Below are 144,179 nucleotides of genomic sequence, written 5' to 3'. Positions count from 1 at the left end.
GGGCAGTTATATGTCGCTCTATCCAGGGTTAGCAGTTCTAGAAATCTTTATGTTCACGTGCCGGACGGGTCAACTTTCAACGTAGTTTACCCGGAAGCTTTGCGCTGAAGTATTTTCATTCTATATGTAGGTACTTAAGCCTCATGTGAAAGTGATCTAAACAATATTACCAATACATTAACATAATAACATATAAGGAGTTACACTCTGATGGTCTCGGGGCACAGCTATTAATAATAATATTCTGCGGTTCCTTATTGCGATATTTTTAACAGTATTGTGGATTGACATATAATATTTCCCTATTCAAATACGAAGGTTAATCTGTCTGTCACATCAAAAACACTGAACCCTGAGGAGGGACATATGCTACTTTTTTACGAAAAAAAACCGACAAAAACGTGGACGAAGTCGCAGGCAAAATATAATTACTACTATTTAATATAATTACTACCATTAATAAATAATATTGTCAATTCAAAGGAGGCTAACATTAAACATTTGAAATAACTTGACTACTTGTCTACCAGATAGGCACTTAGTATTCCTAACAAGTTTCCAACAAAGTACTTACACTTACAATAAAATTATGAGATTTATTCTTGCAGAAGAAATAGGTACCTAACATATTTTTCTTAGCAAACATTTATTATAGATAATGAGGAAATATACCAATCTCAAAAAAGTATGGCCATAAAATCTAACGTTAGTACCTAAGTGCCGCAATATTTGATTTATTTTGTTACTTTGTTCCTATAATATCAAAAAAGATTTTTTTTTGATGTAGATATAGCTGTCTTAGTATTAGAATGTAGCATTACATATTATGTCGAAACTTATATAAGGTAAACGCTCCTATTACCGCCAGGTTAAGCTATGCTCTGATTACCTCTCAGAAATTAAGTACTTCTGTATTTGCTAGTGCAGCTTATTTATTTTATTTGTATTGTTATGACTGTCTTCTGCCAAGAATTTTTAATTTTGAGTGAATATTTTGGATAAAAAATAATTTTATGTCCGAAAACTCACTTGCCTCTATTACCGCCACATGAATTGCGGTTTTTTCTATTACCGCCTTTGCTGCATCGAATACCGCCAACGAGATATCTAACCAACATGTGTCTACACTCAGCGGGATCCCCTGTCTGGGAGACATAAGAGTGATGCAGAGAATTAGATCTGGATTTGTTCTACTGAATTATGCTGAAAACAGAATTTGTTCCGTTAAAAAAACGGAAATACAAAGTTTTCTAACCGACCTCCAGCCAGCGGGATATTTACCAAAGTTAAGTCTGATGAAGTATAAATTGGTATTAACTTTTAGATCTGTATTTATTCTGTTCAACAAAACAAAAAAAATACTTCTGACATCCTTACTTCAGCTACAATCAAGCTGCAATGAAACCTCCAGTCAGCGGATTTTTTCTCTCCCAAGGATCTCCACAACGATCGGTCCTGCGCTGCCCGCATCCAGCGGCTTCCCGCCACCTTCACCAGATCGTCGGTCTACCTTGTAGCAGGCCTACCCACTGAGCGTCGTCCGACACGTGGTCGCCACTCCAGAACCTTTCCGCCCCAGCGGCCATCGGTTCTCCTCGCTATGTGTCCTGCCCACTGCCACTTCAGTTTTGCAATTCTCCGAGCTATGTCGGTGACTTTAGTTCTCCTGCGGATCCCCTCATTTCTGATTCGATCAAGCAGGGAAATACCGAGCATAGCTCTCTCCATTGCCCGCTGAGCGACACCGAGCCTCCTCACGAGACCCATAGTAAGCGGCCACGTCTCACTGCCGTAGGTCATCACTGGCAACACGCGCTGGTCAAAGACTTTCGTCTTGAGACACTGGTATTTTGGACGAGAAGATATTCCGCAGCTTCCCGAACGCTGCCCATCCGAGTTGGATCCGACGAGATATCTCTTTCTCGAAGTTGGACTTACCTAACTGGATTATTTGTCCTAGGTAAATGTACTGGTCTACAACTTCGATTGTAACGTTCCTAACCTGAACTGGAGTGGGTGCGACATGGTCGTTGGACATAATTTTTGTCTTTGCCATGTTCATGCTAAGACCCACTCGTTGGGATGCGTTACTGAGATGCTCGAGCATGGTGTTCAGGTCTTCGAGAGTCTCAGCCATTAGGACTATATCATCGGCAAATCGAAGATGCGTCAGGTACTCACCGTTGATGTTGATGCCAAATCCTTTCCAGTCCAGAAGCTTAAAAATATCCTCCAATGCAGCAGTGAACAGTTTCGGAGAGATGACATCTCCCTGTCTCACTCCTCGCTGCAGTTGGATCGGATTAGAGCTCTGGTTCTGTACTCGAACTGACATAGTGGCATTTTGGTAGAGGTCCCTTAGCTTTTCGATGTACCTATGGTCCACTTGGCACCTCTGAAGAGACTGCAATACCGCTCAGGTCTCCCTTTCTCATAGTCCACAAACGCCAAGCAAAGTGGCAGATTATACTCTTCGGTCTTCTGTATAACCTGCCGCAGCGTATGGATGTGGTCTATGGTGCTAAAGCCTTTTCGGAAACCGGCTTGTTCGGGAGGCTGGAAGTCGTCAAACCTGCAAGCGAGACGATTCGTAATGACCCTCGAAAACAACTTGTAGACATGGCTCAGAAGCGAGATAGGTCTGTAGTTCTTCAGTAGGGCTTTATCACCTTTCTTGAAGAACAGGATCACCTCGCTTCCGCTCTATGCCCTCGGCGTTTTGCCCTGAAATATGACGGAATTGAAGAGCCTCTGGAGGGCTTTGAGTATTGGCGTTCCGTCCGCTCTCAGGAGTTCTGCTGTGATTCCGTCATCTCCTGCCGCTTTGCTGTTTTTGAGCTGTTTGAGGGCCATCCTAATCTCGTACAGGCTGACGTCCGGGATATCTTCAGTGTAGTGTCGGGTAAGCTTGGCTCGAGGGTCTCGAGCCATGCTTTCGCCTGATGTTTTCGTGGAATATAGCTGTCTATAGAAACTCTCAATCTCCCTCAGGATTTCGGGAGTTGACGAAATTATTCTGTATGAGGAGTTTTCAATAAACTTTATTATTATTGTTATTTTTTTATTAAATGAATTATGACATAAACTACAGAAAAATCTTTTAGTTTCATAAATTTATATACATAATTGACGTCTGTCTCTGTCCATCCGTCTGTCTCTGTCCGTCCGTCTGTCCATCCGTCTGTCTCTGTCTATCCGTCTGTCTCTGCCGGTCCGTCTGTCCATCCGTCTGTCTCTGTCCGTCCATCTGTCTCTGTCCATCCGTCTGTCTCTGTCTGTCCTTCTGTCTCTGTCTATCCGTCTGTCTCTGTCCGTCCGTCTGTCTCTGCCTGTCCTTCTGTCTCTGTATGTTCTTCTGTCTCTGTCCGTCCATCTGTCCCTGTCCGTCCGTCTGTCTCTATCTGTCCGTCCGTTTCGGTCTGTCCGTCCGTCTGTCTCTATCTGTCCGTCCGTTTCGGTCTGTCCGTCCGTCTCTGTCAGTCCGAAGAATAATGCATCACCCTGTCTATAAATCATAAGAGGGAATCCTATGGTGGCGGTAATAGAAACATGTATGTAATTTCTGTGTTTCAATTTCCGCCACATAAAAATTAGCCTTAAGAAAACAAATAAATATTCAAAATGAGAGCTACGTATGTAATAACCATTTTCAAAGCATATTTTAATAAATATATAAATTATTTAAATTAGAAATTCATAATTACTTCAACTACTTGTTCATACATTTCTTAAAAAAATACGTTAACTTATATGCAGCACAGGATACTTGAATTCCACCAAATGTGTGGCGTTAATAGATTTTAATATAGTTCATGAACCATACTATAAAATAAGATGATAACATTATGAATGATTGGGCATGTTACCTTAAATAACTAAAAAATACAAATATCATACAAATATCGATCGCCGCCATAGGTGGCGGTAATAGTAACCAAATTGCAAATGTATGCTTCTATCACCGCCACATTTTAAAACTCAAATTAATCAGTTAAAACTAACACAAATGTCAAATATAGCATGCTTTCTCCGTTCTTAAACGTATTAACAAGTAGTTATAATTACTAAAGTGAAGAAAAATATGTTTCATCGGACACAAAACCTTAAGAAAAAAATGTTGTATGCTTATGCATTTCAGTAGTGGCTTGTATGGAGCGCGTTGCTTGCGCGGACACTGCACACTTACAGACCAATTATAAATTAGACTGTTGTTGCCCACGCTCAGGGGTATGTTCGTTTCATGGTCAATTAATACATGTATCTTTTGGCATTTGAATCAATTTTGTATCTCAGATACAATTCAAAATATCCGCAATTTAAAAAAGGTGGCGGTAAACGATGTCGATTTTTGGGTGGCGTTAATAGGAGCGTTTACCTTACTTAGTGCCGTTGTGGTATTTCCGTGACATTCAATAGTAGGTAATCTATCGAAAAATCAAGCAATGGAACACATAAACTGAATATGTTGTAAGGTATTTTTTATATATTTAAATGAAACGTTATGCTATTATAAAATAAACTTATAATAAAGAGAAATAACTCCTAAAGTAGTCTGATGATGTTTATACCTTTGCCTTTGCTTAGTTTGTATTAAATTTTAATATTGTCATTTTTTTAGTGTAATTTGCCCAAACCTGAGGCCTAAACTGTGGTTGGTCCCTAAGAGTACCTACTCAGGCCCAATAAGATAGATACAAATTATCATTTTGATAATTACTCATTTCTTTATTTAAGTTTGTATAGTGTATGCTTCTATTATTGCTGAAATAAATACTATCCGACTGATTTGAGAGCTAAAAATAGATAAATTAAGCTAATTAAGACGAATAAGAAGAATTTCTTTTAGAATTAGCGTAACTGTTTTTTCCTTACATACCGAATTTTATGATACCTAATTACGAGTACATTTCTATACAAGTTGATAATTATGTTTTTATTTTACTTGTACTTAATAAATATTATTATTTTAATTTAAGTAAGAGCCGTGGTAGCTCAGTTGGTAGAGTTTACCTCTCACTTTGAGGTCGCAGGTTAGAATCCAGCACAGGCCTAAACCAATAATTGTCGAATTTCATAAATGATTATCACGTGCTCAGCGGTGAAAGAAAACATCGGGAGGAAACCCACATTCCCGAGAAATGCATTTTCGGAGATAATATGTGACCTAACCTGTATTTGGCTGGTTTTCCCTTCGCGGTTTGGCAGGTCAGACAGGCAGTCGCATCTGTAAAAAAGGTTAGGTAAACGGACCCTGTGAAAAAGGGAGATGATAATATTTTAATGTACTTAAGTAAGTAAATAATATTCATGTTATTTGGAGCTGTAAGTATGAACATCACAATCTTTATATTGGCGAATTATATATATATGGGAGGATCCGGGGGAATCCCCTCCGACGAGAGTCCATCACTCGTCTCCTCAAACCGGCCACCGTCCATAATCAGAAGAAATAACGATACGAGCTGCTTGATCAAATCCCACTTTACTTTAATAAGTCACCGAGAAGTTACAATGCAAGTTGATTGTTTAGATATTAACGGACGGAAACGTGGCGATCCCAGAGATAACGTGACGCAATCCTCTTTTTTGTCAAAGTGACAGTGACACCACCTCGTTGACGTCCCGTCAACCAACTTTGACATCGCCAGTGTTGCCATTTTGTACAAACAAATTTACCTTAAAATTACTAGTTGACAGTCACGCCATCTCTGATTTCACCCAGGTACAAACCTGACGTTTCCTCACATAAAAAAAAGAATAAACAAAATAACTGCTCCTTGTTGTGTCCTTCAGTAAGCTGCGACATATATTATATTATATAAAAACATTTCAAATAGTACTTATAAAAATATTATTTTCATGGTACAAAAGATTAAGATTCTACCTAAGAACTCAATATAATAAATATCTTACGTAGAAAAGATATTGTCAAAACATAATGGGAAAATATTACTTCCCAATTTGTATTCATTATATATGTACCACGTTGTTACGATTATTCGTTGTTATTTGAAAGGCTTCAAACCTTATGTATTGCGTTACTATAAAAGACGGCATATGACATTGTATTTAGGAGTGTATCTATATGTGTGTGGTGACATTCAGAAATAATCTCATGACAATATCGTATGAGTACCATCGTATCGTAACAGATATTCCCCTAATGATGCAAAATTTCCACGTACTTATTGTGAACGAATGCCATGTACAGTCATGAGCAATATAATGTACCCACTTTAGGACTCTGTCGCACTAACATATTTGACATTTAGTGAGACTAACAGTTCAATTTTTCCGAAAAGTTAATGTGACATGGTACCAAAGTGTATACATATTAATGCTCGTGACCGTACATGTTTATTACACTGGCGCTCAGTTTCGAATCTCTTTTGACAAACTAGATTAAAGCGTAGAAGATTTGAAAAGAGACGACATTACAAACGTACCTTTACACCTTCACGGACTTTTCGGCTATAGCCGTGGTAAATATCCGAGGTGCTTCACTGTGACGTCGACGTTACAACATGCATATTATGTAATAAGGCATTTCCCAGGCTAAGTTTCCCATAAAAAATATAGTTGGCGTTGTACAGATTTCGGCGTCCGAAAGACGTAATATACGATCCCGACGACCCTATTACTCTAGCCATAGAGCCAATCAGCTCGCGACACCAAACACTTCAGGACCCCGATACCGACCCCGTCGGCGTGGTCGACGATTTCGCTCATTCAGCGCTTATCGCTATCGACCCACTAGGGTCGATTAATTCTTTCATATATTTTTCCTCTCAGACGACGCCCTGAGCCGAGGTTCGCGCCCAACTGGGCACCCTCAGACCTGTTGTTTTAAACGTTGTATCGGGTGAGAGCCTTCAGCGCTCCCCATTTGTCCGGCTAAGTAGTTAATGCCATCTGCGGCAAATCTACAATAAGTCACGTCAAAAAAAAAGTTGTACAGATTTAACATGATAATTACCTATTTTATCATTGCTCAGGCGCTATCTCTTTAGGTAAGTAAATTAAATGTTTTCAAAGGAAGTATAGACCTACAACATTTAACATTCCATTATATAGATTTATACTTATTGTCACTATATGGTTTATCATATTAAATTTTATCTTAGGATCTCGCAAAGTGTCTGCAAGTTATGATCTAATTAAGTACATGAGGCATTGCCCATCTTATTAGGGGTTGCGTGTGTGATTTTATGTTTGTAGTGAGTATGCACTATTCTTAGAGCATTAAAAAATAATAAGAAAAAAATAATTCGAATTTAAGCCGTTATTACATATGTGTTTTTATAGTATCAACGAATTCTTTAGCTATAGGAATAAGTCTATTAATATTAATAAACATTTGCAAACCTGCTTGCAAGTTGAATACATGCACTGTATTACTTACAATAAGATCTTTAATTTTGTGTTCTTGGAAATAAATGATTGATAGGATGTCAACCTAAGACGATTACACCGTCCCAACCCTCTCAAACCCCAAAATCATTATAATAAAATGTTCATGAATTACGTCACAATATCCTTTAATCGGGACGCATAGACCGCTAGGCGAGGCGACAGTGAGACGGGAGATCATAGTTTTCTTTCTAGGCTTATACTCTAAATATGTGACGAAGATGGTATATGCTCATGTACTGCTGCAAGTAATATATAATCGTCTTCGGTTGATATCCTCGCATAATAATAATTGCAATCAAACATCACTTAACAGGTTAGTTTGTTTGAGTCCTAATTATGATTATGACTACATTATACAATTACATATGAGACGAAGCGAAATGAGGGGGGTGGACTTCACATTTTTCACACTTGATTATCATAATAATGGTGTTTTTAAGTCACATACTGTCACTCAGTTTATATTAACCGAAACCAACATAACACCATTAAGTAGCTTGACAAGTAAACGCCATCAATGTTAATGTTCTCTCATTGAGAAGCCGAAAATTATAAATTTCTTAATTGCGACACAAAGGCTTCGTAATGTCATATTTAATTTTCATATTCATAGAGTTAATAGAAACTCATGAAAGTATACTTCTCGGTAACAAATTAAGTAATTTGTAAGTAACCTAATACAAAATTTTTGATGTCATTTACTTTTAATGAATAATTAATTTTATTTATCTTTCCATACCGTCCTTTAATTAGGTTAAATTTGGTTATACACGAGTCGAGAACCCATGTTCGTTTAGGAATATAAACAGTTCCCGAGTATTATTTGATTTAATATGTCTATATGTTGTAATATTAAATTAACATCGAAGAGCAGCCCCTTTATTTTTTATTTTATAGTTTGTGCTGTTTGTTTCTTAATATTGTGTGATAAGAAACTTTACTTTTAATGTCAAAAGTACCTATAAGAAAGACATAGAAATGTATACAAGCGAATGATGATAATACTTTATTCCAAACTTAATAGAAATACGAAATAATCAAACATCAACATGCATGATAAAATAGGTCTTCCGTAGTAGAAACCTAAATTAACCTTCAACAAGTTTATCCATGATAATTAGGTTGAATAAATGTTTCTGACCCCTGTGGATTCGATGTGGTTATCTGTAAGTAAGTACATACATATGTAAAATGTTATCAGCTCTTTTTCTTCCTTGTTCGATACGTTCTAAGCTGGTTTATTCAATTTAAAATACCTCATTTATTCGAGATTGGCTATCAATGTTATCTGTATCTTTTGAAATGGAAAGAGTTTTATGGGCGAGAGAGTAAATCCAGAAAGCGATTTCTTTGAATATTATCAACTTAAGTATATGCAAAGCAGCTCAAAAATGACCCAGGTAAAATAGGTTGATAATAACGCTCACCCATTGACATTAAGTTTGATACACACAGAGGACAGGGCGTTCCGGGCAGGGGATATATTGTAATATTTGAATATGTATTCTGTTGAACATCCTAACGTTCATTGTCCTAAAGTCGATTCTCCTAACATTATTTTCCTCGCTGTTCGTCCGCGACTTCATCCGCGATATTTCATGATTCTAGCTTTAAAACTCGACAAGCAACATTTCAACCCCTTTGTTAACTAAAATTATTTCGTAAAATCCCGTTTCAGTGAGCACCTACGTCTTAAAAGAAACCTGTAGTTTTTGAGATCTCGTGAATATTCAGTGAGTATTTCGCTTTTATAACACAGACTAGATTTTGCCAACAATTTTATATACTTTAGCGATAGATGGAAAATTCCACTTGATATTAACTCAGAATAATGAGCTGAATCATCCCCTCAGTATTCGTTACGATGTCACTCACACCCCGTACAAGTATGTACAGGTACGTATAATGGGTGCTAGTGACACCGTAACGAATACTGAAGGGGTCATTCCCTTCTGAATCATTTCAGACCATGATTCTGTGTTATATCAAGTGGAATTTCCTGTCCGAAAATTCATGAAAATTTTAGTGTCGTTTTAATTATTTTCAGTTCCATAATTTAGTGACGGAAAATTTCACTTGGTATCAAAAATCAGTCATGGCCCGAATCATCTCTCAGTTTCCATTACTATGACGTCATTAATATTCTGTATAGTAACGCTATTGTATTTTTTATTTTTAATGGATATTTTAGAAATTCACAGATTTATTTTTATTTTTGTCCCTTTTCCATATAACCAAGGAAACAATATCTTCCTTTTCAGTTTCAGTAAGTATTTTAAAGGGATTTAATTTGATTATTGCTAAATGTAACCGGATAATTTTCCTGTTGCGTTTTAATTTATTTCGAAATACTTTCGTAATTAAACTTTTCGTAAATATTTTCGTAATACAATTATATAATGTAAGTGGTTTCAAATTGACGCCATTTTATTTGACTGAAATTGCCGTTGTTTGACTACTTTCCTTTACTCGCGGCCTATACCTATTTTTGGAGTTTTTAGCGAATTTAAATTTAAATTTAAATTCAAGAATATCTTTATTAAGTAGGTAACATAATTACACTTTCAATCGTCATTTTGGAATAACGAACCTCTCACCCGCCTAAAACTACTGCAGCCTCTTACAATCTGTATAAAATAAAACCATATCTCAGTGCAATTTATGCGTAAGATTTTAATATCATAGAGTACTTTTTATTCATTCATACACGCAAAAAGATCCGTAGCGGTATAATAATAAAAAAAATATAGCTGTGGTATGATTACGCACGAATCGTGCCATATGGACAACGCCTTTGATCTCCGCATATGGAATGAAAAAGGGATTGTATTAGAATATTGAAAATATTTATTTTCCCAGTGGACTAAACCGCAAATATTCAGCAGATAATTATCAGCCGCGTTTAATACGAACACGATGGACATCATGAACCACGTGATTGGCAGATAACCTAGCCCATGGCCAAGTGCAATTTTAGAGATAATAATATGTGTATGTATTACGTGTGTTGTAGATTTTACCTAAATAAACTTTTATTATTATTTTATTATTATTAGATATTCAAAATGAGATTTTCTTTACAGACAAAGTAGCTGACAAACGTAATTTTCTTACCTACATGATACTTGGCCTGTCTATACTTACCTTTTTTTTTTGACGTGACTTTTGATTTGATCTTTTACTCTTCGGGCTCTTGCGCCTTTTTACTGCTGGGAACGTTCCCAACGCGGGAACATTCTCGGGAACGGGACACAACTGGTCACAAGTTCGACATCTCAACCCCGACTCCATAGTTGCTGTTATGAAGGCTGTTGCTATATAGGTCACTGTTCGCCCGCTCGCTAAGTGGTGGAATCCTATTTTATATTCTTTCTATTTTAATTTCAAATTCACTTTCCACTTTTCACTTTCCGTGGGGCCCTGAGGCGAAGTTATTTTTGAATGACATTTCGGCGCGTCTCATTGAGGCTACTGGCGATACGAGAGCTGGCAGTTATTTTGCGCAGAGAATAGGCCTGGCAGTTCAAAGGGGAAATGCTGCCAGCGTTTTGGGCGCTCTGCCTCAGTGTGGCGCGCTGGAGGAGGTTTTCTATTTATAATTTAATTGAGGAGCTCGGTGGCGCAGCGGTTAACGCGCTCGGTCTGCGATTGTTGAAGTAAAGCAACTTTCGCAAAGGCCGGTCATAGGATGGGTGACCACAAAAAAAAAAGTTTTCATCTCGAGCTCCTCCGTGCTTCGGAAGGCACGTTAAGCCGTTGGTCCCGGCTGCATTAGCAGTCGTTAATAACCATCAATCCGCACTGGGCCCGCGTGATGGTTTAAGGCCCGATCTCTCTATCCATCCATAGGGAAGGCCCGTGCCCCAGCAGTGGGGACGTTAATGGGCTGATGATGATGATGATGAATTTAATTAGCTCGTGTTGTTGTTTTTGTAATTTAATGTGAATAAATTTAAAAAAACAAAAAAAAATCACTTTCTCGCTGTCTTATTTGAAAGCAGTTTAAAATCTATACACGTTTAGACGGTGTTTCTGGTGGCTATGTTCTAAACATACCCCCAAGAAGTTTGGAACATTCCTACGTGACTTTCATAAAATGTTCTTTGTGCTTCTTTACTTCCTTAGGATGTAAGGGAAACATTCTGTGGTAGGGCTAATGAATGCCGTGATCATCTCAACAGTGATAAATGCAGTACTTTTTGAATAAATTCTAACTCGTGCCATGGATAAGAAAGAAAAAAGTTGGATAAGGGTTGTAGAAGAAATAGTAGTAAGTACATTGAAGATTAATATTTTTACTTTTAAGTTGGTTGTAAACATGGCTGGCGAGGAGTGTGTGTATTTATTATACAAACCTACATCATTGCACTCTTCCTCGAGGATACCTACAGGATATCTTTACACCCTTGTCCTTAATATTACTTGTGACAAATTAGAAGAAAATATTTTTTTTACCTGATTTTTAATTCAGTTTTGGTGTGAATAGTTGTCATGAATTTTACAAACGGACCCTATCCGTAATGAATTTTCGAAAGACCAGTATCATATTTTTGCGACTGTTGTAAAAGACTATGAAAGATTTTGATCAATGTCGGTGTCTCACTAATATCGCTGTATTTTATTCAGTTGAGTTTGTTATCTACAGTTCATTCCTTCTTCTGTTGCTGCTAGTGCTTAAGACTCGAATAACACATCAGTGACATTTACCACGATCTTTTGAAATCTTGTTTATTTACACGTTAAGCTTAGAGTTGACAGTTGGCTCGACCATATCGGCGATACGGCTCACTACCTATCACGTTAGTCATAGTCGTATATAACAGAAAGCTTGGTGAGGTGTGGGTACTTAGTTCTTTCGGTGGATGTACCTCTGACTATCCCAATTGGGATACAGTCATGAGTTTATGTTATGTTATAATAAGCTTGGAGTTTTTGGATGAGGCGTTTTCCGTCGTGGAAGTAGGTGATCTCCAGGTTTTTCTAATAAGGACATGTCTAATCCAATGCCACTTCTGTACACGGGTTTCAGCTTCCCTTATTGTAATAGGTAACTTACTGTAGGTATCAATCCGCCACAGAATAACAAATAAGTATTTTTGTTACCGCGGAAAACGTACAGAATACAAATTATAATTATCATGTTTTTTTTATGTGCGTGTAATTGTCAGTCGTTTAGCTCGCTTGGACTAATACGGAGGCTACACCTGGAATAAATTTAAGAAAAATGAGCACGGAATATTGTCTTCGAATTTTGCCGCAGGGATTCGTCGAAATCGGATTTAGTTTTGGGGAGGGTGGGATGGATAACAGCCTCCGTGATCTAGATTCAAGATAAAAAATTAAAAATAATTTCAGAGTTATAACACACCGCGGCCACTTCATACAAACAACCTCGTTTTACACAGACACCACACATTGACGTTACCGTACACACGCATCTGTGTGTGTGACGTGTGGCGCCATACGATTGGGGGGGGGGGGGGGGGTGAGGTAAACCTAGCTCAAACGCTGGTGGGGAGCGGAGAGTTGGCGTTATATACGTAGTATTATTCCTTATTCTCTGGTAATAGTAACCTGTCAAGACATACCCAGAATGACGTAGGTAAATACTTAAGTAGGTACTCAAATCTTATTATCCCGGATCACTTAAGTACTTAACTATAACGTCAGTGTTATATTTCGTACGTAGAGATATAAAAGTGAAATTGGATAGTTTATCTCTCTCGTAACCAAATGGGTCATATCATGTTACGATGATAATACACTCATGTGTAAAGCTTATTACTATGAGCAATTCGAGAGTGATTGCCGACCACATCCGATATACAAACACACTAAAACGACTCTCACACTGCCCCGAATGATGCAGCGTAGCGCGTGGATGCGTGTCAGCGTGTTCTTCCGTTGCTTGTAAGTAGGTATCTCCGTTTGTATAGAAAACACGCACAGTCTAACACACAGAAAATGCATCTACGCGCGTTCACGCGGATCACAAGCGGAGAAACATGCACCCCCGCGCGAAGGTGCGGGGCGAGACGCAAGGTATGGCATACCGAATCCCACAGAGCCGCGCGTGATTTTGGAACGGCTTTGAATGATATGAGAGCCGCCGTGTTACTAACACAAAGAAATGTCAATGAGAACGACGATTAATATTCAACATCTGAAAGTGAAATTATTTGAGTCAAAAATATCTCTAAATTATAGATAATAAATATTTATGAGAAAATATTGATAATTAATTCAATCATTACAAGTAATAACGAATTTGTATTATGAATTTTTCAATTTACATCGCTACAAATTCCTCTCTAATTAAAAAAAAAGATTAAATAGGTACATAAATTAATTCATCATCGCTCAAGCGTTATCCTTTTTCACGGGGTCCGCTTACCTGAACATTTCACAGGCCCAGTTTTTTACAGAGGCAACTTTCAACCTGAAAAGGAAAACCAACCAGATTTGTAAATCTATCTCTGTCTCTTTCTTGAACTTGTCGTTGGAAAAGGACAGCATATTATTTTTTGGCGGGTGCACACATTAGTTTACACAAGTTCAATGTATTATGAATATGAAAAATATTTTGTCTGGTTTGTTTGTGTCCGCCAGTACTTACTAAAAAAGTCTTTATTGCTCCCTGGACATAAGTTAGTGGAACATTGTGGAAATTATGCGACAGTAGGTATGACATTTAGATGAATTTTAGAACAGCTTAAGTAATGTTTTACGCTAAATGTATAAAAAGTTACTTAAACTTTAAAATAAATAATTTTATAAAAAAATATCGACTTTCTAAAAGGGAAACTTACTTGTGACACAGACTGTTAGGTAAATAATTAAACAATATAAAAGAGTTTCTCCTAAGTACATAACGTCTTACAGACTTCGCGTATAATGAATTATCTTATCCATTTTAGGAATTCACTAGCTTCGTGGAATTAATCTTCTTAAGATTTCTGTTCTATCTTACCTAACTTATATCGTGTGAGCGGAGTTTGTAAAAACAGAAACTGTTCACATTTAAACTAAAGTGCAGAGCGGTATTCACATACCGACATAAGGTAGGAGTAATTGGTGATGAGAAATCGAATTTAGACAGTAAGTATAAGGATAAAAATCATCCCAAAATGTTTTCATGTAAAATTATGCCAAGGCGAGATCATATCGGTCGCAATGTCAAAAAGTTATCAGATCATAATGTAGAGCCAAGCTTCTACCACCCCTACGTTCTCAAACTCTACATTTTGGGCAAAATATGGAGCTTGCCCGTTTTGTTACTACAAGAATGTCATAATTAAAGCACATAATAACGGGTTCTTACCGCGTTTAAATGGGGATATGAGACTCCCGATATTTCGACACTGTTGCAAGTGCCATGATCACGGGATGACTGATGAGATTGGAGTGGAGTAGGTAGATCCATAATTTTCTACGGGCAGACATATCTGTCTAACCTCTTTCTTTGCCGCTTTCTTTGCGGTAAGAACCCGTTATTATGTGCTTTAATCATGATAATAACCGCGTAAACTTAAAACAAGAATGTCAAATAAAAGTCATTAAAGTTACTTACTTATATGGTGACAGTTGGTGAAATAGTTTTTTCACCTTACGGTCTATGGTAGCAGGTATTTTCTTGTTGATTGTGTACTAATGCTAGCTTAAATCCCAAATATCAGCGTTTTAGGACAGCTGGAAGTACCTTATAATAAATTATGATGAGTCAGAGTGTCAGTGAGTGTCAAAATTTGGGTTTATTTACATATTAATAAAATCTAAAATATTAAAGCTGGGCACTTGAAAATTTGTGTGTTTAATAAGTCTACTGCTGAAAATATATCCTGAGAATTTGGTTTATCTGGTTTAATCCTAACCTGAGTAAAGTTATGAGGGTTCAAAAAATTTACGAAATGTTTCGAAAAAATGTAGGTAGTGTCAGGACACTACCCCAAAACGAGCATAACCGACAAGACGAGCATACCGAAGCTCGTCTTGTCGGGGACACTTCCGTGCCCCTGGACTCCGTTGAGTATGTTAGTTCTCTCCAGTAGTTGCCACGGAAACGCAGGAAAGTCACTCACACGACAAGAGTCAAATGAGATTCTGTTTACGAAACGTCAAAATACCATTTCTATGGAATTTGTATAACGTTATCAATGAATGTGGTCAAACATATATATATATATGTCAAACATCGCAGTACCCTTTGTTATGTAATTTCATAACAAAGGGTACTGCGACTGATTTATGCGTTATAATTATGAATATATATATTCATAATATATATAACGCATAAAGCAGTCAAAACAAAACGGCCCTGTATTTGAAAACAGCTAGCCGTAATGTAATACAGCGGATTTTACAATCCGACTGCGATATATATGTATATCGCAGTCTATATATATATATATATATATATATATATATATATATATATATATATATATATATATATATATATATATATATATATTGCGACTGCGACTGTATTACATTACGGCTAGCTGTTTTCAAATACAGGGCCGTTTTGTTTTGACTGCTTTATGCGTTATATATATTATGAATATATATATTCATAATTATAACGCATAAATCAGTCAAAAATAAAAGTTAGATTTATTTTAATCATCTTTGGCTCGCTTCTATTTCTAGATTATCATTTTATAATATTTTAGCATCTATCTTTGACCCAGTCATCGAGCCAATCTTGTAATGTGAGGAATGACTTGGGGTTTTAGTTACTTTCGTTAGGTTGACGGCCGTCCTTACCGACCCTTGCGTCAGGGTCATAATTGAACCGCCAAAGACCCTGGCACGGCTCATTGCGTTATAATTTCTCTATATCATGCGTGGGAGTGAGGAGAACTTTACAATTATATTACGTTGTAGAGCAAGTAAATGTCATGAAAAGGGTAACACATAACTTAGATTACTGTTATATACTACGGTTTCTTTGAATTACAACAGTTTGTTAAGTCTATGTCTACTAGTACCTATTACTCATGTTGTAAGTTAAAATATACTAGGCTCAAAATATAAAGTGTTAGCAGGACAGATAACAAACAAAATAGGTTTTATCATTAACGGCCCCCGTTGTCCAGTGGTTCCAATCCCTACGATCCGGAGGTCTCGAGTTCGATCCCCGGTAGGGACATATGACATAAATCACTTTGTGATCCCTAATTTGGTAAGGACATTGCAGACTGATCACCCGATTGTCCGAAAGTAAGATCGAACGAACTTCGGAAGGCGCGTTAAGCTGGTGGTTTCGGCTGCTATTTACTTAAGTATGTAGTTGCTACATTAGCCATGTCAATAGTAAACTTGATACTAGGGTTGATGACGTCGATCATTGGTCTTTCATCACAAACGAGAGAAGATTTAATCAAAAGACGACAACTGACACTGTAAATGCAAATTAAAGGGAAAAAGGTAAATTATATTTCAACGTTATCTATTTACTATTGCTCTCCTAAATCTTCTTTTCCGGAATGTGTGTGTATGTGTATTTTTTACTTATTATAAAGTTTGCCTTAGATCGCATTAACTCCCATTAGAAGCCAACACGAAATATAAGAAAGAGGTTGGTAGGGCCAATAGAGCGCACCATGCGCGCTATACTTAAGTATGAGTTCACACAAAGCATGGAGCTCCGCTAAAATACCTCTATATTAAATAAGTAGGTCCTCTTATGCATTCCTGCCGGAAAATATCGACTTAAATATCGATTATCATGTAAGGAGATCCATCCCTATCACAGAAAGCTGAACACCTTAGTATGATCCCCTATTCATCAAAAATATACTTTTATCTTACGAAAAGTAATAATAAAACTGCAGCCCATCCTATTAAATATTCATTGCCGGTGTTAAATTTGAGAAGCAATAAAGCTATGGTAGGTATCTGTTTGCAGGAGTAGTAGTAAAAGAGAGCGGGGTAGAACCGGCGACAGAAGTTTTCATACAAAATGCGCGTTAGTCTTTTCAACCTCTTTCTTCTATTCCGTGGAAGCCAATCAAAATGTGATAAATAATAAGATAATCACGTCAACAAGTACGACTAGTTGCTGTTACCATAGCTATTGCATTGATAAGTCTTGAAACTATGCTTTTTAGGGTTCCGTAGCCTAATGGCACCCTTATAGATTCATCATGTCTGTCCGTCCGTCCGTCCGTCCGTCCGTATGTCACAGCCACTTTTCTCCGAAACTACGTGTAATAGCTATACTGTTGAAACTTGATAAATATGTGTATTCTGTGAACCGCATTAAGATTTTTCGCAATGATAGAAAAAAAAAAACAATAATTTTTCGGGGTCCCCATACATAGAACTGACTCAATTTTTTTTTTTAATCAAATCCATACGTGTGGGCTATCTATGGATAGGTCTTCCAAAATGGTATTGAGGTTTCTAATATTTTTTTTCTAAACTGAATAGTTTGCGCGACAGACACTTCCAAAGTGGTAAAATGTGTGTAACTTCTAAAATAAGAGGAGGATAAAACTGAAAAAAATATATGATGTAGATTAGCATGCAAACTACCAACGAAAATTGGTTTGAACCAGATCTAATAAGTATTTTTTTTTAATACATCATAAATCGTAAACCGTAATTTACTTTTTATTCAATCAACTCAAGTATAGGAAGGAAAAAAAACTTTTATATTATGTTACTTGCTGTTACGGAACCCTTCATGGGCGAGTCCGACTCGCACTTGGCCGCTTTTTTCTAATGTATTATTATAAACGACACAATCTATCTCACTCGTGATAGCCATCAGTTTCATTTCCCTAACAATTTTGTCGTTTGGTAGCTGTGTCATTCATTACACGTGTGAGGTTTCCGAGACCGAAAAACTATTAAGTCGAACCCTGAGATCGAACCCTTTACAAATTCAAACAACGTCCTCGAGGGAATAAGCGCTACTATAAAGTTCACGAAGCCAGAACAGACTTTCAATTTTAAGCATATAAGTAATACATTATGCATGTAAGTAATAATGTAACCATAATAAGTGTCATAACTAAGTGCCTACTTCGAACTTGTATCAAGATTTATCTTTTGTTTGCTTGTGTCTCTGGCCACCCTATTAGGGATTATAGACATAAGTTCAGCTTGTACTCCGTGAAATATTGTCTCAGATTACCCGTCCGGGGTGTGGCGATATAAGAGGTGTCTATACAACGTGAGTCTCTGAGGCTGGTAATTTTTCGCACATTTCATTTTATAATAATTTCATTTTTTTATTTTATTTAATAGAAATAATTATGAATTATGAAACGACCTCCGTGGTCCAGCGGTTGAGTGTTGGGCTCACGATCCGGAGGTCCCGGGTTCGAATCCCGGCGTGAACATACCACAAAAAAAAACTTTGTGATCCTTAGTTTGGTTAGGACATTGCAGGCTGGTAACCTGATTGTCCGAAAGTAAGATGATCCGTGCTTCGTATGTAGTCGTTAAAATGAGCCATGTCACGGGGCCTTTGGCGGCTCAATAATAACATTGACACCAGGGTTGATGAGGTTTGTAATCCACCTCCCACACCCACACGATAGAAGAAGAATTATGAAATGGGATGATTTAATTAACTTCTTATATAAAAACGAATAACTAGGAACTAAAAATAATTTTAATGTGTTTTATGAAGTCAAAAAAATCCGCTTAAACATTTTGTTAACCATTGTAGGAAAATAAATTGAGGCAACGATCCGGAATAAAAATTATGGTTTTTGTATTCGACCCATTTTTATCACAGTAAAGCAATTTATGTCGCGTCAATTTATTGACGATTTACTTTCTGAATTAGTCAAAATTTAAAGAAACAATAAAAGTGTATTATTAAGCTTTCAGAGGTACCTGACGTGGCTCATATAATTTATAACGAGTAAATACGTTAGTGTAGCCCGGACCAAGGGCACGAAACCTAGTGTAACGTAACATAATCATTACGCATGTATCACGAAGAGATAGGCAGAGATGAATAGTGTATACAGCCATTCCCGTTAGCTACTTTTAAGTGCCATGTAATAAGAGGCGAGCCTATTCCCGGGCAAAAATCCTGGAAACCCCGTGATATCAATCATCTACTTATGATCCAAACATGAAGTCGAATCCAGTGGTCTGTAGCCCGAAATAATGTATATTTTATTTAACACGCTCAGGCACGTTTGAAACTCTAATTTATCTTTAAGAAAAGCAATTTGTCAGTTCAATACTTCCAAGCTGTTTTCTGTGTTGTCGCGGAATCGTTTAAAACAAAAACCCTTAGTATGATCCTGTCTAAGCGTTTGTCTTTAAGTGCTTTTTTTAAATGTCGCTAGAAAGCAAATTCCTAGAAGGCGTAAATTACATTTAAAAGTATGCAAATCCTATAAGTAAACTCATCTTAGTCACCACTAATAAACGTGGTTTTATATTTAGATTTTTAGATATTTTTATATTTACACTTAAGCTTTTTTCACGACTTATTCTACTTAATATTTTTATTTACTTACGTAATTACAGGCCCAGTCTAGTTTCTTTGGATCTTTACCTTGGGGTACCTTTGAAAATTGACGCTAAGCTAATTTAGGTAACACAATGCATAATAAGTGTATCTCCAGTTTTAATTTATCGATTAGTTTATTACGTGTGGGGTACTTACTAATTATTATTATTATGTAAATACCAAGAAGAAAACTGAATAAAGCAAATGAGTAGTAGTACAACTGAATAGGCTACATTTCCAACTAGTCAAATCAGTTACTTTTTTCTAAAAGTCAAAACACGAAATTCTATGGAATAGAATTTGTATGAAAAAGCACACTGTGACGTCATAGAGAAACGTGATACTAATTATTACGTTTTATTGATTAAAATTTGTAAATAAGTTTAATAGAAAAAAGGAAATGTCTTTCGTTACTTTTAGATATGTCTTTGTTTAGTATTAATCAGAATTTCATAATTTATATTAAACCTAGTACACGACCCTATTGGATGTGGTGGCTACAAGACAGAGCATCACACGTTTTATGACATCCAAAACTTATGGTAAAATTATACTTAAGGACATTATATACCGTTGTTAACTTCCAATTTACCGCTTCAATATCCCGCCTCACATAATTATTGTGCCATGTTGTGTTCCATGGAAATCATTCTGAGAAATCAAGCCATAATTTGTTGTGGCACACCATTTTTATCCGTTACAAGATAACAATAAAAATACAACCGAAAAAGCATTAAAATCTAAACGAGCAATATTTCTCGAAAAATTTAAAAATATTTCCATGAGGTGTTGGAAAAAATGTTTCTATTTCGTCAAGCAAGAATTTTTAAATTTTTGCGCTTAGACGAAGACAATATCCCTTATGAGGAAGTGTACGAGCCAAGTTGAGCCAACTTTTATGAGACTGACATGACGGGCGTTAGAAAGGAAATTGCTGAATAATGCTAATGGGAGTAGATTGGACTGTCACGCCGGCAGTCCTTGTCGAAAAGTAGAAAATTCTTATTGAATACTTTCTTCGATAGTAACGGTTTTCTCTTGGTGACGGAAGACAATCATAATAAATTAAAAACGAATATGACGATGTTTATAGTGTTGTTTGTGTATTATCATATCAGCTTAGGCTGACTATATTCTTTGCCTATGACACACGACAAATTTATTAAAAAACATCATAGAAGAAAACCTACAGGGAAAAAGAGGAAGGGGAAGACCAAGAATAGCTTACATGGAACAGATTAAAGATAAGGCGAACGTAGTGTCTTATAAGTAAGTGAAGGAATTGGCCTTTGATAGACAAGAATTGAGAATGCTATACCGACAAGAGCGTGGCTCTTAAATTAGTGATGTGATGTTCTTTGCGTATAAGTTGGTATCTAGGTACTTATAAGTAAGTTGGTGAGTTTCTTTTATTTCCCTCCTGTAAGCCGAAAGGGTTGATTGATGTTGATGAATGAGGTGTCATTGTGGGTGTATGTCTGATGTCCCACGACTAGATTAGATTTAGAAAATGTCGTTGTGGATAGTACAAATTCTCTACCAGGGATTAAACCGTAGACTTGGATTTTTTTCGCGCAAACAATAAGAAGGTAGGTATAAAATGTAAAGATGCATATGGGCATATTCTAAAAGTTGATTAACGGATCCTTTCCTGTCCAAAATGTTTCAGTTCATCTTGCGATAGTTGTACCTCTGACTAGTCCCATTGAAAATATAGTCGTGAGCTTATGTTGTGTGTTGTGTCTTCTCCAAGTGTTCGACTATTTATATATTACGGTAATTATCATTACTGAAAAAAAAGTGAAATAATTGAGAATTAAATTGAATTAATGAAATCCGCAGGAGAACTAAAGTCACCAACATAGCTCGGAGAATTGCCAAGCTGAAGTGGCAGTGGGTAGGACACATAGCGAGGAGAACCGATGGCCGCTGGGGCGGAAAGGTTCTCGAATGACGACCCCATTTTGGACGACGCTCAGTGGGTAGGCCCGCTACAAGGTGGACCTACGTTCTGTTGAAGGTCGCGGGATGCCATTGGATGCGGGCAGCCCAGGATCGATCGTCGTGGAGATCCTTGGGGGAGGCCTATACCCAGCAGTGGGCGTCGGACGGCTCCATTATGGTCCTAAAAGTCCTAAGACTGGAGTTCTAAAACTCCAGTAGGCCTCGTGGACTATTTTGGACTTTTACATTAATGATTTCCCCTATCAGGCAATTTTTGGTCTTCGTTGGGTGGGCTAAGTTTCTCGATCCCTGTGAGGAATATCACAAACTATTATTATACGACCTAATAGTCTTATTCAGATGAATTCTTCAAGGTTATTAGGTAGGTTAATACTTACAAAATCATTCGATAAATAAACTAAATACTAATAGTTACTACTACTATACTAAATACTAATATACTAAGGGTAGTAATTAAACAAGCTTCTATTTAATAGCATTATTCGCATCTGAAAATCGAATTTGCCTTCTAAATTACTAAGACAGCCACAATCAACGCGCGTCTAAATAATATTATCTTAGCCAATAGTTATCTCCTAAGTAAGCCACTCTAAATATAACTCAACATGGTGGTTATTTTTTAGCATCTAAATTTGTGGCATGCATTCGAGTAGCTAACTTCTAAAATATTAATATACTGCATCAAAATAGTAATTCTATTAGCTTCAAATTTTATAACTCAATATGTTTAAAATGTAATACATCCTACATTAATTGATCCTCAAGTTTACCTAAAATTTTCATCAAATTCTATATTAAAGCCACTAATTTCAAGTACCTAGACGCTATTGGGGGAAAACAAAATTAAATACTTTTTTATTTAAAAATCTGTGTACTTATTATTAAAATACCATAATGAAAATGTACAGTTATGTAATCAAAAGTAGAAAAAAAAACATTATTGAATAATTAACGCTGCTCGCGCTTTAGTTGGCCTTCCACGCTTTCTTTTCATTCCAAGCGGTTGTGCCTTAGCCTCTAATGGTGGCGTTACGAATTTCAGTCTGATTGCAAGGCCTACCACATGCTTACAGATGTATTTGCGATAAAAGTCCGGACATTCACAGCAACCAGTGATCCAGTCAGTCGGATTTTTTGGTAGTGTTACTTTCCAAAATGAAAAAAACACTTTTTTATATTCATCAAAATGCTTAAATTGGGTAGGTAGGTAGGCACTCGTCTGCACATGAATCGAATGGCGCTCTCTGATTGGTGCAAATGGCCAGTCGCTGTCATCTCTCGCACTCCCGCCAAATCGTGCAGTGGCAATTTTCACGACAAACGAATATGAATTATTATTTTACGTGCTAAGTAATGATATATGATGTTGTCTATTGAAGCTTGAATTATTAAAAATAGAGGAGCTTGTATTGAAGCTGTAAAACGTAAAATGGTGATGAGTTGTAAAATCCGTGGCTGAGTTAGTAAATTTCGTGGCAAGGTATAAATCAGAAGGACAAATAAAAATAACAGTTGATCCATTTTTGATGCATTCTATACAATATTTAGTTGGCATTATAAAAAAGACGAATTAGTTTATTCGAGGCTATCTCATTTTCCCGTTGCTTTTTTATTAAATGAGAAGTTTGAACACGTGGCCAAATAATAATTCTGCGGCTGGACTTATAATTTCTCATATACTAATAGTTGTCTATACCAGAGTTTGCTCAAAAATAATCTTAAAAAGTAAATCTTGAGAAAGAAACACGTTCCCAAAGGATATCCCAAAACTCATCTGAGCCGAAACTTTCTTATTATGCTTTTGTTGGTTTTTTGTTCGGCAATCCCTGTAACTTTTAGGGTGAGCGATGAAAATATTATGACAACTTTTGTAAATTTTCATTCGCCTCTCTGAAATGTTTAAGGATTATAAGAATATAAATATATAATTTATTATTAATAGGTAATTCGTAAATGCCTATATACAAAGAACTTGTAGTTCAATACAATTAGTGATTATATTTCGATATAAGTAGATGGAGATTTACAATAGCTTTGATACGCGATACGAGTTAGGTCTGTCAAAGTACCGAAGCCAGTGTTGTCATCTTCATTAGCATAGTGATGTTCCTATCAGTCGAGTTTAGGCTAATTTATTCTGTTTTATGCAACACTTTATTTCACAAGAGTTTATCTTACAGCTGTTTCTATATTTTTAAGGTGAAAAGCAAGTAGTTGAATTATTATAAGCAGTAAATATATAAGTAGTCTTTTTTTTTGACGTGACTTATTGTAGATATGCCGCAGGTAGCATTAACTACTTGACCTGACAAATGGGGAGCGCTGAAGGCTCTCACCCGGTACAACGTTTAAGACAACAGGCCTGACGGTACCCAGTTGGGCGCGAACCTCGGCTCAGGGCGTCGTCTGAGAGGAAAAATATTTGAAAGAATTAATCGACCCTAGCCGGTCTATAGCGATAAGCGCTGATTGAGAGAACATTTAAGTGTTCCAATATTTACATATCGCTACGGTATTTCGACAATTTGATGCCGTTCATTGGGTAGTAGCTCGTGTTCACATCACTTTACTGTTTCATGTAAATACAAATTTGATTAAACGTGTTTCCTTTATTTAATTTTGTGACTTTATATATTGAGTTTGCAGCATTTTCTTAAACTTATAATTAATTTGCATAAGAACCCGTTAATGAGGGACTTTCCAGAGTACGTTTCTCAAAATCAATATAGATGGCGCTGTATAGTGTTTTCTTCATTAAACCTTCTAATTTCATGGATAACAGACATAATGCATCTTTTTATTACGCCCAGGCACAATTACATCTTCCACCCATTATTATTCTGATCAAAATAAAGAGAAACAATATAGGTAGCAACATAATTCTACACATAATGTGATGTAAATATCAAACCACAATTATTTTCATATATATGTTTCTGCCATTAGGTACATTGTATTTTGGAATAGTTATGTACCCGAGTAATGAATGAATAATTATCACGTTTAAACTGAACAACCATCTATATTGATTTTGGTGAACTTAGCCTGGAAAATCCCTCGTTGTGTAAGCAATGCATAAACAAATAAATAAATCCTGCTTTGTCCATTTGACATTTGTCACGTCACGCATAATTTATAATTAAGTATGTGCTTAAAACGTGGTCTGTAACATTAACATGATAATGTTGGCAATTTCAAAAAAGGAACGTCACGTCACTTTTTAAGAGAAAAACGTTTTGGCGGGTGTTCCGTCTGCGACTACGAGGAAAGAAAAACAAGTGAAGACGATTATTGTCGAGAGAAGCGAAAACTGAAAGACTATTTGTTGTATTCTTTAGTATAATATTTCTTATTATAATTTGTAGTAAGTAATAATATTTGGTTTCCGTAATAAGAGTGATATTTTGTGGTTCTTAACATTTTACTGATTAAAACTGTTTTACGTTTTATTGTAGAGTTAGCTAACAATAAAACGCGGTTTGTAACATTAACTACATAAGTTAGCGATTACATCCCAATAGGGGTAGTCAGAGGAACATCCATCGTAAGATGAACTAAGTACCCACACTTCCCCGAGCTTTATGTTAGACCAACGTGATAAGTAGTGAGCCGCCGTACCGCCGTAACTATTATTGACACATCCTAATTTTAGTTTAAGTTATAGGTCTAATGTAATCTAGCCTACAAGATCCCACTGCTGGGCAAAGGCCTCCCCCTCCTCCTTCCATTTTTCGCGAAATTTTTCTGGCTGAGCGGTGGGCACGGATCGTCATGCATTGGGTGCCTCATGACGGGTCCAGGCGTCGTGGCAGACCTCGAAAGGGATGGTGTGACGACTTGGACGCTTGCCGGAGGAACTGGCCGGAATACGCATAGGACCGCGAAAATGGAAGTTATAGGTATCTGACATTTTCTTATCCGCAGAAAAGGAAAGGGACAGATGATTGACAACTGGTAATTTTGATATGAATGAATGACCCGGGTGTATAAAATAGGCATCACGCTCATATGCAACCCGTTTGACGTGTACTGTCAACTTAATTCTGTCAGGTTATTGGCCAGTTTAAATTTTGAAATAGTTTTTAAATTTCTGCCTAAAATTGACGTGTGTTCCATAAAATTGATGCCTATTGATGACCCGTCCCTTTCTTTTTCAGTGGATAAGAAAATGGCAGGTATAAATTAAAATAAAATAAGATGGTGTATACAGGAATCAGCACCAATGTGTGTATAAAATTTAATTTACAGCCAAAACTTAACAGCAATTTGGCGTGGTGTCTTTGAGATCGCAACCTGTGTTCTACATAAATACGTAGGTGGTTAATTTAGGTTTTTATTTTTAGCTACGAATAGCAAATACGGTAGCACTTTATCTTTTGACGACATGGAAATAAAAGTTGTAAAGGATAGAAACACGAATGAAAGAGTGTTGTAAGTTCTGAAAAAAAATATCTGCCAACTTTATGAGCTCATATGGAACGAAGCTAAATACTAATCGGTATATATTCAAATATGATTATTAGGTATTATTAGGTATGTATACATACGTACCTAAAGATCACAGGAAGAAACCACGGAACTTCACATACCTACTACGCACACCCACCACCCACTTTCGCTTTTTCCACTCTTGCTCTGGCGTTTCTAATCACCTTGAATTTGATCGCAATAAAGTTCACCTTTCAGCTCTACCACATCCATTTGATTTATGAATCAAATGAATAAATTATATCTACCTACGTTAATGCGATATCTATCAGGCAACCGGTAACACGTTGGTCTAACTGAAAGCTCGGTGAAGCGTTGGTACTCAGTTCATCATGCGATGGATGTACGATCACGAGTACTAATATGAATACACTTTGAAACCATGTCACATTAACATTTTTGTTAAATATGATAGTGCGACAAGGTATCTAAAGTGGGTACACGTTGTTGCTCATGACTGTACATACCTCTGACTAGCCGAATTGTAAATATATTCTTGAACTTATGTTGTGTTTTTATCAGTAACAGGATATTGCTATAATTATACTATAGCCTATTGCATGTACTGGAAGTAGAATCGCAGTACAATGAAAAGGCCGGCTATAAAAAGGGTTGTATTTATAAACGTCATGAATTAATTAATGTACCCAACTGGCCTGCGATGACGTCAATTGTGTAACTGGCTGGACGAGACAGGTCACAATCAACCTTTATTTTTAGAATTGGGTGGGTTAAATATAAATAAAAAAAATGCTAATCTAGAAATAGGAGCCTGTGTGTGTGTGTGTGTGTGTGTGTGTGTGTGGTGATCAAGAATCAATCCCATTCTACTTTTAGACTTATTTACGAAATGTATTTATGAATTTAGTAACAATGTGTACGACGTTTGACAGCTTTTATTGATATTGTCAAATTTCCATACAAACTCAAAAACACTTTCGTTTAGATGTTCCCTAAAAATAATTTCATTTGACTATGTTTTCAAATAGCCTCTGTTAAGTGTTTAAGTAGTTTTTCCGTGTGTTTAAACTCATAATTAATGAGATTACGTATATTTAGTCCATTTTGTTTATTATTCAGATTGAATTAATTACCTTATTATAAATCTATTAGGTAATAAGTAAATATTTTATTGCGTAAGATAACTTTTACTTAACTTCACAGAGATTTCTCATGGCATTAGCGAGACATGCTGTATTTTTTTTCAGGTAATTACGAAGTTAGTAGCAGGATATATCACTACAACGAGTGCTATTTCACTCGCAATAGGTACGTTCTTCTTCTATCGTGTGGATTGTGAGGTGGATGACCAGCATCTACCCTAGTGTCAGGGTTACTATTGAGCCGCCAAAGGCCCCTGACGTGACTCAAGTAACGACTACGTACGTACATCAGTAAGTAGTAAGGGACCAACGGCTTAACGTGCCTCCCGAAGCACGGATCATCTTCTGGACAATCAGGTGATCAGCCTGCAATGTCCTAACCAAACTAGCGACCACAAAGTGATTTGTCCCCACCGGGATTCGAACCCGGGACCTCCGGATCGTGAGCAGAACGCTCAACCACTGGACCACGGAGGCCACGGAGGACAGATACGTTTATAACGTTCTTGTTTAACTAAAAGTCCATAATAGGTACCTATTGCCTATTTTTATACCAAGTCGAAGCGTTATTACCTTAGTAGATATTTATCTTACACAAGGGACGTCTCTGGACCTTACCTAACGGCTGGAAAACATTACGCAGGGTTCGACACAGTGCAATATTGCTGAGCGGGATTCCGCGACATTGCTCGATAAAATAACAGTAACTATGCCTTTTTAAAGCTTCACGCACTTTATAAATAGTAAACTATTTCCTTGCAACGCGGCCGAAACAACGGGAACAAATGAATAAAGTAATTATTTTTACTTGATTGTGGAATTTACCCCCTCCGGCTGATTGAAGGGAGGCCTGTGGGACGTATATGGGCTGTTTATGATAAATACTTAATCACGTATCGACCCGTCAAAAATAGTTTACTAAATAAGTAAGTAGGTAGAATAGTTGGCAAGTATCGAAAATTACGTATGCGTTCCAAAACAGACAAAAATAAAACGCCAAAGTGTAAAAACGGAATCGAAAGTCGCTGAAAAATTTTATAGGTACAGCATAGCCATTCGAAATCAGGTAAATTTAGAACAAAATCAATAATAGGTACCCTATTGGCAAATCTGTTGCATCGTGTGTGAGTTTTGGCAATGTGACGTCATGTCGCACTGTACCGCGATTTATACCTATGTTTTTTTCAGCCACAAGTCAGATTTTTCAACGATGGAAGAATGGCGACGGTACTTCTATTTCGGTATCCTCGGTGTGTGCAATTTATCGGTACCCATACATTTCCACTTATCTACACCCTACACCTAGACATTTTTCTTATGACTCCTACGAAATCAGTACTGCTAGTACAAAATTGATCTACTCGCCAGTTTAGCCTTCTCCTCAATCACTAGATGACATTGACTACTTGACCGGGCAAATGGGGAGCGTTGAGAGCTCTCACCCGGTACAAAAATTAAGAAAACAGGCCCGAGTCGGCTGATGACGTCACCTGAACGTGAGCCGATTGCGATAAACGCCGAATGATGGAAATCGTCCACCACGTCGGTTGATCTCTGATTCCTGATTCACTGTGGGTTGATGGAGTATGGTCCACATTGTTATTTATGATAGTCAAGCGGTTCGCAGAAGTCCGTATTGCTCTATGTAGTCAAGCATATTCGTCATCATCATGTCCCTTGCATTATCCCGTTTTTCACAGGGTCTACTTACCTAATCTGAAAATTTGACAGGTCCGGTTTTCTACAGAAGCGCCTGCATGTCTTCCAACCCGCGAAGGGTAAACCAGCCCAATACAGGTAAGGTCACATATATCCGAAAATGCATTTCTCGGAATGTGGGTTTCCTCACGATGTCTTCTTTCACCACTGAATACGTGTTAATCGTTTATGATCCAAACATGAATTCGAAAACAAATTCGACTATCATTGGTTTACGCCTGTGCTGGATTCGAAACTGCGACCTCAAACTGAGAGATAAGCGTTCTAATAATTATTACAGGTAAATGGTGTGTGGAAATGGATTACCGACTGATTGATTCTGAATTAAGCGATCGTATTTATTAACTTACATTTCCCTAAAATGTCATGCTTAATCTGAAACGTAATATACTTACCTAAATGTACTTAATTTTATGAATGGATTACGTAATAGCAATTTGTCATTAAGTATTACAAGTAAAGGTAGACATGACAAGCTTACCCCAGTGTGTGATCACCTGATATAAATTTGTAAACTTACCCTGGAAACAAAGTTAACTAATCTATACCATTATAACCTACTTGTAATTTCGAACACAGGGAAATAATTGGATTAATATGAAGTTTCTCGTATTATTATCAATGATGATAATACCTTAATACCTACTTCTAAACTCTTTGACCGTACTTACTTACTGAGTTCCAAAGCCGAAGTTATGCACCAGGTTTACAAAGACGATAAGACATAGGCGTCTATTTCTAAGCCACCGTTTCAGAAGTTGGTCCTAACAAAACGAAATTAGCTGCTAGAGTAAACATTAGCGTCAAAATGGCAAGACCAATTGCTTAATGTTGAAATTGCATATTGTTAGAAACCTAAACTAAAAAACCTAGTACCATACTCATTCAAAAGATATACACGTTGAACACTGGTTCCCGCCATTTTGACATCAAGATGGCGAGACCAGAGAAAACGGCGATCGGGAGCTAGGTAATTACAATTATATCTAACAAAATGCAATTTCAACTCTAAGCAATTGGTCCCGCTAATTTGACGCTAATGAGTAAACGGCTTGTAGAGTTTTCATCTTGCGACAATAATCACCAAATTTTTACATCACCAGGAAGATTGACGAATTCCTACCTGCAACGCATTTTACATCGTTACCTTGAGCTAACCTATCCATCCTAAATATAGTAAGGAACCTCCACGTTTACGTTCAGACAACTAGTAAATCTGCAATAGCTGATGACAAAAAGTGTCTATTGCCATTGTGATATTTTTCCATTACTGCACAGTTTTTGCAATTTGTCAAATCTACAATATCGGCAAGTTAGAAATATTACCGTAAGCAAATCGTAGTTTCTTGCTCGTTACGTTCAGTTACTAATGATTCAAACAACCTGCTGTATGCAAAATGAACGGTAATGAATCCGCACGGAATATGGATCCTATCTATAGGTACATCATTCATTTAAGGTCATCCTTCGTTAGTAGCAAATTGGTTAAACCAAGAATCAATAACTGTCTAATGACATACCTGTAACGTGTGTCTACACTCAGCGGGATCCCCTGTCTGGGAGACATAAGAGTGATGCAGAGAATTAGATCTGAATTTGTTCTACTGAATTATCCTGAAAACAGAATTTGTTCCGTTAAAAAAACGGAAATACAAAGTTTTCTAACCGACCTCCAGCCAGCGGGATATTTCCCAAAGTTAAGTCTGATGAAGTATAAATTGGTATTAACTTTTAGATCTGTATTTATTCTGTTCAACAAAACCAAAAAACTACTTCTGACGTCCTTACTTCAGCTACAATCAAGCTGCAATGAAACCTCCAGTCAGCGGACTTTTTCTCTCAATGACATTCTTTTGTAACTTTTACACTAAGATAATAAAAATTAACCTATTTACGACTATAATTTCACTTAAATTACCTATTCGTACATCTAGTGCTTAAATTAAGAAGTATAGAATTTGAGAGATATTATGTGGGTAGAATATAAAAAAAAAACTATGTATCAGGTACAAATTGAAGCTGTGAGAGAAAAAGTCCGCTGACTGGAGGTTTCATTTCAGCTTGATTGTAGCCGAAGTAAGGACGTCAGAAGTATTTTTTTTTGTTTTGTTGAACAGAATAAATACAGATCTAAAAGTTAATATCAATTTTTAGTTCATCAGACTTAACTTTGGAAAATATCCCGCTGACTGGAGGTTTCATTGCAGCTTGATTGTAGCTGAAGCAAGGACGTCAGAAGTAGTTTTTTTGTTTTGTTGAACAGAATAAATACAGATCTAAAAGTTAATACCAATTTATACTTCATCAGACTTAAATTTGGGAAATATCCCGCTAGCTGGAGGTCGGTTAGAAAACTTTGTATTTCCGTTTTTTTAACGGAACAAATTCTGTTTTCAGGATAATTCAGTAGAACAAATTCAGATCTAATTCTCTGCATCACTCTTATGTCTCCCAGACAGGGGATCCCGCTGAGTGTAGACACATACCTGTAACTCGTTTAATTTACTTCCTATTTGACTAGAGTAATTGGAAAGTGGTAAGAAATTCTGCAAAATATAGATTAAAAACTAGATATTTAAGAATGTACTGTATAAATTATATAAAGAGTGTTTTAGTTATGTCAAGTCATGATTAATAGGACACAATTTTGCCTTTATTATGTTTGCTGTATGGTAAAAAACCAATCGAAGATCTCTTGCTGATTTGATTTTAGGTTCAGCCGAGTTCAGCCATTTGATTGAAAATTCACTTTAATCTTACTGATTGAGAGAGATGCTTACGGCAGACCGTGCACCACCTCGGTATATCTACTAGGTATCTACGTTTATAATCTCTTATATTAGAGTTATTAAATGTTGGTACTTACCAGCACAATTTTGTCAGCTCGCTACCTTTTAACACCCGCTCTGCAGCTATTCGCGGCAAACAGTTTTACAAAGATTTTTACAGAGGTTTAATGTTTTTAATTTAGTTTCGCTAAAATTAAGCGCGATATTAAAATGTTTGGTTCATTTAGAAACACGATGGAAATAATAAACTAGATTTGTTGACGTTAGGCGTCATAAAGCATGTTTATGGGAGATTCTGTTGAGAAAAGTCGCTATATTATATTATAAATATCTCTGTTCACAACATTAAAATGATGAATGTTACACGATAGGTTTACTCGTTTCCAAATTTTATTTTGATTTTGTTTTTAATGTAATAACTGAAAGATATATGGCAGAAATATTCAACTTTTTACACTCATAAAAATGTAAACACGTGATTCATTGTTTGATAATAAAAAAGCTTCATAATTATCTTTAATAGACACGAAATCGTATTTATAGTACTACAATATTACAGTAGTAGTGTGTGTATGCTATCACGCCTGACCATCTTTCCTCACCTCTTGTAAAGATGGCGGTGCGGTCTTGCGTGGAATGTTGTTCGAATCTCTGGGATGGATCCGCCAAATACCTTCTCGATGCCCTCGATAGATCGCAGCGACGGGCTATTCGCATAATAGGCGATGAAGCAACAAACACCTGAACTGGTCCAACTCCGCAGAGACTTGCATCTCTGAGCGTCTTCTATCGCCTTTATTACGGGGAATGGTATGAAGAACTGTTTGCCCTTATCCCACCCTCCCTCTTCACAGGACCACACGTGCTGGCCAATGACGTCACCGCTTTACCATGGAAAAAATCTATCGCGCATAAAAAAATTCAATAAGTGTCATCTCTGCCGTTCATTAAAAAGTGGAGCAGGCTGCCGGCTCAGGTGTTCCCTCCATCTTACAACATAGGGTCTTTGAAGCGAAATTTGAAGAAGCACTTATAGTAGGCCAATATAGTACATTATAGTAGTCGCAACTGATTTGAAATTGAATAATTGCGTTGCTTATCTGTTGCTAAGGCTTCTCTATGCTTATCATGAGGCCTAGTTGAGCCCCACATACTTGAACATTACTTATAAAAAAAAAAATAAAGACGAAACCGTCGAAAGACGAAATTTGTTTTTAAATTATGTTTTTGTCTATTTTTATTTTAACAACGGTCCTGTTTAGAGCGACAGCGCAGCGGCGCAAATGGAGCAATTCGGACATATTTATGACAGTTATTAGTCATTGCCTCCTTAGAGAATACTCGGAGCAAACTGTAGTCAAATTATTCACAGTTAAAAGTCCTAGTTAAATCACAAGCGCTTTTGTTTTTGGCACGTAAGTGTAAAGCTGATATAAGCAGGGTTCTTACGAATCGTTAAATTTTCACATCGAAAATTCTGACAGCGTGTACGATGTAGAAGTTAGTATGCAGTGCGCTATAACCTAAAGTTCTAAAATTTCATACAGGGTGTTAGTGACATCCTAAAATACTGCGGGGGATGATTCAGACCATGATTCTGAGTTAATATTAAGTGATATTTTCCATTGCAAAATTCATGTTTTTTTTTTAATTATTTTCATTTCTATACATTTGCGATGGAAAATTTCACTTGATAGTAACTCTGAATAATGAGCTGAATCATCCCTCTTAGTATTCGTTACGACGTCACTTACACCCTGTACAAGAACATACAGGTAGCCATACAAGTAGGTAAGGGTAATATCAACTCAGAAACATGGTCTGTATCACCCCTCAAAGTTTTCGTTACGATGTCACTAACAGCCTTTATACTTACCTACTGCGACATTTTTTGGAAAAAACCTTTACTACCTGATAGTAAAGACGTGTATATCAGCATAAATGACCACTCACAAATATAATGATATTTGCTTTCAATTTCATCGCAAAGTGAACCTTCTCCAAACTATTAATAAGATTGGATTTGAAAGCTTACGACGCAGGAAAAGTGAATATTTCATTTCGTTAGCAATTTATCTCTGAGTGCAAGTAAGTAGAATGATTTTTGCACAGATTAGTTAAGAAAAAGAAACTTGGGGAGTAGTTTGCGTGCGTAGACTTAAGGAGGTAGGGATCGATCGACACACGCCGGTTGAAGGCTTTGGCTAGTTAAGTAGTTACCCTCCAGGGCAAAACCCCAAGCGATATATATCGTGTAACGGCGTGATAGATAGATAGAATCTTTATTTAGGTTTAAGACGTTACATAAATTTCTTGCCAATAAATAATAAAAAAAAAATATTTTTGATGCCTTGAAAATCAACAGCTAATCTATGAGGGACTTTCCAGACCGCGTTCCCCTAAAAAAAAAATAGATGGTGCTTGACCTTTGACGTGATAATTGCCAATTTTCTCATAGCTCCCGTACATAATATAAAAATAATTGTTGCTTCATATTTGTATCAGATATGTATAGAATGATGTTGTTATCTATATTACTGCTCTTTTTAAACAGATTAATAATGGGTGGAAGGGTCATCATTTATACCCAAAAACAAAGATAAAAGATGCATAGATATGTCTGTTATCCATGAAACTGGAAGGTTGAAGGCAACATTCTACAGCGACATCTTTTTTTAACCCCCGACGCAAAAACGACGGGGTGTTCAAAGTTTGACGAGTCTGTGTAAATGTGTATGTGTCTGTCTGTGGCATCGTAGTTCCCAAACGGATGATCCGATTTTAATGCGGTTTTTTTTTTGTTTGAAAGGTATATCAGTCGAGAGTGTTCTTAGCTATGTTTAGTGGAAATCGGTTCAGGTCTTCAAGGTCATCAGGTCGTTTGTTAAGTGTGATAGGAATGTTACACGTTCAGTTTGCTTGCAAGCATATGTGGGATAAGTTATTTTTTGCTTTTTATAGGGTTTATCATTTTTAACCTTTTTTCATAATAGTTGAGTACTTTTTTTGGTCGGGGGTTCTTTTTTTTTTTTGTTAAGCGTCTATCATTCTTATTACTGGCTGATCACCAGATTGTTCGAAAGTAAGATGATCCGTGCTTCGGAAGGCACGTTAAGCCGTTGGTCCCGGTTACTATTTACTGATGTCAGGGGCCTTTGGCGGCTCAATAGTAACCCTGACACCAGGGTTGATAAGGTTGGCACGCCACCTCACAACCCACACGATAGAAAAAGAAGCGTTTCTATGATGACATACATCCATGATGCTGGTTGCAGACCACGAACTTAGCTAAGTTAGTTTAGCTTATCTGGCATAGCTAAGGACTCATGTAAGTACAGTCATAAGCAATATCATGTACCCACTTTAGAACCCTGTCGCACTATCATATTTGACATTTAATGAAACTTACGGTATAGTTTGTCAAAAAAGTTAATGTGACATGGTACCAAAGTGTATACATGTTAATGCTCGACCGTACACGGGCTACCACCGCTTGATTTAAGCATTCAGCTATACGATTGTTAGTAATGTATTACAGGGAATGTTTGTTAATAATTTATAACTGTCGTCTGTTGATCAACAATGGAACCACAAGGGCACGACGGTAGGTGAGGTTAAGTAATAGATTTATACGAGCCTCCGCAAATGATTGTGAGCTGGAAATAAATTAGTTACTCCCCCGATACACGACAAATGGCGTTCGAAAAATGTATACCTATATAGACGATCGCATAGGTCCAATTTTAACGCGTTAGGTTATAATATCCACCAGAAGGTACTTATATAAGTAGGTACTGGTGCTAATTCCTGTAAATACCATCTAATTTTATTTTAAGTTATATCTGTCGTTTTCTTATCCGCCTAAAAGGAAAGGGACGGGTAATCGACAAGCATAAAATTGATGGAACACACGTCAATTTTAAGCATAAATCTAAACCAACCGTCTAAAAATTTTACATCAGTCAATAACCCGACACAATTAAGTAGACAGCATGTCAAACGGATTGCATACTAGCGACGTACCTTTTTGATTCGCCCGGGTTATACATTTATTTACTCATTCTTCCTAAAATTAAGAGCTGTGAATCATCCGTCCCTTTCCTTTTCGACGGATATGAAAATGACGGATATAACTTAAAATAAAATTAGGCGGTGTCTCCAGGAATCGGAAAAAAATTTAATAAAACTTTCCTAATAATAAAAATAATAATAATCATCATCATCACCAGCCCATTAACGACCCACTGCTGGGTCACGGGCCTTCCCTATGGATGGACAGGGAGATCGGGCCACTACGCGGGCCCAGTGCGGATTGGTGGTTATTAACGACTGCTAATGCAGCCGGGACCAACGGCTTAAAGTGCCTTTCGAAACACGGAGGAGCTCGAGATGAAAACTTTTTTTTTGTGGTCACCCATCCTATGACCGGCCTTTGCGAAGGTTGCTTAACTTCAACAATCGCAGACCGAGCGCGATTACCGCTGCGCCACCGAATTCCTATAATAATTAATTTATTCGTTTTAGAAATAGTAGGTATAGTTTTCAGGTGGTCAGCATTTATAATTTTAAAAATTGGTATTTTGTAAAATACATTTCAATATTTCTAAAACAAAATAATATTAATTAAGATAGTTTTTTTGTAAAATTGGTATACCTAAACCAATTGGTATAAACCAATTTTACCTTTGGCATATTGGCGAATGTTTGTAATATTTCTAAGTAGTATGTCAATTCACAGCTTTCATGTTTGGTATTTCCCGTATTTTAAGAATATTCGTATAATATGAAGTCGTTCATTATCTGCCGAAGATACAGAGGTAAGATCCACTTCGGTACCTAGTTTTATCATGTAGCCATGTGTAATAAAGACTAAGTTTTTTTTAATTGTATGTCATTTTCATATCTCGGGCCTATGGAGGCCCGGACTTTTGGAACGCGTGCGTAGGTTTAAAATTGTATTTTTAGTTTATAATTTCCGAAGCAAAAAGCCAACTCTTCCTCTTTCTACATAAAACACTTAATTGAAAATGTTTCACTGTTCTTAGGCAGATGTATTTGAGTTACCTACTCTTTTAACTTTGTTTCCCATCGGAATGGGATGAAAGGCAGAGTTGGTAAAAATATTTAATTGACTGACTTTACGTTCCCTTTAGCTGAGTTTGTTATAAGTCAAACAACTTAATTAGTTTGTAGTTTTAATGGCTATTAATAAGTAATTTTTTCTAAGTGTAATTTAGAATGTATTTTTAAAGTTATTTAAAGTTTCGTTTTAAGCATTGAAAAACACCTCCACCAACCCGCATTGGAGCAGCGTGGTGGAGTATACTCCATACCCCCTCCGGTTGATTGAGGGAGGCCTGTGCCCAGCAGTGGGACGTATATTCTCTTAACGCCGAGATTTCCAGACACAATACTTAAACAATGGGTTTTGGATTTTAAAAGAACATTCGGTCTTACGACTATATAGGCTGTTTATGTTATGTACGTATATGTTAAGAATTTAAGATAAATTTGAAATGCGAAGGTTCATCATATCCAGCTTACGACATTGTATCAACAGTGGCTGCAAGTTGTCTTTGGCTTGTGGCTCTGCCCACTCCATTAGGGATTACGGGCGTGAATTTATGTATGTATGTATGTTGAAATGCGGAGGTGTTATTTTTCAGTAGGTGACGATAACACAAGTTTTGCCGGTATTATGAATCATATTGGCGATCTCAACATGCGGCTCATTATTATTCATTATCATAGCTCTAACGAATATGAGAAATGTCGACGCGGCTTTTCGTCTTATTAATGATTTGTGGCTCTTTCCTCCGAATACAAGCGTGACATAATGTTTGTAATATACTAATTTAATACATGCATAGTCTTCTTGTGTACAGATAAACCATGTACCAGTCTAGGGAAGTGCTAGGTGGAAACAACCACAGGGTTACGAAGCGAACGTCAACACAGGTATATTAAGGCATTCTAGTGGTTAACTTTATCTAGAATTATTGTCATCTGTAACAATTTTTCCCGTTCTTTTTCATCTGAGTAAAGCAATAAAGTTCTTATTTTCATTATTATTTTTTAAGTAACTCAAACGGCTTATTTAAAGCATTATACTATTGGATATTTACCTTCTTTTATTCAACTGGAGGAGAATTTAAATATAAAAGGATTTAAATATAAAATAGTTTAAAATTAACTTAAGAAAATTCCTAATTGAGAAAAGTTTTTACACACTGCAAGAGTTTTTCTTATATGATAAATAGATTTTGTTAGGTATATAGTTTTTAAGATTTTCATAGTTATTTTTTTGATTAATTTTGTTTGTTAAGTACTTATTTTTTTTTTGTATTTCTGGCTTAATTTAGATTCTTGTTATTTTTTTCTTGTTTTTGCTATCCTCCCGGGTCCATATGTGGTACTATAATAATATTTATAACAACTGTTTACCATATGGTGTGCATCTACTTTGACTTTGGAGATAGTAATACCTATTACCCAACACGTTGCGACGCCGCTTCAAGACAGGTACTTAATGGTAAATTTCATATGCCATCGAACGTGATAATACATAATATTCCCGTCAAGTAAGCACGTTGACTTGTCAAAGTTTACGTTAGGCACATTTTTTTCTTTTTTTATGCCGAATATAGCCGAAGGTTATTTATCTAGCGATTCAGAGCTGAATGCTTGTAATAGTAACCGGTCCAGGAGTACGATCATAATCACTCGATATCATTCACAAGCTTAACAACTCGATTCCAAGACTTTGTTTTTTTTATGAAATAGGCTTTTTTACCGCAATCTCACCTAATGGGAAGTGACGATGTGATCTAGGGTGGATCACGCGTACCTAGCAAATGCCGATTCACTCTAGCCTTGAAGACTCCTAGATTATAAGGAGTCGGAAAAACAGACGACGGCATACAGTTCCAGTCCTTGGTGTTCACATCAAAAAGGATTCGTGGTATATGATGCCGACGTCTGGTTGTCCGTAGATGGATAGAATGTTTGCTAATTATTTCATAAGTACATCCATCGCAAGATGAAATTATGTAACCACAATTCACCAAGCTTTCTATTAGACTAACGTGATAGGTGGTGAGTCGTATCGTCGTCCATGGTTGAGCAATGCAATTTTCATTATTTAAGGGCATGAACAAGTTATAGAATATTGAACAGAAGTTAGGATCTCCAATAATTTTGAAAAATTGATTTAAGTCGTTTTTTATTTTGAATTCACTACACTCTACTATGAAGAGGCAAAATAATTAGTCACTTAATAAGACACGACGAATTTATTAAAAACATCATAAAAGGGAAGCTACAAGGAAAGAGAGGAAGGGGAAGACCAAGAAAAGCTTAAATAACTGATTAAAGAGAAAGCGAACGTCGTGTCTTAAAAGAAAGTGAAAGAATTGGCATAGACATAGGCAAAAATGGAGAATGCTACACCGACAAGAGAGTAACTGTTACATAAGTGATAATTCCACTATGAGGTGAGTAGTTATTGGAGAAACACGCAGAATATAAATAAGTACAACAACAGACTGTAGGTACATGCTGCTTAAGACGTAAATATACTCATTCGTTAATGTATATACTTTTTTTTGCCTTGACTAATTGTAGAATTGCCGCAGATGGCATTAACTACTTGGCCGGACAAATGGAGAGCACTGAGGACTTTCTCTGAGGACCCGGTACAAAATGTAAGACAACAGGCCTGAGGGTGCCCAGTTGTGTACGAACCTCGGCTCAGGGCACCGTTTGAGGTGATCATATTTGAAAGAATTAATCGACCCTAGCGATAAGCACTAAAAGAGGGAAATCATCAACCACGCCGGCGGCGTCAGTATTGGGGTCCTGAAGTGTTTGTTGTCACGAATTTATATTCATATACCTGCGCCTCCTAAGGTAATTTTATCAATAAATGGCAGAAACTTCATTCGAATGAAGCATATAATATCCGATAGGAAATCGAATCAAAAAGGTGGCGTAATCTGAAATGTCATCAGTTTCAAATCTAAACTCCAAACCGTTCGCATTTCGGGACACCTCACATGCGAAATAAGTATGATTAAGCGCTGATACATATCCGAGAGGCTGGAATCTGCAAGTGTACCTTCATTGTACCTTCAAGTGTACCTTCAACTGTAGCCATAACATGTCACTATATGCCGAATGCTACGCGATAAATTAACACTATTGGTGAGATGCGCGATGTGTGGGCAGCACGTGGCTGGTAAAAGCATGTCGAGAAAAAAAACTGACGTAGACAATATCTATGAGGTTACTTACATTATAATCACCTAAAGGGGTGGGCAGAGCCGCAAAGAATATTAGGCAATTTGCAGCCATTTTTGACTTAGAGGCTTGATGGAAATGATGCAGGTGATCAACCTATCACCGTCCATAATAATGATTCATGTTACATATGGGACATAATCTGGATAAAACGAGGAGATGCGTTCTTTATTCAATTCCAGTCTAGCATGACTAATTAATAAAATGTTTTAAATATTTAATAAAAATCTCCCGTGTTTAGGAGTCATTGTAAAAATAAGCCTATTGTTCCAGCCCAAATTAATTTAAATCCCATCAGACGTGAAGTACTTACAAAATACATTGCCGTGCGGGATGGCGACATCGAGTAAGCTGCTTACATTATGATTTGTGATGAGCCTGAAACAAAAGAGGCCAGGAATTGCCAAGTGTGAGTTCTCCTTACTGAAAATAAGGTAAGTAGAGAACTTTATCTGTTTTTTTAATCTGAGCAGGTAAATCGAACGTAATATGTCAATTAATCACATTCAGAGTCAGAGGGGGTGACCCTAGGTCTGCGTCTTACCTGGTCCAACGCCTGTCAGTGGCTGTGCAACGGGGCAGTGCCGCTAGTGTAATGGGTTCGTTTGGACCAGGTCAGATTCAGAACACTTAAACGCCTAGTTGGACGTGACGAAGTTACGTATGTTTCTGATTATACGACAAATTCTATTATTATTATATGCTCTTATATTTTTTTGAAATAATAAATATTAATCTTATTAATCACTTTTTGATTTTGTTATTTTTGTTTTGTAGTTTTCCATCATTTTTCGTAAAAGAAATAGGTAAGTTATATTAAAAAAAAAACGCGTTGGACTAAAATGTAGTGCAGTGAAACCGTCACTAATTTGTTTGCTATATTTTTCAATAAAAAATAATTGAAGATCACATAATCCGCAATACATTTTTATACTTTTTCAAAACTAGTAGTTTTATGCTGAACAGATAACACATTTTACCTGTAATGGATCGTATTGCTGTCATAGACAGATTATTTATTATGGGTTAATAAAAAACACCTATCTATTATAAATTCCATCTTGACTGAAGGTTCATCCAAGTGGCACATTATGTACAAATAAGTATTTGACACTAGAGCATCACAATGAGGTAACTTTTCGCATCAACATTACAAGGGTCCTTCTCGATATTCAGTTCCACACACATTATACAGCACGCCTATTTTGTAACTTTAGCTGAATTCTGTCAAAAAATAAAGTCAAATTAATCATCACAGCCAATACCGAAGGTCAAATAAAAAAAAATTGGAGAAAATAGGTACTTATAAAAAAGTGACGACGATGAGGAATGACGTGACGACTCGACGCTTGCCGGAAGGTCAGGCCGGAATACGCACGCGCGAACCATGGAAAGAGGAAGGAGAGGCCTTTGCCCAGCAGTGGCATCTTGTAGCCTTGTAGATTAGGTAAAAAAGTAATTTAAAAAATAGCAAAAAAATTACCTTCGTTGGTAAAGTTGAAAATGTGCACGACGCTATCACATGCTTATATTATCTATACTTATAATAAATCTGTAGAGAGGTCAATTCTGTACATTAAATATATTTTCAAAATAACTATCAGGGGGTGATTAGTAATCGATAATGATGCCAAAAATGCAATCAGTAAAATTTTTGTCTGTCTGTCTGTATGTTCCTTATAGAAACAAAAACTACTGGACGGATTTTAATGAAACTTGGTACAATTATTCTTCATACTCCTAGGCAGGTTATAGTATACTTTTCATCACGCTATAGTCAATAGGAGCAGAGTAGTGAAGGGAAATTTTGGGAAAACGGGAGAAGTTACTCCATTTTTTAAGCTTCCGTCGCGTGAGCAGCCTTAATGGTTAAAGTTACATAGAAATCATGTATGACGGAAATATCTTCTAAATATATATATACGAATTCTATATATACGAATAAAAGCATGCATGTATACCTTAGTAAATACAAATTTTAGTTATGGCTGTATTTTGAAAAATGGGAATTGGCGGGTAAAAAAAATTGTATGAAAAAATCTAAACTGCATAAGTTAGATGCTTGAAATTTGAAATGCATATATTATATACCTTAGTGAATGCAAAGTTAAAAATTTCCCTGGGAACGGGAAGTGAGTTAGAGGCTTGAAATTTATAGCTCGCGGTAGTGGCAACCAAGAAACGTCGCGGCCGCGGCGGCGTTTGTGGGGCGGCGACAGCGGTGGCGAGGCGCGGAGGGGGGGCAGATACCCGAGTGAGCAACCGGAACGCGGCAGACGCGTGAGGGCAGACGTCGTTGATGGTCGTGTCAAATATTGAATTTTTCACGGCGTATTTCTGTTGTAATTTTTAAATTTTGTTTAAATTTTCGAAACTGATCGTATTTTCCTAAAATATCAAACCAAATCATAAACTAATAATCTAGAAATTAATAACAATTCATTATTTAACTGAGCTACTTATACTGTAACCTCATTTAAAAATAATAAAATTAAGCATTTTTTAACCTTTCTCCCACACACACAAAGATCTTTCTTTTATAACACGCCACGCGGACGGAGTCGCGGGCAAAAGCTAGTCAGAAATAAATAACTACATATTGGCAAATTCGAGATTTTCTCGAAATACAATGCTAGTCCTTTGTAGTACTTATCACGTTCCTCTAACTATACGTGCGCAAAAATCCACAGCTAGAGAGCACATTAAACCCCCCCCCCCTCTTTCACCCCCCCGCGTTGACGTGATTCTAGAAAAGAACAAACAAACACCCTGTTTCGCATTTACTATAATAATAACTTAAATCAGTTTTATACGTTCCCCGTGGTTGGTTGGTTGAGGTGTTCGAGCTAGGACAATCGGCTCAACCGGAAACATTTTACTTACGGACGATCACATGAAAGTGCATAAATTTATAATATGAGTTCGGATAAACTGGCTGAGTAGAGCAAGCAGTCTCTAAGTTAAAAAGATTACATTTAAAGTGCTCGTGACAGGCGGATGGACGTGCGTCCAGTTGAGTGATTGATGAGTGTTCCACATGCCACTTTCACGGATCACTAAAATGAGATTGAACTTTGCCAAACTCAAAAATCTTCCTTTTCTTAAACCTTAAAAGATTTATTTATAAGAGAAGCAGATATTCTCATCAAACTAGTTGTGTTTGTGGAGAGTACCAAGCGGTCAATAATTTATGACTCGCTTAGCTAAGTAACCTACTCGTTCATCCTAATACTGAAGGAAATACTAAACTTTAACAAAACATAAGTACATTAAATCTCGCTAAGAAGGCGGGTAGAGCAACTAATAAATTAAATATAAAATTATTTTTAAATTATTATTATTAACAGCCTCCGTGGTCTAGTGGTTAGAGCGTTAGGCTCACGATCTGGAGGTCCGGGTTCGATTCCCGATGGGGACATTGTCGAAATCACTTTGTGAGACTGTCCTTTGTTTGGTAAGGACTTTTCAGGCTTGAATCACCTGATTGTCCGAAAAAGTAAGATGATTCCGTGCTTCGGACGGCACGTTAAGCCGTTGGTCCCGGCTATTAGCCGTAAAAACACCTCCACCAACCCGCAGTGGAGCAGCGTGGTGGAGTATGCTCCATACCCCCTCCGGTTGATTGAGGGGAGGCCTGTGCCCAGCAGTGGGACATATATTTATGTTATGTTAAAATTATTTATTAAGTATGCATTCTCCAACAAACAAACAAATACTTACTAGTCTAAAATATTCCTTTTCTTTGAATAGGATTATTCATAAATGTGCAACTTAAGTTTCACGGTTTTTATAAGTACCTATCTTGGGAAGAATATTCTTGGAGAATATAAAATGGTTTCTAAAACCTTGGAGTTAATAAGCGTGGTAAGAGTAGGGGTAGCTGTATTTTCCTTATAAGTCGCAAAGTCCTTTTAAAATCTAATCCGCATTGCTAAACTATACAAAGGTTATACGAAGAAAACAGATTCTTTTCCAGTGTGATTTTATTATAGACACGTTCCGATGTTCGTCAATGGTACATCGAGATGAGATAGTATATCTAAATTCTAAGACAGATCAGAAAATGAGATATCTTTCCAAATAGAAAACTGAAACTGGCTGAAATCATTTTCGTGTTATTTAAGGTAAGAAATGGCGACTACGTTATAACATTATTATTGAAATATAAAACATGACTGTATCTCTTGCCTGGAACGTTACCTGAAGGTAATTCGTATAATTTTAAAATACAAAAAAGTTGCTTACTGCAAAAAAATATTGAGTAAGTATCATAATTATATTATTACTATTTGAATGAATAATTATCGATAAATGGCATCGTATCGAATACTGATGCGGATAATTCAGCTCTTGATTTTGAGTTAATATCAAGTGGCATTTTCCGTCGCAAATTCAAGTCTATTTCGTGTTTTATAATTTAAATTTCAGTTCCACTTGATACTAACTCAGAATCATGCTTTGATTCATCCCTAAAAGTTTTCGTTACAATGTCACTAATATACCCTGTATAACTGATAGACGATTTAGCAAGTTACTACCAAAATTTCTAATTTCATTTTTGTAACTTTAATGAGACTAACGGCTTCCGTGGTTCATTGGTGAGAATTAGGCTCACGATCCGGAGGTCCCAGGACTCGCAGGTTCGAATCCCGGCGGGAAAATATAACAAAAAGGACTTTATGATCCCTAGTTTGGTTAGGACATTGCAGGCTGATTACCTGATTATCCGAATGTAAGATGATCCGTGCTTCGGAAGGCACTTTAAGCCGTAAGTCCCGGTTACTACTTACTGATGTAAGTACGTAGTCGTTACATGAGTCATGTCAGGGGCCTTTGGCGGCTCAATAATAACCCTGACACCAGGGTTGATGAGGTTGGTAATCCACTTCACAACCCACACGATAGAAGAAGAAGATTAGACTAAACACAAACTTCACGTTGTACCGAATATATCTATACCTATCTAACATTATGTTACCTGTCAGTATAAAGTGTATCATAATCTATTTCAAAATTCATGTAACGTCTACAGGTTTTATTCTTACAACCAACTGCCTACTTCAATAGAGATTGTATACATAAATTTATATACTAAATACCTACGCTAGTAAGTCTATTTCGATTTGTTGGTCTACCCACTCAAGTATGCGGCTACCTAAATAGAGATTACGAGCACGAATTACTACTACAGTATTTCGTTCTTTTTAATAAAAACTCTTGACGTAATATCTAACGCAAATATACTACATACATTTAAGCAAAAGGAACGCAAAGTGACTAGTAAGTAGGTAAATATTAAATCACACTTGAGAATCTCGTTTCAGAGAATCGAATCTTAAGCTGGATCCATATATTATATTATTTATCAGTGTGGTGCATGGTGTCTCCATAACGTGTCATTGCATCGTTTCACCGTCGCATGGAAACCGTAACATGAACGCGTCCACACTAGCAATTTATGATGCGTATTAGTGATGTTTCATGGTGATGGTTTCTGGAAAATGATACATACGTGAACCCAACTTTAGATGAGCGTCAAGGTGAAATAAAACATTCACTATTATGTGACAAGTTGTGCAAGTGTTTAATATAGAGCTGCAAGACTGTCCTTGACCTTAAGAGCTATTTACGTAACGCGTATAACATCAAAGTAGTCGTAGAGGACTTGAGTCCTTAAGCAAGAAAGTTTTAGTTACAACCTGTCTAAAAGTAACGGATCAGATAGGTACTCTAACAGTCAGTTGCAGAAACGCTCATTAAATTTTAAAGGCGTCTTTTTATACTAATGGACCATTAAATTGTTGCACAAAACAACATGAACAATAATTTTAATGTTTCTTTAAATATAACTAATGAAATGACAAACTGGACTTTTCCGAAAGTGAAATATTAAGGGAAATATTTAAGTCCCGAGAAAGGTCCATTAAAGTTACAGAAAAGGATTTTGCTCCATCAATGTGCAAGCCATTTGTGACTCATGTCTATAATGGCTAGGATCGGTCCGTGACTCGACCATTTTTAATAATTCTCATCTATGCGCAGAATTTGAAATGGGTAAATAGGTATAGGCCTTAGCATTTATTGGGAGACAGTGGATATTATATTAAAAATCTGCTGACCCCTTTTTTGTATCTGCAAACTTCTTTTAAATAAGGTATATTCGACATTAAAACGCACGACCTCCGAATTCGGACTTGTTTGATTTGTCTTGATGAGCAATCTGGTCCTTGTTGGTGGTTGGCATTCAGGGTCTGAGAATGACTCGATGGCAATTTGTGAGGAACCCTCGGAGCGCGAGTCAGACTCGCCCTTCACCGGCTTTTTTCAACCATATTAAGCTTTTTCTAGAAAGTTTAATATTTTAAGACATTTACTTATATTTATTTCTTTTTTTTTTAGAGAAGTGTTTCAGGATCGAAGCAAATGGAATTCTATAGTTCTGCTTACCCCGGTGGGTAATAGGCGTGAGTTTATGTATGCGTTAAAATTTTAAGGGGTATAAATAAGGTTTTGTAATTTTTAAAATACTTATCCGAAAACTGTCGAGTGCCCAATCATCAAGCGTTTGTATGAAACTGTCATGTCATCGCATCGCCATGTTTTTTATCGACTTCAAAAAAGGAATATTTTTTTCCAAATTGATGCAAGTAAGATAATTGAAATGCAGCTTCCACCCGTTTTTAAGTAACCATATTGAGGCATTTACACGGTTTGTAGGCTTAAAAAGTTGTTGGTTACGCCAACTTCAGAATATTGATTCTATAACGTTGTAGGTATTCAATAAAAAACTATGCGCGTCAAAACTGTATACTCAAAGTTTATCAAATAAATAAATTAAAAAAATAAATAAATAAAATAAAATAAAACATTTTTTCCCACTTTGTATTACACAGATTTTGAAGTTGATTTAAATTATTTTTTATTGTGAACGCTTGCAAATAAATTGGAGCATTTAAATTCCCGCCCTCAAATCACTCCCGCTATCGAATTTGTAAGTACCGAATTTGTGCTTAATTCTCCTACACACTCGTGTAGTGTAACAACGGGTATGTACTCGCTGTAATAATACTTAAGTAAGTATAATAAACTCTTTATTACCCTTATCTTATTAAACGATATGCTAGCAAGTTATCTGTGTCTTAATTCCATCTCCTAAGCCATAATCATGTCGAAGCTACAGTCGAATAACCTTACTTTTACCTTCGAGAAATCTATCAGTGGTAAATTATTTAGAACCGTACTTAATGTAATTTGTTTGGAAACCTTCACTATTTGAAGGAACTTCTATTTCTAAAGTGCACGCGCGTACCAGGCGCCGGATTTCTTCGACACCACTTTTTTAATTTGTTTTAAATCCGAATGTATTATGTACACTAAGGGGTGATAATGAATATTCAATACCGCTTTTAGTTAGTCTGTAGATTCCTATTTGTAATATATAATAGGTATAAATAATATAAACCTCTATGGAGGACAGTTTATATGCCATGTATCTTAAAGTCGATTAAGTCAAAGTTAGTTTTTGAATGCACGGAAGTAAAACTTGAGATAGTAAACAAACGAATTGTCACTATGAACTTTCACCGCCTCAACATAAAATTATGTTTGGACGTGCCCGATAAAGTACCTAAATTATATAATATTACAAGTGTTATATAAACAGGTAAGAGATATATGGCTCTATTTTCAACTTTCCTCCCCCGGGCAACATCGGAAAAACTTGTCTAGTTAACCGGAGAACATGCTAAAAATATTGTTAAAGTTCCCTAAACTTTGTGAAGTAGACTCAACTCAATAAAATAGAAGTCATTTCCTAAGAATAGTTTACAAATTAAATAGCCCATCACGTTTCAATGGTAAATGAACGTTCAGGTGCCTGTTGTTTTGTTAAATAACTACATACTTACTAATACGTACTAATACTATCTACATTTTTTACCAGCTTAATTAAACTAAACTTGATTGATATTTTATGTTAAATGTATGTATCTTTATGATTTTTGGTTCATAATATACGTTTCGTGAATATAACTTACTACCTACTTGATTTGAATTCGTTTGTATCAATCACTGTTCTTACTCTTGAACGGAGGCGTACATTTTTCTTTGGCTGTCAGTGCGAGCTGGGCGCAGCACTAGTCCTTGAAAAGCGGAAAAATCTGTGCAGAGTGAATTCCCGTAAATGCGATGCCGGGCCGCAACGGAACTTGGGGCGAGTAGAATCTATGCTCTCGTGCGAATCAGCCGCCTAGAACGAGCGCCGCCCGACCGCACGAACAAAGTTCAAATTTCAGTTTAAATTAGAACTTTTACTGCGCTGCCATTTTGAAGTGTGTGATATTTTGTTTTTAATTGTTTCTTTTTTAATTGATTGAAAGAGTTCGGATATGACTTTGTGAAAGTGATCAAGGATTTGACTTGCTGTGTCGGAAAGTTTAATTAAGTACTTACCTTGGTAGGTAGTAGTAGTGTCAGTGGTAATAAGGAATTTCCTATCAGTGGTAAGTCTAATCATATTAATTATGACAAAAATTAGGTTAACAAGATAGATTTTTATGACTGTTTAATTAATCTTTTTGAGTGTCCATTTTAACAAAATTAAATTTTCAGGATACAAAAATAATCATTTCTAGGATATTCCATTAGGTATTATCAAGATAAATTCTTTATAAAAATTCATGAATTTTTTAGCGCAGTTGAAAAATCATTATGTGTCGTATTATTTCATTATTAGTTTAAGCAGGTAATGATATCAACTGTACAGGCAATAACTTTTTTCAAATCCAAATTACAGACAAAGTTATGACTGAAATAAGAAGTTTGAAAGTAATGCGGATCACATAAAAAAATCAATAGGTAAAAGTTGGTAAACGAGGAATGAAGAAAATGTTGTTTTACCTACCAGAAAAGGTAAGTCTATGATACGAATGGACAAGGTTTTCTTTTCAAGGCTAGATATAATATATTTCTTTTTTAAAGTTTTGATGTTTTGTTGAAGCGAAAAATCTGTTTATTTTATTATTCGTCTTAATTGCTTTTGGCCAGTTTAACAGAGTTGTTTATTTGTGTTGGCATCACACTTCAAAAAACTTTATGACATAGAATGTTAGACGAAACTGAACATAAACAGCATTAAGTATTTATGATTAGTATAAAAGAGGGTTACTAAATGCTCAAAGGATGAAAAAAAAAAAACATATAATCTGTGAAGCAGATCCATATTGTGATGAGACTGGCTTGAGAAGGCTTTTGGACAAATTCAAAAATTAATTAATGTGATGTCGTTACACCGTTGTGTACCTAATGAAAGACAATCGTGTTTTTTGCGCTGTGGTTTATGTGACTGTGATTTTATTCTTCCTTTCAAAATAAATTTTCCTCGGGAGTAAGTATGGTGATTCTCATGTGCTTCAATTCTCGGCCCACATGCTCGTTTCATACACGCACGTACGTTCAGAAAAGAAATATAATATTACCTAAATGTTCTATTTCCATATTTCCGAGAACATAAAAATAATCTAAAAGGGCGCCTTTTGAAATTCTTTTTTATTATAACTACGGAAGTTCCGGCGTGATTTTCCTTGGAAGTGAGAAAATTTTCACATAAATTCGTATGTAAAGCCCGAAAACAAATATCATACCTACAACCGTATTTGGTAAAATCAAATCATATAAGCCGAATAAGTCAGTCTGTGTATACATTAGACACTTCTGAATTGACATTTAATTAATGTTGATAACGGCCTACGTGGTCCAGTGGTTGAGCGTTGGGATCACGATCCGGAGATCCTGGGTTCGATTCCCGGTGGGGACATATCACAAAAATTACTTTGTGGTCCCTAGTTTGATTAGGACATTACAGGCTGATCACCTCATTGTCCGAAAGTAAGATGATCCGTGCTTCGGAAGGCACGATAAGCCGTTGGTCCCGGTTACTACTTACTGATGTAAGTACGTAGTCGTTATATGAGTCATGTCAGGGGCCTTTGGCGGCTCAAGTAACCCTGACACCACGGTTGATGATAGAAGAAGAAGAAGATTAATGTTGATGTTGCGTGAACAGCTAAAATTGATCTAGGTTGACAATTTGACTGCTCAGGACAAGATATACTATCTTGACAAGTAAATAATGAACCACCAAGAAATAACAATTCAATGTGTAATCATTACGGGTGTGCGCCTTTGTGACAAGGAATACACATTCAATACAGCACTGATGAAATGTCAATAAAACAAAACACTTCAACAACACAACAAAAGTAACTAGCTAAGTACCTATGTGATTCTCTAAAAGCAACTTAAGGGATATCTTTGTGACCTAGGCTATAGTTTTCAGCACATTAACGTGCGCTTGTGTAGAGGAACGTGTCTACATAATGTACATCATCATCACTAATTTAAAAGCCACGTTCTTATCGGTGTAGCATTCTCCATTCTTGTCTATCAAAGGCCAATTCCTTTTTACTTCCTTATAAAACACGACGTTCACCTGCTCTTTGATCTGTTCCATGTAAGCTTTTCTTGGTCTTCCCCTTCCTCTATTTTCTACATACATTATAAAAAGACTGAACTCACTCCACAGGGTGGAGTGCAAATTGCTGAAGTTATTTTTAGAAAATAATATAGTTTTCTAAAGTGCGACTTTTTACAATCAAATAGAGAGCTAATTGTGTAACTCAGTTCTATATTGACTTTATACGTCCTATCCTGTGATTGGTAGGTAACTGCTGAAAATTCATTGAAATTCTGGCCAATCATAGGATAGGATTCTATCTGTGAAGATAGAAAGTAAGTTCACCATGTCTACCTTATGATAACACCGAGATTGTAGTAAGTTCTGTGTTGTAGCCTGCTTATCCTAGATGGGCTTACACGCGTAAGCCTGTATGTGTGTATGTTTGTTGTTTTATTATTGTATTGCGAATTTGCGACCAATTGACAAAACCCACTTCAAATGAGATCGAGGGTTGTACGAGCTCCGCTCCAATATACGCACTAGTATTTGCATACTAGTGGGTCACACTTCAAGTTATTGGATTCAGAATAATCAGGAACAGAATATCTTCATTTGCAAAGTATAGGTCTGTTAACAGATGGTGTTATGTATATTTTTAATATATAAACGACCTCCGTGATTCAGTTTTTGAGCGTTAGACTCAGGATCCGGAAGTCCCGGGTTCGAATTCCGATGCGGAAATATCACAAAAAATACTTATGTCCGAAAGTAAGTAGATCCGTGCTTCAGAAGCCACGTTAACCATTGGTTCCGGTTACTACTTACTGATGTAAGTAAGTAGTCGTTACATGAGTCATGTCAAGGGCCTTTGGCGGCTCAATAGTTACCCTGACACCAGGGTTGATGAGGTTGGTAATCCACCTCACAACCCACACGAGAGAAGAATTTGTAATATACAGCTTGCTTTTGATGAGAGATGACCTATTTCGCCTGTATTAGACAGGTAACTGACAGTTCAATGAAACCAGTTACAAATCTGTTTACAATAGTATCATGCCCTTATTGCATTATTAGATACATCATATCAACATCCAAGTCGCGGTAGGCCGCCCAGTATCCATGTGTTGTGTCTGTATTTTGAAATTGAGTTAAGTGAATCAAAGTATATTTGATTTGACCAAAGAAATATTTGAATTGAAAAAAAATAAACATTAGGAAATCAATGTCATTGCGTCGGTATACAACATGAATGCATTATACTTACCTCTAATATGCAGAATGAAATTTACAATGATTCCTGGTATTTTATTTAGACTATTTTTTTTTTGTTCAGAGGGGGAAATGCTGCCAGCGTTTTGGGCGCTCTGCCTCAGTGTGGCGCGCTGGAGGAGGTTTTCTATTTCTAATTAGCTCGTGTTGTTGTTTTTGTAATTTAATGTGAATAAATAAATAAATGAAGATTTGTAACGATAAAACAGAAATACATAACAAGAAAAAAAGAAATATACTAATCATATTTTTACGTTTTTACTACCTTATTTTTCATTATTTTTCAATATCAACTTATAAAGGTATATTAGCAATGTCATAAAACTGATTTGCCACATAATTATATGGCAGAAGTTTATTATTTATTTATTTAACATTTTACACAGAAACTAGAACATAAAGAGTGGTTGTTTACATACAAGCCATACAAACGGTTCAGCTTATTTCAAACAAATAGCTTCCAGTAGACCGGGACAGAGACAAACTCAGCTACGAGAGGGTAAATACTATGTATACTATACATCGTCATCAGCCGTACGACGCCCACTGCTGGGCATAGGCCTCCCCCAAGGATCTCCACGACGATCGGTCCTGCGCTGCCCGCATCCAGCGGCTTCCCGCGACCTTCACCAGATCGTCGGTCGTATACTATACATTATTTATCATTCTATACGGCATAAAGTCCATTCCACCAAGCCCTTAATGCCAATGTTTCTGGATAGTAACCAACCTTGAGTCTACGCGAACACCGCTTTCTTGCTTCGGCTTAACGGCCTTCACAATTTCAGTTGTTATGGCATGATTAGAAGTGAATGAGTTCGAAATTATGCTGACAAAAAAATATACGGTCGAATTGAGAACCTCCTCCTTTTTTGAAGTCGGTAAAAATAAATAAAAGTGATCAATTAACTGTTGAATATTAATGACTTGATGTTAAACAAGATTTTTTAACAGAAAACCGATAACTGATATTCAAATTCAAATTCAAAAAAAATAATTCAAAATTTCTAACAACCTATTGGTGGAATCCTGTAAATGTTTTGTAGACTATCTATTGAATATCGTGAAAAATGACACTGGCTATACCGGTTACTGTGTTACACTTGTTTCACTGAGCATTTTATTCCTATTTTTGTAACACCATTCCCTATTATGGGCAGCAACTTTATTGACGGCTAACAAAAAACCTATAAGTTGATTGGTTCATTCTGATAGCGAATATGTGATATTTAACTTTCGACATAAAGGCTCGGCGCCAAATATGATTAGGTGGCAAAAGTCAATTCCAGACGATCTTCAGACGGTGCGCTTTCATTCCCCAAAACCTGCCTAGTAATTACGCCCACTTAAGAAACTTGGTACTAAGTGCCTACCATGACGTTTCTTAGTCTGTATGAATGACTTGTAATCAGGGATGTTATGGATATGAAATTACGGATACGGTTACGGATACGGATCGAATGAATAGACGAGTACATTTCACAACAATTAAAAATCAACTTCATCATCTTTTTCATAGAGTGCAATGTTCTCCCTATTAATTATCGGCTCCTGGCGGCACTTCGAACGCGTGCGGTATTCCGATTATTTCGGATTATCCGTTAGTTTCGGATAATTTCGGTTACGGATATTATTTTTTTAAGGAATTTCAGCTGTTGGCCGTGTCGGCGTCGCGCAATGTGTCGCGCACACACTCGCTACTCCTTCGTGTCTTGCACTTGCTTAATGCACTCCTTGCATCAGCACCAGAGTGTGATCTGTTTGTGAGTGAGTGCGAGATAATGAATGATGTGTGAAATGTTTTGATATTGTTTACTCTTTGTCTGAGTATATATAGTTAAGTTATTTACCTAATTTGTATTTATGTTTCTTAAGTCTGCGTTTTTATATTATTATGAAATTCTCACGGCGCTTTTGCACTGTAATGTCGTGAAATGTAAATAAATAAAATAAATAATCACAAAAATATAACTAATAATGAGATACAAAACAAACAGACGAAAAGAAATCATATAGATAAATCATATACATAAGAAATCATATAGCGATTACAACTCATAAAAACTTAGTAAGTATTGCTTAAAACGATCTTCTTTATGCAACAAGGAATGTATAATTAGATGATGGGCGTAAGTCGATGTGCAGAGGTAATTCATATTAAAATAAAAAAGCTCTTCATTGAGAGCTTATTATATGTACTAACTATATAGATGTCTTTCTTTTAACATCTGACATTTCCCTGTAGCATGCATGACAGCTCATTTCACACATTACTAGTAAAATTGGGAAACATTTCTTTCATAAAGGAGCTACAAAAGGCAATTATCTAACCTAACCTTGCAGATGTTGTAGTCAAATACCATATTTGACTCATTTCATTTATTACCTGAAGCAAAGGAAATGTTTACATCCAGTTAAATAGAAATACTACGGTACAATAAACGAATGTAATTGGAATGTAAGGAAGTACTTACTCTTTACAATAGGTGCCTTGGTTACGTCAGGCGCACCCTAATCAATCAGCGATAATATAACCCACATTTATTGGAGAATTCTTTAGCCAAGATAAAAATATTATAGAACAAGAAACAAACATAGACTTACGCCCGTGACAAGGCTCATGTAACGACCTTGTCAGGGGCCTTTGGCGGCTCAATAGTAACCCTGCCACCAGGGTTGACGGGGTTAGTAATCTACCTCACAACCTACACGATAGAAGAAGAAGATAGACACAGCCTGTGTCCTTAGGGTCAGCTTAGACCAAGAGCAGCGAAGAGGCGAGCGCTTTCAGATAACACTGAAAACTTAACTAAGTATATTACTTACTAGTTAAGTGTAATATTGTTTGACATCGAGTAATTGCTCGCACGAGCTCGAAGTGCCGCCAGGAACCGATAATTTATAGGGAGAACATTGCACTCTATGAAACAGATGATAAAGTTGATTTTCAAGTGTTGTGAAATGTACTCGTCTATTCGATTCCCGACGACTCGATTCCTTTTCGAAGGTTACTATTGAGCCGCCAAAAGCCCCTGACATGGCTTATGTAACAATTACTTACTTACATCAGTAAGTAGTAACCGGGACCAACGGCTTAACGTGCCTTCCGAAGCACGGATTGTCTTACTTTTTGGACAACCAGGTGATCAGTCTGTAATGTCCTAACCAAACTAGGGATCACAAAGTGATTTTTGTGATATGTCCCCACCGGGATTCGAACCCGGGACCTCCGGATCGTGAGCCCAACGCTCAACCACTGGACCACGGAGGCCGTTATGTATGTATGATGGTATTATACTGTTGGCGCGTATTGCTAAAATGATCTGCAACCGCCGCGGTCTCGTGTATGGCTGGTCTGACGCATGGCGTTACGGAAGTTTGCGGTCAACTTAGCCGTAAGGTTCCCTTGAAAGCCATCTCTGCTTTGCAGACGAAATCAAAGCTTCTGTTCTGTTTATTATTAGACTGCTGACAGCGTTGATTTTGTTTCGGTGTGACTGTGACTTATTGTTGATTTGCCACATACGGCATTATTTACTTCGCCGAAATAGCGTACATGTATCTTGCATTCGCTTCGTAAGTAGTACTGCATTATTTATGCACCATTCATTAGAGTTACTTACTTTACTTTTAATTGGTTTGTTCTCACCGGAGAAGAAGTTCTGCTTACTCTGCCGTTTCAGTTCTTTGAATTCCTTGGCTGCTAATTTCACATACAGAGTTCCACAGAATTCCTCTAAACTGTGAAATAATTAATTACATCAACTGAGGTGTGAATATTCTCGTAATGTTGATTAAATGCAAATCTGACGTCAGTTGAAATAAACATACTTACATATATAAACTCACGCATATTTCCCACCGGGGTAAGCACAGGCTATGGATTTCCATTTGCTTCGATATTGACATACTTCTCTTGCTTCATTCATATTTATCAATCGTTATAGGACGCCGATTCAGAAGTTGAAACAACACATTTTTGCAAATATGTAATTTTACTCGTAGTTTCCAAAAATAATAATAAAAAGGCAATATCTGAATCGTACGTATTGTGAGATATTTTAATATACAACAACAGAAATGACAAAAATAACAGGTTACTCGTGCAAACGTATGCCCAGGTACATACAATCTGATTGTATATGATGAATTGTGTTTCGGGCTTAGCTTTGGTTTTAATAGATTACCAGCCCATCCATACAGCTCATATTTATATGGGATAAGATATTCATAACTCCTATACTTATGGACAATATGTGTGATACTTCACTCCATAGAGGTGTCTTTTTTTCAGCAAACAATGTGGGGATGTGTTGGTTAAGTATTTCAACGCGTTCATATTGACATTGTAGGAACAGTGCCGACCTTCAGCAGTCCGTTATTGTTATTAAAAGAGCCAGCGGATTGCCTGATCACCGCTGAAGAGATTACCCGTTTCGGTAACCTTTGTTTTAACGTGACGAATTTGTAGATTTGTCACAAATAGCATTAACTACTTGGCCAGGAAAAATAAACCAACAAAAGTCAGATGTGTTTCGTCAGTTATGACCCACAGACGCCTTTTACTACATGCCGGCCTTTGGCGGATCAGTACTTACCCTAACACTTGTGTTACAGGATCTGTCACCTTACATAATCCACCCTAACCCACTCAGGACGAAAAGCGGCATAGATTTGATTGTTTCGCAAGTTTTTCGCTTATTCCATGGCCGCGGAAGAAACGTTAAAATGTATATAATTATATTTTTTTTTGTGTTGGGCCAGTCTAAGTCAGACGGGTTAATGAACCATTTGTTACAAAGTAATTCTTAAACTTTCTCTTCCAAAATCCTTATTTACCAGTATTTTGGGAACATTCCAATTATGTAGCTCGAGCAACTCACGGAACCCCATACTAACTATGCTTCTTTCTGCCATGGGATTAAGGAATGTTGTAACTTCCCGCGATTTACTGGACTTATAACTCCACCTAATAAGGCTCTTGACATTTCCCCTGATATTTCAGCTAACGATTTTGGGCACTTGCCTCGTGCACAAGTTGATAAGTCTATTATTAAGTATCCCACTTTCGACAGATTTTCTCTAAATTAGATTCCACGCTAAACCTCTGTACAACGAAACGGTCGATTTAAAAGCTTCTATTAGACAAGTCTTTTTAATATTCTGTCTGGAATGCGCAATTCCAGACTTGACGTTTTTTATTGCCTACTTTGTAACTTACCCTATACTTCAAACTTTGAAACCCTCATCACTTATCACAAGTCACACTCTTATATTTATGTTACATTTCGGTAATCAAACAGACCATTCCTAGAGCTTCTTTTTATCCGACTTCGGCGAAATAAAAGGGAGGATTATATGTGTATGTCTTTACATACAAGCAGGCACATACCCACGTCTGCTTTTTTAATGTTTTTTTTGTTTTACCCACGTCTGTTCCAACATAACTTCTAAACCACCTGTCAGAATTTCGTCGTTGCCAATTTAAAAGCTCTTATGTGTCGCCCTCACCTTTATTTTTTGTCAGGCGGAAGCGTTTTTTTTTTTAATTTCTGTAAAATTGACCCGATTGCACATAATAGATTTTAAATTGGCAACGACGATTTGACAAATTAAGTGTCACTAGAAACGTCTTGATTTGATTGTCTGGTGGTTATAGGCTATGTAGGGCTACGTGATGTCACGCTAAATTCAATGTGGCGCCCTCTAAAGGAGAAAACAGAAGACGAAAACATTTTTTTTTTTCAGAGAATTCATAAAATCTCCTATATCTTAAATATCTCAGTAAGTTTCGATCGTATTTAATACTCAATCACGCACATACTTTGAAATAGGTTAATATTTTATTTGTCACCAAATACCTATGTGTAGAATAGCATTGAAATTAAAAAAAATGATAAAAAATTGTCGCTTGTTAATATTTACCTTTTACTTTATAAATTTGTTTTTGAGTTGTATTCAAATATACCTACCTACCTGTTTTTTTTTCAGATTAACCTGTCAGTTTAATAAAACCGGCGGTATACAAATCCGAGAACATTACGCTCAACTGTCCTGATAAAGCACCTTTGAGTACAAGCAAGTAATTATTTTAAAACAATAATGTCGCCTGTCATAGTAAGTAAAGTAATAAAACAATACTGTGTAGTAAGGCTCCATAATGTTCTAAACTAGGGTAAATTCCATTTCTATAGGAAAACGTCTCTTTATTGTCGAAACAGGCTGAAGTAAAAGGGAAAGACAGGCAAAAGCAAAAGCTATGAAAATGCTTTATTAACTCCTGGCTATAAAGTAATTCAAAGTTTAAAATATTTTTGCAACGTAGTTTTTATTAGTGTTTATTTTGGTTAAACGAAACATTTCAGTATTTAATTCAAACAACAATTTTCACACGTATTAGAGAAGGGTTGGCAATATAAGGTCGGTGTCACTATACGGTTCATTATATCTGATGATAAGTTGTGATCTGTGATCTTATCATCAGGGTGAGAGATATTAAATTTTGCCTGTAATGTACCTAATGTAATACTCAAAATCGAATCATAAATGTTACATTACAAGCGAACCCTCAGCGAGAAGGAGCATCCTCTAATCGAAATCAACTTTTCTGTTATTTACGTACACTGAGCTAGCTAGAACATCACCGATTGAGAAATTGGTCAGTGTACTGCGGAACGGAAGGCGATTAGGGCAACCACCGTTCTACACGCCCTATCTATGGAGTAATGGCGATTACTCCACCGACAAGAGCGCAGCTCTTAAATAAACTGAGAAAGAATCTGTGGTTATTTTTTTTTTCTGTGTATGTGGTATATCTGCATGTTTCATATGTTTGTTTTGTGTTTTCAATATTTGTGTGCACATGCATTAAAGTTTATTGAAAGCTTGTGTAATGAGAGATTGGGGCTTCAGTCAAATAGGCTATAACTGACGGCAATTTACGATAGCAATAAAATTTGAGCACGGTGATTTCAAAAATGAATTTTATAACTTCGTAAAATTGAACGGGCACTAAAGTGAACGTGATAGGTACGCCTTCACGCATAAATTGACAAAAAAAAATGCATTACGCATTATATGCGTAATATCTTGATATTCATTTTACTCCATTTATTATACCTACTACTTGATCTTCGAACATACCTACTTATAAAAAGAGTTGGCCCTTTGACAGAATTTCTTTACTTAAAGATTTATTAAACTTTTTTAGTTTAATGTATTCCACCTTTGTTTCTTTTTATATGCAAATGTATACAATTCGTTTGTTCGATACATAAAACTCAGATGAATATAAAATAAGATAAGATGTTAAATAATGCTTGAAATGGGAACAGTCGCTAGGTCGAAAAAAGGGTTGTCTGAACATCACAGGTCAATAAAACTATAAAAAGACTAGCAAAGAAAGTGTAAAAATAAGGTATTTTGTAATGGTTTATCTGATCCTCATGAGGGTTGTGAGAACTATCTACCTTATCAACCCTTGTGTCAGGATTTAGTGTTAAGCCACCAAAGGTCCACGCCTGACATGGTTCTCGTAACGACTACGTACCTACTTACGTAAGTAAACAATCGCCGGGACTCCTTAACGTGCCCTCCGAAGCACGGAATCATATAACTTTTCGGATAGTCAATCGTCGTGATCAAACTAGGGAGAGTTCAACACAGTGATTCTTTGTTATATAACAAAATAGATAGTAGATAGTTTGGTAGAAGTATCTACTGCTACGTGTCCCTACCGAGAATCAAACCGAAGACTTCCAGTTTGTAAGTCCAACGCGCAAAGCTCACCCACTGCGATTCCAAACAGTTCCAATTATCACCGTCTGCTTTATCCAGCACAATAAATCATTCTTTTACCCTTTTATTGAAATAAGAAGATTAACTGTAATAATGGAAATAATTGAGTCTAGACGAAAACTTTGCCGTAATAATTCGACTCGCTGAGCTTGCGAAATAAGTATTACCTAAATGAGTGATCAATTTTAAAACGTACGTACAAAAGATAGAGTGACCATATTAGCTTTTTTAATATTTTCATTTGATTACCAAGACGCATCCAAGTTTTTTATAGCCGATCCCTGGTAGTCGTTGCCTGAAAGAAATTGCTTCAGAGCAATAAGGCCGCTCATTTGTACTGTTGCTAAATATTTTATTAATGTTTGTGTTTTGTTTATGTGCAATAATGTCTGTTTGATTTGAATCATTAGTTGACGGAATATGCTCCATACTGGAGTCGATTCGGCCAAACGTCAGAATACTACAATAAGCTAGTTACCTTTTAATAAACGTCAAAACACGAAATTACTATGGAATTTGTTTGAAAAAGCACACTGTGACGTCACAGTAAATCGTGATAAAATGTCGCACTTATCATTGCGTTTTTCTTGAAAAAGAGAACGTTTTTTGTCAGTTTTAGATCTGTCTTTATTTAGTAATCAGAATTTCTTAATTTACTTTTACCTAGGAAACTACCCAATACGGTCGTGTACCAGGTTTAATATAAATTAGGAAATTCTGATTACTAAATATACCAAAAGTAACGAAAAATATTCTCTTTTATCTATTTAACTTTATAATGAATTTTAATCAATAAAAACGTAATAATAAATCAGACATTTTATCACGTTTGTCTATGACGTCACAATGTGCTTTTTCATAGAAATTCCATAGTAATTTTGTATTTTGACGTTGTGTGAAAAGTAACTGATTTGACTAGTTGGAAACCTCACTTATTCCAATTGAATTAAACATGGAATGATCACTGATTTTTTCGAATTCGTATTCACATTACTTGCTTACTTTATGCTGATATGAAAAAATGTTATTTCAGCGTATTTTTATAGTAAACAAACCCCACATTTTATTTTTTATCTTTTGATAAGCATTTACAAGGTTCCCAGAGGTAATGATAACAACGATAACATTTACTCTCCTTTACTAAGACGCTTTAAAATTTAAAGGAATGCGACGGTACGGATTTCACAATACATAAATACCTACACTTCTAAGAATCAAATTCATGGTAATGACAATGATGGATTGAAAAGTAAATCTCTTCAAAGCGGGAATGTCCAAATATTGTAATAAAATTAAAAAGTTAGTTCGTAAGAACGCTCATAGATGGCGCCACATGTATTTTAAAACGCGGTATTAAGAGTTGCATACGATTTTGTTAGGCTAAGTTGTGGCATCCAATAAATGTCTATACTCTCCGGGATTTTGGAGTTTTATTCAAATCCTGGGCTTTGGGACCCGTACGCACTCGTACAGGGAATGAATAGGCAATCTGGGCCGCGTTCCATTACAAGTTTGATTATCGTCAGGTGAGACTAAAGGCAAATGAATATTTAAAAAAAAAAAAAAAAAAAATTAAGTTTTATTTTTTTTATAGTGAGTGAATACTCACTTTACCTAATTTGAAAGTGGAAGAGTCCAAAGTGGTGTCACTCGATTGTAACTTAATTATGTAACTGTTACGTACACTATTGTATCTACATTTCTAACGTGTTATTTTTTAAGGTAAACGCATCTAGATGCGGCGAAGTCCTCGCGAAAAATGGGGGTCGTGCGGGGAAGATAGGTGCGTGATGTTGCATACGTTTTACAAAGTATAAATGGCGATGACTGCAGCGCTTGCGGCTCCTGCGGCGCGTCTAGATCACACACGCCTAAGTCATCGAATTTTACGACAAAATGCGAGTCGTACAGCGCAGATAGGTAGGCAACGTTGATTTTATACAAAGATTTATAAAATGCGGTGACTGTGGTGCATGTGGCTAAACGGTTTTTGGGTCGTCGGCCCGTTTGTCTGTCAGAGGGTCTCAAAGTTTAACCTTTAAAATGCTGTATCTTCTGAACCATATTTGATACCTGGTTGAAATTTGCATTATTATAACGGATATTACATCAAGTAAGTAATAAAAACAAGTAATGAAAAAATAAGTGGTCCCCATAATGTAACGTTTTTTAACATCTTTTTGGCCTCGCTTCGTAATAAAACAACAACATACGATAATATAATATTGGAACGAAAATAGAATTTACTCTAAACTAGAAAAATAAACAATAAAAAACTCATTAAGTTGAAAATTTAGGGGCGCGAACCTCGGCTCAGGCCGTCGTCTGAGAGGAAAAATATTTGAAAGAATTAATCGACCCTAGTGGGTCGATAGCGATAAGTGATGATTGAAGGAAATCGTTGACCACGTCGGCGGGATCGGTATCGGGGTCTTGGAGTGTTTGGTGTCGCGAGCTGATTGGCCGCCTCCATGGCTAGCGTAATCGGGTCGTCGGGAATACTTGTAATGCAATCCCGACTCGAGATCGTAAATTCGGGTTCCCGCGGGATTGGAAATATCAATCTCGCGAAATCCCGATATTTTCGGGATCTTGTCTAGTTCATAAAAAATGAAGAGTTAGGATGACTGAAAACGATGAAAACTGCTTGTTTGTGATTGTGAGGTTCATTAAAACAAAATATTTTTTGAAAGAAAACGTAACCTTTATTCGTCAATATTAAACTAAATAATTAAGTTTTTTTTTGGAAATCAGTATAATCAAAACAAAAAGTGTCTCAAGGAGATTTGCTCAATCCCGTCAATCTCGAATGGGATCTTGGCATATTAAGCTTTGGGATTGATCCTGAAAAATTTGACGAAATCTCGCGACATCGGGATCCCGCGAGAACTGCAGCACTTGAAACTCAGTCCAATTTATGATCGAAGGTCCAGGTACTTAGATTGCGTCAATTGATTATGTGAAACTCGAGTACGTCCTACCAATACAACTTGAAGTTAGATTGTGTAACAGAAATTTCGTCTGTGAATGAAAACAAAAAAAAAGATGTCATAAAAAATGTAATAAAACGGTAAGTAATATGAAGTCGCAAGCGTTGACTTTCGTGACTACAACACCTTTTCTATCGAGTCGTATTTCGCGATATTCAGTTATGATTTAATCCAATCTCTCCGGTTTATATATTTTTTTTATTTCAGTGAGTGAAATGACTTCAAAAATAGAACTTTCTTTTCCACAATATTTGTGTTCATGTTTGCATTAAATTAAAAATAAAAACGGTTTGGAGACGATCACTGAGACTGTTCGGTAACTATGCAAAGTTTTTGATATACGTTACAATGCTGCTGGCTCAATACACTTAGTGTAACAGTTGTAACGTTCACACTTCGAACTGTTCTAACACAGACTCCATTCGATGGTGTGTTGTTGATTTGTCGGTCAATCTTAGTGGAAGAAAAAAAAAGTCTGTTACATTACAAACGATTTTCCAGGTATGCGACCTTTACGACGCTTTATTGAACAGCTCATTAGGTCCAATATCATTGATTTATGACCAATTTGTAGTCCTACCAACCCGCAGTGGAGCAGCGTGGTGGAGTATGCTCCATACCCCCTCCGGTTGATTGAGGGGAGGCCTGTGCCCAGCAGTGGGACGTATATAGGCAGTTTATGTTGTAGTCCATAGATTGGCAAAAGTTTCATCAAAGCATTGTTCTATTTACTTACAATGGCAGCGGTCCGTTGTTACTTGTGGGTTGCACTCGCAAACTCATTTATTTCAAAATAGTCCGGTGGTAAATCCAACGCTACTTTTAATAGTACAATTTGTATTTGAAGACAACAAAAGCCGCTTGCCTGGTAAAGAGGAAATCAAGTTCACCGCTATCTGTAATAACTTCAGATTGCATCCAATATTTTATAACCGGCTTTATATCAAAATGTACCTTATCACTGATTTCGGCTATCTTTTTAATTAGAGGTTTTTTTTATCAGGAGAATCAAATGTTTCGTGAGTGAAGAATATTTGTACTATCATTGAAGCTAGGCGCGTTCAAGTTTTTACTGATCAAGCAATAATCTCTATTTATTTGTACATAATATGACTGGTTATCTAATGGTAACACTCATTCACAGCATACATTATTTTCGTCAACCATGAAAGAAATAAGTAACAATTTTTTATAAATTTCTGAGCTTATTAGCTCAGAATATTAAATTTATAGTCACCACTGTAAAGTTTATAATCTGGAGTGCGTTTTGCAAAATAGTTGTATGGTGTTTTGTATTCGATGAACTTGAAAATGACCTATAAGTACTTTAACCTATTACCATAATATGGTTACCACCCCACCGCCAATTAACACTATATCCATTTTAGGATTTCAGTACCAATGTAGCTGGAAGTCGAATTTTAATGATTTGTGGCACAGGTCACTAAAATATACTTCCAACAAAAAAAATGGAACATTTTCCATTTGTAGTTCAACGAAACACGAGTTACATTATTATAATATTTTAAATTTAAGCTTAGAATATTCACATGAAGAATTAAAAAGCTTATAATGCCCACTGCCAAATTACATTTATTTTTTATTCCTAATACTCCCCATAAACATGGCTTTGATTTTACTGTAATGGTGGTATCCTGAGGAGCACGGTCGCGCAGCGGTTAACGCGCTCGGTCTGCGATTGTTGAAGTAAAGCAACTTTCGCAAAGGCCGGTCATAGGATGGGTGACCACAAAAAAAGTTTTCATCTCGAGCTCCTCCGTGCTTCAGAAGGCACGTTAAGCCGTTGGTCCCGACTGCATTAGCAGTCGTTAATAACCATCAATACGCACTGGGCCCGCGTGATGCTTTAAGGCCCGATCTCCCTATCCATCCATAGGGAAGGCCCGTGCCCCAGCAGTGGGGACGTTAATGGGCTGATGATGATGATGGTGGTATCCTGATTTTAATTAATTAATTTTACTTATACCTAGCATAAACACCCCATATACGTCCCACTGTAGCCCTCCCCTCAATCAACCGGAGGCGGTATTTATTTATTTTATTTTATTGTCTTAGGGAAGCTTACAGCGTTATTGGAGCATACTCTACCACGCTGCTCCAGTTGATGAAGAGGCATTTGGGCTAGTAGCCCGGGACCAGCGGCTTAATGTGCCTTCCGAAGCACGGAATCATCCTACTTTGTCGGGCAACCAGGTGATTCAGCTTGCAATGACCAAACAAAGGACAGTCTCACAAAGTGATTTTCAGTGTCTCCATCGGACTCTGGTATTTTAATCTTTATTTTTAAGTACTTACCTGAAGTAAAAGAATTGTGGAGGAGTTAAATTTACTTGACTTGGTTATTTCAGTACTGTCGCGGTGCGATGCCATGTTTGCTTTATTTCCAAGTCAACCCAATGTCATTTACTTCACATAATTGTCATCAGTCAAGCGTGTTATTACGTCACGCCTATTTCGTAATGAAACAATCATCTGTTTATTTGTAACATATACGTGGTCTATTTATTTTCTAAACGCAAAACATCACTTTCGAATAGATTAGGATGATTTCACAACTCGTTTAACAAACATCGAATTTCTTAAAATAGCTTAGAATTTACATACAGAAACAGTCAACACGTTCGTGAGCAGTTTGTAGACGACTGTCCACTATTTATTGATAATTGTGTGATATTAAATTTTATATATGACTATAATTATAACATTACTATAAAATATTTATACTTTTAAGTATAAATATAGGGGGTTTACCCCCTTCTTCTTATCGTGTGGGTTGTGAGGTGGAAAACCAGGCTCATCAACCTTGAGCCGCCAAAGGCCCCTGACGTGGCTCAAACCCCCTGATATTGTCTTTGTAGCTGATAAACATTCACAATCACCATAGAAATTACGTGAATAAAACACTCCTTTTAATTAAGGTTAATAATAGCCACACTGTTCTAAATATTACCTTCATTATTTATTTCAAGTGGCTGTATCCATGGGATGTCTTCGATCTGGAGACTTCCATTAATATCGAGATTCTTCTACATTAATTTCCGTCAGTTTCCAAGCGAATGAATCTGCGGGTCTGAGCTAGATTTATATGCATGAAAGCATTTCTACGACAATCCTCGTTACAATATGGCCCATCAGTGTAGAATCGCGAGCGCCGAGAGCTCTTTAGATAAGCTCGTTGACTAATTTGTCGATAAAGCAAAAATAGTCAGAATTAATAGGAATCTGTTAGTGAACGTTTGGCTATCAAGAAAAACAGTTTACATCATGCGAAAATAATTTGAATTAAGTATAGTACGTTGTGATCAGACTGGAAAAATGAAGAAATATCTCACATATCAGGCATATACCTCTAATATTATATCAAGCTATAGGTTTATATTAGGTAACATCTCGTCAAAGCACACCCCAGACACTTGTTTGTTTGTTTGTTTGTATACTCTTTATTGCTTTAAAATTATTGCTTTAAAATACGAAGAAAAACATATAATTTGTCGACACTTCATACAAACAATCTCGTCTTACACGGACACAACACATCGACGTTATCAAACACGCGCATCTGTGTGTGTGACATCTGGCGCCATACGATAAGTCTATACGTCCTATGTTCGAGGGGGGGTGAGGTAAACCTAGCTCAGACGCTGGTGGGGAGCGGATAGTTGCCGTTCTATACGCAGTATGATTCCCTATTCTATGGTCAAAGGTAACTGACAATTTAAGCGAACTCTATCTTATGATCTATCAATACAAAGTGGTACAATGCACGGAATTGTATAATAATATTTTTATGTTGCGGGTATATTATAAATTTATCACTTTCTGTACTTTGCTTAAGCAACGAAATAGTTTATTGCCCTCATGTCTTAGGGTCACTGAAACTACGGCAAACCTCGTCGAACTATAATAAAAAGTTTTCTAATTAACGTTTAGGAAAAGAACCGTACTTACTTCGTTTGAAGAGAATACTTACGAAGACTAGTTGAATAAATACTTTGTCTGTTGTTTGAGAGGGTTATCGTACCTATGTTAATAAAATATTTTATGAACTTCTTCTTCTGTCGTGTGGGTTGTGAACCAACCTCAGCAACCTTGGTGTTGAGCACAGGGTTACTATTGAGCCACCAAAGGCCCCTGACATGACTCATGTAACGACTACTTACATACATCAGTTAGTAGTAACCGGGACCAACGGCTTAACGTGCCTTCCGAAGCACATATCATCTTACTTTCCGACAATCAGGTGATCAGCTTGTAATGTCCTAACCAAACTAGGGATCACAAAGTGATTTTTGTGATATGTCCCCACCAGGATTCGAACCCGGGACCTCCGGATCGTGAGCCAAACGCTCAACCACTGGACCACAGAGGCCATTATTTCAGTCAGGTATGTTCATTGGACTTATGGGGACGTGGTACAAGTACTTAACGTGTTAACTTTCTTAAGTACTCGCAACACGTTTACAGGTTTCGGAGAATAGGAAGTTGGACAGATTTCCAATAATTAAAGATTGTTATATAAGATGAAGATTCCGTTTTCAACCTAAAGGCAATAACTTAAGCACTTAGGCACTTTTAAGCAACACCGCAGCCTTCTTAGACAAGAGAACAAAACAAATAGATTTACCAACCGAACAAAATACACAGCGACATAACATAAGGGCAGGACCATCCGAATGGGGTTAGTCAAAGGTACGTCCATCGCTAGATGAACTAAGAATCCCCGTTTCAACGAGATTTCTGTTAGACCAATGTAAAGTAGCGAGCAGTTTTTCTATAATCTCTATGATAGTTCTACCTATAATCATCATCATCCCCCTCCCACCTTCCTCTCCCTTGCATTATTCCGTTTTTCACAGGGTCCGCTTACCTAACCCGAGTTCTACCTATAGGTAATAATGGACCAAAATTATTTTCCTAAAAACATTTTACCAAAACGGTTTGATACAAAAGTGTTTATGAGCCCGGATGCGAGAATTGATTAAATCGGTAAACGTAGACGGGTACATTTTTCAAATAAAACATTATATTGAACATCAAAGAGGTTCACTTTTTACCCAATTGCGGCGAATCAAAAAGGAGGGGTATGTGTTTAATCGCTATGTATGTATGTGTGTATGCACGACTGTTCCAACCTAACTTATATAAACAACCTAACAAACGAGTTGTTTATTGGATATGTGACGTCACTCTAAATTAAATGTGAAGCCCTCTAGAGGACATAAAGTGAGGACGAAAAACATTTTTTTCTCGAATGGTGATGTGTAGGGTATCAAAATGAAAGGGATTAATTTGCACATTTCAAATATGGACACATTCATCATCATCAGCCGTATGACGCCCACTGCTGGGCATAGGCCTCCCCCAAGGATCTCCACGAAGATCGGTCCTGCGCTGCCCGCATCCAGCGGCTTCCCGCGACCTTCACCAGATCGTCGGTCCACCTTGTAGCGGGCCTACCCACTGAGCGTCGTCACGTGGTCGCCACTCCAGAACCTTTCCGCCCCATCGGCCATCGGTTCTCCTCGCTATGTGTCCTGCCCACTGCCACTTCAGCTTTGCAATTCTTCGAGCTATGTCGGTGACTTTAGTTCTCCTGCGGATCTCCTCATTTCTGATTCGATCGAGCAGGGAAATACCGAGCATAGCTCTCTCCATTGCCCGCTGAGCGACACCGAGCCTCCTCACGAGACCCATAGTAAGCGGCCACGTCTCACTGCCGTAGGTCATCACTGGCAACACGCACTGGTCAAAGACTTTCGTCTTGAGACACTGAGGTATTTTGGACGAGAAGATATTCCGCAGCCTCCCGAACGCTGCCCATCCGAGTTGGATCCGACGAGAGATCTCTTTCTCGAAGTTGGACTTACCTAACTGGATTATTTGTCCTAGGTAAATGTACTGGTCTACCTTGAGAACTGCGCAGACGTGGACGATATAAACAACCTGATGGTGGATGCTGTCCGTACGGTAGGTTCTAAACACTTTAGAACCCGCCGTACCAAAACGCAGAAACTCTCCGCACACACACTCGAACTCATGGATAAGAGACACGAATTGAGGCTGCAGGACTCAGCGGATGTCTTACGTTATAGACAACTTAATAGACGGATCTCGAAGTCTTTGACGAGCGACCTTCGCCAATTTAATACTAAACGTATTAAAGAGGCTATAGAGCGGAACAAGGGCTCCAAGGTTTTCGCAAAAGATCTGTCTATTGGGCAAAGTCAACTAGCGAGACTGAAAACTGAGGACGGCAGAATCATTTCGTCGACTCCCGAAATCCTGAGGGAGATTGAGAGTTTCTATAGACAGCTATATTCCACGAAAACATCAGGCGAAAGCATGGCTCGAGACCCTCGAGCTAAGCTTACCCGTCACTACACTGAAGATATCCCGGACGTCAGCCTGTACGAGATTAGGATGGCCCTCAAACAACTCAAAAACAACAAAGCGGCAGGAGATGACGGAATCACAGCAGAACTTCTGAGAGCGGGCGGAACGCCAATACTTAAAGTCCTCCAAAGGCTCTTCAATTCCGTCATATTTCAGGGCAAAACGCCGAGGGCATGGAGCGGAAGCGAGGTGATCTTGTTCTTCAAGAAAGGTGATAAAGCCCTACTAAAGAACTACAGACCTATCTCGCTTCTGAGCCATGTCTACAAGTTGTTTTCGAGGGTCATTACGAATCGTCTCGCTTGCAGGTTTGACGATTTCCAGCCTCCCGAACAAACCGGTTTCCGAAAAGGCTTTAGCACCATAGACCACATCCATACGCTGCGGCAGGTTATACAGAAGACCGAAGAGTATAATCTGCCACTTTGCTTGGCGTTTGTGGACTATGAGAAAGCCTTTGATTCGATCGAGACCTGGGCGGTGTTGCAGTCTCTTCAGAGGTGCCAAGTGGACCATAGGTACATCGAAGTGCTAAGGGACCTCTACCAAAATGCCACTATGTCAGTTCGAGTACAGAACCAGAGCTCTAATCCGATCCAACTGCAGCGAGGAGTGAGACAGGGAGATGTCATCTCTCCGAAACTGTTCACTGCTGCATTGGAGGATATTTTTAAGCTTCTGGACTGGAAAGGATTTGGCATCAACATCAACGGCGAGTACCTGACGCACCTTCGATTTGCCGATGATATAGTCCTAATGGCTGAGACCCTGGAAGACCTGAACACCATGCTCGAGCATCTCAGTAACGCATCCCAACGAGTGGGTCTTAGCATGAACATGGCAAAAACAAAAATTATGTCCAACGACCATGTCGCACCCACTCCAGTTCAGGTTGGGAACGTTACACTCGAAGTTGTAGACCAATGGACACATTACTACCTTTTTATTGCGAGCTTTTTTGTATTCACTCGGTAATTACGTGGAATTGACAGGTAACATGACTGCTCAGACATGTTCCGGGTAGGTTTTATCTCCAAATCTTTCATATAACACGTATTGGAAGCATTTTATCTTAATATATAGGACCCAAAAATAAATAATATAAATAAAAATATAAGTTTAGAAACTAAAAGCCGACTACGGAAAATCACGCTAGTAAGAGTATGAAACAAGAAGTCGTGTTAAGAAGATAGCTGTGGTCGTATGCTAATCAGTCCTAAGAGTTTGCTTACTACGGCATACGACTCCCCACTCGCTGCAGCAGTGTCCGCGAGGGCTGTACAAGACGCCGACATCCACTATCGCGCTGCTCCACCTCGTGCGGGGTTAACCCTAATGTTAGGCATCCTGCTATCATAATTCTACTTTCATGTTTTCTAGCATCTCCTTGCATAGGTACCTACTTATCGTAAAACCCCGCAGAGCGGGTTATAAAATGTGGCGGCTTCCGAACACCGGTTGTTACAAACGTGGCCTCAGCGAGCGACAATCACACACCAAAAACTAAAGACTTAAAAATACTTTCTAAAAAAGAGTTGATATCTCGAGACATCGGTAATAGATATACTTAATTACCTAAACAATGAATATGGATGTTTACAGTTTTTTCCTAACGTGTCTGTTTCTCGAAGATATACTTAAATGTAGCGATAATAATTTTACCATAATACATAACCGAGGAATATCCGTCGGGGGCTGCCATTAACCCAGCTAAAGTTTTTCTGAATTGATTAAAATTAATTTGAAGGAAACAATAATAGCTGCTGTAATAATAGTACAAATAAATTTAGCTACTTTCGCAGCGCACCCCAATGACATGAAAGCTGACCCAGTGCTTTAGAATAAGCCCTGGACCATCTTTGGATCCACTCGTTCCGCAACTAACTTCAGAAGAATAAGAAAACACAAAAGTAGTTTAAACGTCTCGTATAACTTTCCAATTAGATTGATTATATGGACAGTTGTAAATAGGTTTTTATTGATGGCGACTTTTTTATCTACACTTAACGATGTCCAATATATTTCGCGGATATTAACAGTTTACCTAAAGCCGGGATTAAAGTTGGAGCGCAAATGAAATTCATGTGATCGGCAAGGTTTATCGCGGGGGGGTATCGGCCTAGCCCTAAGACCCCCCACCCACTTGTGATGTGATTTGACAGTGACGTCAGACGGTTGGGATTTATTTAGGCAATCCATACACGCAGCTGCTAGATTGGTATAAAAATCGCGCGAGTTGCGCGGCATTGCCGCATGTGGGCGGTTTTTAATACATATACCGTTACAAAATATTCACCACAGATCATAGCAAATGCACGATTTTCTATTTCTGTTAGAATAGGTACTATCAGTAGGTAACCTAAACGAATTGCTAGCAAGTATTCACCCATTCAAATAAATATTGACATAAGACGTAGATTTTTAGTCAATAGTTATTTGTCGCTAGGTGACAAATGACTATTGACTAAATGTCATTTACTTCATTCATGAAAAAAAATGTCTCGCTACTAAAATACCGAAAATATAACACACATAACAACCATAAAGAGTCATTTTTATTCGCTAGTGATGCATTTACCAAGACATACATAAACTTACTTAAATTTAATATGTATATTTTATTTAGTATAATAAATTTGACTAATAGTCTTATTATAATTATATCAAGTATACCTGCTAGAATTTTTACCGTTCATATGTAACATACCTACGTATTAAGGTGTATTAGGGAGTGAGACCACCCACTTCTATCGCGATATTCGCTATGTGATTTGGTGACGTCGGTAGGAACCTAGCCTTCATGAACTCGTTAAGTTATTTTAGGCAAAGGTAGTCTATCAGTTTTTCATATGAATATATACAGGGTGTTAGTGACATCGTAACAAAAACTTTGAGGGGTGATTGAGGCCATGATTCTGAGATGATATCAAGTGGAATTTTCCGTCGCAAAAGTATGGAACTGAAAATAATGAAAAAAAAAACACAAAAATTTTCATGAATATTCAGACTGACAATTCTACTTGATATCAACTCAGAATCATGGTCTGAACCATCCCCTTCAGTATTCGTTACGGTGTCACTAACACCAATACCTACTTGTATGGCTACCGTATGTACTTGTGCGGGGTGTAAGTGACATCGTAACGAATACTTAAGTGGATGATTCTGCTGATTATTCTGAGTTAATATCAAGTGGAATTTTCCATCGCAAAAGTATGGAATTGAAAATAAATTTTGTGACGAAAAATTCCACCTGATATTAACTCAGAATCATGGTCTGAATCATCCCCCTGAGTATTCGTTACGATGTCACTAACACCCTGTATATAATCTTATACATGTATATAGGTCATAGAGGGACTGGAAGGGGGGGGGGGGGGGTTGGACAATAAGCCCATCATCATCATCATTAGCCCCTTAACGTCCTCACTGCTGGGGCACGGGCCTTCCCTATGGATGGATAGGGAGATCGGGCCTTAAACCATCACGCGGGCCCAGTGCGGATTGATGGTTATTAACGACTATCATAAGCCCATCGCTTATATATAGGCATTTTCATATCGTTAGACAACAAATTCGGTTCTTGGAGAGGAAAGAGCTACATAAATAGGGAGAGAGTATTAATTTAGGTAACAACAATATCACGGCTGTATATCCCCAAAGGGGTAGGCAGAGGTGGACAGTATATACACCCACTCCTCGCCAGCTACGTTTAAGTCTATGAATGCAATAAAATTTGCGGCTTTATTGCTTTGCAGCAATTCCTTCCAGGCAACCATTAACTGGAAATATTGTCAGTAAATTAAGACGCGAGAGGGTGCAACAACATGAATAACATGAGTAAATAAATATTAAAACTAAAATGTTTATAATTGTTATGTGTTAAAGTATTTATGTCATTTTATATTATGCTATGCTAGGTTATGTCATGTTTAATAAAGTATGTATGCATGAAATTATACATTATATATTGCGTATTCTTATTCAAGTCCTTACTGGTACTGTAGTATTATAAATTCTGTGTCCTTACCAGGATGCCCATAATTCTACTTAATTTATGGTAATACATTCTGAGGTACCTAAGCCCATGTGTTAACGAATTATAGTCAAGTATGATATAATAATATTATTACGAAGGAAACTCTGGCCTTCTGCTATAGATACTTATTTACGCCAATAATAATTTTAATAAAATATTAATGTAACAATATAAAAATAATAGCCACTATTAAGGATTAACGCACTTTATATAATGTATTTTTTTTATAGTTTTTTTTTGTATTCTATGTTGCTTATCGTCCCGAGCCCGGGTATAAATAAAAACTATTTAGTGATCACATTGCGTCTCGAGTGATGAAATGTTTATAGTCAACGAGGTTTACCTGTCACCATACGCTTTACGTGTCTTATTAGAAATTTGCTTCGGATGACATTTTTCATTTGGTCGTAAGTCATTTCTCCCCATAGTACGTTCACGAGTATTAACATAATACATTTTAGTACCATGTCACATTATGCTATTTGATATTGAATGTCAAATATGTTACTAGTGTGACAGAGTTCTGAAGTGAGTAGGCATATGTACATGGTCGTGACTGTAAAAGTGAAAAGTGAGTAAGTAATCGAAAGTTTCCATCCGTTGATTCAGAATGATTGCAACCATCTATCGTTTCGTGACTGAAACAGTATTTTCACAGGATTTTCTTAACGATCGCAAATGGAGCATTTGGCGATTTATTGCTGAACCTACCATCAGTCCCATAAGGATAAATGATAAATAATTATCCTTTCCTAGGCGGAACCCTAGAAACAGTCAAATAGAAATATATCTACTCAATAAAGTTTGCAGACTTACGATAATTATATCTATTACACCTGAAAATTCTCTATCATCACATTTACTTTCATTCACCAGTATGTATAAATTATTATAGCTACTTACGCAAGATTCATATTATTAAATTATGTACAAAAAGTCGTGTAGTCTAGCATAATAAGTATATTTACGGCAGACTAAACAAGCCATTATAAAGATGAATCATGCCATCAGTCTGTTACGAGTCAGGCAAAATTATACTTTTAAAATGTTATAAATCAAGCAACCTGACAACTTATTGCCTAAACTTAAAAGTTCAAAAGGGCTGTTTACCTAATTTGTAATCGATCTTCTGTTCCAACAACTTTCCGATTCGAGGAATACAACGAACTTTGTGATGTTTAATTATTAATAGTTTTTCTTATTGAATGTTTATCAAAACTTTGGATCGGATAAATTTTGCGATAAGCTCTGGTTACGCTTTTGAAGTTTTGATGTGATCCTATCAGGTATCAGTTTGCACGTTTTTTATGATTGTTTTTATTATCATTTGAAGGTTTATTAACGATATTTTTTCTCAAACCTGATATAAATTATCATGTTTTTACTGCATAGGGAATATTTGTAGAGAGAAAATATCTACTTTGTATCTTTGCGCCATTTTTTAACACCAGCTATGATTTCGAATTTCATCCAAATATTTTCAAATATGTTTCCTCTCAGACGACGCCCTGAGCCGAGGTTCGCGCCCAACTGGGCACCATCAGGCCTGTTGTCTTAAACGTTGTACCGGGTGAGAGCCTTCAGCGCTCCCCATTTGCCCGGCCAAGTAGTTAATGCCATCTGCAGCAAATCTACAATAAGTCACGTAAAAAATATATATCATCCAATTAATTACTTGTGAATGTTTATTGAAGTAAGGAACCGGATAAAATAAGATAGAAAAGAGGTTTTCTTAGTACTTGCCTACTCAATATCGACTTTTCTATGTGTCACTTCTAGTCACAGCGTTTTTGTCATCAATCAGAAGGGTTATGAAGTGTGCTCGAGTAGGCTATTCTTTTTTGGCGGATAAGAATATGACAGGTACTTTCTTCTTCTTCCATCGTGTGGATTGTGAGGTGAATTACCAACCCAATCAACACTGGTGTCAGGCTTATTACTGAGCCGCCATAGGCCCCTGTACTTACATCAGTAAGTAATAACCGGGATCAACAGCTTAACGTGCCTTCCGAAGCACGGATCTTTTTACTTTTTGGACAATCAGGTGATCAGCCTGTAATGTCCTAACCAAACTAGGGATCACAAAGTGATTTTTGTGATATGTCCCCACCGGGATTCGAACCCGGGACCTCCAGATCGTGAGCACAACGCTTAGCCACTGGACCACGGAGGCCGTTGACAGGTACCTGTAGCTTAAAACAAAATAAAGATATGTCTTGGAATAAGCACCATTGTTATAGATTTTTTAGTAGGTAAATAATAAATTCTGGGAATGTGGAAGGATCAATCTTGTCTAGCAGTGGCTTCACAACTAAACTAATTAAACTTATTTAATAAAACTCTTTAAAATCTTATTCTACAAATGCTAATACCAATGAAATAAATTCTCTGAAATAACAATTTAAATCATGATAATTTGATTTAAAATTATTTAAAGCTATTAACTTCATCCATGTAGTAGAATTATACGATCGGCTAGGAATGATGAGCAGCGCAAAAGATTCAGGTTTTTCTTTTCATTATACCACACTATTTCATAAAAAGTAGTAGTAGCCGTCCCATATCTTGTTACCATAACATCCTCGGTCCACGCCAAACATATTATTGTACTCAATAACCCATTTGAGAAATAAATGAAGAATTTAATTAAGTAAATTAATGTTCAGAAAACAAATAATTAAGTATCAATTATAATTATAATGGTCTCGTATCAGTATCGAAGGTTCCTCTTTTCGCTTCAATTAACGGTTCGAATTTAACCCTCAATTCACATGGCTTCAAATATAACGTACCAAGAGGCAGTATACTTACCTACATAAATGAAAGGTAAATAAAAACCATTCAGTCGTTCATCTATGGCCACCCCACCAAATATTACTAAAAGCCCTTTAGACTCTCCAAATACTGCATTTAAACTGCCAAATTGCAGCTGGGATAAAGTTTTGTGCGGTTGATATAACTGCATCGAAACTGCAATTCAACTGCATTGTAACCGTAGGGGATTCATTATATTATTGTTGTTGAATAGCAGTTTAACAGCCAGTTTACAGTTGCGGTAAATCTGCATCCTAGCGGTAATTTTGAATTACAGTTCAAAATGTAAGAAGCATTTTTATTTATTTTAAGTACTAAACTATCTTAGTTGGCATGAAGTACAAAGTGTCACTTAACAACAAGTTTGATAGAGTTAATTAGAAATAATAGGTTACTGTTAGCAAATGGCAACTATGCCGGGTGTCACCCTACATCACCCAGTGCTCGACACAAGCGAATAACTCACTATACCGCACGCCGACGCGAGGGTTAAAATCACGCATTATATCGCTGCTCTATAATGAAAATCATGTGCAACTTTTAAAAAAAACACATTCGTAAGTGAGTTTTGTTAATAAAACCTCGCAACAGACAATAGTTTTGATGGTTTCAATCCAGGTCAAAATTTGTCCTCAAAATTTCAAATCTGTTTTCGGAGGTCTGTGGCCTAAACTGTAATTGATCTGGCTTTCCCTTCGGGTTGAAAGATCAGACAGGCAGTCGCTTCTGTAAAAAATCAGACGTGTCAAATCTTCAGGTTAGTTTAGCGGACCCTGTGAATAACGGCTGTGAATAATTTTTATATTATTTTCGTCCCATCAAGTGATTCAAGCCTGCCCTATCCTTAACAAACAAAGAACAGTCTCACAAAGTGATTTCGACAATGTCCCCATTGGGAATAGAAACCGAACTTCCAGATCGTGAGCCCAACGCTCTAACCACTAACGCTCTAACCACTAGACCAGGAGGCCCTCTATGAAATCATGCAACTCTTGTAATGAAAGATTCGGTTCACGTACGCAGTAAAGTAACATTGCCCGCGGCCACAATCCTTGATAATACTTTTAATTTGTAACTAAGTACAGCTGTCAAAGTTAGCTCTGACTAAGAACTGTACATGTCTGGAAAACAAAGACCTGGGGCCTGTTTAATAAAACTTACAATTGTAAATTACAATGACAATTTGATGTACATTGCGGAGTGTGTGATCACGAATATTTTGCAGTTTCATATTAGCTACGTAATAAACATCAAATTGTCGTTGTAATTTACAATTGTAAGTTTTATTAAACAGGCCCCAGGTTGCCAACCCGCATTTCTTTGTTCGACGTAATTAATGTACAAAAGATATTGCTTGGATTCATAAATCTAATATATATATATATATATATATATATATATATATATATATATATATATATATATATATATATATATATATACATAGCATACTAGCACAGTATGCTATGTATATGTATATATATAAACCAATGATTACCGAATTCATGTTTGGATCATAAATGATTATCATGTCGAGGGTTGAAAGGCAAATGGGTTTAAGCGACATTTTGGGCGAAATTGACTTATATATATATTCGGAATCAGCGATTTTTTCCGCGTCGACTGATCTTGGTTTCAGATCAATCGAAGCTACTTTTTGGCGCTTCAACCAATTAGCACTTTGGGTACATTTTTAAAAACCCGTGTTTTAACCGACAAAAAGATGCACAAAATTCTGGGCGGGTGGCATATCAGTCGTATTCCGGGATATGAGTCGGTCACATAAGCTGTTATGTCTTTTCATTTTCATGATTCGAAGTCTGTTAAAGCGTTTTCCCTGACAGTGTTTTGTTATAGATAAGTCGGTTAAATCATTTGTCCTTAGACGAAACGAAAATAGATTTGGCGCTTAAATCTTTTTGCTTTAATCCAGATTTTATAAATATTGTCGCTTCAACCGTTTTGCCTTCAACAGTTTAAAAGTAAAATTGGCACTTGAACTGTTTTGCCTTTACCGAAAATATTCATAGAATTTGACTTCAGCTATTTATGCTACATTTTTTTAAATTTTTTATCGTATAAAACAACTATCATTTTCTTTTGAAATGACTTAAAACGTTTTTCCAAAACAAAAAAGAAATAATGCTAACATTTCAGTCATCGCAATTTTGTATGAAACCTTGTGCCCGCATCACTTCAACATATCAAAATAAGTATGGGCAGGTCCTGGTTGGGCGGTTCACACAGCTAAAAATTACGATTGGGAAGACCGGGAGTGTGCGTGTCATCATGTCACCGAAGCCGTATCCGTTGATGGTGACTTCTATTTGTGTCTATCCCAAGTCGTTGTTGTGGTAGACTTTGACGTGGCTAGCGGAACCGAACTTCGAATTGAAGATCTGGTCACATGGCATACAATCAAGCTGGCCAGCCGAGTTTACCGTGTAATTGTAGGAAGGTTTCCGTTGAGTTTTCCGTATTAGGCGTCTTGGACTAAGATTTTCGAGGACTATATCACGCGCTATTCCAGGTTCAGACACACTCATCCCAACTATCAGTTGGCATGTTGAAAGCCACATGGTTGCGCTTGAGTACGTCTTTGTACCGCAGGTATTGTCCACCTTGTTTACAGTTCCTTCTAGACACCTCGAAATAGAAAACCTTTCTGTCATCCATTCGCATGACGTGACCGCACCATCGTAGGTGATGTTTTATGATGAGAGCTTCTATTCCGAATATGCCAGAACGACGTAATACTTCTGTTATTGGAAAACCATCTTGCCGCTTTATGCGAAGGATGGACCTTAGACATTTAAAGTGTTACGTATCAAGTACGCCGCTGAGACTTTGTACACTAATATTTTAAGTTTTCCAAAGGCTGCCACCGCACCTGTTATCCGGGCTGGCAACTCCGATGACTTTGGAGTCATTTCATATTTGACAAACCAAATATTTTAATTTTTAAACTTCCTCCAGCTCAGCGCCCTTTAAAGCAACATTGGAAGAAGCTACATCCCCGGAGCATCCTCTGGATGGTTATTTTAAAAGGGTTTTGCACAAAACTCTGGTGTGTGACTGAATATTCTGGTGTGTGACTTAATTGAATCGGCCATTCCTCGGCAAGTTTGGTTAACTGACGCATAGATGTGAGACGTGAGAGATCAAAAATGATCTTATTCATTTTAGCCTTAATTTCAATTAAGCTATAAATAACAATTCCACAGAGTATCCCACTTATGCGTGATACAGAAGCGATATATAAAGAAAATAGACTAGGAACCATGGCTCCATGTGTTATGACATAGCCTTGTTTCGCGTCGTAGGTAACGACGAATAGCTCTGAAAAGTTACTTTTAAATCAAACTGTCGTCATCATGTCGTCATGATATTGTCGTATCAGGATAAGTTATAACTTTTCAGGACAATCTGTTCTCTTTAGAGCAATCCACAAGCCGCGTGAAGCGTCACGCAGCATATAACAAAGGCCGATGATGTTCAAGCCTTTTGGCCTGAATCTGTTTAATAACAAAACCGTACCCCCATATCTCTGTCCGGACAAAATCATCATTGGGTTTCCGGAAGTACCTTTTCTGCATCATGGGATAGAATAACGTTAAGGCTAAAATTTTATATCGATCGCCATCGACTCGCAAAGAGGAAGAAGGCTAAAATCATTCCAGCAACTGACTCCCATATCTTCAGGATGAGTTTGTATAACCAGTTATTAATGTGTAGGCATATTATACAGTTCAGATGGTATTTTTGATGTGTTGGTATTTGTCATCCTTCTTAGCGCGGTAAGACGTTCTTCAAAGGTCGGGGGTGCCGCTAGATCTTAAGCGAAACCCCCGACCTTGTTGTAACAAACTTGACCGATATGTAGTAACAAACAAGTCACTGGTATTACTATTGGGATTTAAGACATCATTAAAATGTGTCCAAAGCGCTGCTAATAAGTCTTTCTGATCAGTGAGGCGTTGGGTCTTTTCCTTGTTGTCGATTGAAACTCTCTTCAAAGTTTGTGGCCGAAAACAGTCTTGAAGCTGTCGAAAATCTACCGGAACTGGATTGATAGGAATCAGCATAGAGCTGAATTTCACAAGCTTATTCCACCTGGCATTTGTTTTTGAGACATATGGTGACAGAAAAGCCCGCCTGTAGTTCCCCACGAGCTGATTTTCACGTTAGAACCATCGCACCAATCTTAGTTTTGCGGTCTGGTTTACCAACCAATAACTTCGGTAGAGCAGAGCACAGCTATAAAAATGCTCGGCAAAGGAACACCATCTATTTATTATTATTATCATCTATATTATCTCATCGACAGATGTGTCTGCTGCGATGTTCGACGTATCTCGGCTTTAAAAGCATGATCGAGTTGTGTTATTGTTTGTCAACTTCGACGGTATCTTATGGCCAGCTCGAAGTGGAGGTCTTAGGCGCAAATGTAACAGAAATTTTGATTAAACAAGTCGCTGATCTATCCACCCCTGGCCGCCTCTTAATATGAGAGCAATCAGTACTTCACTGCAGTCTGTCCTAGTACCGCGTACCATCTAGTAGGAGCCAGTGCTTGGAACTTGCATGCAGCCACGTGGTCTTAAATTTTTCAGTAAATCGGAAACAGGTTGTGATAGTGAGATTAAACTCAGCACAGAGTATAAGCATATTAAGACTTTTTCAAAGCTATTTGTTTCTTTTATTGCCCGCATTCAGTTGGTGACAGTCATCTGTCATCCGCCATCATACGCGGTTTACCATATACTTAAAAAGTCGAATTAAGCATGTGTAACAATCTTTATGGTTATATTCTAGATCCTGTTTCTTAATGAAGTCGATTTACTCATTATATCCGCCGTGATTTTTCCTAATATTGTAAGGTACAAATGCCTTGCCCGACTAAAATCTCTCCCAGGAAAAACGGCTTAAGGACCGACTTTATTTCCGATCTTACTAATATTTGGATTTCATACAATTAAAATTAGTAGCGGATGGTCACTTAAGATATTTTCCTTCCCTGTCATATAACCTTTTATGGAGGTTAAGCTGATTTGCCTCTAGTCTTCTTTTTTTAAGGAGTCGCTTAACTCATTTAGCTTTAGTCAAACTAATAAGTGAGAGGTCTCTTAAAGCATTTTGCTTTTAGCCAATATTTGGCTCTAGTGGATATCAACCGTTTTTCCTTCAATTGTAATTTAGTTCAATTGAGGCATTTTGTATTAAGCGACTTCTAAAATCTATAACTGATGTGTTTTTCGAACCAAATAAATACAGAATTGTGCAACGTTTAATTTAAAATAATTCTTAGCATTTTGAACACTTTTGATTCAGTAGTTTTTTTTATATGAATTTTTTTCGAAAAAATAAAACTTTAAATGGCTCTCCTGTAAAGTTCACAAAATGTCGCTTAAACCCATTTGCCTTTCAACCCTCGATGTGCTGAGCGATGAAGGAAACCATCGCGAGGAAAACACACACAAACACATTTCCGAGAAATGCATAGGTATCGGAGGTATGTGACTTAACCTATATTGGGCTGGTTTTCCCTTCGCGGGTTGAAAGGTCAGACAGGCAGTCGCTTCTGTAAAAAACTATGACCTGTGAATTTTCAGGTTAGCTAAGTGGACCCTGTGAGAAACATTATAATCAAATATTCACTTCTATTGGATTGTGTATTCGACATACCCCTCAATTTCGTTTCCAGACTAATAATAATACTCCAAGAAAATGATATTTCAATTAGGAATTTTGATTAAAAGTCAACAAGTAGATAATTCATTTTCGTAGAAACATTTGCAAATAACAACGATTCGTTTCGAGTCCGTATCACAAAAATCACTTTGTAATTTTGTATCACTTTGGTCAGGACATTGCAAACTGATCACACAATTATCCGAAAATAAAATGGACGGCACGTTGAGCAGTCGGTTCCCATTACTAAACTAAGTAAGTATGTAGTTGTCACTTCAGCCATAATAATTATTAAAAAAAAAACAGATGAGTACGTGAGTTAATCACGAAACTCGTGAATTCGTGTGTTTGTTCAAGTCCGTGCTAAAATTGAAAATGCGAAATGACTCTTTTTTCTTACCTTCATGAAAATTGACACGTAGATAGATTTTTAACTCCGGGGACGTGCATGGATACAGGGATGAACTTGAAAGTATTCGTCAGGGACAGACATGACCATATTATACTTAATATTTGTATTAGTATAAATATTAAATTAGTATACATTTTAATATTAGTCAAGTGTTCCTATTATGTTTAACTGATGTATGTATTAGCTACCTATTATTGTTAAACTGAGTCTTCACTTGTATATTTGTCTTAATATTTAAGCAAAAATGATATTATCATAGGGCTATAAATGAGATACAGGGACCTATTAATATTGCCAGCCTGCCTGTGTTAATTTTACTTTTATCTGGTAATATAATATATTAAAAGTAAAATTATATTAGAATTATTTTCTACTTTACTTTACTTTTACTAATTAACACACACTTTTTGATGACCGAACTCGACGCGGACGACGACGCTGAGGGTGAAAGGTAGCCGGTTTAATAATTGTACAGAAGTTATTGGCAATTAAACCCATAACGGATGGTTTGAGATGAGGCTTTCACATTACCCCTTATTGAGATGCTCACCTTTCACTAGTAATATTAATATATTACCACTTTAATTAATATAATAGTTTATTAACTATAATAAATTGTTATCTCCAGTCGCAGTTTTAAAATTGGCTTGCAAAAGTCTGTAAGAATTCATAAGGAATTCTGGAAAAATGGTGTGGGCAACTATAGTGTTCCTGTCAATTGTGTAGTAACTACCTCTTCCCACAGCCTTCACATGGTAACTTTACTAACGGTATGGCCTAACACTTGACATGTAGTTACATGTTGTTTATTATATGTACATGGCGGTGTTTGTAAAGTTGCTAATTTAAGAATAAGAAAATCATGTATTTAATTTTATATTAATGTTTATTAGGTTTTTATAGGAACCTTGTTCTTTCCTTCATCGCATTGATAGAGATACAACTTTTTAATATTAAAATTAGAACATATATGAAATGTAAGACTTAAAAACTAAAAAGGGTACTAGCTCGGCTAATGTCGTATTGACCCACATACATACGATGCCGATTTTCAGCCAGACCCCTAAAAAGTAATACAAAAAACTTAAACTAATAACAAATCAATTATCAGCAACAGACTCTGTGCTATTAAAATTAAAACATTATGCGCACTGTTCATCTAGTGCGTCTGTAATGGTGACGTGTTAGTATGGCTAAATATAAATAAATCAATAAACACATTGGTGCTAATTCCTGTAAATACCATCTAATTTTATTTTAAGTTATATCTCTCATTTTCTTATCCGTCGAAAAGGAAGGGTAATCGACAAGCATAAAATTTATGGAACACACGTCAATTTTAAGCACAAATCTAAACCAACCGTCTAAAAATTTTACATCCGTCAATAACCCGACACAGTTAAGTAGACAGCACGTCAAACGGATTGCATACCAGCGACGTACCTTTTGATTCGCCCGGGTTATTCATTCATTTACTCATTCTTCCTAAAATTAAGAGCTGTGAATCATCCGTCCCTTTCCTTTTCGACGGATATGAAAATGACGGATATAACTTAAAATAAAATTAGGCGGTGTCTGCAGGAATCGGGGCCATTGTACCATCAATTTACCAAAACTGAAATTGTTGGTGAAACGTGAAACTTATCAAATCTAAATGATAATCGAAGCATGCAACTTGATACTGATATTTCAATCCTAGACGTGTCAACCAAAGCCCTTTGAGCGCATGGAAAAAAACCTGAAAGAGTTTTATCGATCTGTTGAACCGGCAAACTCAGACCGAAGTAATTGGTTTAATTTGTTAAAGAGAATCTGAGTTGAGCGTGGAAATCGGTTTAGCGGTTAAAAGGTACCCTTCATAGACAATGAAGATTAGTGTAGATATGGCCATTGGAAAATCATGTGCATAGCTGAAAAAGTTTTATTTATATCAAGAAATCAATTATTTTGTTGCTAAGCGACGACTTTACTACGTCGAAATCATTGTTTATTAGAACGTCTAACCTGCACATGGTGTAGGTAACTTGCTCTATTTCAAATTCTTGCAGTATGAAATCTGTCAATCGATTGAGTTAGTTATGGAGGACTAAGAAAAGAGCTAAACTCGAATGATTGATTATGACATTCGTCTGGTAAGTAATTATTTAGGGTTAGATGGTAACTCTACGCCCATGTGCCAGTTGACACTTACGCTAGGGTCCTGTGTACCGTCCTTATATGGGTATGTATCAATAAATCATCTTCTCCCTAGCATTGTCTAGTTTTTCACAGGTTCCGCTTACTTAACCTGAAGATTTGACAGATTCGGTTTTTTTTACAGGAGTCGCTTCTTGTCGTACAGAAGTACGTACAGAAATCGCCTGTCTGACATTACAACCCGCGAAGGATAAAACCAGCCCAATACAGGTTACGTCACAGATCCCCAAAAATGCATTTTTCGGGAACATTCCCGAGAAATGCATTAACCCATGTGGGTTTCCTCACGATGCTTTCCTTCCCCGCTGAGCACATGATAATCATTTATGATCCAAACGTGAATTCGTAAACAAATGCGACAGTCATTAGTTTAGGCCTGTGCTGGATTCGAACCTGCGACCTCAAAGTGAGAGGCAAACGCTCTACCTACTGGGCTACCACGGCTGTATCAGTAAATAACTACACTAAAACGGGATTCCATAGATTCCAATAATTTAATAACAGCAAGGCACAAAGTGGTACTAATATATACGAAATAAAACTTTTCTTAGCTTCTTTATTAGATTTTTGTTTTATTACAATACCAAGCCAAAATTTAGAAATTAAATACCTACTCATAAAAAACGATTTATTTTGGTCTGTGAATGCGGAAAATGAATGTACTATTAACTAAGAGTATTATACTATGATTCTTTATTTTGTTAATCCGTCATTAAGTTGAAACTTTAAGTTTAGGTTTGTGTGAGATTTGTGTATTCTTTGATCATTTTTATTATAAAAAAACAGACCTAAACATCGATCATTCGAATTCAGAAAGGACCTCGGCATCTTTTCTGACAGCTAAAAAAGGAAGATAAAATTATGCACAGAATTTTAATTTGTTTTTGTAAGGACACAATTAAGGTCAGGTCAACGTTGATTGCACAAAGCTCTTGGAATAATTGATATTTCATCAAGTCGAGAAACTACATTAGGGTCCCTACGTTAGGGTCACGGTGTCGTAACGTGGGATTTCACGTTGACGTCTTTACGCTATACATTTTAATGTATAGGTTTTTTACGGCTAATAGCCGGGACCAACGGCTTCATCTTATATAACAATCTTTAATTATTGGAAATCTGTCCAACTTCCTATTATCGGAAACCTGTAAACGTGTTGCGAGTACTTAAGAAAGTTAACACGTTAAGTACTCGTAGCACGTCCCCATAAGTCCAATGAACATACTTGACTGAAATAATGGCCTCCGTGGTCCAGTGGTTGAGCGTTGGACTCACAATCCGGAGGCCCCGGGTTCGAATCCCGGTGGGCACTTATCACAAAAAAAAAAACACTTTATGATCCCTAGTTTGGTTAGGACATTACAGGCTGATCACCTGATTGTCCGAAAAGTAAGATGATGCGTGCTTCGGAAGGCACGTTAAGCCGTTGGTCCCGGTTACTACTTACTGATGTAAGTATGTTATATGAGTCATGTCAGGGGCCTTTGGCGGCTCAATAATAACCCTGACACCAGGGGTGATGAGGTTGGTTCCACCTCACAATCCATAAGATAAGAAGAGACTATAAATTGAAAAGATTTGCATAGAATTCATATAAGTACTTAATATTGGTTATATATTTATAATGCATTGTAAAAAAGTGGTAGCTATGTACATAAAATATATAGTATCTAATAGTACTTACTATAAAAATACAACACTCATGCTATATCGACACAAAATTGCCTAAAGCGGTCAAAAACAACGAATTTAATTCGATATAAGGATGCGAAAAGCCATGAGTGCCTTGGGCCACACTATAAGTTTGAAGACATTGTAAAGGAACCCTAAAATAAATTCGTATGTCATTTTATTGTGAGGGTAAAATGTTTCGGCCAAAGAAACATTAAAGGTAAAGTTATGTTATTGGTGAGTATTTCAGAAATGTATTTTGTAAAGAACCAGTATATATTTTCACGAAATCATGTGATTATTTTAGTGGAATGTATTCAAAGCTAAAGGAATACGTACCGTCATTGATACCCTGATATAGCAAGCTCCTTTTCTCGATTGAAGGGGTCTGAAATAAAAGTGGTAGAGGGAGATTTCTTAGACTAATTTACATTTGCGCATTTTGCCGTCGAAACTGCCAGGGATGCTACTCTGAGGTGCTGAAGCTCTTGAAGGTCTTGTATGTGATGTCAGTTGTCGTGTAAGAGACAGGAAAGGTTGTAGCAGAGTGCAAACTCTTTTCAAGAAAACACTGTAATTGGATGACTTTATCGACTATTTATTAATTTCCATCGTAATTCTTTCCACATCAACCGTCTCCTAGAAAAGTCGGGGAACCAAATCAACCCCGTTCTTCATTTGTTTTTTTCGCCGCGTAATTCTCACTTTCGTTCCCGCCTTTTCTGTTTGCTTACTTTTTAAATTAATTAATTAGTTTTATAATATTTACAATTATTAATATATTATATTAAATATATTTAATAATATTTTAAATAAATAAAATTCTTTTAAATTATAGGCCCATTTGCTTGGACGATAAAAGTGTAGGTAAATTAATAATCCATATTTAATTCCATCGTTTCGCAACTTTTAACTTTAATCTAGTTAATATTCATGTTAGATATTGAGATATCTACTTTAAAATATGAGTGATCATGACACTCTGCACATACTGGACTCCTGTCTTACTACTACCACTTCCTTCTCCTGTCGTGCTACTCTGCCGGCACGTCGTGACTTCGGACCACTTCCTTCACCTGTCGTGCCGCAAGGTGATCTGTCAGCGAATAACCCTGGCAGTCCATAGGGGCAACTTAGCGAGCGTCATGGGTACATTGGGACAGGGCCCGCATCGCGGTGGGAATTTTGATTCGACCTAAATTATTACCTAGGGCAAAAAATGATATAAAAAATTGTGTAGTCAATAAAAGCTTATCTCATCCCACTTAGAGTGGGATAAAGGCAGAAGGATGATAATGAGTCAATAAAATATTGTATTTATTATTCCTCGAGTACGATAATTGATACGATTAGAAAACCATATTTGCACCACCTTTCTATCTTTTGAACCATAACATGTAGCCGGTAGATATTTCCACAGAATATGCGTATATTCTAAATATAATATACCGATTTATTCACTATACTAATAGGAAATTTGTAGAAATACCCGCATATCTTTTTTTAAGTACCTAAATGACATTCAGGATATTACAAGCGGTATCAATCATTCTACCCATAACGGAAGCATCTTATGTCAAAATCGTCAATACGTGCTTCTGTGAATATCCCTTGCGTCCTACAGAGCCGATAATATCCTGGACGAATTACCTACTGCGAAAATTTGTTGTAAGATAAAGGTTGATTTTATAGCGGACAGAATTTTAACACATTCACTGTGTAATCACGTGCAATGTTATTTTTAACTATTAAATAAAACACATTGGAATTTATGTACCACACACTATGGAAAAAAAAAACTCTCACTAGTGTCCATTTATTATGGCTCAAAAGGGGGTTCATACACTGTGGACGTGTTAAGTTAGACGAGACGATAACCTTAGACGTCTTAAATGGGTCACTGAGCCACTGCGTATGAGAGAACATCATCATCTTTTTCGTTCATATCATTTTGAACGGGTTGGTTTGCCTTTCCTTTGTTATTGACTTGGGCTTTTGACAGAAGCGACTGCTGTCTGACCTTCCTATCCGAAGAGGAAACACCCCAAATAAACATTAAATCAAATGCCTCCGAAAACATTCTCGAGCATATGTATAATTATAATTTCTTTGCTGTCAATGATATTACATCTACTACTATAAACATGGGCTAGAAAACTCGTTATTTTCTAGGTTTCCAAGGTGATTTATTATTGCTTTACCGTTTTTATGCGCCAGCCTTGTCAGATTATTGGATAAGACGTTGGTAGCTTGGTTGGTTGGTTAGTCAGGCGATGAGAGATTTATAGTTGTCGAATTTTTGAATAGGTAAATATTGTGTGTGAGCTTCTAGTTAACTGTTGTCAAAATTTGTGTCAAGTATGTGTCATAGTCTAAATCTTATTTTTGATACTTATTTTTGATAATTACTGTTTTCAAAATTTAATAAGGACAAAAGACCTGTGGGGTTAAAATGGCCACATCGAATCAATTCATCTAAGAAAGCAAAATTGCCATTTGTTTGCATACTTTTATATTCGTAAATGTCAAATTGCAATATTGCTTTTTTAGATGAATTGCTTCGATGTGGCCCCTGATCGTACTTAATATTTGTTAGCTCGCTCGTAGCGTAATATTTTGCTTTAAAAATCTAATGATCACGACTCTAAAGTACTTATCTTCAAACATTCTGTACCTAATCAAATTCGCTTCATAAAACGGTGTATACTTGACTGTTACATTGTGTGTCTTCATTCCATTAACGTCCGTGATAGACAACAAATGGACTGCTAATGTATCAACATTACCCCATACCACTTTCCGTAGAGCATAGCTCCTTTCACAGATTTTAACGCTGCAGTGAACTGCAAAAAAAAATATAATTTTCTTTTTTGGAGTAGGTAAGGACTGAATGTTAATTATTTATTTCACAAAAGGATTTTGACTATGACGTCGTTAGTGTTTACACACTCTTGTTCAGACTAAAGTACTTATATTCAATTTTAGTATCTAGGTAGATTACATATATTACGATCCACCGGGTACATTTAGTCTTCAAACGATAAAATCTTCATAGAGACGCAATTTTACTTTGTTTTCTCTAGGCTTCTCCTCCGTTATATTTTGACTGAACATTTAGATGAGGAGCTCGGTGGTGCAGCGGTAAACGCGCTCGGTCTGCGATTGTTGAAGTTAAGCAACTTTCGCAAAGCCCGGTCATAGGATGGGTGACCACAAAAAAGTTTTCATCTCGAGCTCCTCCGTGCTTCGGAAAGCACGTTAAGCCGTTGGTCCCGGCTGAATTAGCAGTCGATAATAACCACCAATCCGGACTGGGCCCGCGTGGTAGTTTAAGGCCCGATCTCCCTATCCATCCATAGGGAAGGCCCGTGGCCCAGCAGTGGGGACGTCAATGGGCTGGTGATGATGAACATTTAGATATTACTTTAGTTAAATTGTGTTTGTTTCTAATGACACCACAGTTTCAGGCCTCTATAATAATATCAAAAATAATTTAGTTTACAGTGATTACATAATTATTCCCGGAACATTGTTGACATTTTAGAAACATGTCACATGGAAACCTATGAAAATGTATATGTGGTGCGTGTTATTAATTTTACAAACTTGGATCCAATTTAACACAATGCGGGGCATTTTTTTTTTTGACGTGACTTATTGTAGATTTGCCGCAGATGGCATTGACTACTTGGCCGGACAAATGGGGAGCGCTGAAGGCTCTCACCCGGTAATGCGGGGCAAGTAGACCGGGTTTTTGCAAGAAATAGCAAGCAGAATCTCGCGCCCGGTTTGCTTGTGCCGGTTTTCAGGCTCTGTGCATCGAGCTTAAATTTAGATACTCAAATTGGAACACAAAAGAAACGAATCCATTCACACACCTAAGTCCCGCGCTACGTTTCCGCACCGCGTTTTCGATAATTATATCTTTTTTTTTGACGTGACTTATTGCAGATTTGCCGCAGATGGCATTAACTACTTGGTCGGACAAATGGGGAGCGCGGAAGGGTCTTATCCGGTACAACGTTTAAGACAACAGGCCTGGGTGCTCAGTTGGGCGCGAACCTCGGCTTAAGGCGTCGTCTGAGAGGAAAAATATATTTAAAAGAATTAATCGACCCTAGTGGGTTGATGCGATAAGCGCGGATTGGGGGAAATTGTCGACCATGCCGGCGGGGTCGGTGTCGGGGTTCGAATTATATCGAGGGTTTCAACTAATACTCGTACATCTATTCGCGCGCACGCGAGTCCGCACGCGAGTCCGAACTCGTGTCGCCTGTGTAGTCTTGCAAGTATCTACAGCGACAACGACTAACGCCTATGAAGCGTCTGCTCGTTTCTCTTTTTTTTACGTGAGTAACCTATTTTTCATTCGCTTAGAATGGCATTCACTACTTCGCTCGTCGGAAAAACGGGGAGCCCTGAGAGCTTTCTGTCGTCGGGAGAGAGCGATGTGCGTAATGTGTTTCTGTGTATAGAAGGAAAACGATTAAGTAGTTAAAAGATTTGATCGGAACATTGAAGTAATAAAATAAGCGAGGAAAACCCATGCACTCATGCAATTTATAGAACGTTTGTCCATAATCCATTTTCATAGTGACTATGACGTAAGCAACAGAGTCATTATTATGTCATTAGTGGTACTCCAAACACAAATTCAGCTTACGTGCATAGCTGTATTTTTTAAATGTATACTTAATTCGTGAAAGCACCTGGTATTTTGTGATAATCACACTGTATTGGGCTAGTTTTCCCTTCGCGAGTTGGAATGTAGTCGCTTCTGTAAAAAACCGGGCCTGTCAAATCTTCAGGTTAGGTAAGCGGACCCTGTGAAAAACGGGATAATTCCAGGGAGATGATTTTGTGATGATTACCGGGCCATAAGATTTTTTTTTCCTTTGATAGGTTTGCTCTTGGCCCCAGACTTGCCCGAACGCATTGTCGAGGCCTAAGAAGAAGCGAGCTCGCCCAGAAGGTGCCTAAGTATATAACAGATATGCTACCAGATCAATAACACGCATTGTGAGCTACGATGGTAGCTGATGAATATGATGAATATGATATGTACTGTATTTTTAAATGAAAAAATAACAAATACTTAGATTTGAGAGAGATTTTAAATGTATTTTGACCAATGTTCATCAAAAAAGCACAAGACGTAAGAACGAAACAAAACCAACATACAAAAAATCGTCAAAAAAGAAGAAATAACAAAAACATAAAAAGATTATAAAATCTGCGAAGAGTTCGCAGCACGCATAAACACACGTCTGCAATAATATCTCTTACAGAGTAGGCATAACCACAATTTATCAGAAAACAACTTGCGGCCACTTTGATGCAAAGCCCTAAGATAGATAATAGTGAACCTTCTGAGGTGCTGAGTTCATTATAATATAACAATCATATTAGGAAGGACGCAATCCCTCTGTCGTCCCTTCAATCAATTAAATCGGTGTTGCTTACCACTAATATTATGTGGGAACTTGGCAGTTGGTAGCAAGACGGGAAACACTTAGTGATATATATCCACCACATGTAAGATGAGAAGTAAACGGTACCTTCAAATATTTGTATAGGTGAGGATAGATCCCCTAGACTAAACAAACAATGCGTAGGTACTTACAGCAAAACAAACCAAAACCAACGTGTGCCATAAACGTACAAACGTGTAAAAAGGTACTTCTTACGAAAGATTTCTCGTTCAAAATATATTTTTACCCTTATAAAAACATTATAGCACCGATTATGCTACGGTAGGTAATTTACCCGAAAGCTAATTCATTAGGCGACTTGATTGATGATGACATAATGCTATATGACACGCAGTCTCAAATCCGTGATGACATGTAATCCTATACTCTTTAAGGCATGCTTACACATATTTGGTCCGGGACATTTGGCCAAAACCATCTCCTTTCAATCAAACCCATGTTATTGTTCTTTCCATTCCATGCTTGGACAAATACCTACAACAAGTTTTTGCCTGTAGAATTATTGCTGGAAATAATTAATGAGCGTGAACTTAAAAACTTGAGATGGAATGGGATAAATTAAAAATGGAGACGATTCACTGCAGTCATTATTCAGCTGTGAGAAGGAATGAAAAATGACGATTTTTGAGGCGAATATAAATGTTGGAGCTACAAGAGGTGAAAAAAGCGAACATACCGAGGTCGAATTTAAATGAAGATACTCTATAGGTAATTACAGGAAGGCTTCAAGAGTACTCTTATTCGGCAAGCGTAGTACGTAGACTTCGATGAGAGTCGAAGAAACGAAACTCACGACAACAAACACTTCAAAACCCGATACCGACCTCGCTGTCGTAGTCGACGGATTTCCCTCATTCAGCGTTTACGCTATCAACCTACTAGGGTCGATTAATTCTTTCAAATATTATCCTCTCAGACGACGCACTGAGCCGAGGTCCCCGTCCACCTAAGTACCCTCCATGTTGTACCGGGTGAGAGCCCTCAGCGCTCCCAATGTCTGGCCAAGTAGTTAACGCCATTTGCGGCGAACCTACAATAAGTCACGTCAAAAAAAGACGAAACGAATATAATAATCCGTGATCATAATAGATACTCTAAGGCCGATCACTTTGCAAATATCTTTTCACATGACATGACATAAAACACTTACATATTGAATATATTGGAACGTAGTCAGAGGGTAATATCCTTATAATGTTCATATCTAAGGTTCGGCGCAAACGGGTCACCGATCACAGCCACCGGTGGATATCGCGCGTTACCGCCTCATTTGTAACAGTGACAGAAGCGCGCGACAGCCACCGCGATGTTCGGAAGACGCCACGTTTTATAACTCGCTCTCTGCTGCTGGGTCCAACTACAAGTACGTGTTGAAATACTAATAAGTAAAATAAAATGAAGGTAGGCTGTTAAGCGGCTTAACCACTAATAGCGAGTCGCGAACACTGCTGTAGCGAGTGACGGGCATATGCCATGCGCGACAAGTTTCAACAAAATGTACGAACAAATTGAAGAACGACACAAAAAACGTGACTTTGTAAAGCGAAAAATAATGATTATGTCATAGGAACTCGGCAAAGTTCCTATGACTCGGACCGCAACCAAATCAGATCCAATCTGGTCTTACGATGGCGCGGATAGACAGACAAAAAGTTGAAACTTATAACACTTCTCCGCATAACGACGGGGGTTAAAAAAGAGTGTCAACTACTTTTCGCTTGCCACCGAGGTTTATTTCGGTGGCCCGTTTACGCCGAACCTAACGAATCTCCTACCAAAAGCCTACGACAAATTAATACCGAGAGTCACCGAATTACTTTCGTACGATTTGAGAGACTGAAGATCTTTTTGACGTTTCTTTTCTCGGACTCGGACAACTTGACCGGAATAGATTGATATATATTATACTAATTTTCTTTAAGTAGGTACTTGTATTTATAGTAAGTACGTATTAAAAATGCATTGATGGCAGAAAGACGGCAGTAATGTACCGGTGAATAAAAAATAAACGGTACTCTTCATAATTTATAAAAATATTAGTTTTCTTTATGATATCTCGAATAATAGAGGTGTTACTAATAGAGCTGTTAATAAAGCCGCCCAAATTAGTTCTGTGCAATATAGTATATTTGATTTGATTTGTTACTCCTGTAATCACGAAACAAGTGCGAGTGATATCATAACTCTTATAGGTCAACATTTTCCGTTCTAGTTACGGCACGTCCTTTATCTAGGCCTATTTGAACTAACAATAAAAGAATAAACTATATAAAAGAGGTAAAACTCTATAAAAAGATGTGCTATCTTGTAACCCTGGAATGCACGGAAGTGACAGCACAACGGGCACAAATCTTCAAAGATGGTGTCGCCTCGCGAATTCTGTGGAAACCCCAGGAGGCTTCCAAGCTTCTGGAAGGAGTTTGGTTGGCTGGCATAGTCAACAATAGTACGCATAATAAACCATCTCTTAGAGTTTTAATGCAGAAATCAAAGCCCACTAACATTACATAACATAACAATATAAAGTGAAATGCCATTTCAAACGCCAGTCGAGTCAGTTCCAATATTTCATCTGTCATCGAACATTAAATTGTCCACGTTTTTAAAAGTCCATTAAAAATCTATATATGAAACTTGATGTACATAGAGGTGGAATCGGGAATATTTTGTACTGTTCGAGTTTTTATTTATATGTACACTAGGGTGGAGCGAAAATATATGAAATAAAAAAAAAATTTTTTTTCTTCAACGGCATAGCGATGAAAAGTTGTCTTGTTATATACAAAACAAACATAGAAAATATCACACAATTATCTTAACGTTTTGAGGTGCCCCAGCAGGGATGAGAAACCAACGAAAATCATTTTTTTATGTTTTAATTATTTATTACAAAAAATATCCAGAAACATTAAAAATACAGTTTAAATATTATTAATAATTATAATAAAAGCGTAAGGATGTGATGACCCCCATCGCCCCTGGTGAATTCATCAGCGAACCTGGTGAATTCAACAGTGCAGTCAGTCTCCGCAGGCCAGCTTGTGGCGAGCTGTTGGTGAGTGACGACACCACGGAGCTGAGATCCCCCGAGAGTCGGTCAGGCCCTCCGTCTCCGGCTTGCTTTCACTGGCCGACCGGAGTGGACCCCAGCGGGGGCCGCAGAACCCTCACCTCTGACTTGCCTTCATTGGCCGGCCAAAGTGGGGCATTAGAGCTATACGCTCGCAGGGTGGAAGTGAAAGATGCATAATGCATAAGTCGCGAGTTGGTGAGGCGGGTAAACCGCCTCGCAGAAAGCGGTGTACACCTCTCGACACCCTGAGCTGCTCACAACCATGTTGCTGCCTTGCCGTCCAGTCGCGTTGGCTAGATAGGTGGCCCATCCAGTGAGTGGCGAGTCACTGCCTGCTCATTTTATCCATGTTTACCAACATTGGTCGAGCAGGCGCCATAGTCCCCCATAGCTCCAGTATTCCGGTCCACTAACCTCCAGCCCAATAGCCCAGTTCCCTTTGTTCCCATAATCTGCAATAGTCCTACACGAACCGGGGATTGTCTTTGGGTGCACTCCCATAGTGTATCCAGGGATAATCGCCGGTTGGTGTCACACCACATTTAGATTAAACTGTCTTAAGGGGCCTCTACGTGTTGGCTTCGGCCCCACGCACGCCTTCCAAAAGTCCGGGACTCCATAGGCCCGAGATATGGAAACGACATACAAATAATAATAATAAAAACATTTTTTACAATTTCCTTCAAGGTTTCATCAGACAAATTTGAAGTTAGTGGTGGCTCAGTTATTTCACAGTCACGCCACAAAATAATGTCAGTATAGTCTTTAGCATCGAAATTGAACACCGGCACCTTCAATTTTCGAAGTCCTCGAGTATTCTGTGATCTTGCTTTTATAATTCTTCGATATGCCATATCTCGGATAGCCTCTCTGTCATCGCCAAGCATGGCAATGAGGATATTTTTTTGGATGACCGAAATATCCATTTCGTTAGATTACTTTGTCAATAATAGCCTTCATATCGAAGTTCAAATAGCGTCTAAGAGTTTGTCACAGGTGCTTAGCCCCGTCGATGCACGAGGAATTACATTTTATTGTAAACCACATCGGTCCATAAACTTTCATTTTGTACGTGGCTAATACCACTAATTTTTCTTCAGGGTCAGTTTTTGTGGCATACAACCTTTGAATTCGATTAGCTGTTGTTAGCCATCTAGAATGGTTAAGGAGTCCAGGTTCTATATTAGCTAAATCAGAAGTAAATAATATACCAGTACTGATAGCGGTCATAATATCGTATAGATACTTTTGGTCGATACTCAGCTCTGTCCTAACAATTTCAGGCAATATTGTGGGTATAACGGAGAATGCTACTATCGGCATTGTTTGACAAATTTGTAATTAAGACCCAATGGTACCTGAAAAGCATTTCGGCCCTGTAGTTTTTCCATCTAATTGTAATAACAAATGTCGCAGTGGTAATTCATTAGAATGCAACTTAGGATGCAAATGAACGCCAAACAAATGAATTGCTGTAAGCGCACGAAATTACTAAATGTCACTAGATGGGTGTTTGGGCGCGGACGAGGGGCATTTCGCCGAAATACCCCTCCCCCGCGTCCCGCTTCCTTAGAGGGTCAATACGCATGTTTCTACCGGTAATAACTGTCCCTCAGGTGTTTTATAAAATGTTTGCGATGTTTTGAAAAATTTTGGCAAAACTCATAATTTGCCTAAATTTTTCAAAACTTTATGACGATGGGGGCACCTCGAAACATAGCTTAAGCCAATAGATTTTTTTTGTGCTTAATGTTGACCTGAAATAGCAACTTTTTACAGGTATACCGAAGCGAAAAAAAACAAAAAATGAAATCGCTCCACCCTAATGTACACACACACACACACATACATAATAATTATATTACCGTTGCCCAATTTGTATATAAAGTTTATATATTATGTATATATACGAATTGGGGATGGCGCATTTCACTTTGTGACTTCATAGATTTAGATTGGAATACGCAAATTAGTTAATTAAACAATCTGTAATCAAAATTAGTACACAAATAGTCATGCACGATTCTATAAAATGTAATATAAATGTAGTTGTAATAATTAACGTCTAATAACGATTTTAACTACATTCTAAATTACGTAGATAATTCATAAACATAGATATATCCATCGGCTACGATATTACATTGTTTATTTAATAAATAACGTAAAGACATGATTTCGATAACAAAATATTTCAATTTCTATGAAAATTATGAGCGAGCCATCATGATAAAATTAACGTGACGTTCATGAAATTAAACAGGATGGTTGATGTAAATAATACAGAAACGTATTAATTAATATTAGGGAAGTAGATAGATAGATAGATAGATAAAATACTTTATTGAGCACAATGGACACAAAATACAGAGATAAGGACAACATATACAGAAAAGCACAACAGGCAGCCTTATTGCTCATGCAGCAATTCGAAGTATTTATCTATAATACCATACATTTTAATTGGAATAAGAAAAGCTCAATTGGAGATTAGAATTAAAAAATATGGGAATCTCGCATTTTATTGGGATTTTAATTTTACGAGTATATTTAGAACAGCAATGAAAAGACAAGATTATATTTGAATGATGCAGCCAAAGCCGAGCCAAGATTAGTATATTTAACACGTTGCTGAACAGTTTATAAACTGGCCGCAACTTTTCATCGCACTTAAAATCGCGGCGCGCTCCGTAATCTTTCACGCGTTTATAAAGATGAAGCAATAGCTAATTACTAGACAACTATATTGTACGGTATTCCAAACATTTTATAGGGCCAGTACCTGACTTCCACCATCTGTTCTTACACGCCACAAATCAAGTTGTTTGAAATTATGGAGCAACCGTGGGTGTAAACACAATGTCACGTGGATATGCGTACAAGTGTTGGTTGACGTAATAAACAAAACCGAATTACGATCGGGCGCGTCCGATGTTTACCTGTGATCCAAACCACCGCCACACGTGATTCGGGAGTGAACAAACCTGTAATATAATAGTTACTTATTGTAATCATACCGCACGTATTCACAATTTTATTAGGTACTTGCGTCCGCACATATCAATCTTTTGGCTAGAACATTTGCTTGTTGGCATGCATTTTCATATTAATTTATTTATTTATTCACAATTTAAATAGACCTTACAGGCAATCTCAATTCGACTATGTAATGCAATAAAATGTAATAATTAAAACACATAATACCTAGTTCTTACCGCGTTAATATCAGGGATATGAGACTCCCGACAATTCAACACTGTTGCAAGTGGCATGATCACGGGACGAGTGATGAAATTGGAGTGGAGTAGGTAGATCCATAATTTTCTAAGGACAAACATATCTGTCTACCCTCTTTCTTTGCTGCTTGTTTCTACATTTGATGTCGGAGTATTCGGACCAACTGAACTCGCACAAAACTCACTACGATAAACCGCAGTCACTTGTGTCCTCGCGTTTTGTCACCCCATATTTAATTTACAATTTATTGACGTTATCTGTCTGTACGTTATTTATGTCAAATCACTTAATGTAGTGATTTCCAATCAGTGGTCCACTGGTGGTCCGTAAGATCTAAAATGTGGTCCGTGAAACGAATTTTGATACAAAGTGCCAGTGCGGCGCGTGCGTTTAGCAAAATACTAGCTCACGCGACAAACTCTATTATATGACCACTATTTACAAAGTGAGTTTCCTTAGTATGGAATGAATTGAACACAATTATAGTCATTCTTTCACACTTTTAGTCAACCCCATATCTCTTATAATAAAACTAACATAAACGCTATTTTAATAAACTCCATTCTATTGATATATATTGATAAAAGTATAGTAAGTAAGTAAATTGTCAGCAACTTCCGTCGATTAATACATACAAGACTTACTTGCCCATTTAATGTCCGTACCCGTACAGTATCAATCAATGTTAAGAGAAAATCAATACTAACATTCTAAATGGGAAAGTGTGTGTAACTGTTTGTCTGTCCGTCTTTCACGGCAAACGGAGCGACGAATTGCCGTGATTTTTTTAAATAGAAATAGTTGAAGTGATGGACAGTGACATAAGCTATTTTTTGTCTCTTTCTAACCCCCCACTTCCTTAAAATGGGTTGTGGAAGTTTGTATGGAGCATTCGGCAATTTTCAAGGTAGAAAGCTAAAAATTGATATGTGTCTATAAATAGTCATTTGTGACTCACAAAAAAGTCGAGCACCTTTTTTTGGAAATCTGCCCCCAGCCCCTTCAAAGAGGAGGTAAAATTTTATATGGGACTGTTCGCAGTTTTCAAGGAAAGAAGCTAAAAATTAGAATATTAAGAAATTGGAAGCGCGTTACCCCGTATTTAACGCGAGCGAAGTCTCGAGTGCTAGTGCGTGAGCTAGTGTTTTATAACTTAATAGTTGACCCTAAATTAGTTGTCCTGTATCTTCGGTACTTAGTTCATATAAAATTTCATCTTTTAAAATCCCAAGAAAAATCAATTTCAGTGTGCCCAGAATTCTTCATGATTCCGGGCCATTTTTCCAATTTATCGTTCCATGAAGACTTTATTCAGACTATATTTACAATAAATGAGTGAAATCGACCAGTCATTGTCAAACAATACGCTTACTAATTAACAATATTTACCTTATACATAAGTATGTAAATTACAAAATTCACTGGAAATGAAATGATACTTTGTATTTAACTCGTAATAAATTCAAAGGTGAAAAAAGACAAAATGAATTTCCAATTTGTTGTAGAGCAATGGAACATTTTGCATTTCGAATTTCTGTTACGTTGATTAAAGGTGAATACCTATAGTACCTATTTTAAACTTGCATTACACTTTAAACTTGGTACATTGAATGAAAGCTCAGCAAACAATTTGATTTGTTTCAGGTAAACACCAGCGAGCAGGCGACTTAGATAGGATGTAAGGACTAATTAGGGATGCACTATGTTCTATCAAGATGAGACGAACGTTATCGATGTTTATACGACGAGTACGTTCAACTTCACCCTAGCGAATGACGGTACAAGTTTCGCGAGTGATAATGAAGATGCGACTTCTACTTCGAACTCAACGTGGCCTGAATATGACCCTGCTGCGTGCTCAGTGACCGAGAACGACTTTCTTACGTCGACGGTGTTCCAAGCGTGCGTGTACGTAATGTATAGTGCGGTGTTCGTGGTGGCACTGCTGGGCAACGGGCTGGTGTGCTGGGTGGTGCAGACGTCGCCGCGCATGAAGACCGTCACCAACTACTTCATCGTGAACCTGGCCGTGGGCGACATCCTCATGACACTGTTCTGCGTGCCATTCACGTTCGTGTCGACCCTCGCGCTGCGCTACTGGCCATTCGGCGCGCTCATGTGCAAGGTGGTCAACTACTCGCAGGCCGTGTCGGTGCTGGTGAGCGCGTACACGCTGCTGGCCATCTCCATCGACCGCTACATGGCCATTATGCGGCCGCTGCAGCCGCGGCTGGGCCGCGCGCACGCCAAGCTCGTTGTCGCCGCCGTCTGGGCCGGCGCGCTCGCCACCGCCGCGCCTATACCCATAGTCTCACAGCTGCGACGACCCTCTCCGTGGCATCAGTACTGCCAAGCGTAAGTATTTCTATATCTACTATTTGTGATCTAGCTTGGTGTGGAGAACAGGACAGAAACATAAAATACAGCCTAGTGCGAAAAAGTTACACCTACCAAGATAATTATTTTTACATTTATTGTCTTATACACCATGCTAGAATGCAAATTTAAAATGATCAATATCCAATGGAGTTTTGCTGTTAATACAACTAAAATTGGCACCTATTAATCACATCACACGAGGAATGATCTTGTATATGTAATTATGTATAAGGTAAACGCTCCTATTAACGCCACCCAAAAATCGACATCGTTTACCGCCACCTTTTTTAAATTGCGGATATTTTGAATTGTGTCCGAGATAGAAAATTGATTCAAATGTCAAAAGATACATGTATTAATTGACTATGAAACGAACATACCCCTGAGCGTGGGCAACAACAGTCTAATTTGTGATTGGTCTGTAAGTGTGCAGTGTCCGCGCAAGCAACGCGCTCCATACAAGCCACTACTGAAATGCATAAGCATACAACATTTTTTTCTTAAGGTTTTGTGTCCGATGAAACATAATTTTTCTTCATTTTAGTAATTATAACTACTTGTTAATACGTTTAAGAACTGAGAAAGCATGCTATATTTGATATTTGTGTTAGTTTTAAATGATTAATTTGAGTTTTAAAATGTGGCGGTGATAGAAGCATACATTTGCAGTTTGGTTACTATTACCGCCACCTATGGCGGCGATCGATATTTGTATGATATTTGTATTTTTTAATTATTTAAGGTAACATGCCCAATCATTCATAATGTTATCATCTTATTTTATAGTATGGTTCATGAACTATATTAAAATCTATTAACGCCACACATTTGGTGGAATTCAAGTATCCTGTGCTGCAAATAAGTTAATGTATTTTTTTAAGAAATGTATGAACAAGTAGTTGAAGTAATTATGAATTTCTAATTTAAATACTTTAGATATTTATTAAAATATGCTTTGAAACTGGTTATTACATACGTAGCTCTCATTTTGAATATTTATTTGTTTTCTTAAGGCAAATTTTTATGTGGCGGAAATTGAAACACAGAAATTACATACATGTTTCTATTACCGCGACCTGAGCGGTGTTGCAGTCTCTTCAGAGGTGCCAAGTGGACCATAGGTATATCGAAAAGCTAAGGGACCTCTACCAAAATGCCACTATGTCAGTTCGAGTACAGAATCAGAGCTCTAATCCGATCCAACTGCAGCGAGGAGTGAGACAGGGAGATGTCATCTCTCCGAAACTGTTCACTGCTGCATTGGAGGATATTTTTAAGCTTCTGGACTGGAAAGGATTTGGCAACAACATCAACGGTGAGTTCCCGACGCACCTTCGATTTGCCGATGATATAGTCCTAATGGCTGAGACCCTGGAAGAACTTCAGTTCTTGGTGTTCACACCATGCTCGAGCATCTCAGTAACGCATCCCAACGAGTGGGTTAGCATGAACATGGCAAAAACAAAAATTATGTCCAACAACCATGTCGCACCCACTCCAGTTCAGGTTGGGAACGTTACACTCGAGGTTGTAGACCAGTACATTTACCTAGGACAAATAATCCAGTTAGGTAAGTTCAACTTCGAGAAAGAGATCTCTCGTCGGATCCAACTCGGATGGGCAGCGGTCGGGAAGCTGCGGAACATCTTCTCGTCCAAAATACCAGTGTCTCAAGACAAAAGTCTTTGACCAGCGCGTGTTGCCAGTGATGACCTACGGCAGTGAGACGTGGCCGCATACTATGGGTCTCGTGAGGAGGCTCGGTGTCGCTCAGCGGGCAATGGAGAGAGCTATGCTCGGTATTTCCCTGCTTGATCGAATCAGAAATGAGGAGATCCGCAGGAGAACTAAAGTCACCGACATAGCTCGGAGAATTGCAAAACTCAAGTGGCAGTGGGCAGGACACATAGCGAGGAGAACCGATGGCCGCTGGGGCGGAAAGGTTCTGGAGTGGCGACCACGTGTCGGACGACGCTCAGTGGGTAGGCCCGCTACAAGGTGGACCGACGATCTGGTGTAGGTGGCGGGAAGCCGCTGGATGCGGGCAGCGCAGGACCGATCGTTGTGGAGATCCTTGGGGGAGGCCTATGCCCAGCAGTGGGCGTCATACGGCTGTTGATGATGATGATTATTGAAAACAATTCGTTTACAGTTTTTGTTGGAACGCTGTCTTTCAAACTAGGTGAACCTGTATTTTAAGAGACAGTGCCTTCCCAATTTATGTATCTATTAACTACATTAACAGTGGTAAAAACAACTTTTTTTTTTAAATAAAGTATTTTATTGTACCTGAATAGTTGGTTAGATATCTCGTTGGCGGTATTCGATGCAGCAAAGGCGGTAATAGAAAGAAACCGCAATTTATGTGGCGGTAATAGAGGAAAGTGAGTTTTCGGACATAAAATTATTTTTTATCCAAAATATTCACTCAAAATTAAAAATTCTTGATGTATTTAGCAGAAGACAGTCATAACAATACAAATAAAATAAATAAGCTGCACTAGCAAATACAGAAGTACTTAATTTCTGAGCGGTAATCAGAGCATAGCTTAACCTGGCGGTAATAGGAGCGTTTACCTTAATGTCTATCGTATCATATCGCGATCAGAGTAGATAAGCCGTGTAGAATACTAATGAGCTGTATAACAAGATATAATTTAGATCAGGATTATAATAGTGAGCTAATTATAATGACAAAAACTTTGACTGAAAAATAAGAATATTTTGTACATTTCCAAGAATAAAATCAAGCCGTGTTTGTAATATTTTTCATGGTACCTACCTAATTGATTTAAAAGCAACCTACTGGTTTTGTGAATAAGCTATTCAATTCAAATTACGAAATTCAGAGACTATTTTTTTCATCATTATCACCACGAGGTACAAGAAATTACCTTAAGACTTAGCGACAGCTAGTAGGTATCTTTCAATCAGGACTGAAACTAATATGATACAAATTCGATTTACGTCACCAAAATGCGTCTGTAGGTATGTATCGGGTGAGAATGGAACGAACAGTCCTATTCATTACAGACGAACGTCGACGCTTTGTGTGACGAGGTTATCATCATCTCCCTCTAGCGTTATCCCATTTTTCACGAGTTCCGGGGTCTTTGTGTGACGAGGAAACGTGAGTTATCAATCTGTTTGTATACAGGTAGTGGTGAAAATAAGGCACGATACAAAAGTAATATATCTACCTACTGTGAGATCAAATATTCGAATCAGACCAAAGAACGTCGGCATCTAATTTCAAAATTCGAACATATAAACTAAATTGATAAAAAAATAAAACAACGTTCCCGCACAGTCTTCGTGATTCAAGTCTAAACTACGTTCGACAGCTAACTCAGATGCTGCTGGAGAGCGGAGAGTTCTGTATGTAGTAAAATTCTTTATTCTATGGTACTGATCAACATTATAAGGATTTTACTTCGCCTATTCACCTCTTACCTATAAATATGTCCCTGGATTTTAATAGAATGAATTATTATACGACAAATATAATATATTTTTTAAAATAAAAAAAAAACTGGCGTTGGGCTACACAAGTTATTTGACTTGACTGCCAAGCAAAATTGAATCGAATTATCATATAATTCGGTTGATCTTGGCTTTCTCCAAGGCGGTGAGAATAAATATATAAATATACCCTTTATGGAGAGCCCTTGGCGAGAAAAGTGTTACAGAAAAAACAAGAAAAATTAATATACGTTATTTCAAAACGTTATATTTTGTACGTACTTAATAATAAAACATAACGTAACTTCCAGTCTCCACCCTCTGTAAATTGTGAAGTCATGACGCGTGATGAAAAGGCATACTGCGATCGCAATAAAGATCACTTAGGTAGCCTTATGCAAAGTCATGACGTTATACCGCCCTATACGAAAGAATGACGACAAGCATATGTATTTAGCTCTTAGAAATTTTGCCACTTTTGCTGCGATAATAACAGTGCGTAATCTGACAGTGACAAGTTAACGAGGTTTATTACGTTACGTAATAATAACGTCTTTATGTCCTGAGAAATAGATACCTTAAGGAAGAAGCAAAGGCTGAACAAAAGTGACTACAAGTTGTAATAGTAGGTGATTAGCCCAAATCTTAACCTTATACCCCGCATAACTCACTTCAAAGTTCGATAAGTGGATTTAGACCCATAGACTCTTCGCTAGCCTTAGGGACGTTTAAAATTAATATTTTATAATTTATAAATTAATATTCTTTAAAAAATAAATAAATGTATTTAAGCGTTGCTGTTTTAGCCGTCTAACTTATTGTGATAGGATGACAGATAGAAGAATAGACCGCCGTTTAGTCTAAAAAAACTACGCGTTAATTTGTGTACAATTTTTTGCTAAAGTGCAGTAAAGGACCATGTCGCATTAACGTATTTGACATTAAATGAGACATTGAATTCAATTTGTAAAAGGTTATGGTACAGTTATGTAAGCATCATCATGTTCTTTATTATAGTGACAGAATAAATAAGGTCGGATTACCTACATCTATTTGCACTCCTACTGTTTGCGTGTCAGTCATTTCTACAACTTAAGGGTTGTTTAACGACTTATAAAGTTAATTACGTAGTTTACTAGTTACTAGTGTAATAAAACATATTGATGTCAGATCTTGTGACTTATGGGTACTTATTATGTATTCTGTCTTTGGTACTTGCAAAACCCAGTTTATGTATTAACAAACTGGGTTTTACAGACGACATTGCAAGTACCAAAGACAGAATAGGTATACCTAATGGATTTTTGTAATGACGGACTTTTCACGCTACGTTCCTTAAAAACGATATAGATGGCGCTGTACTGATTTTCCCTCGCTTAATTTTCTGATTTCATAGACAACAGACATATGCATCTTTTATCTTTGTTTTTGGGTATAAATGGTGATGCTTTTATTACACCCAGGCACAATTACATCTTATTATTCTGACCACTGAGCTCGGTGGCGCAACGGTAATCGCGCTCGGTCTGCGATTGTTGAAGTTAAGCAACTTTCGCAAAGGCCGGTCATAAGATGGGTGACCACAAAAAGAAAGTTTTCATCTCGAGCTCCTCCGTGCTTCGGAAGGCACGTTAAGCCGTTGGTCCCGGTTGCATTAGCAGTCGTCAATAACCACCAATCCGTACTGGGCCCGCGTGGTGGCTTAAGGCCCGATCTCCCTATCCATCCATAGGGAAGGCCCGTGCCCCTGCAGTGGGGACGTTAATGGGCTGGTGATGATGATTCTGACCACAAATAAAGAAACAATATAGATTCGCTATCACTCACAATCACGCGAACACCTCGTGTTTGCTCGAAGGACCAAAAAGATGTACAGTATCTTGCTAGACGTGTATAATCTTTTGATGATAAGATGATAATCTTGATAAACTGATGTGGAGCCAAAATGAGAACAATCTTGATAGCGTAAAAAGTGCGTTTTATTGATCACTTTCTTGTTAAAGTTAATTACACTAATACGCGAGTACACACTACCTTGATGAGTCGTGAACTAATTATATAATTGCGTAAAAGGTAAAATAGCTGACGCGGGACATGTGCGGTTGCAAACCGTACAGGTAGCAACATAATCTAAAAATATAAAAGGAGAAACTAACTGACTGACATATCAACGCACAGCCTAAACGGCTAAACGTAGGCACTTGAAATTTGGAAGGGACGTAGCTTAGACACCGTAGAGGTGCACTAAGAAAGGAATTCCCGAAATTCCTGCGGGAACGGGAATTAGCGGGAAAATCTTTTGTATGAAAAAATGTAAACCGCGTGATAAGATACACGCCACGCGGACAAAGTCGCGGGCAAAAGCTAGTACTATATAATTTGACCCAAACAGCAAGCCATAATTATTTTTATATATGCGTCTACTATTACATTGTATTTTGGAATAATTATGTACTTACCCGAGTAATGATAAAATAGGTAATTATCACGTTTAGGCTGTACATCGCCATCTATATTGTTTCTGGTGAACGTAGCCTGGAAAGTTCCTGATTGATTATAATTAAATAACTAAATAACAATACAGATGGACGGACGAAACGGCAGTGGACGGAAGATCTACTTAATGTTAAATGAAATAGGTTTCATTTGTAATGTATTTGTTTGGGTACGTGTTTACTGAACACTACAATCGAATTGGAAATATGCAGTGAATAGGTACGATTTTGCTGTGAAATCACTTATGAACAAAAACATTGCGGTCACTCGGTTGACACGGCACCGGTTGTTTGTTAAACAGGATGCCTACGAGATCACTACCAATCCCCAACTACTGAAATCGATCTACAAATAAGCATTAAAATGCACCAATTGACTATATTAATGTTTACAGAGATGTGTGCCTCGAGCAATGGGAGAGGGCTGGGCAAAGCGAACAGTACACTTGCGCTTTACTTGCGCTCCAGTTTGCGCTGCCATTATGCGCCTTAATATGCACGTATGCGCGCATAGCGCACGCAGTGTGGGGCGGTCGACCGCCGGGCGAGGCGCAGACTGCACGAGACTCGCGCCTCCAACGATCGAAGAGAAAAGTAAGTATGCTACACTGCTTCTTTCTAAGCTTCATGCTCATTGAGGTAATATTTGGTGAAACGTTCCACTGCTGGACACAGGCCTCCCCTCAATCAACCGGAGAGTATGGTCAAAGTCGACCACGCTGCTCCAGTGCGGGTTACACGAACACGATAGTTACAAAAAATCCCGCCCTTGGAACGCTTCCGGTATCGCTTCGGCGTGTATTGATATTTATATACGTACATATACATATATATATATATGTCGTAACAGAGGGGGTCGTCGTAACATCATCATCAGAATGGAGGGTGGGCGTTAGAAGAGTGGGCGTTAGAAGACAATAATGGCCGTCATCAGTATCACAATCATTTTATTTACTTCCACATAGTTTTTGTATCACGATTAAATAAAGTCACAGCATAAGGTACACACTCACGGCAACGTCATGGTATTCGTAACGGTTACACAGTCTCTCGTTATCTAGCGCGCATAAGGACGTTAGCGCGAAGGGGCCCTCCACCACCCATGGTTCCTATATTCGGACCGAATCCTCGGGACATGTGAACGTACTTGCTAGGTACTCTTTTCCGATCACACTTTCTTGACGTCCCTACAAGTTATAGGTGAGCGACTATAGCACTCCACGTTCCGATCGTAATTATTCGACACGTCCGCTCAAGACGATGGTTCGCGGTAGACTGCCCGACTAGAACGGCAGTGCACGTCCGCTCGACACGACGACTCTGTGGTGACTCCCTCGACTTCACCCAGGTCTGGTCGTACGCCACCTGACGTCGGAGCGATGCAACTTCATGACGGAAGTGATGTAACTTCATTTTATTTTCCGATTTGATCAATTTCTCTTCTTAATTCATAACTAACTCCGACATATATATATATATATATATATATATATATATATATATATATATAATATATATATACACATGAGATTTTCAAAATTGCAAACTTTAAACTCATTATAAAAACTGCGAGTATTTTTTTTCTAAAATTCAACGATTTCTGTGAGGCAGCAACTTTTAAGGGCTCGTAAGAACTTGTGATAATGCACGAGCGTTTATTAAAAAAGTTTTCTGAGATTAACAAAAAAAAATATCCTTATAAATCATTGAATATTCAAGACGGCTTTTTACAAAAAGTCGACGGCCTCACATGACCGTATTTTTAATTAAAAACAGTCTTATACTTAGTTAATTCTAAGCAATATTTTTTATATTGAAAATGTGTCAATTTAAATATTACTCATATACCAATGAAGTGATTTAGGAAAGGAAGATTCTTGAACTTAACTCAGTTTCGAGTAATAGATAAGTTAGGTCCATTGTCGACTATTGTAATACGAACTTCACCGCCTATATACCTGCGTATTATATTGTATTGTAACAATCTGTCTAATAATAATGAAAAATAAAAACCTTTTGAATTCGGTTAGGTAATTATTTTATCGATACAAACAAAATTAGAATAAGTAGAAGCTATGCATCACGTAAGTACCTACCTAGGATCTAACTCAATGTTATGTATAATAATGCTAAGTTACAAAGTCACTATATGAAAGGCGACAATCGCCTCCATAATAATAGTCATAAGCCCCATATTACGAGGGACAGAAAAGGGCCTCATACCTATGAGGCCTGGTGAGCTATTGTGATAAATTTGGTTGGCTTTTCGTGCATTTATTATGTGCTTATGTGAAGTAGTTACTTATATACGTAAATTTATATTGACTTCTGTCATCTGATTCACGGACTCGGACTTTCAAACGGCAATCACTACTTGCTCGGACAAATATGGAATGTTAGGGACTCACACCTGGTGGTCCTTTTCATCGTTGTAAGAATTAAGCTTTTAGTCTACATAAGAATAATTTTGAATTACAGCAATAATAACAATATCACATACATTTACGTAAGTACGTACATTAACCAAATTGGAGATGTCCTTGGAAAAGGTTCAGTACGATTTACTCTGAATCAGCGTGCGTGTTTGAAACGATTGATGAATGCGGAGGAAGCAAGAGAAATGTGTCAGGATCGAAGCAAGTGGAATTCCATAGTCTCTGCTTACCCCGGTGGGAAATAAGAATTCCATCTGTATTGTTATGAGTATATGTATGTAATAACAATATTAGAGAAAGATTGTGACCCCTGAGTTTTACACCCGTTGACCCCTTATAAAGCAGCAATACACGGCATCATTTCACCGCCCAGAGACGTTCGTGTGTACTTGTTCATGTGCAATCGTGTGAACACTACGAATGCATCTCGCGCGATTCCGGGGATCTGATGAAAAACTCTGACATTTTATTGTCGAACTAACAAATACAAACTGGAAGTTAGGCGTAAGGAAGCTTTGGAAATTATCACAAAGGAAACGCAACAACAACTAACGAATTCCCACTAGACCAAAAAGTTCCTGTGTATGCCACGAGATGTCGCTACGCTGAGGGAACATTTTTATATTCCCAAATAAATATATTCGGTCTCTCAATCGAAAAGCACATCTCCTCTGCTTAGCTGACAGTTTCTTTCTCTACTGGACTAGAAGTAGTTAAGAAAAATGCATTTTTAAATCAAACACACAACTGCTTGTCATCCCGGGCATTTATAAAAGCCAATTAATGCACTAAGGGATCATGTTATCCTCTCCGACGTATATTCGAAAGAGTAGGATGCTTCACTCGTTAGTTGCAACTAAATATTATGACATGACATGACATAGCGTCACGCCTGTCTCCCTCCGGAGGGGTAGGCAGAGGTGGAGGTGTACCCACTCCTCGCCAAACTATATCTATATTAATTGCGATTATGTACCGTTACAAGACGCATGTGTGCGACCTTCTGCGAAAATAATTTTCATGAATGAAAATTAGTTAAATAATATCAAGTAGATACTTGACTTTGTTGGTTATAGAAAGACGTGGCACTATTGATTTATTTTTATTTGGGTATCTTTTCAATGTTGAACTTCCAGCTAAGTAGGTGCACAAAAAAGTACCTAATAGGAAATAAAAAATAAGCCAACTTAAAAATCAGTCTACTAGTATTTTTTTATTTCTTAATTTGTCTAAGATTTGGAATAAAAGTTATGCGTTTTAATGTGTGTTTTCCTTTTGTTTCAGATGATAAAAATGATGGTGACAGTTGTTGTGGTGTTCACAGTCTGCTGGTTACCTCTAAATGTGTTCATTGCAAGTACTCATTACCACCTCCATTTATTTTTCATTCACTAAAGCGGGGCAAAAGCACAAAGGGCATTTTTTACATAAAACTAATGCTATTTTACCACAATACCATAGAATAAGGAATAATACTACATACCAATAAGTACACATAATTTGGGGATTTTCAAGGCAAGCTGAATAGACACTATTTCAGTTTGCGCGCTAGACGACATCGTTGCTTAATACCAGGCTAGATCGTAGTCAAATGCACTCAAATCTGTTAAAAAAAAAAACAAAATGAGTAATTCGTTTTAAGCGAGCCAGCGAGCGAGCGAGAACAATTTAAAAAAATCTTTACAGAATAACTAAATAATATTCTTTGTTACTTTGACGCGAAGCACTATTGTATTTTATAATGTAGTCTTCTGCTTCATAGTTTGTGCATTTAAAATTGATATTGTATTTTAAGTGAAATTCTTCAAGGAAGATAGAAATATCCTGTCAAGTTTTCTATATCAGATAGATACCTATGTGGGATATTAATGTAACATAACATAAGTTCACGACTATAACCCAATTGACAATATCAGACGTACATGCATCGCAAAATGAACTAAGTACGCACGCCTCACCGAACTTTCTGTTAGACCAACGTACTAGATGGTCAGCCGTATATACCGTGTATAATAGTCGAGCCAACTGTGAAAGTGAAAGCCTTTTTTTGTTCTTAGTGATGTCTTGGAAAATGTTTATTAAGTACTGTATTTTAGAATGTTTTTATACAAATTAAAGCACATAATGGTGCTAATTCCTGTAAATACCATCTAATTTTATTTTAAGTTATATCTGTCCTTTTCTTATCCGCCGAAAAGGAAAGGGACGGGTAATCGACAAGCATAAAATTTATGGAACACACGTCAATTTTAAGCACAAATCTAAACCAACCGTCTAAAAATTTTACGTCAGTCAATAACTCGACACATTAATTTACTCATTCTTCCTAAAATTAAGAGCTGTGAATCATCCGTCCCTTTCCTTTTCGACGGATACGAAAATGACGGATATAACCTAAAATAAAATTAGGCGGTGTCTGCAGGAATCGGGGCCAAAAACGGGTTCTTACCGCGTTTAAATGGGGATACTTGCAACAGTGTCGAAATATTGGGAGTCTCATATCCCCATTTAAACGCGGTAAGAACCCGTTATTATGTGCTTTAATTATGATAATAACCGCGTAAACTTAAAACAATGTTCTTATTCATTCAACAAAATCAATAAATTTTACCTTTTCACACAGCATAAACTACATATATATAGTAGCATCATCATCTCTTTACCGTCATCCCGTTTTTCACAGTGTCCGCTTACATAACCTGAAGAGTTGACAGGTTCGATTTTTTACAGAAGATACAGCCTGTTTGACCTTCCAACCCACGAAGGGAAAACCAGCCCATATAGATTAGGTCACAAACTTCCGAAATGTATTTCTCGGGAATGTGGGTTTCCTTACAATGTTTCCCTTCACCACTGAGCACATGATTATCATGTACGATCCAAATTCGAAAATAAACTACTGTACCGATTCTAACAAATTACATATTATCGTTAGATTTATGCGACGAAGAACGCCTCCGACATCTAGTTATAATTGTGAAAAATTGTGCAGTTTTTTGTAAAAGCACTTTTTAATTTTGTGCTGTTAGCTGTAATGGTCCTAGCGCTAGTTTGAATAAAACTTTCCAAGCAATATATAGCAAGTAATTTCTGTAAAGCTAAGTCTACGCTCAACCGTCAGCCATTTTGAACCTCTTTTCTTTAAGCAAAAAGAGATTAAATATCAATTTTGCTTATGTGGTTTGCTTCTTCACGTTTACCTACATTTTGCGTTAAAGTGGATTGCATAAAGAGTTAATATTGCTCTTAGTACATCTGTATCGTATTTCATGGATTTTCTTTATAAGTACTATTATTCCAGGATATCTCGTAGGTACCTATCATAAAAAGCAACTTCTGATTTTTGTAAATAATATCTAGTCTAGGTTGCCTGGAAGAAATCGCTGCATGGGCAATAAGGCCGCCTGTTGTGCCTTTCTGTATTTGTTGTCCTTATTTCTGTATCTGGTGTCCATTGTGCTCAATAAAGTATGTTATCTATCTATCTAGTCTTACGATAGATGTACCTCTATCCCAATTAGGATTTAGTTATGAACTTATGTATGTATGTGAATGTCTAGTTGTGAGAAGGCTGTGTGTTCAGGTTTTTTTATTTTAAAAAGATGAATGGATATATGATGATGATGCAGGTACTTTGGACTGTCCATGAAGAAGACGAGAGTTGGGGCACGTGGCCTGGCATGCCATACGTGTGGTTCGCGAGCCACTGGCTGGCCATGTCGCACTCCTGCTACAACCCCATCATCTACTGCTACATGAACACCAGATACCGCCGCGGATTCAAACAGGTAACAACATAATTTGTATAAATTTCCTTTTCAAACAATACCTAACTAAACACTTTCGAGGACTACGGGTCATTGATCTGTCATTCATAATTTCTTCTAACGTGTGGCTTGTGCGGTGAATGACTAATTGACCCTGGTGACAAGGTTATTATAGAGCCGACAAAGGCCCCTGACATTGCTCATGTTCTTTCATAAAAATATAGTTTGATAATTGGAATCGCGACTTCACTTTCAAATTTTTCAATCATTACAGGTATTTTCAATCTTTGAAAGTGTAATTACTTATTAAAATTGTGTTCATTTCATAAATACTTAAAAATTACCAGATAAAGTTTAAAATAACATTTACGTTGAAACATAATGTATTTATGGAATATTGGTAAGCAAAATTAAATTCACAGAAATAATACAACACAGTCAATGATCTATATAAACACTTGCTCGTGTAGTGAACCTCCCAGCTGGGAATTAAAATTGAACCTTTTGTACAAGAAAACGTACTATCAATTGAACTAATCGCTTGTTCGGAAGCCAATCCTGTCTAGCTTTAGAGCTTAGAATAAACAGTACCTACTACGTACTTAGAGTCTAAGATGAATGTCATAAAAGGTTGTGAGCTGAGATATTGAAATGGTAAAACCTATTTCATATTTAAAAATGAAACATAGAGCTCTTACTTCAAATACACTGGCCTGCAAAACTAGGTACTCACTACACTTTTTTTCTTAAAGTTAGAAAAACATTTTAATGTAAAAAGGATTTGTAATTTTTTTTTTTGGACAGATGCCAAGAGGAAAACCACTGCCCTATTTTTCCCTAAAACAGTAGCATGAAGAATGCTATACTGACAAGAGCATTGTCCTTAGATTAATGATGAGAAAATTTTATCAGGTTCTTTTCCAACTTATATATAAAATTAAACTCTTTTTCGAGTCCTGTTATTTATTTCTAAAGTTTATCTTATGTACTTACTTAAAAAGTTAAACTTTAAAAATTATAATTCGAAGAATGTAATACTTAGTTTTGCAATGTGGGTTAAAATGGCAATATTGCTTTCTTAGATGAATTGCTTCGATGTGGCCAATTTAATCCTATGGTTTAGTTTTGCAAGCAAGATGATGATTGCGAAAGGTATAGCTTGTGGTTGAGCCTATATTTCAGTTTTCAGTCTGTACAATCCATAATAATCCAACCTAGCTTATGAGATTGCACTGCTCTGCGTAATATGTAGCTGGTCCGGAAACAAATGTGCTCAAAAATATTACTTCATTTACAACGTCTAAAGATTGGACCCGAACCAATCCTGCCGATACCTTTCAGTCAGTTACGCTCGTGGGTACGGGACCATACCCAGCAACTACACAACGACAGATGGGCACAGCTGCCCACATGCAGACAGTCGAAGGATATCATGCCTATGATGACCTCCGAATAGTAGTGGGCAGTATAACGGGTCACTGCCCACTCAACAAGCACCTATTTAACTTAGGGATAACGGACAGCCCATTGGCAGAGGCTGTCTGGACGCAGAAGAAACTGCCCCCCATGTAATCCTGGAATGCACGGGACTGTCAGCACAACGGGTAAAAATCCTCAAAGGAATGGGGTCGCTCCGCGAAGCCTGTGAAAACCCCAGGAGGCTTCTGAGCTTCTGGAAGGAGATAGGTTGGCTTACGTAGTCAACAATTAGACGCATAATGGGCCATCTTAGAGTCTAAATGCGGAAAACAGAGCCCACTAACATAACATAACAACGTCTAAAGATCTTCCCTGTTCAAAGCATTCTCATCAAGCTGTTTGTAAATAACAAAATGTCTACGTTGCCAGCACTTTGTTGTTGTAGTACCAATTGTTGTAGCCAGATGTTGCTTTTTGAGATACATTTGTGGTTGTAATTCCCTCCTTTGAAGATGATTCCAGCCCGTTTACAGCGTACTTATGTTTGCCGCACACAAAGTAAAGTTAGAGAAGATTCCAGGCTTTGGAGGGCATGTTAAGACGTAGTTTCCGGCTATTATCCATAATAAATTATCTCCACCAACCTGCAGTAGAGCAGCATCGTGGAGTATGCTCCGTACTCTGAGGAGTTCTGTTCAGGCTGCTTATATTATGCGATATAAATAAATGAACATAAAATTAGGTTTTATATAAGGTATGAAATTTTATAAATAAGTTTGAAAAATCGTAAAAAAACTGGCTCTAAATGCTTTATTGATAGCTTTATTAATAGCTCACCAAATACTAGTATGAGATTACTTAAGCATACGTAAGCATAAAATAAACATGAGCGTGAGTAGGTACTTCGTTCATCTTGCGTTGCATGTACCCCTAATTGCGCCAATTGGGATACAGTCGAAAGCTTATGTTATGTGTTATATTTTTATTTGTATATTTTTCATTTCCCTTGGTCATTAAATACGTAAGCAGTTAACCAACCTGTCTGCAAACATTAGAGAACCCTAAACACTCCCCATTTGCCCGGTCAAGTAGTAAATAGTGAATGTCAACAGAGGCATAGGTATCTTAAATTTATGTCAAAAGATCTAACCGTGATCTTCCAGTTGAGTTTCAAAAGATGCTTGGAAAGATAAATTGAAATTATTTTTGTATGTTCTCTTTGTGTGCAATAAATTATGCAAGGTGTTAGTGACATCATATCGAAAACTTTGCGGGACAATTCAGACCATGATTCTCAGTTGATATCTAGCGAAATTTTCCGTCGCAAAAGTATAGAACTGAAAATAATTAATACTCGTATAGCTACCTGTACTTACTTGTACGGGGCGTAACTGGTGTAAGTGACATCGTAACGAATACTGAGGGGGATGATTCAGACCACGATTCGGAAAATTTATATTTTGTATTTTCTTTAATTATTTTCAGTTCTATACTTTTGCAACTGAAAATTCAGCTGAGGGAGATAATTCAACTCATTATTCTGAGTTAATATCAAGTAGTATTTTCCATTGCAAAAGTATATAATTGAAAATAATTAAAAAAAAATCAAGAAAAATACATAAATTTTGTGACGAAAAATTCCGCTTGATATTAACTCAGAATCATGAGCTGATTTTATTATCCTCCTCAGTATTCGGCACTAACACCCTGTATTTTATTTGATACAAAATATGAAATACTCTTAGTTTTCTACCTTACCCGCAGCTTACATGAAAAACATAGGAACGAAATTGCAATTTACAGCGTTAATTGAAGTTCTGCAAATCGGAAAATTGTGCTACGGTACTTAGCGGAATTACTATCATATTGATATCAGATAAGAATTATATACCTACCTATTTGTATTTTTTTCAGGCTCTTTGCTGTTTATTAAGGATTCGCATGGACGCCCGTTCTTATCGTCGTTCTACTAGCATGTGTGAAGGACTACCTATGTCAGGTGAGCTGATTCTCAATATTTAATAATGTAACTTAAATAATACAAACATAGCTTAATTTTCGTTAACGTTTCTGTTGTACGAGGAGTAAGGAAAAACCTAATTATATTTTCCAGGAAATATATGTTTCATAAGCCAGCTCCTTTTATTTTTTTTTTATTTTTACCAGAAATCAATTAATATTACTGAATAGGCGGAAACTGTCGAGGAGTTTTCTTTTGAACTATATTCTTGTGGAGTTGACGTTTTGTAGGAAGTAATCAGTCATTCCTTCAAGTTTTCTCTTTTGTAGTCTCGTCATAGTGTGCACTGTGCAACTTTCCCTCATACGTTTAATGAATTATCCCTCATATTGTGATATGCAATAAGTGCAAATTGTAGGGTTGTTGACATTTCTATGACAACGTATTACGGCCATGAAAGGAACGCTTTTCTCAATCTTTAGTGTCCCAACAAAAAAAATATATTTAACTAGGTCCATTATTTGAAGTCTACGCGTTCTTTTTCGGTAGCAAATTTTTGTCCGGCCAAGTAGTTAATGCCATCTGCGACAAATCTACAACAAGTCAGGTCAAAAAGGTACCTAATTATCTAATTATAATGAAATTAATATGAACGAGTGTTTAAGTTTTTGACAGCCAAACAAAACTGAATCCAATTAGCAAACAAATTTTATTGCTTGGTTAATACCGTGTACCTATAATTTAATTGACTACTTGACACTTGTAACAATAAAATATGAAATATATCGGATATGGTAGTTTATCATTTAATGATAATCATCCAATCAATTTTTTTATTAAGATAATTTTCACATATTTTAGTTGTATAAGAATGAGATTTTTTTCTGTGTATTAAATGACCCGAAACACGGGCGGCATGACTGAGCTTCGTGTGAAGTCACATGTCACAAAATAAACAGAAACTCTGTATCTGGGTTCAAGTTATACTGTCTGACAGTTTCTTTGTTTATTGAAATGTGAAGTCACTGTGAAATATGTACAAAGCTTTTTCGAGAAAATAAAATATTTTAAGAGGTATAAAATAAGCGTTTGTAATTTTTGAAATACTAATTCCTGTCAAATTCTAATGTGAGTAGTTAAGCCACATAGACGCAATTATTATTTTTCCAAGTTGTATTGATGTTGGAAGGCATTTGATGAAGGTAGATATTTCCCTATTCGTAAGATGTACGGTCACGAGCATTAATAATATGTATACACTTTGGTACCATGTCACATTAACTTTTTTGACAAATTGAACTGTAAGTCTCACTAAATGTCAAATATATTAGTGCGACAGAGTCCTAAAGTGGGTACATTATATTGCTCATGACTGTAGGTATCTATATTAACATACTGTCTATTTTAAGATACAGGCAACGATTGCAACGAAATACAAATTAATATTAACGAAGTCCTCAAAGTAAAAATGTATTTATTAATTGAAATAAATTACTGAAGTCAGTGTTTTAAACACTGTATAATTTTCTCGAATTTTACTATTAGACAACTTTCTGTCTCCGTGTTGTTATTCGTCAGGTGATGCCTGACAATCACCTGACGATGACGTTCGAAACCGATCGAAACGATTATTTAACACTGACTTGAGTGAAAATGCCATTCCATTATGAAATAGCATTCAATTAATTATTTTTTTAAAGTTTATTACTAAAATTATTTTATTTTTATACTTACACTACTTTTAACTTTATAACTTGTCAAAAAAGAAGCTGCGTGTAGGATTAATATAATATTATTTTTATCTTCACTTTATCATTGTAAACAAATTGTCATATTTTTATTGAATATTAATATTTACATTACACTAATTATACACTTATTTAATTATCGCACAGAAATGATCGGTCTGAATGGCATCGGCCGCCGGGGGACCAACAGTAGCTGCGTGAGTCGACTGCACCGTGTACCTACGTGCACGTCGTCTACGTGTGCGTCCGTGCGCCGCACGCACATCGCACGTGCGCACACGCCGACGCCGCCTGTGCGCGCGCTGTCCGTGCGCACACACTTCAACTGAATCTGACTAATCATTGTCATATTTTTGCTGTTCATTATTGTGTAAAAGAAGATTAAGTATTACACCTATTGGAGACGTAAATAAGCTTTTCCGACTTCTTCCACTACAGAAAGCTTGCAGATGTTTATTCTGTTCTATTTTAAGCCACACAACATTGCAGTTCATGCTTTGTATTTTGTAATTTATCCGGAAAAGTAAGGTTCGAAGTTACTGTTTTAACATTATTTGACTGACTGACTCTGACACAATACAGTTGAAACTGTCTATATTTTCCTCTAAAATATATCGAAATGTTTGTGGTAGGTAGAGACTTGACATATTAATATAATACGCCGTCGCTTCGTAAAACACGCCTATTTCTCACCGGGTTTAGCAGACACTATGGATATCCACATTCATCAATCGCTTCGTAAAAATAAACAATAATTTATGTGTCCCTATTTAACCAACTTATTCGAGCTGCTTATACGTTCCTTGTGGGTCATCTTGTCTTTGGGCTAAATCAATCAACTGATCGACAAAATGCACAGGTATTTAGCAATAACTGTCAGATAAATAACGGACAGATATGTAAGTACCTCTTGAGTTTAGGATTACGGCATCGCTTTTGAAAAAATAGGTTATTACGCGAAACGAAGTCAAAAAAAAATAAGTAGAATCGTTTATTTCTTAATTACATTCGTTAAACAACTCTTATTGAAGATCTTTCTTTACCTATCGATCGGAATTGAAAAATAAATTGCACCTTGTACCGCAAGAGATTCAATTGCAATTTAAATTCAAGCTGAACATGACAAGCATAGCATAGAAATAGTGTGAACCGACATCACGTGTATCCACCATCAATAACTCATCTATGTTTACATGGATATCAATCGCTAAACTATGTAAAGTGTATTTTGCATATTGAATTTATGTACCTCTATATTCCCTTACATAATATTTCGCAGGAACCACGCTTAGGTAAGCGATCGCTCTCGTCTGACGCTGATTAATTACTTCGATTCATGTACGAGCCACCTGCCCTGCGACCTAACGTCAATATGCTCATCTTCAAGGTTATGTTTTTAATAATAATAATAAAGTTTTTAGTAAAACCTTCGACACACATATACATTTACAACATTAAAATACACACATTAATATTTAGTTGGAAAACATAAAGGTACAATATGGGTGCCACAGCTCACCAAAAACGGCCCGGTTTTAGTGAAAATTTACCCAAACGGCAACACTGATTATTAACGTGTTTTCCACTGAAGTTTACTAGAACAATTAAAGCAGTAGCATTAAATCAGTTTCACTATCCATCTGGAAATAAGTACATTATGCTTCCTTCTGTAACGCGTCTTTTCTTACTCTGATTAACTGAACGTTATACATATAAATCTTTATAGGTTCAAAAACAAAAGTCTATATGCAACCCCATTCCCTGACCTGCAGCGAATTTTACAACGTCATATAAATGCGAATCTAAATACAAAACAAAAAGGGACGAGGCAAAGATAAAAAGAAGGCAATGTTATCTTGAAACTTTTTAAAGCCAGAATTTGTAAAAATAAACGCTGATGTAAAAGAAGTGAAGAGCAGAGGCGTATCGGGAGACATTTATAAGTAAATGACGGTAGTTTTACGTGTTATAAAAGAAAATTCCCGAAACAATATCTGCCTATCTAAAATGTCTACTTTCAAATAGGCACTTTAAACTCAATTCTTGTGATAGCTTAGTGTAATAATAATAACAATTTAAAAAAAAAACTGGTTGGAGCTGAGCAAAGCGAAAGATCGTTAGTAATAAAGACCTACTAGTATAATATTATAATATTTCTACAGGGTATTAGTTACACCGCAACGAAAACTTTGAAGGATGATCCAGATCATGATTCTGCTCTTGATATCAAGTGGTATTTTCTGTCGCAGAAGTATGGAACAGAAAATAATTAAAAGCCACTAAAATTATTATGAATTTTCAGACAGGAAATTTCACTTGATATCAACTCAGAATCATAGTCTGAACCATCCCCCACAGTATTCGTTACGGTGTCACTAACACCCATACGTACTTGTATGGCTACATGTGCGTACTAATAATGTAAGTGACATCGTAAGAAATACTGAGGGGGATGATTCAGCTCACTATTTTGAGTTAATATCAAGTGAAATTTTAATAGAATTGTAAAGAATTAAAAAAAACATTAATTTTGCGACGGAAAATTCCACTTGATAAGTATTAACTCAGAATCATGGTCTGAATCGCCCCTCAAAGTTTTCGTTACGATGTCACTAACTATACTTACATAAAACGAAAAATCCCAAAAAAATAAGTAAACATCGTTCATCTTTATTTATTTAATTATTTATTGCTCTCATGTACATATACAGTTTACAGTTGTTACATAATATATAATCATTGGTCAGAGTACATGAACCCGGTTAGGGCATTGCAACATTATACGTCAGTTTACAAATTATTATTATTGATTTTAATTATATAAGCATTAGGTCAAGATTCAAATTACATACATTAAGACATTAGTACATTACATTATTAGATCAAAATTAGATTAGGTCGTTACTATGTCTAATATTGTCTTTAGGTCCCATATGAGGGTGTCATGCCTTTAGGTAAAACCCTCCTTAAAAATAAAGAGAAAAAAAAATTGTCATTAGGTCGTGAAATCGATTGGTCAAAACTTTAAAGAAAGATATTATTTAAGATTATCACCAAGAAAATCACCTATCGAATAATAGCATTTGGTCAAAAGCAATGCTTTGAGTTCGTTATAGAAAGATTTGTCGTCTGTTTTTATTGTACATATTTGCGGCTTTGTAATGTGGCGCACTTTTAAGCATTTGCATTTTTTTTTTATTATTGGCAATTCCACGTACTTGCTGCGCCTTGCGCTTTTACAGAATACAAAGGAGATCATCGGATTTCGGCCCAGAAGTCAAAGTGCCGGCCAAAAAATAATTTTGCTATATTCCGTTAGATCTTATCCATCTGAGCATTTATTACTATGGCACCAAAGCTGTAGGGTCAATATCTTCGGTTTTATTCGAATTAAAAAACTGTATTTTTCATACATTTTTGGTCAAAATGTAAAGTGCCGGCCAAGTAATAATAATGGTATATATCCTTAGAACTTATCCGCCTGAGCATTTATTACTATGGCACCAAAGCTGTAGGGTCAATATTTTCGGTTTTATTCGAATTAAAAAAAAAACATGAATTTTCATACATTTTTGGTGAAAATGTGAAATGCCGGCCAAGAAACAATATTGGTATATTCGGATATAACTTATCCGTTTGACCATTTATTATTAGGGCACCAAACGTCTATGACCATTATTTTGACTTTTATTGGACTTTACGTTATAGTTTCTGTGTGAAAAGTGCCGGTCAGCAAAAAACACATGTCCAAGGTATCGAGAAGATACCTGTACGCATTATTCACTATGACAAAAACCTGTATGACCATTAGTTTGGCTTTTGTAGGATTTAAAAAAAAACTTGATTTTTGATTCATTTTGTAAAAAAATAAAATATAACAGGCGCGTTATTTAAAGGATCGTCAGAATATTAATAACTATGGCATTAAACGTTTATGACCACTATTTTGAACTTAATTCGATTTTTCAAAAATCTGGTGTTTTCATAGATACCTACACTTTGGCGAAAAAAGTTTTATCTGGTGATAATGGAACTATCTTTCTAAAGGCGTAATATAGTCGTCTTTTTGACACATTTTTATAAATTAAAAATAGGTTTGCGTTTGACCACTACCTCACCTGATGGTGATACACGCTTTAGAAGCTACTTTTTTAAAGAAAAGTGTGTATACAAGGAAAATACAGTGGGGTGATAGAGGTACTTTGTTATCGGCCGAGTAGCACCAGGACATTGTGATCGGCATACATGCAAAGTACAACTGCCCGACTCCTGTCTTCCCTAGCAGCTACTTCAGACGTCATGCCAAAATACGAATTTCGTCACTAGATGGCAAGCTTATCTTTGGAGGGTGGTAACTATCTACGGTCAAGGTGAATCAATACCATAATTCAACCTAAACTTAGGCCGTAACGTTGAGTCGAATGCAAAAACTACAGCCAACGTCATATCTATAATCAGATAGAATTCACCTAACAACACACAAAACAAAAACACAAAGTATTTTCCCATTTGAACCAAAACGGAAAGAGAGACGAATAAAAGTAAAAATAATGGTCAAAAATGTTTTCCGCTAGATTATTAAATGTTCTAAAGGTCCTTTGTAATCCGTCGTACCGCAATTTTTACCCAAAGCATTTTATTTTTAAACAAAATAAATATGAAATTAAGATTTTTAAAATAAACTAAAAGCCAAACTAATGATCGTACACGTTTGGTGCTATAGAAAAAAATGTTAAAAGGCTCGATACTCTCTACATGGTATTTTTGCTGGTGGGCACTTTTCACATTTGAACTAAAACGTAAATTCCAATAAAAGTCAAAATAATGGTCATAGATGTTTGGTGTCATATTAAAAAATATTGGGAACAACTATTAGACAGATTCGACGTATTTTTTTAGATGTCCGGCATTTTAACATGTTAACCAAAACGGAAAGTCCAATAAACGTCAAAATAATGGTCATAGAAGTTTGGCCCCATACTAATAAATATTCTAACGGTCCTTTGTAATACGCCTGTATACCTCTTTTTCCCAACGGACATAATATTTTTTTATACAAAATGTATGAAAAATCGAGATTTTTAAAATCCAATTAAAGCCAAACTAATGGTCATACAAGTTTGGTGACATAGTAAAAAATGTTCAGAGCAATCTACTCGAAAGGTTCGACACATTTTTTTTCTCTGGCCGGCACTTTCAAATTTGGGCCGGCCAAAGTATGGAGAGCCGATGATCTCCTTTATTTTTATTTTTCCTTACATAAAGCGCGGCCTCAAATATGAAAATTGAAGGTAATGATAATATTTCCTGTTTAATAAAGAAAGGACGGCAGCTATCTCTGGGTCTTATATTTCCTAAGATACGGATGCATTTTTTTTTAGAACAAAAATATCGTGAGCGTCAGTACTATCTCCCCACAACAATATCCCGTATCGAAACCAAGCGTATGCATATGCATAATACGCGGCTATTGATGCTTTGTAGTGTGTGTTACGTTTGAGGATGGCGAGTGCATAGATGAATTGTGATAGTTTAGACTTAATTTTATTAATGTGATTTTTCCACGTGAGATGGGTGTCAATTGTAATTCCCAACAAAGTGAATTCACTTTCTTCCTTTATATTTAAAGTTTTTGAAACCGTGTTCAAGTCTAATTTAGCTTTTTGATGTGGTCTAAATTGCATAATATGCGTCTTATTTTTATTAATTTCTAAATTGTGGGATAACAGCCAATCCTTCACCAATATGAAGCTTTGTATAATATTATTTATGCTATCAGTATCATTTGTACATTTGAATAGCAATGAAACGTCATCCGCAAATAACACACATGGAGAGTTAAGAATGTTAGGCAGTTCATTAATGTAAATGAGAAATAGGACACATCCGATCACACTTCCCTGCGGTATGGACCAGTTTGTACATTCGATACCAGATTTGATTGTTTTTATTTCGCCTGTTTGCTTATTGGAGTATTCTATTTCAACGAATTGTTGTCTGTCACTAAGGTACGACCCAAGCCATCCGTACGCCTTTCCACGTATACCTATATTGTATAGTTTAGTTAAGAGCATACTATGTGATACTTTATCGTAGGCCTTAGTTATATCCAGTAACAGACTCACAGCGTAGCATTTATCTCCTATATAGTCAAGCGTTTGTTGAATGTAGGCGATGACGGCGTCTATTGTCGAACGATTTTTACGAAAACCGAATTGATTTTTGGTTAATAGATTATATTTCTCAAGAAAATTGTACACCCTATTGGTCATTGCCTTTTCGAAAATTTTTGAGAAAACAGGTAAAAGTGCGATAGGCCTATAGTGAAAGATGTTATCACGTTGTCCACCTTTCTTCAAGATAGGTTTCACTTTGGCGACTTTAAGTTTCTCTGGGAAAATTTCTTCATCAAAAGATTGGTTTATGAGAATGGCTAAGGGATACGACAACTCATCAGAGCACGCTCTTATAAGTGTATTAGGTATTTCATCGGCTCCACAGCTATATTTATTCGGTATCGCATGGATCATTTTTCGTACTTCTTGTTCAGTGACCGGTTTTATGTAGAGCGAGTTTTCACTACGTGTTACCGGTGCGGAGGGGCGACAGCATAATTGTCGCTGCTCTACTGATTCTCTACCTATCGAAGCGAAGTACCTATTGAGGAAGTTTGCTACATCGAGAGGCTGACTAATGATCTCGTTTTGCGTATTACTAACATGAGACGCTTTATAATGCGCGCATTTTCAACTGAATCTTGACAAGATTCCAAGAGAACAACGGAAATCGAAATATACAAACAAGAATTGTTTATACATTCTTGTGACGTAAGCGGATACATTCGCAATTAGTTTAGTACTATTCTACATGTAAGTACCTACAATGTAATGTAGAAAATGGGTATTGTTATCATTCTAATTTCAAAAACATTGCTAAGGCACTTAAAAATATCATAGCTTTCTTTATCCTTAGTACACTAGATTTAAAAGAACAACGAGGAAGTCAAAAATATTTACACTTATACAATAGGGTAGTTTCCAACTAGTCAAATCAATTACTTTTTACTAAACGTCAAAACGCGAAATTACTTTGGAATTTGTATGAAAGAGCAACCTGTGACGTCATAGAAAAACGTGACTCACTTATTATTGTGTCGCACTTATTACATTTTTATTAATTAAAATTCGCAAATAAGTTAAATAGAAAAAAGAAAATGTTTTTAGTCACCTTTAGATCTGTCTTTATTTAGTAATCAGAATTTCATAATTTATCTTTGACCTAGGAAACTATCCAAATCTGGACTTACCATAAAAACAATTATCAACAAATCTATCCTTGATTATGCTGAATAAATGATTTTGAATTTTAACAAATACTTAAATATGTTGGCTATATGCTACTTATAAACAACTAATATGCTATATAATAAATATACTAATAATTCATTTAATTAATGAACAATACAATATACTTATAAACAATTTGCACAATAAATTTACACGACACTGTGCTATTTACTGCACTCGTCAAAAAGTCCGCCCCTGACTAATCCGGGCGCAAAGGTGCCCATTACACTAGCCGCATTTCCAAATCAAATTGATCAATAAAAATATAATAACATCTGAAAAAATTGCAAAAAATAAAATCATAGACACCTAACGGAAATATCATATTGTTATAATAAATTCCCATCTCACTATTACCAAGTCAAGACAGTACAAAATTGTTTCAATTTCTATAACTGCTAACATATTTCAGTAGAGTTCATTCACGTTACAATATTTTAGCAAAAAAAAGTAGGGTGACAAATCATGCATAACGTACACTACACCTGAAAAAACGTTCCAGAAAAATGGGAATGTCATTTGTGTCTTTAAATAATTTTCCAGACGAAATGATATTATCCTATTAAAATAACCTAAATAAATAGCCTATTTTCATAATTAGAAGCAATTCTATCATCAAAGGCTTCATTTAAAAACTGCCTTTGTTATCAGGCCGTCGACTTCATGTCATAGAATGTCATTACCATCTACTTACCCTTATTTCTATTTGAAACCTGCGAAGTGGAATTTAGCGAGAAAAAATAAAATAGACAATATTCGGTCAATATTTTATCTCAAGATTTGATTCTAGACTGCAATTGAAAATCGCATATAAATACAGTTTAGCAGAGAAATGCGATAATCTAAACTATTTACATTTATGCGAACACAATCCAACGAAACCATACGTTTGGCGTGCTAATTGATAAATAAATGCAATTGCATTTAGATACAGTTTCACAATAGTTTAGAGGTTGTTTTGCTACTGTATCTTATTACATTATTTCATTTGCTTACCCTATTATTAAATATCCAAACGATAATTCATGGTCATACTGATGGATACATGCACTGCGATGGTAAGTGAAACTATACTTGTAAATCCTATCAATGTCTTTTGCTAGTGTCTAATTTGGTCGCGCGACAAAAATAGGTGTTAGCAATCAAATCGATTCAACCACGTCTATACCTATTCAAATAAGAAATAGCTAAGTATTCTCTAAGTACTCACTTCGCACTCATATTATCAAATGAAATAGGCAGGCACCTATGTAAATAAAGGCTTTTTGACGTTTTATATACGCAAATGTCATATTACAATATTGTTTTTTTAAATGAATTGCTTCGATGTGGCCTTTTTAACTCCCTGATATTTTTTTTTTCTTACATTCCCAACATTAATTTTAAATCGACGTATTCTCTCAAGTATTAACCAATTTATGCCAGTCTCCTTCAGTAAAATGGAATGTCTAGAATTCCTTTTGTGGTAATACCTAATTATATTTTTGACATGTTTAAATTACTTATCTGATTTTACAATTTACTAATAGTTATGTATATACAATAGTTATGTATTGGATTGGATTGTATATACATACATACCTACATAAATTCACGCCTATTTCCCACCGGGGTAAGCCGATACTATGAAAATCCATTTGCTTCGATCCCGACACACTTCCCTTGCTTCCTCTATATACTTATATGATGTAATCTTCTATATACCTATATAATATAATCTTCTATATATTTGCACTTAAATCACAATAAAGGTCTCCCATTCAAAGACGGTACCGAGGGCAAAGACCTTAAATGGTATAATAACTGTTACTTTTTATCCAACAGTAGGACACTATCATATCTTAACTTTCCGTAAATTGACTTCATGCCCGATTTACTCGAAACAAAACAGATGTACTTATCTTTAAAACTACCTATACAGTAGACTTTAATATTAGCCAGAAATCTATGACTTCAAACAAAACGAAGTTCTCAGTTAACACGTAAGCTATATTTTTATTTATTACAAAGACAATGTTCTTTGAAGATGGCAGCTGGATATTGAGTATATCAAAATAGAAAGAAAAATGGAGCATGAACTCAAACGCGTTTTATATAATAATAATTATTTACCTAAATGCGATGTCAAAATGTAAGACGATTCCATTTTTGAACTTTAAAAACCAGCTTTTTTAAATATGAATAGACATTATTTAACTATTTCTATCAAATGTAGCCAAACCGAGTAAAAACTGGTAATAAATGTTTTCATACAAAACATTCCCAGCATCTCAGCAGTCGTGTAAACAAACCGTTAAAGCTCATGACAGCATAATAAAATTGCGACGTAACAGCCTTGCCTTTGTGTATGAGATCGTTTGATTCCTGTCATTTGTACGTCCACAGACCCTCGGGCCAAATAAAACACATTACCAGAACCGCAGAGATGAGCAAACCAACAACAAACGAGCAGCAATTACGTAGTGATAAATGTGAGGTAACCGCTATCTATTGATGGCGATACGAAACTATCGGTCGCTCTCAGAACGTATTGTTCGGTGCTAAATAGACGCTACGCGAGGCAATATACGGCACAAATTAAATTATTATTGCATGTTACAAGTAAAACAACGATATTTTGGAATGTTGAAAGGACCACGTTTATGGATACGATATTGTTAATTAAGTAGAAGTCGACAAGTTGTTATTACTATAAATAGACAATGTCAGGGCTCTATTAAGAAGATGAAAAGTATCTGAAAATCTTGTCGCGTCAAGAGGGTATATAAATATCGTGATTCTTAAAGTTCAGTGAATAGGAAAATTTGGGTCCATTGAGAATAGCTAACTAGATTTTCAGTCTTACTTCTTTTCAGTGCCCTGATTTTTCCTGCTAGCTGTGTGGTTGGGTGATTTCAATAGATATTCTATTGTCCATTTCTTATAATATTTAATTTAGGAAATTCTCCAAATGTTTATTTGATACATTCCTTAAAATTCATGTACTTAGCTCTTATACTTACGCAGAAATTTTAAATGCGATAATCACACATTCATTACGCGACGGTTTCTTGGGCACTAAATTAGTATTATAAATACCTACGTAGTTTTATGTCTGTACCCAATTTATACAAACAAAAATATTTTAATTCTGTAAAAGTTTTTAAATTATAATCTAATCTATTGTGAAAGGAGTTGGTTTACCAAGGATATCAAAATAGCTGGTATTTTATTTTTAAATGAAAATTGTTTATATTATAAATGAATTGAAGGATTTGTACATATTTTTATATTACATGTCGCTATTGTTGTATCTAGTCATTGATTTAAACTGTAGGTATCTACCTAAGTAAATAAAATAAATATTTTCGTGCCAAAGCAAAAGTTGTATTCTTCGTTAGCTATAAGATGAACTATTTATAAATGTTATGTAGACAATTAAATTGTACAACGCAAGACTGAAGAAACGAATAAAAATTTAAATGTCCAAAGTTTGTTTAATCGACATTTGGGTTTCCTAATTACTGTGTTATGCTGTCGTAGGTAGGTTAACCTTAGTTTTACAGTTACCTACTGGCCTAAGTTTACGTAATGTAAGACGTTTTTACTTGCGTAATTTTATTGTATGTAATAAATAGATGACGTCAACGGCCTCCGTGGTCCAGTGGTTGAGCGTTGTGCTCACCATCCGGGGGCCCCGGGTTCCAATCCCGGTGGGGACATATCAGAAAAATCACTTTGTGATCCCTAGTTTGGTTAGGACATTACAGGCTGATCACCTGATTATCCAAAAGTAAGATGATCCGTGCTTTGGAAGGCACGTTAAGTTTTGATAGTGAATACGTAGTTGTTACACGAGTCATTTTAGGGGCCTATGGCGGCTCAATAATGACCCTGACACCAGGGTTGCTGAGGTTGGTAATCCACTTCACAACTCACACGATAAAAGAAGAAGAATAGATGACGTAAATAGAATAGAACATGGGAAATCGGTATGGTGCTGTACTGAATACCAAAGTCTGTAGCCTGCAAGCTTTGGTGAACTAAACAAAACATAGCTCCTCGTTGAAATTGAAATTTTCAAAATGGCTGAAACATTTTAAGCACTGATGAAACATTCCACGTGAATAGCAAACGCTGTGAAATTGTGTTTTTAGAGCTAACCTTACTATGTTACATCTGCCCATAAAACTAAACAAACTCGTGTAGATTGTGATTATGGTGAAATTAATATTTTTCATTGCAATACCTACAAGCTGGCTAAGAATCAAAAATTTATTTTTTACGTAACAGCATTACGCCAGCATTCCTAAGGGATAGGCATAGGTGTATAGTATTATACCTTAACCTACTCCTCACCAGTTATGTCTAAGTTCCATGAAATAGAGGGTGAACCTATTGCCATTAAGCGGACACAAATCCTGGAAACCACTCTCAAACCACCCTATCAATTATTATGATCCAAACATGAATTCAAACTAATAAAATGAAATTCGTCGGTTTTTTGTTGATAGTTATTAAAAACCCGACATCAGAAATTGAGTCTTTCACTAATATTCACAAAACCAGACATGATAACTAAAAAATATATGTGAGGGTTAGTTACTATAGCTTCTTCTTCTTATCGTGTCGATGGCAAACTAAATAGTATCGGCCCAAAACTTGGCAACAAGTATGACGCTATCTGCAGCGCTCATCAGATCCTCCTGCGTGCAGGTGTTCGGGCACGCAGGACACGATGTAAGATGTTCCATCGTTTGAGGAACAGCTAGCTTATCATATGACACTATAAGTTAGGGGTTAAACACATCGTTCTATTTTCGGTCAGATCTCGAGACTGGGTTATTTTCTCCCAACCTGCAGTGAATCATCGTGGCGGGCACGCTTTACAATAAATGGACATAATACATCACCACTAAAGATACATTTTTTTGTGCTACAGTTTAGCCATGTTACGGAAAAAGTAAAAAATAACGCAATAGTCAAATCTACATAGAGCGGGTTCTTGAGAGCTCTCGTAATGTACAACATGGTGTTAGTCATCGTAACGAAAACTTTGAAAGATGGTTTAGACGATGAATTTTCGACGGAAAATTTCACTTGATATTAACTCAGAATCATAGTCTGAATCATCCCCTTCAGTATTCGTTACGATGTCACTAACATCCTGTATATTATAGTTCCAGTGGTTTGCCAAAGGTGTTAGTAAATGGGGTGTGTGCCCATATTTGATATCTTTTTACACATACATACACATACATAAACTCACGCCCGTAATCCCTAATGGGGTGGGCAGAGCCACAAGTAATCAAAGACAACTTGCAGCCACTGTTGATACGAAGTCCAAAGATATCTATATATATATATATATCTATATATGTTGATATCTTTTTACAGGTTCATAGTTGGTTTTCTCTCGCCTCATATTCGTTTTCCTTTTTAGAACGGAAAATTTTAAGGAAGCTTTTTATATAGCTTTTCGTATGGAATGGGATGACGTCTGCTGAGCTAACCTTGAAATGCTAGCTGTCACTTTTGAGCATACCTGCTCTTCTTATACCATGGTAGTAACTAGATCACCTGTTGTGACTTTTACGCTAGCCACTTGCCCACTGCTCGATTTGCAATAGACGTACTTACTTAGATTTATTTTCCGTGACTGATTGGCTTTAACGACTTAGTCAGAGAATAGAGATAGATATAAAGTATCTACGTTTGTTCACTGTTCCTAACCAGGGTATTTAAGTTGGTTTTCAATTTGTATACATTCTGACATTAATACAATTCACATTTTTGTATCATAAGTACATTTCATCTGTGTCAGTCAGATGATTTAGATAGCACATTGCACGTATATACAATCACGGCTGCGGTTAACAGATTGCAAATATAAACAAAAGTAGAAAACTCACAGCCGTGCGATAGACACCAACTGATTGAGATTAAATGCGAGCTCCGTTCCGACGCGGACTGATCAGAAACAAAGTCGTGTGTTTAAATATCTCCCTCTTTTATGTTTCTTTCGACGAAAGATTCCGTTTTGTTTGTTCTGTAAGCGCTGACAGTTCCATAGACTTCCTTTAAACAATTAAGACAGTTTAAATAGTGTATCTATAAAATAAGCTAAAATGTACTGTTTGATGGCAACTGAATACTTCCTCTTGTCTTATGACAGTTTTAAATTATTAGATTTAGAATAGAATAGAATAGAATAGAATAGAATAGAATAGAATAGAATAGAATAGAATAGAATAGAATAGAATAGAATAGAATAGAATAGAATAGAATAGAATAGAATAGAATAGAATAGAATAGAATAGAATAGAATAGAATAGAATAGAATAGAATAGAATAGAATAGAATAGAATAGAATAGAATAGAATAGAATAGAATAGAATAGAATAGAATAGAATAGAATAGAATAGAATAGAATAGAATAGAATAGAATAGAATAGAATAGAATAGAATAGAATAGAATAGAATAGAATAGAATAGAATAGAATAGAATAGAATAGAATAGAATAGAATAGAATAGAATAGAATAGAATAGAATAGAATAGAATAGAATAGAATAGAATAGAATAGAATAGAATAGAATAGAATAGAATAGAATAGAATAGAATAGAATAGAATAGAATAGAATAGAATAGAATAGAATAGAATAGAATAGAATAGAATAGAATAGAATAGAATAGAATAGAATAGAATAGAATAGAATAGAATAGAATAGAATAGAATAGAATAGAATAGAATAGAATAGAATAGAATAGAATAGGATAGAATAGAATAGAAATCATTTATTTTAGATATAAGTGGGTATTGGTACACATTAATTGAAAACTTATGTCTAAAAAGGGACGTCAGCTCAGCAATATGTTTGTGTCACTCCGACATTGAGGGAGTGCCTCAACGCTGATTTTCAGCTGTGCCCCAAAAACACTAAAATTTTTTAGTCTGAGCTGACGTCCCTTTTTAGAAATAAGTTTTTAATTACTATGTTCACTCCTACTGTGTACCAATACCTTCTTTCCTAAATATTTTATTACAAATGATTAGCTTCTTATCGTATACTTACGCTGTAAGACAACAATCATTTCTTTCTGAATTATTTATCCTCAGACAAAAAAATATGCTTTATACATGCAATGCTCTTTCATAAAGAAGTGATAATATTTATACTTACAGCAAAGTTTAAACCTTAATTGTGTTTGGAGTTTTTTCTGAAAACTTGTCTGGCATAAAACTTAGATAATAATTATAAAAGTCATAAAAACACCTCCCATAAAACAAGCAGTGGAGCAGCCTGGTGGGGTAAGCTCCATTTACCCCGTCCGGTTGATTGATGGTAGGCCTGTGCCCAGCAGCTGGAAGTATAGGTATGTATCTGTTATGTTATATAATTGTATCATTATTGTCTTTCAACATAGATGCCTATGTAATTGTATTTGTAATTGGGTAGTTTCCTAGGTCAAAGATAAATGATGAAATTCTGATTACTAAATGGAGACCGATCTAAAGGTGACAAAAGTCGTTTTCTTTTTTCTGTTTAACTTATTTATGAATTTCAATAAAGAAAAATGTAATAATAAGTGCTACATTTACTCACGTTTTTCTATCACATCACAGATTGCTTTTTCATACAAATTCCATAGTAATATCGTGTTTTGACGTTTAGTAAAAAGTAACTGATTTGATCGGTAGGAAATTTACCCTATTCTAAATAGGGACAAGAATTTACACGAGGAAAGAAGGCTAAATAAGGAAATATAACCGTAGGTATCTACGAGTACTAGAGATTCGCTTTATTTGGTGTATTAACATCTTCCAATATCAATTAGTTGAGAGGACGCGTGACTCGCATGGTAAAATCTCAGGTTCAAATCCCGGGTTGGACTCTAAATCACTGAATCCGTTTTTGAATTTAGATTTGGGTCATAAATGATTGGTACCACGTATCTACACCCATATGCTTGAGAAAATGTGTTCACGGGAAATGTGATCTATTCTGTAATAAAGTAGTTTCATCCAACTCAGTTACTTTCAAATCAGCAAATACTGACAGTTTGGCTAAAACAACAGAACTATGACAAGTTTGAAAATTTGTTTGTGACAGTAAAATAAGAATAGTCAGATGATTGTTTGTGATGATCCAAGGAGGTCCCTGTTGCTCTATGCTCTATGTTTGTGATACTTACTTATTGTTTTCCTTGTCCATATACTGCGCTTTATACTCACTCTGTTTGTTACGCATTGTATTTATTGTACACAAGGAAGGGACTAGTATCTGAGATACAGGCTCGGCCTAGTTCAGATACTAGTGAACACTAGACTAAGTTTATAATGCGTTACTTATACTAAGAACTTATGTATGAACCCTGTTTTAAGTAAATAAAGTTTTTACCTTTTACTGAACGTCAAAACACGAAATTACTATGGAATTTGTGTGAAAAAGCAACCTATGACGTCAAAGAAAAACGTCACAAAACGTCGCACTTATTATTACATTTTTATTTATTAAAATTCATAAAAAAGTCAAATAGAAAAAAGAGAACTTTTTTCAGTTTTAGATCTGTCTTTATTCAGTACCTAATCAGAATTTCATAAAATATCTTTGACCTAGGAAACTACATTTTCCCATTGTATCTTATGTAAAAAAGCCCTAAGTAAATAGCTTCGGAATAGGTTAGCGGACCCCGTGAAAACGATAAATCAGGGAAGATGAGGATCTTCTCAACATCTAATAAATATGCTTCGAAGTATACAAACTCTCTTGGCTTTAAGTTAAATAATGTAAATAAGTATGCTAAGTACTTGTATTATTTCGAGGATGTTATTAGCGAACCCATAGCCAGATATAGCTACGAGTGGGTATGTAAATGATTGAAACGTGAATTGATTATCTACGCAGACGAAAAGAAAGATAACAATATCTTTGAATGCAATCTCTATACCTTCATTGTTATCTCCCCAGCTGTTAGCTAATTTATACCGGGTTCCGTTTACCTAATGCTGAAGTATGACTGACCCGATTTTTTACAGAAGCGACTGCTATTGGAGTCTAAGCCAATATGCCTACGAAAACATGTAATACAGACTGTTAGTGACATCGTAACGAAAAGTTTGAGGGATGGTTCAGACCATGATTTTGAGTTCATAACAAGTGGAATTTTTCGTCGCAAAAGTATGGAACTGAAAATAATTGAAAAAAAACACTAAAATTTTCATGAATTTTCCGACAGGAAATTCCACTTGATATTGACACTAGAGTAATGGTTTGAAATATCCTCCTCAGTATTTGTTACGATGTTACTAACACCTCATATATACATAAACTACCGCCTATTTCCCACCGGGGTAGGCAGAGAGAGTGTTTTTTTTTTTCATAACTAAGCACGTGCTAGTAAATTTATCATTTATACGTGATTTGGATACTTCGGAAGAAGTTCTACAATTTTATTTTCGAAATTACAATGAGGATAAAAAATAGAACCTCAGAAGTGTGGTATCAAAATATAAGAACACTCAACAGTAGCCACACCTGTTAGAAGAATAAGGCAGTTTTTATCATCATTAGTAAATCCTGGGAAGAATCCTAGTTAGTTACTAGGATAACAAGATTACCTTAGACAAGAAGCAGACAAGCCTCGGAAATTGGACTGTCACTCAAATACACTTCTTACGTTTCTGTAAGGCTTCTTTCTATCTAGATTTTTCCAGTGATGTTCTGTTTAGAGGTCATCCATTTGTTCTTCACAGCTTGTCACACTTCTGGGCACAGACCTCCCCTCGATCAACTAGAGGAGACGTGGAGCATACTCCACCAAGAAGCTCTAGTGAGGTTATCGACTTATTTTAACTTCAGCTTATAAGTGTGGACAAAAGCAATAGTATTGTTTTATGATACAAACTAACTAAATTTCAATAGCCGATGTTTCGTTTAATAACCGATGTAGAAACCGCGCGATTAGTTTATTTTGCCTACTTCCACAGTCTAATGTCGTACGGCATCATGCTGTGGGGTCATGCTGCAGATGTGAACAGCATTTTTGTTCTGCAAAAGCGAACCATTCGGGCAATTTACAAATTGGGACCCAAGATGTCACTTAGAAATAAATTTAAAGAAATTAATATTTTAACTTTGGCATCACAATATATCTTTGAAAACTTAATATATGTAAAAAACATATAGGATTATTTGCAAAAAATAGCGATCGACACATTGTTAAAACCCGGAATAAAAATAAACTTGCTTTACAAGTCAGTCTATTACATAAGATTACTAAATCTTTTAAGGGGCAATGTATACGTTTTTACAATAAGATTCCCATTGACATTCAGAATTTGCCTTTCAACTGTTTTAAGGCAGTAGTTAAACAAAAACTTTACAAAAAAGGTTATTATAAAGTTAGTGATTATTTAGAAGATATGAATGCATGGGATTAACTGTTTGAGAACTGATATTAGGCAGCTAAATTACTCAATTGTATAACAATATCTTTTTAAAGAACGTCTAGGGCCCTGTGCCGCGGTTTTTCTTGCAGCTTTTAGAGCTTATTTAAATTATTTTCCGTTCCATACTTTTGCGACGGAAAACTTTATATTAACTCAGAATCATGGTCTGAATCATCCCTCTGAGTATTCGTTACGATGTCACTAACCCCCTGTATACCTCTACAGAAATGTACATACAAAAAAGTACATTATCGAGTTGTTATTGAGAGATATTTACAAACGTTTCCGCAAATTTGGTTTATCATGTACGAAAAACACGTAATGCCAACAGTAAAGTATAAAACGCAAATATTTGTAACAGGCTTTTTCACCGTGCACTGTTTGCGTTTGTGGTATATACAGGGTGTTAGTGACACCATACCGAATACTGAGGCGGACAGATAAAAATAAAATATCCTGCATGGATCGTATATCCAGCTTAAGCTCCCCTAACCAAGTCTCTGCCGCATCCGTCACACAATGCAGCCTGGCTATGCCACCTGGGAACCGGTGCAGAGGGCACTCGTTCACTATGTGAGGTATGGTTTGATCCAGGTGACCACATTCACAGACTGAGACTGAGGGGGATGATTCAGCTCACGATTCCGAGTCAATATTAAGTGGAATTTTCCGTCACATTCGTGTGGTGGGGTTAATTTCTGGTCTTCTTCTCCCATGTGGATTGTAAGATCAATAACCGACCTCATCAACCCTGGCGTCAGGTTGAACCGCTACTGGCTTACTACATACATTCTTGTGTAAATAGTTGCCGGGGCTTGATTACGAAGGTAACGAAAATAAAATAACCGTAATAACTAGGAATAGCTAGGAGGGCGACGTTAAGCCGCTGGTCCCGACTATTAGCCGTAAAAACACCTCCACCAACCCGTAGTGGAGCAGCGTGGTGGAGTATGCTCCATACCCCTTCCGGTTGTTTGAGGGGAGGCCTGTGCCCAGCAGTGGGACGTATATAGGCAGTCTATATAAAGCTAGGAATGTAAGAATATTATAGCGATGTGTTCAAATCTCGTTCCAGATCAATACGTATACTTAATTATATATCTTGATTATTAATTACTATTATAATGAATCCGTGACATTGTAATTAAGCGAGCGAGATAATCATCTGGGTTTGACAAGCTACTGCGTCAGAAGCATTTCTGAAATGGCTCAGGTAACGTACATACATACATAAACTCACGCCTATTTCCCACCGGGGTAAGCAGAGACACAAAAATGATAAGACTCAATGATAAGGCTCAGGTAAGGTTATATTAAATTCACAACGGAAACCTGAATAGCATATATACGTCCCGTTGCTGGGTATAGGCCTCCCCCTCAATCAACCGGAGCGGCTATGAAGCATGCTCCAATCACGCTACACTAGTTACGATTGGCGGACGCGTTAGCACGGGAATATCCAAGCCAAACAAATGACAGTCTCATAAAGTGATTAACACGTTGACAGCCCAGTGATCCATATACGGGTCATGACGGACTAGCTCCGTACGTCCGTGACCCATACATGGGTCACTAAGAATCGACGGGTGCGGGTGCTTCACTTGGATTCCGGGTAACTTAGCAAAGGTTTGTATTACAGTATGTTTGATGAATGCTACTGTCCACCTGTTTGAAGGCTGAGGTGACTGAAGGCTTAGTTTAAATATTAAAATAATCAAAAATACATGTTGCAATCTCTAATGTAATCGCTAATTTTTGTTTTCTACTACTTTTGTCATTTTACTGTATTGGTTCTTAACTTACATTATGTAAGTTTATTCTTATAGCTCAACTAAAGTGGTCGAACCCTGATTACCAAGTCACAGGCCTGTGTGCTTAGTTTAGCTGATCAGAGGTCATCAATTAATTTGTACAACTTTGCTTCGTATAAATAAAAAAATTAAAAATAAATAAGCTTATCTTTTTCAGTGAACTAAAATGACATCAGTTGTAGTCATTATTAATTACGTTTTTAACAGGACGTATAAAAATTGAAGTAATATGGTTATGTTCAAGAAATTCAAAACATTTTGTATGGGGACTGTCAACGTGTTAAGTACATTAAAAATCAAATCGAATTTATTGTATCTAATATATGCACAAGAATACTATAGTACTGTAGTATTATTGATTGATTGATTGAATACTTTAAAAATCGCCATAAACAAGAAAGTAGAAATCTTTTCCGATAAGCTTCAGTGAAGTAGGTAAGTGAGTAAATAACTCTTTATGGCCGATTGGCGCATGAATACTACATAAGTACGTAGGTAGTGTTGTATATATACCATAGAATACGGAATAATACGTTATACTACGTCGCTGCATTTCCTCAGTGCACCAAGCACCGATGTGTAAATCTCTTCAGGTACAGCCGCTCGTATAAATACGGTCAATCTTCACTTAGGTAAATACAGGGTGTTAGTGACATCGTAACGAAAACTTTGAGGGGTGGTTCAGGCCATGATTCTGAGTTGATATCAAGTAGAAATTTCCGTTGCAAAAGTATGGATTGGAAAATAATTAAAAAGAAAAGAAAAATTTTCATGAGTTTTTTGACACGAAATTCCACTTGATATCAACTCAGAATCATGGTCTGAATCAACCCCCTCAGTATTCGTTACGATGTCACTAACACCCAGTATAACAGATAGGTAAAATAATTTGATTGTTGCTGCATTTTGGCCGTGTAAAGTGGGTGATGCTCTATCGCAGGGCCACTTCCAATTGAGTTGAAAACTATATAGTTTAATGTACGTACTACTTTCATAGTGTACGCGAAAAGATTTTATCCGTACGTTCTATAATAAGAAAGAATATAACGAATTAAAGTGGCTCCGCTGCAGAGCATACTCCCCAGCGGAGCCACTCAGTATACACACTTCTAGATGTTTTCTTTCTTTAATTTTATATACAGGTAGATGTACGTAGAGTACGTACATTAAACTACTTCGTTTTCAACTGTATTGGAAGTAATGGCCCAGCGACAGAGCATCACACTGTAAAGTGTTAATAAGCAATTAAATAGATATGCCTATTAGAATAAAATTAATTCAATTATTCAGTTATGTATCATGGTTAAAATACGTATTATGGTACCCTTAACCAACCGTCGAAAATCTTTCAAATACTTTGCTGTTTTTGTAGCCGTTTTGAAGTACTTATGGGAGTCAAGCGTTAGGATTACTCCAAATGGCTTTTAACAAGCATTACCGTCTTTCTGAATGTTTTCTAAGTGGCATCTTTAGAAGTACTTTGTCAGTTCAATTCACCTCACGTTTCTAAAAAGCGGGTACGCGTAAATTTATACAACGTACCGCTTGTGAACCTATCTGTACGGTGATAGGCATCATCCAAACTAGGTCACAAGTTGCGCCACTAGTTATTCCATTCAAATACCTACCGGCGCTATAGGTATCTTTATTTATTTGTACACGATAAAACAGTCACAAGGAACATACAAAGAACAGTACAGGTAAGCTTACCTCTAAACAAAGTGATTTCCAGCTGACCTACGTGACGAGAGAAACGTGTCTTCTTAAACTTTTCCATCTTACTTTTCTGTTACCTAATACTTTTGTATATGAAACCGTGATTTACCAACCTAACGCTTAATGCGTGCGTTGTGCCTTTTACTACACGTACGATGCAATTAGTAACAACATTATATTAATCTGTCAAAACTTACCAAGCGTAGGTACAGAAATGAAAAATATACATACTTATTTGTAAGTAGATATTTCTGTTGCCGTCCTACTACTCGACCCAATTTTATTTCACGCAAATTTTGATAAGGGACTTAACGTCTTGACGTATAAGAGTGTTGATTACTTACACAACGCAATGTTGGGGCGGGAATGTTGACGTAGAAGAGAAATGTGCGCGGATATCGCGGCTGGCGGCGTGAGTGGAGCGCGGGCGGCGGGCTCCCTCTTCGCATCGGAAATCACCGCACGTCGAGCTTCCAACGACACTGACTTACACTTGCAGATGTCGATCCGATTACTTTACGCTTTAGCACTACGGAAACTGAATCATCATCATCAATTTCAGAGATACGCTCTTGTCGGTGTAGCATTCTTCATTCATTTAAACTGTTCCAAAAATAAATTATACTTAAATTAAATAATGTTTGTCTACCAAAGGTCAATTCTCGAGCCGTGGTAGCCCAGATGGGAGAACGCTTGCCTTTCACTTTGAGGTCGCAGGTTCGAACCCAGCACAGGCCTAAACCAATGATTGTCGAATTTGTTTTCGAATTCATGTATGGATCATAGATGATTATCACGTGCTCAGCGATGAAGGAAAACAAAATAAAAAATAATACTTAATAAAAAAGTTTATTTAGGTAAATCTACACATACATCGTGACACGGTAACATCGTGAGGAAACCCACATACCCGATAAATGCATTTTCGGAGGTATGTGACCTAACCTGTATTGGGCTGGTTTTCCCTTCGCGGATCGGAAGGTCAGACAGGCAATGGCTTCTGTAAAAAACGGGTCCTGTCAAATCTTCAAGTTAGGTAAGCGGACCCTATGAAAAATGGGGTAATGCTAGGGAGATGATGATATCAAAGGTATTTTTTTTTTACTTTTTTATAAGTCACGACATTCGCACGTTTGATCGTTCGTTTGTCCGTTGACTGTTCGTTTGAACTGAATAATCAACGAATATTAATTCTTTGACCGGTTAGGTTGGCCGATATAGGGACTTGGAACTATTCGCATCTATGGCAATTTAGCAACCAACACTTTTTAATGTGTTTTATTATGGATATGCTCGCTTGTAAGAGGCCTGGGGTAATAAAATGATTCGTCTAATGTTCAATAATATCACGCGGTATAATATTTTCGAGTGAATAGGATAATATACTGAAGGCTCGCTATTTCATCGGACAGTGTAAAGAGGTACACTGTGCGTAGACTGGAGACGACTCAAAGAGAATTTTATATTTTAGGCTTCATAAAGATCTCAGATTTCACAAAATGTTTACACGTTCAATTCTAGTCTCTATTTATGTAAAATACACGTGCTTAACATATTTTTTCTAAAGCTAGTGTGCATAATAAATACTCGTATTTGCTTGGTAAGCGTGTCCCACATTAAGCCGCATCGTCACTAACAAAAAGGTGAAGTGATGTTCAAAATAAAAAGCAATATGTATTTTATTAAACCGTTTTTAATAAAAAAGGAAAAGGAAGGTTCTACAGCTGCACATCACACGGGCTGTGCGTCGAATTTTCCACGCTACTTCAACTGAGTGACGACACGTCACTTGTAGCGGGAAATGGGAAGTATTTGACGGGTAGGACAAACAATATTCTACCTATTTCGTTTTACTCTTATAATATATACTCCTTTTTTAGACAATAAAACAAAAGACAGTGCTAACAGTGTTCATCATCGTGAAATCATGAGGTTCGTCGTAAATGTGGTTGCAAGATATCGCCTAATGTGTATCGTAACTGTGTATGTAAAACAACCCTACCGTCAGAATTATGATTTTAAATAGAACAGCAAATGACGTTTAAACATCTGTGATTTAACAGCCTCATACTAGATTAATAGCCTCATAATACATCTGTGATTTAACAGCCTCGTCCATATACTAGATAAGGTTTCAATATAAATAAATTTAAAAAATTAACGCGTTTGAAGCAATTGATGAAAGTGGAGGAAGCAAGAGAAGTATGTCAGGATCGAAGCAAATGGAATTCTATAGTCTCTGCTTTCTCCGGTGGGAAATAGGCGTGAGTTTATGTATGTATGTATGTAAAAAATGAACGTAGGATAAATATATCACAGATACAGGGACCGGAATTTACTCTTATATTAGTAACTAAGTATAAGGAATAGTTTTATTTTTACTTTTTTATTTTGGGATTTTAAAGCTGAGTTTACAAATGTTCTTATCCGCATAAATAACAATAAAAACCTTCCACACACGTTCATAAGTAAGTCAAGTTAATTCAGCGGGGCTCATTGGCTCATTCATAAAATGTCACAGTTCATTGGCAATGGAAGGCGCGTCGCGTTTTTGTAATGAAATTCTGAGGAACTTATTTAAATGGAGACCAAATAATCGATGTTTGGCTGGTGATAATGATTATGACTTATTAGGTACTATTTTGTATTTCTGTTTTAAATAATATTTTTAAGAAAAATAAAATTACGTTTCCCTTAAACTTAACTTACGCTCTACTGGGTTGGTTTACTCTTCGCCTGTTGGAAGGTCAGACAGGCAGTCGCTTCTGCAAAAAACCAGACCTGTCAAATCTTCAGGTTAAGTAAGCTGATCCTGTAAAAAACAGGGTAATGCTAGGGAGATGATTTTTTTACTGGCCCATAAGATATATGCTACCAGATAAATTACACGCATAACATAACAACACACTTTTGGGATAATATCTCTTACAGAGTAGGCATAACCACAATTTATCAGAAAACAACGTGCGATAACCGGGGTAAGCTTTTTTTTTAACACTTTAATCCTGTCGTGGTGGACAGTCTCGAGTCATCAGTAAGATATCTCGCAGCCACTATTGTAAGTTAATTATATGTTACACGTAAACTCGTGTTAAATTTTCTTTTGTAAGTAAATATTATTATACGAATGAATAGCACGCATGCAAAACAGAAGATACATACTAGTACTTCCTCGAGATTACCCGCGCCTCCAAATTCAGTACGGTTTTGGGTTTAATTAATTTCAATTTGTACATAATTTACAAGTTTATCAATTCAAAGTAAAGTTGAAACAATATATGACGGCGCGATAAATTGCTAACAAAGCGGCGGAGTAATTTTGCTTAAGATAATTACAATGCTATGTAGCAGAAGTGTAACATAATTTACAGACGCGTATAATTAATAGGGGAATATTTTTAACAGGCCTCATATTTCCTTCTCTACTGGACAAAGCAGATGATATTTTTTCTTCGTGCGGGTTGTAAGGTCGATAATTGACATCACCAATTCTGATATCAGGTTTATTATTAAGCTGCCAAGGGCACCAGACACGACACATGTAACTTTGTACATACTAACTTTTGTGGTTTTTTTTTGACGTGACCGCAGGTGGCATTTACTACTTGGCCGGAAAACTTTTGTTGTAGATAGTAACCCGCACCTTCCAAAGCACGAAGTCATATTATTTTCGGAAAATCACGTGTTTTCTTGAATTGGGCAGTCTCACAATGTGACTTTTTTCACGTGTCTCTACCGAGAATCGAACTCAGGTATCCGGGTCGCGTGCACAACGCTCTAACCACAGGGCCACAGTAGCCGTTGGAAGCAACTAGTGGGATAAATAAACAACTGTAGTATGGTTTGGATTCTCCACAAGAGAAAGTTAGTTAGGTACCCTTTATAGAGACAAATCACCAGCTGCCTCCACCACGTACGAAATGTAGCCCCTAAGTTGATTTTAGGATAAACCTGAGTACTTATATATTTTATACCTACTTTGCAAGTCTTTTTGACGTGACTTATTGTAGATTTGCCGCAGATGGCATTAATTTCTTAGCCGGAAACTTAGCAAGTACTTATAGTATTCGTTATGCCACAGATCATGCAAGGAATTTATCAATACCGCTGCAGTCACACTATTTAATGTTCTTTTGTTCTTAACAATATAGATATATTATTGTTGTTACACATTGTTTTTTTTCTTTTAAACATAGGTTGGTATATTGCGTTGCTCTGTACAGCGTAAGGAGTACGTTTTCAGATCTAGTTTACATTATTTTATACTTTATATACTTAGTATAATTAAATTATTGAACAGGGCATCCTAATCACTCAAGTTTCTCCTCCACTCCAGCGTCCATGCTCTTTTTAATTAAACATATTACAGTGGTCTGCAAAATTAAGTATCACACTTTTAAAATAAAACTTTATTTATACCATAAACAAAACAGTTATAGAACAAAAATAAGAAATAAAACAAAAAACTAAAAAATCTTTAAAAATACTTTTAAAATTATAATTACTTTTTAAGTACGCAAGATTTTAAACTTCCGAAATACTAAGGAATCGAAAAAGAGTTTATGTTTGGAAAATTATTTAACAAACGTTCTATAGTTTAGAAAAAAATGTATAGTACTTAGTTTTTCAAGCCAGTGTAAGTGGCTCACGACATATTTTACAAATTCCCGAGTTTCGTTTTAGTTAAAGTTTAGTTTAGTTAAAGTTAAACAAACTGCGGTCGTCCTCGAGATATGAAACAACTTCCGCGGCAAAATATTCCTCTTAAAGAATTAGGCAAGTTTAATGGGTAAGTTGACAAACGTAGAAGAGCTCTTAGCTAATATAAACTTCTTCGCTCATTAATTGTAGGCGATCAACAAAGAAAGGGTTACTTATAGATATATATATATATATATAGCGAGTAGATAAGACTAGTAGATTTGCTAGTAATACAATACTAAATTCTTTATTGCAACCACACAAGTAAAGAACAGTATACAAGTGGGACAGAAGACGTAAATAGTAAAAGTTACTAACTATATTGCTTTTAATTTTATTTTTTTTACTAATTCACGTCCCCTTTTTTTGTCCTAAATTATTCTGCTTTTGATCGCGAAGTCATAGATTTATTCTCGCGTCTTTTATCCACCATGCTCTTTTAATACATTCATAGATAATAATAATATTGCAAATTTATTAAATAAAATAAACGTATACTTACTCCTCTCGTGAAGGGATTTTAATTTTCTAGTCTTTATTTGGCATCCAAATAAATATAGTGTAGAATACACAGTCGAACTACTCTACACTACTACTACTATACTGATAATAATGAATCTAATACAAATAGGTATATCAAGCTCTCATGAAGTAATAAAATATAACATATAAAATTTGCTATTAGGTACTTCGAACTGA

At 36.7% G+C, this 144,179-nt stretch overlaps 1 protein-coding gene across 1 annotated transcript; it reads left to right on the top strand.

The window, feature by feature from the left end:
- The first annotated feature begins 48,523 nt into the window (after nucleotides 1-48,523).
- LOC126369522 (RYamide receptor-like) lies at nucleotides 48,524-117,872 on the top strand. Its single transcript, XM_050014001.1, has 7 exons — nucleotides 48,524-48,760; nucleotides 99,455-100,165; nucleotides 106,542-106,740; nucleotides 109,866-109,934; nucleotides 112,211-112,369; nucleotides 115,682-115,766; nucleotides 117,623-117,872. The coding sequence occupies exons 2-7, from the start codon at nucleotides 99,513-99,515 to the stop codon at nucleotides 117,802-117,804; spliced, it is 1,347 nt and encodes a 448-aa protein (XP_049869958.1). The 5' UTR covers nucleotides 48,524-48,760; nucleotides 99,455-99,512; the 3' UTR covers nucleotides 117,805-117,872.
- The last annotated feature ends 26,307 nt before the right edge of the window (nucleotides 117,873-144,179 follow it).

This window comes from Pectinophora gossypiella, chromosome 9 (genome assembly GCF_024362695.1).
Source record: "Pectinophora gossypiella chromosome 9, ilPecGoss1.1, whole genome shotgun sequence".
NCBI classification, from domain to species: domain Eukaryota; kingdom Metazoa; phylum Arthropoda; class Insecta; order Lepidoptera; family Gelechiidae; genus Pectinophora; species Pectinophora gossypiella.
This window is presented reverse-complemented; position numbering and strand designations above follow the sequence as displayed.

What these genes read in the sequence shown, in the direction of transcription:
- LOC126369522 (XM_050014001.1), top strand. Translation starts at nt 99,513, where the DNA reads ATGTTCTATCAAGATGAGACGAACGTTATCGATGTTTATACGACGAGT. An exon ending in TACCTCTAAATGTGTTCATT is followed by an intron (nt 109,935 to 112,210) that starts GCAAGTACTCAT and finishes ATGATGATGCAG; the next exon opens with GTACTTTGGACTGTCCATGA. An exon ending in TGAAGGACTACCTATGTCAG is followed by an intron (nt 115,767 to 117,622) that starts GTGAGCTGATTC and finishes ATTATCGCACAG; the next exon opens with AAATGATCGGTCTGAATGGC.